Consider the following 142,125-nt stretch of genomic DNA (forward strand, 5'->3'; position numbering starts at 1 on the left):
CCTCCCTTCCTGAGTCCTCCCTCTTCCCAGGGGAATACGGCTCTGGGGGCGCTGCTCCTCCGCAGCAACAGCCCATCCTCCCAGGGCCACCCGCACCCTGGGGCGCCGGCTGCTTGTTCCTGTCACCCCCGGGGCTGGAAGGGGCCGCGGTGAGGCCTGCGCGAGTGACGCCGGACACAACGAACACGGTCCTGCGTTTCCTTCAACTTCCCCCCCATCCCACGCAGACACAGGCCTTCTGAAGAGCCATTTCTTGTTTGCCAAGGGTTTATTTTGCACACGGGGTTTCTTCATGACTCACAGTCCCTGGGTGGCGGCCAGGAGGCTCTGTCAGAGTTCCCGGGGGATGATTTCCGGCGGCGGCAGCACCCTCGCGGGAGGTGGCGGCCGAGCCCCTCAGAGGCCCTGTAATTAAATCGAGGTTTCCGCGCCCTCACGCGAGTATGTGACTGCCGGTTGTCAACGTTCTCCATTGTTGAAAAAGCAATCGGGCGGCTAAGGCAGCTCAATCTCCTCTGAAGCCTTCGGGCAGAGAAAGCAGGAAGACAAACATCTGGCGGGAGAGGCCGAGCTCCAGTGGGCGGGGTGGCCAGAAAGTCCACGCATGAGTCACAGTCTGGGCAAACAGTCTCTCACTTTTACCAACGGAGCAGGCCATGTGGGACGTCTGTTAAACAGCAGATTCTCCTCAGATCGGTCCTTCAGAAACAAACCTTTAAAATCAGAACTGCATTTGGCTTCGTGTAGAGATGGCTGAGAGGCGGACACAGGGCTCCCGCTGCACAAAGACCCCGATGCGGAGCGGCTCTGTGGAGGTGCAGCTCAACCAGTGCGAGCGAGCCACGTCTTTCCACTTTAAAACAACAGCACGGGCATGATGTGGGCAAACGTGCGCTGCTATGGAAATTCAAGAACACTTAAAGCTCCTGTGCCCTTGACTGTGATGGCCTGTGTGTCCCCACCCGCTCCTACGGGTTCTCCTTCCAAAACACGATTTCCTGTCTTGTCACAAATACGGTCTCTTTTCCGAACAGTGTTATCGACGTGAAATTGGCACAGGGCATTCCAAATGTGCAGCTGGAAGCCTGTGACAGGAAGCCGTGAACTTCATCTGGGAACCCAGCAGCCGGTCAGCATCGCGAAGGGCGCATCTCCCCAGGGGCCTCCCCCGGCCCCGGGCGGCCAGATCTGTGCGCGGTCCGCACACGTTCTCCACATTCCCCAGTTTTATGTACAAGGGGTTACATGGCGCCTCCGCCTTCCGCCTGGCTTCTTCCCCTCGGCACCGTGAGGCTGAGTCACTGCGGCCGCCGTACAAATCACTGAGAGTTGGCCGCGTGGCATCCTACGTGTGGATCCAGCACCGTGAGGTTTTCCAGATTCCTGTTCACGGACTCTTGTGCTGTTTGCAGTGTTTCGCTAGTCCACACACAGCTGCTGTCAACACCCCTGGACAAATTTTTGTCAGGACGTATATGTTTGGTTTTGGACGTATAGGGATGGAACGTCCAGGTCACACGCTCCTGAAGCCCCTGCCAGACCGCTTTCCAAAACCTGTACCGCTTTCCATCCCCACTTGCAGCCTGAGTCGGTGCCCATGTCTCCGGATCCCTACCCACACCAAGTGCCCTCCGTCTTCTGCGTTCTCAGCATTTTATAAGGTGTGCATGGTATCGCCTTGTGGTTTTTATTCACATTTCTGTGAATTCCAGTAAACATACGGTGTTATATGAGTGGCAGCATACACTGCAGTGATTCAACACTTCCTCACATCACCTCCCTCATCCCATCCCCAACCATGTCCCCTCTGATGACCAGCAGTGTGTTTTCTGCATTTAGGAGTCTGTTTCTTGGTTTGTCTTTTTTCCTTTGTCTGTTTCATTTCTTAAATTCCACATCAGTGAAACCATGTGGTATTGGTCTTTCTCTATCTCACTTAGCATTCTATGCTCCAGCTCCATCCAGATCATGGCACATGGTAAGATTTCATCCTTTCTGATGGCTGAGTAATATTCCATTGTCTGTATAGACCACATCTTCTTTACCATTCATCTGTCAATGGATATTTGAGTTTTTTCCAGAATTTGTCTATTGTAGATAATGCATGCATCCCTTTGAATTAGTGATGTGTTTTTTGGGTAAATGCTTAGTAGTGCAATTGCTAGATTGTAGGTAGTTATATTTTTAATTTTTGAGGCACCTCCACACAGTTTTCTATAGTGGCTGCTCTAGTTTACATTCCCACCAACAGTGTACCCAGGTTTTCCTTTCTCCACACCCTCACCAATACTTGTGTTTCCTGATTGGTTAATTTTAGCCATTCTGACAGGTGTGAGGTGGTATCTCATTGTGGTTTTGATTTGCATTTCCTTGATGATAACTGTTGTTGAGCATCTTTTCATGTGCCTGTCTTCCGCTCATTTTTAAATCAGATTATTTGATTTTTTGGTGTTAAGTTGTATAAGTTCTTCATATATTTTAGATACTAGCCATTTATCAGATATGTCATTTACAAATATCTTCTCCCATCCTGTAGGTTGTCTTTTAGTTCTGTTGGTATTTTCCTTTGCTGTGCAGATTCATTTGCCTTTCCACAATAAAAGATGCTTAGCATCTTTTCATTTACTTATTTGCCAATTCTGTATTTTTGGTGGTGTCTTCGAATCTTTGGCACTTTTATAAGTTTGGGCTGCTTTTCTTTTACCTTGTTGAGTTTTGAGAGGTTTCACATAGTCCTTTATCAGATACATGCTTTGCAAAGAGTCTCTCCTAGTCTGCGGCTTGTCTTCAATTTTTTAAATAGTGTCCTTTGAAGAGCAGAAGTTTTTAATCTTGATGTAGTCCAGTTTATCAGCTTGTTCTTTAATGGACCACACTTGTTGTGTCATATCCAACAAATCTCTGATTAGTCTAAGGTCACATATATTTTCTCTTAGAAATTTTACAGTTTAAAATTTTACATTTAAAAGTTGATTTTTGTAGGTAGTCCAAGGGTTTTTAATTATTGTTGTCATTTTGCATATGAATGTGCAATTGTTCTGGTGCCGTTTGTTAAAGACTCTCTTCTCTCCATATTGCCTTTTCATCTTTGTCCAAACTCGGGTGTCCACATGCATGTAGGTTTCTCTCCGGACTATCCTGTCCCATTGATGCACCTACCTATCTTTGTATGAGTACTGCACAGTTTTGGTTAGTGTAGCTTTCTAATAATTCTTGAAATCAAGTAGCATTAGTTTGCCAATTGTGTTCTTTTCCAAAGTTCTTTTGGCTGTTCTGGATCCTCTGTCTTTCCATATGAACTTCAGGATCAGTTTGTCAACCTCTACAAGAAAAGCCTGCTTGGACTTTGATTAGGATTATATGGAATCCAGAGGTTAATCTAAACAGACATATTAATAATCCTGACCCCTCTGACTTACGAACGGGTGTATTTCTCCATCTTCTTAGGTCTGTTGAAATTTCTCTGGGAAATATTTTGTTGTTTTCAGTGTGCAGGTGCAGTGAGTTGAATGCCACTTATCTTCCCCTGCCCCATTCTATCCATGCCCTCATCCCCAGAGCCTGAGAACTTGAGTTAATTTTTTAAAAAGATTTATTTATTTATTTATGATAGACATAGAGAGACGGGGGGGGGGGGCAGAGGCACAGGAGGAGGGGGAAGCAGGCTCCATGCCAGGAGCCTGACGTGGGACTTGATCCTGGGACTCCAGGATCGCACCCTGGGCCAAAGGCAGGCACTAAACTGCTGAGCCACCCAGGGATCCCCAGAACTTGAGTTTATTTGGAGAGTTTTGCAGTTGTTCTTGAAGGTCTCGAGAGGAGATCATCCCAGATTATCCAGATGGACCTTTTTTTTTTTTAATTTTTATTTATTTATGATAGGCACACAGTGAGAGAGAGAGAGAGGCAGAGACACAGGCAGAGGGAGAAGCAGGCTCCATGCACCGGGAGCCTGACGTGGGATTTGATCCTGGGTCTCCAGGATCGCGCCCTGGGCCAAAGGCAGGCGCTAAACCGCTGCGCCACCCAGGGATCCCTATCCAGATGGACCTAAATCTGTCCTTATTAGAGCTCCACAGAGGACAGAGAAACAGAAGACAGTGTGAAGATGGAGGCAGAAGCTGGAAGAGGCAGGGAGGCTCCTCCCCTGGAGTCTGTGGCTGGAAGCCCCCCAGTCTGTGATAATCCGTTGTGGCCCTTGGAAATGGACACAACAGGTGGCTCACATTTTCTGTCAGATTCATCCCTTAGCATTTGATGCTCTGGTAAATGCCATTGTTCAACCTCAGATTCTTAATTGCTATGTAGAGATTCAGTGGGTTTTGGTGAACTGATCTTGTGTCTCCCCACTTCACTAAACTCACGTAATAGTTGTCATAGTTTTTTCTGTAGATTCCATCAGATTTTTTTACATGGATAGTCATGTCTGGAAATAAAAATGGTTTTACTTTCTCCTCTGAATGCGTCATACTTGTTTTTTCTGCCTGATCTCGCCAGCCAGAACCTCTAGCATAATGTGGACAGGAGTGGGGCAGCCCTCCCTAAGCTCTTCCTGATCTCAGGGGGACAGCACTCCCCTCTTTTCCTCCACCATCTTCCTTCTTTTACCCACAATTGTTGATACCTGCTCTGTGCCAGGAGTTACATGGCATGTGGCAGGATCACGGATGGGGAGAAAGAAAACCAACTGAGCATCATGTGTGTAAGTGCCGAGAGACAGTCACATGTGTGCACAAGCACTGGAGAGGGGAGGAAACACAAATGACCTCCTGGAACACATGATGAAACTCACCGGGACACCATCTCACACCAGTGGAATTCAGCTGAAACCAAGAACGCAGTAAGTGCTAAGTGTTGGCAAGGCCACTGAACAATGGGAACGCTCATTCACCGCGGCTGGGATGATAAATGGATGCAACCAAGGTTTTAGAAAAACCTTGTCATTGAAAAGGAAACTGGACATGTGTGTGCCCTGAAGCCATAAATTCCACTCGCAGCTCCACAGACTAGAAAAACTTCCTATTGTGCCCCCACATGTTTATATTTACCTACAAATATAAACCATCCAAACGCCAATCACAAGTCAAGGGGCAAATTGTGGGGCATCCACACAAGAGCTGCCACACCCCAGTGAACACACAGGAACCACAGCGCTACATATACCTACACAGATAAATGTGAGGAACGTGTTGGACGTGAGTGAGTCACAGAAGAATATATATTGTGTTCTTCAATTTGTATAGAGTTAAGAAACAAGCAAAACCAAGGGATGTGCTGTTTGAGGTGACACAACAGAGAAGCACACAGCAGGTACATTGGAAGCACTGCGGAGTGCATGGGTCAGCTCAGACTGCTCCAACAAACACCATGGCCCCGGATGACACAATAGAAATGTATGTTCTCAGAGCTCTGGAGGCAGGAAGTCCAAGGTCCAGGCTCAGGCAGGCCGGCCCCCCGAGGCCTCTCTCCTGGCAGGTGGACACCGTCCTCCCTGTGTCCTCACCTGGTCATCCCTCCATGTGTGTCTGTGTCATTTCCTCTTCTTCATGGGGACATGGGTCTTGTTGGATTAGGGCCACCCCAGTGACCTCATCTTCACTAATCACATCTGCAATGATCTGATGTTCAAAGACAGTCACATTCTAGGTACCAGGGGTTAGAACTTCAACATGAATTTCAGGATATAATTCAGCCTGTAATATCCCTCCATCTCCTTGGACTGTATAGTCATGTAGCCGAATTTGACTATACTTAATATACTCTGTTCCAAGGAATCAGAGCTGAGTTTTGAAGGATGCTCAGAATTAAGTGAGTGACAGTGTTAAGAATCAGGCTTCCAGACTTCCTGGTGGCTTAGCAGTTGAACGTCTGCCTTCGGCTTAGGGCATGATCCTGGGGTCCTGGGATCGAGTCCCACATTGGGCTCCCTGCATGGAGCCTTCTTCTCCCTCTGTGTCTCTGCCTCTCTCTCCGTGTCTCTCATGAATAAATAAAATCTTTAGAAAAAAATGAGGCTTCCAGCATTAGTTCCAAGCATGTGCTAAACTAGGCTCCCGATGGAAGACAAACGACTGAAAAAATGACCTGGTGTGTCCCCAGCATCAGCAGAGTGCCACACACAGAGGAGGCAGGGCATTGCTTGCTGAAAGAGGAGGAGTTTCACATTGGTCCCTCCTACTTGTTTTGAAGCCACTGTGAACACAGAGAATAGTCTTAGAAAATAATTCATCATCTAATCTAAACTCTGCTAAAATAATTCAGGAAGTATCACCTACTGGCCTCAGGAGCATTAAATTTAATATTAGGTTGAACCACAGGAAATGGCCACATTTGATCATTTTTGACCTGCAGGCTATTTATTCTACATAGTTCAGTCTAATTCAGTGTCTGAGTATTTTTAATTTAATTTTATTTTTAAGAGAAGAAAGAAAATGAGAAAGCAACTCACTAAGTCAAAGCCAAGAACTATTTTCAGGCTGTAATTAAACGGCCATGTAAGCAGGAAACTACTCCAAAAATATAACTTCTCCCCAAAACAGGCAATCTGAAGGGTAAAACATCTTTTCATTTTCATCAAGAAAGCCAGGAAGTGAGGACATAATAGCCCTCTGTTGTGATCTAAATTACCGTGGATGCACGAAACTTTTACTTCCAGCGTATGGGGCCTGATGATCATAAAGTCTGGTTTGGACACTGTGTTTTATGACTGGATGTTTTAAACAACGGCTGACAGCAAAGGTTTCCCTGAGCTACACTGCTTGGGCATCCATCGTGATGGCTTGCAAGACAGGTTCACTGTCAGTGGCGGGCAAGTCAGAGGCCAGCTCACACCTAGGGGCATAACTAAAATAAAATGCCTGACTGCATCATAGGATTAGTTGAATTTTTCTCCGGCCACGTTATCTGTAAACGATTTTCATGCATCTAGCACCAAATAGGCTCCTTTAGATAAGGTGATACTCTTGAGCCATTATTCATAAAAATAAAAAGCACCAAAGGGAATGTCCTTCTTGATTTACTTGCACTGAAAATATATCGATCCTTGTTCACCTGGAACAACAAGAACAAAGATGTCTTGAGTAAACTGTCAGATTTAATCACTCCCCGAAATTACTTGTGGACCTTCAGCTCTCGGGAGCTTGGGGAATGCATGTTGTCTACAGCAGCAATATTGTCTCTGGAGATTTCTTTAGACATCTAGAGAATTGGCTGAAACAGCGCACGAGCACATGAGCAGGTGTCCTCCATTTGAGAGAAAACAGAGAAATTTTATTGAAGTTGGACACGTGGTTTTTCATGGGCCCCCGACATGATGAAAGCACATGCTCTTCTTGAGATAAGACTGGGCAGCTGGCTATAGAATGAGTTCTGCAAACAGATAAAACAATCTCAAAACCAGCAGCACTTGGTGCAGAGGGCATCCATGAACTCTGAGAGAGAAAACTGGTAAGTGGCCGGAAATCCTGTGCTTCTTAAGTGAGATACGCTGAGATCATGCGACAGTAGCAGGGCAGCCCCACCGGCTCTGCAGGACAGAGGAGGCAGGTACCTTCACCCAGTCACGAACAGCTCGGTGCTCCACAGAGCTCCCCCTGGAGCCCGGTGCCGATAAGGTCTATAGTCCCCAGCGGGCACTCTGTCAGTAGTGCACAGGCAGGCGGCTTCGGGAAGGAGGAGGGCATGGTCCAGAGTCAGTCAGACTGGGACTCCCCCAGGCAAGGGCAAACAGTGCTTCTAGACAATGCACATGCATGGCCACAGTGTGGGTGCGTGTGCTCTTGCCCTTCACGCTTCCATTGAGCTGAATCCCACAACCCTGTAAGCTCTTCAGGTTGGAAGAACGATCCTTCGGGCTGCAGAGAACTCATCCACTCAAAAATAGGAAGGCGGGAACCCCAGCAGCCTTAAGATTCCCTTCACCTGCTCCCCCCAGAGCTCCCCTCTCCCCTCCAGCCTGCCTGCTCATCCTGCACCAGCAGAGTCCGGCATGACCAGAGCCTGGCTGATGTCCAGGCCATGACCCTGTCTGCCCGTTAGGCTCATCCCATCGCCAATCACACCTGTATCATCAGGACCCCAAGAGCTCCAAGCTAAACATGCATGAGGGCTATGTTGTTCTTTTCATACTTTTATTCAAATGCACACAAAGCCTGCAAATAGCCTCATTTCTCTCTCCCATCAGCTCTTGTCCTTGGGCTGGCACTGCCGCAGTCACATCGTAGCCGTGCAAGACCATCTCAGACACTTGGGCCATTAGCCATTTGTCCAGTGAGCCATGCTGGCAGCTGCCCATGTGAGACTTACAGAAATGACGGTAAACATCTTTTTGGGTAAAAAACATATTTTTATAATGTACCTTTGGATATAATGATATAATGTACCTTCTTTCCTGTGTCAGGCACTTAAAAATGAGAAATTTCAAGAACAGGCAACCCAGTTTATTAAAATTCACTGGATCTGATTTCCTAAGGAAATTCAAACAGTGTGGGAGGAAACAGCATTCTTCATTTGCCACTGGAGTTCATAGGACAGAGAAAGACTACAACATTTCTGATGCGCCTGTGCCTCATTCAGAGATGCAGGAGTTGGGGCATCTCATCCATGGTTAGCCTCCTTCCCCCCAAATTCTGTCTCTAAAGTTAGGTCATAGCCTTAGCGTGGAATTTGTTAGATGAATATCTCATTTATTGGGAGAAATGATCACCTTCTTATGGCCTCTGGCACTGCTCACATTCATCATGGCTTCAACGGCTCAATGGTTGAGCCACCATTGGTATGATTCACAAAGACTAGTTAGGCAGTTACTAGGTAGGTAGTAACTAGTTCACTTGTTTCTTATCTAGAGCCCGTAGGGTGATCATGGCCTACATGTGCATGTTTAATTTAAGAATCCTAGTTCTCAGAGTGATGCATGGCTGAAGATCTGGTCCCAAGACGACGGTGGAAGGTGTGGGCTGGTGGTCACGCTGCTGCAAAGAGCCTGCCCCACCTGATGGTCCTCCCTGTGGAGTACTGCTTCCGAGCAGCTGCCCACATGGCCTTCCTCTGTGAAGACGCTGTTTGGTGGGCGTCAGGCTGGACATTCTGGGAAACGTTCCTGCCTCCTGTGTCAGCAGAGGTTGGCACTGGGGTCTGGAGGTCTATTCAAGAGCAAGGCTACCTCCTGCGGTAAAAATCCCAACCGCTTCAGTCAACCCTTCAACACAAAGCTAAATTGCTCTGAAAAACAGTATTACTTTGAAACCCTTTGACACATTTGTAAAAAGAAAAACAAAAAGCTTGCAAATTAAAAAAAAATTCCTTAAAAACTGCTGTGTCAATAGCTTTCTTATTAACAAATACAAAACAGTTTAAGACACTTTGTGACTTCCGTAGGTCATGGTTCAGGGGTACTGATCCCCACTGAAATCTTACTACTAAAATGACCTATTTGGTAAAACTCCAGCAAGGGTTCCACTGACAAAATAACTGTTTCGGAAAGAAGAGTTACAACTTGCTCCAAAATGTCAAAAAGAATAAAGATGTAAACACCACATACTTAACATGTTTTTACAAGAATATTAATTCTGTCAAATAAATACAAGGAAGTGGCACCAACATGATGGCAATTTTGACACAAAAATGTAGCTCCCGGATAGTTTAAAATAAATAATTGCTCCCAACAGAAATGAGTGTTCTGAGCACAAGCCAAGAGCATCTGACATTAAAGTGCTGTGAGACCAAGTGGCTTCAGGTTCCAACCTGATCACCTGTGTGCAGAAATGCCACCTACGTCTCCGGGTCCGAGCTGTCCGCCACGGGTGAAGTGGCACTAAACGCCAGACTGAAGTCCGTCTTTTGTCATTTTCCTGTTTTCTTCCAGCGTGTGTTTAAAAATTTTCTTCAGGGTGTCGTAAACCACTGGTCCATTTTCAGAGTCAAAATCAACCTGCTGACAGAGAACACATAGACTCAGGACACCAACCGTAACAGAATTATAATTAGCTGATTTTGGGTGAAAAGAAAGGGGGAATGGAGAAAAACCTGACTTACAACACAATTCTATACAATAAAACAGCACCCACAACATGGTGTACACATTAATTTTAATTGAGAGACCACAATAGAAATGCCAATCCTGTCAATACTGCCCTTCTGGATCTCCTGTTCGATGTGCACACTCAGAGACCGCCAACCGCCAGAGGGCAGAGCTCTGAATCTGGAGCCTAACTACTCGTGGGGGGTGGGGGGGCTGGGAATGGACACGAGGGGAGGCGTCCTCACTGCTGTAGGGGCTGCCCTGCTCACACCCGCCCTCTGTCCCAGGCACACCACAATAGCCGCCACCTTAGGGTTTCTTGAGTGGTAAATGTGAGAGTCCCATGTGTCCGTCTGCCACGGAGAAAACATCCACGGGCCTTAGTGTCCTTGCCCTTTCCTGGGACATACTGTGTCCATGTATTTGGGCTGTTTGCCCAAGCTCAGTGGGCTGCAGGGTCGAGTGATGATAGGACAGAGGCCCAGAGCGATTCCCACACCTCTTCCCCGTCCCCTCTCTCCCCCTCCCACAGAACATGTGGCTCCCCAGGAGGGCCCGCAGAGGCTCCAGCCTGGCTAACACGTGTATGGACACAAGACAGCCAGGTCAAACACAAATAATTCTAGGATCCGGGCAGCGTGTATGTCACAATCACGTGGCTGCCCTGGCCCTTGGAGGCCCCCATACCCCAGAGGTGAGGGTTGCCAGGTGGGGTGGTACAGCAGGGGCTTTGCATCCTGGGTGACCTCCCTGGGCACAGGTGACCCCACTGTCTGTTGAGGGGCTACGGCAAGCCTGGAGAGCTCTGGCCCAAGGGGCACGGGACATCCTTCCTAAAAGAGTGGACCCAGCATGAGGATGGGTGGTCAGGGCCTCCACTCATGGGACTACGCACCTGAAGACGGAGCCATGAAAATCCCTCAACCATTCCAAAGCTGGGTTTGGAACAACTGTGTTTAACTTTCCATCAGGATTCCCCTAAAAGGCCAACAGAAACTGCAGAGAGTTCCTACCACATTAGGAGAAACCAACACTAAGGATTTTTTTCAGTTACATTCAGAAATTTCATTATATCGCCTAACCTATCTGCAAAAGCTTCTCATTAACGGTAATAATGGTTTGAATTGTCCACATTGCTAAGCACCCAACTGCCACCCCCCCCAAGGGCAGGTGGCCTCATGGTCTGTGAAGACATAAACGTGAGGTGCAAAGGACCATGCACTGTGGGTCTGAGCCACTGGTCTGGAAACTGTTGGGAAGAAACCAAGAGGCCGCAAAGCTCTGGAGATGGAATGGGAAGCGGGTTAGGCCGCACTTCAGAGTGTGCAGGGGGAGGCCGTGGGGAGCGCGCACCATCATATGGGGCATCAGGCATCGTTGCTACCATTTACCGCGGACACCGAGGCTGAAAAACTGGGCTTCATCACAGGGTCACATTCCCTGTGAGAGTAACCAGACTGAAGGGGTGAGGGGAGCTCTCCTCCTTGACACGGCCCCGGTTCTCCCTTCAGCCAGAACAGAGGCTGCAAGCCTGAAGGCTGTGCGTAGATTTTTCTTTTTTTTTACTTTCTGCCCAACCGGGGCCAGGCACTGGGTCATCGATGCTGGATGCTGGGTTCTCAGTGGCCGGTTACCTGTGGAGGCCCAAAGAGGATGGGCTTGGCCAGAAAACATTCTCTGACTCCTGCCTGGCACATGATTTTCAAGATTTTTCTCAACATCCAATTATTTCCATCTGAAAGCTCTTTGTTCCCCATGTTCTCCTTCAAAAACCCACAGTTAAGCTTTTTCCAATATATCAGTATTGAGAAACAAGTATTTTTTGGCCAAAGTCTACAACTATGTTTGAGAAATGTTAAACACGCTTCTGTTACAGAAAAACATGCAGAAGGTTTTATTTCAGAGCAGGTGGGAGACCCTGGATTCTGGTTTACAACCTGTGGCCGGCAGCGTGGGACTTACCTTGGTGAAGGCTTTAATGGCACGGGCGAGGATGGCCTCCTCCACGTCCGCGGGCACTGCCTGCAGGCTCACTACGCAGTGTAGCACGCACAGGATGGTCTGGTGTTGGCCCTGTGCTGGCAGAAATCACAATCAAACAAATGGTTTGGAAAATGCCTCAAGACATAGACTCAAAGCCACTGTGGAGCTGGGTGCTGGAGTGGGACCAGGCTGCGTCACCTCAAACACCCAACTGTCTACCCAAGGGCTCTGGTGCTGTTCCCATGCGGTGTTAACACTGTCTGACAAGCTTTCAAGGAGGTAAAAATCAAAGCTGCTCCATCATGACACCAAGTATAACTGAAAATGAATATAAGTGTAATTTCCAGTCAAATGTCTTCCTTGCAGGGAGCTGATGAGAGAGAATCCACTCATCTCTGGACAAAACTGCTTGAGTTCAGGTGGTGGATGCTGACATGCCTTGGCGGGACAGCAGGACGGGGACGGGGACATGTAGTGGGGACCCGCGTCAGCACGCGCATGCCTGCGGCAGGAGCTGCAGAGGGATGGGGTGCTCTCCCAGTGCGCCCACTGGAACCTAACAGGGAGGGTCCCCAAGGAACGTGCCCGACTGGACTCCCAGGGGCTGTTCGCTCTACAGGAGACAGGGAGACACTTTGCGCTGGAGCCCATGTGCACCCAGTATGCTCCCCACAGAGCCACTGACTTGGCTCCTGAAGATCTACCATGAGGGCGTACTCAGAAATGAGGAGAACCCAGCAAGCACAAGTGATTGCCACAGGGATGGCTGGCGGGGGAATGTGAATATCCTAGAGTGGGGCTGCAGGGGAGGAGGGCCAGGTGCGGCAGGAGCCCCATGATGGGTGGGTGTGAGCTGTGTGCCGGAGCCACTGGGGGTTGCGTCCTGCTGACACATGCTGCTGGCCTTTCCTGTAAGACGGGGCCTCGCCCTGTCCAGGCCACGTTGATGAATGAAGGGGACAACGGAAATCATGACCTGGTGAGGGCCTGGCCACCCCTGGGGTGACCTCCGCCCCCAGCCCCTCACCCAGGGGCTGGGAGGGCAGCCTACAGAAGGGACTCTCAAGGTGTGCATGCATGTGCGTCTGGGTCTATGTGTGATTGAAGCGGACAGTTGTCCAAGCCCAGGTAACAAATGCAGAGAAGTCTGATGGAAAGCCCTCGCCATGTTCGTGGTGCTGCTGGGGATACAGGCATTCTCCCCGTCTGGTTCACAGCTCCTACGTGTGACGCTGGCTTGCATTTCTTAGCTTGGAAACATGTACATTAGACCCAGATGTGGGATTCTGCACGTAAAGCCCACACTGAGGGCCTCAGCTAACTTCGCCAGACAGTCTCCTTACCTTCTCTAATAGAAACAGCGCTTCTGCGGCATCTGCACGGCTGGCAACCAGTGTGTCCACATCCTCTTTGGTGATCACAGGCTCCTTCAGCTGCTCCACCCAGGACCACATTAGACTGCACAGGACAAAAGGGTCCCTTTCGCCGCATATTCTTTCCCAAGCTCCATCTCGGGAATTCAGTTCTTTCTAAAAAGAAGGGAAGAAAGAGAAAAGTGGGGGAGGGGTGGGAGGGGAGGGGAAGAGGAAGGGGAGGAGGGGGAGCAAGGCAGAGGGGCAGGGGTGGATGAGGGAAGGGAGGTGGGGGAGGGAGAGGGAGGAAGTGGGGGGGGCAATGATGCTGAGGAGGGATGGGGGAGGGATGGGGGGACAGGGAGGCAGCACACGCTGAGGTCTGAAGGCCCTCATCCTGTCCATGAGTGAAGGTCTCGGGCCCTGAGACACACACCGCCCCCCATCCGCCACACAGGGCTGAGATGCTGAGTCTCTCCGAGCCTCGGTTTCCGTCTATGAAGCTGGCCGCAGCCCCGTGGGTGTGCTAAAGCCGCTGAGAGAGGGACTGGCTGGCCCAAAAGCTCAGCTCTCTGCCCCGCTCTGAAACCATAGATGCTGCTCAGGAAGAGGGAGCCTTCCTTTTAGGTTCCTTGGGACAAAACAGAAATACGTACTGCGATGATATAGAATGGTGGATGACATAGCACAAATAAGACAACATTTTCAGGTTACCCCAGAATGAGGAAAAGCTAAAACTTCCAAGTGTGCCCCAGAAAACTGCTGAATGGCGGGCAGCTGCGGCAGACACAGCTCTCTCACCCACCTTTTCAGAGTCCCCTGCAGGCCTGGATGCAGCCAGCCCCACACCCTGAGACTGGACGGGGCGGGGCAAGCTGGCCTTGCCCACATGCCACGTGCTGGGGGTTAAACAGGAGCCCCTAACAGTTTGCTGTGAAGAGACCAGGGAAAAGCAGGAAGAATTTTAACTTCTGATGGGGCTCAGATGTATGTGCTAGTAAATACAGCGTATGCAGCAAGCGCAATCCTTGCACATTTGTTCATTCATGCCTCTGGTATTTTCACAAGACTTAGGACAGCCGGTAGCACATAACCTACTCGATTCCTACAACACCTGTAGTGAGACCCTGATGGCAGGTGTGTGGGTGCAGGGAAGAGGGTGCTTACCCAGGAGCCCAAAGCACAACAGGGCAGACAGCTTTCATTCCCTAGGTTGTGCATGAGTCCAGATGTGGTACTCCTGCCCCCGCCAGGGTCCTTGGCTCTGGGATCCTCTGGTTCCTCTTTATTATTTCATAAAGAAGCCACTATGTTTAGTTGTGTGGAGGCCCTGTTCCCCACGGGTCATACACATTCGGGCCATGTGACCTTGAGCATGTGTCTTGACCCCCCGACCCTTGGCTTTCCTATCTGTGATACTTAACTCATGTGGACTGTGAAGATTCACGAAGGATCTTGGGGTATCCTCTGCCCTACGGGTCCCTGCAACGTAGCAGGCGAGAGGGTCCAGCACAGGAACAGGCTGCACTGTGCTGCCCAAATCACAGTTCACTGGGCTTTTTCCAGAACTCAGCTATGTTTTATTGCTCAAAGGCATATAACAAAATCCAGAAAGTGAAATAAAGGGCAAGCCTATCCAAACAAAAGTGTCATGTTCACCCCCGGAATGCTTTTGTGTGTGAAGTGCTGCAACAGTCCACCATGCTAGGCTGACCTGGGAGGGAGGGGGCCAGCCACATGTCCTCACAGATCGAGGCTGACTGACCCAAAGGCTTGTTCACTTTGGAGTAAGAAGTCACTACATTTAACCATTGGCTCAGCAAACACCTGCAGTTCTGACTTGCAGCATGCACATGCTCTGCAGCCCCACAGCTGGGACTGGGTGCAAGGCTCTGTGGCTAGTATTCCCACCTCTGTATCTGGAAGGTTCTGACCCTCCTGGAACATGTATTGGCCTTGCTTAATTTATGTAAACTACAGAGGAGCAGCCACACAAATAATTTGTGGGAGATGATGGGCTAACAAGTCTAGACTTCACTGAACCAGGCCTCCCCAGGTCAGCCGCACATTTGGGCAGTTGACTAGTCTCTGGTAACTAGGTGTTAAGGCCTGCCTTTTGTCTACACCAGCTGCTCATTCAGGGCAAAGAGCACAACCGATTGAAGACTGTGTTTCTAATGAAAATACACCATAAAAAGGGTTAAAATTTAAAATTTCACGTTCTGGGCAGCCCGGGTGGCTCAGAGGTTTAGCACCACCTTCAGTCCAGGGCCTGATCCTGGGGACCCAGGATCGAGTCCCACGTCGGGCTCCCTGCATGGAGCCTACTTCTCCCTCTGCCTGTGTCTCTGCCTCTCTCTCTGGGTCTCTCATGAATAAATAAAATCTTAAAAAAAAATAAAATTTCACGTTCTAATTTAAGCAAAAGCCAAGAAATGGCCCTGAAGACACAATCTTAGGTAAAACTAATGTACTAGGCACATGGGCGGCTCAGTAAGTAAAGGATCTGTCTCCATTTTGGGGCAGGTCATGATCTCAGTGTCATGAGATTGAGCCCCAGGTCAGGCTCTGTGCTCCTCTCTCTCCCACTGCCCCTCCCCCCACACTCCTCTCACTCTCTCTACATAAATAATATCTTTGACAGCATCCGTCACGTGTTCTGACCTCACTCAACACTTGGATTGATGCTTTGGAAAAGAATTTTCTCTGATTTCACTTGGTCAGTGGTTCTCCAAGCATGGCTCCCTATCAGACTCAGGTTAGAGATGCTCACATCAGTTCCTAAAGCTGTGTGCTGTGGTCTGTCCGTCCATGCACCCAGTGGGAAAGTAGAAAGCTGCCACAGGCATTGGTATCAATGCCCTGCTCCAAGGACCCCGCTAAGTGCTAAACATCGAGCACTTTCACACAGAGATCAAGAAACCCGAAATTCAAAAGTTAGGTATTACACCAACAGGTCTTCAAACTCCTGTAACCCTTGAATTTGGTAACATGTATTACATTTTTGCTCTGCCATATGTATTTCCCACACAAACACAATTAAATGAAATACAAGTACCTGCCACATTTCTACCTTCCTTTTCACCTCCTCCTTTTCTGCACATTCATTTAAACTTGCCAGGGCTTTGGCTGCCAGTATTCTCCTGGCTTCGACACTCAATTCAGACTGCAAAGCAGTGTTTGGAGCATCTGTGGGCAGATCTTTGCTGTTGGGGACTTGAGTGTGTCCAGCCGAGAAGGGTGCTTTGGGGCTGAAGCCACAAGACACAGGGCTGCGGGAAGGGTCAGAGCAGCAGCCAGCAGGAGTTTTGCACTGACAGCGGGGCACTTGCTGCAGAGAACAGCCTGGCTCCTTGGCAATATCTGCACGGTCCGGTAGAGCTGGTTCCCCAGGATTGTATGAACCTGAAACACCTGAAGAGAAGGTTCTGCTCCGCGGAACCTTTGCCATAGTCTCCTTATGGAAAACCGGTGCCCCCTCATCTTTGAGTCCTTCCAGGCCTCCAAATTTAGCCTGATTCCAGAAAGAGAACGTATTTCGGACCAGCGTTTCCTTACTTGGATCAAGCTGCGGAGACTGAGGGGTGTGCCAGTGGCTTATGGGCTTCTGCTGCTCGGGGTCATGGCCAAGCAAGGCCGGGGCAGGTCCTGTCCACGGAGCACTGCCATGCTCCAGAAGCGACTCAGCCCGCTTTAAATCTGAGTCGCTGTAGCTGAATTGCCTTTTCAGGTGAGTCAGGGGCTGAAGGCACTCGACATTCCGCCTCTTCCAAAGAGGGTCAATCTCTTGCTCGCTGGAAAGAATCACATCCTGATTCTCAAAGTCTGTGGCCACCGCGGTTGGGGGGAAGGAATCTGACACGTCGCTGCCCTGCTGCAGCAACTCTTTATCCAGCTGCAGGGTGATCATCTCAGAAACCGTCTTTTCAATTTCGGCAGACAGGCTGGGCACTTCGGCCACCTCTTCTGTCACCACTGGCCTATTCTCGGCTAAGTCCAGGAGCAATTTGCAAATGAGGTGGATAATTTTGGGAATGTGTTTCAGAAGTCGGGCCTCATAACCATGAAGCAGATGCCGCTGGCGAATGAGATACTGCGCTAGAGTAACAGCGTGTGCTTTGGGGTCACAGCAAGAGAATATATTGCGAAGAGGAATCAGAAACTGAGTAAATTCCCTCACACACAGCAGTTGTCCTCGAGTTTGTATGGAATTGGGCCGCTTTGCCCGAACAAATATAATTGCTTGGTCAGCAGTCATTCTTGTTGCAAAAACTAAGTAACATGCTATTAAAACACCTAGAAGGAAAGAGAAGATGGGTATGAAAACAGAGGATGGGTATGAAAACACATATAACTTATCACTCTTCGAGATTTAAATTTTGAATATGTGGTAAATCATATAAAGGAACATTTTAAGGACAGTTATAACTTACTGACTTCTTGTGCAAGTGTTTATTCCCCTGTCTATAGGTCATTTCTCCCCATGACTGAGAATCCACACTCATCTCTGTACCCTGAGAGGGAAAGTGTTGGTGAGGGTATGGGAGAGAGAGTGTGGTGAGGGGATGAGGGAGAGCATGTGGGTGAGGGGATGAGGGAGAGACTGTGGTGAGGGGATGAGGGAGAGCATGTGGGTGAGGGGATGGGGAGAGCATGTGGTGAGGGGATGGGGGAGAGCATGTGGTGGGGGGATGAGGGAAAGAGTGGGTGAAGGGACGAGGGAGAGCATGTAGGTGAGGGGACAAGGGAGAGAGTGCGGTGGGGGGATGAAGGAGAGTAGGGGGATGAGGGAGAGAGTGTGGGTGAGGGGAAGGTCCAGGCAGAGTTATGGACTGACTGGATGGAATATTCTAAGAGCAGTTCAGAGCCGGAAGTACAGCAGGAACACTTTTACCCCGTTGAAGAGGGTCTAAGGAATATAAGGAGCGAGCATAGTCCACTCTACTACCTGCCCTGGCTCACACTTACTTCCCACTCCTGCCATCTTTGCCATCACCTGTTGCCACATTCCCAGCCTGGCATTCTTCCTTTTTGGGTGTATTTTCTCTGGGAATTATTCACAATAACAGTCTATTTCTGGAGTTTTGTCTGCACTAATAGTTTTCTCCAGACCAAGACATAACTTTATAAATACTTATTAAAAGAAACAACAACCTTAACGTTATAGACATCATTATTCTTGTTAACTAATATTAAATTAAAATGAATAACATAATTGGTGATAAATAATTAATCCAACTGATAGTTAACTAATAGGAGGGTAAAAGGCAAGTCAGAAGACATCTGTATGGTTCACTAAGTCTGTCAATCACGTCATAGATGAAAATCAGGACTTCTGCAAACTGCATGGCTCTTAGTAGGGGCAGTGACCTAGAAATCTTTCTCACTGGGACACGGCACTTCAGAGTAAGTATGGAGACTGCAGTGCGATCGTACAGAACCCCCAGGAACAGTGAGGCCTTGGCTGGACCCTAAGAGCTGATGTTCTAGGCGGGGTTGAGTCCTCACCTGAATGCCCTTGCCAGTAGGTAGGAGACCTGGAGGCAGGTACCCAGGGACCCATGGACAGTGCTGAGCTTGGATGTCTGGTTGGACCCGAAGACAACTAATAATCTAATCCTATGGTATTTATTTTTGTGTCAGTATCAGCACTGCATTGACATTTGCTGCATTTTTAAGTAAAATAATTTATTTTTATTTGTAATTTTAGGCACAGATAGACTCTCTTCGCAAATATAATCCTTCCAGCCATGAATTTAAATCTTGGCTCTGCCACTTACTAACGTAGCAAATTATTTAACCTCCTTCAAAAGTCACATTGTTGCTGAAGACTTAACCAGTGCGTGTAAAATGCTTAGAACACACAAAGTGAGACAATGCTTTCTATTGTCATTACTTTGGTTAAGGAAAATTACATTTTTAAAAGACATTACTCATTAAAATAATGTGCTGGGGTTTTTTCCTTTGAAGAAAAACCAGAGTGGTCATTTAGTGAGCTGTGGAAACCCATCTGTTTACTAAATATGAGGAGTTTTCAGGCCTAAATCTCTCAAAAATACTCTCACAAAAAAATGGTCACTGAAACTGTTTAAGACATTTCAAATTTTCTGTAGCTCCTACCATTTGACTTCAAAACATTGATCGGATTCTGAAAAATATTTATCTTCTAGAGTTATGAAATATTATTCTTTACATATTTAAATATGTTATAAGACAATAAGCCCACTTCCTAGAATTTACCTGTTCGACCAAGCCCTGCATGACAATGGACAGCTACTTTTCCTTCTTGTAAGGCAAATGTCATCACCTTCACCATATCTAAGATGGTGGTAAGCGATGCTACACCATAATCCTTCCATCCAAAATTGTAGAAATAAACTGGATGATGAAAATAAGAAAACAGGAAAAAACAATCAACATACAGGAGATATCCTTGCATAGCCATTTGAAGAGAGTGAGTGAAGTCATGAGAAGTGTAAAGCTGTAAGGCAAATGGATTGAACTGGATGCATAGGCCTAAAATAATAGGCTTTTTACATTTCCAGCAAGTTCATTGTTAACAACACTTCTTACAAAGCACCTTCTATATTACCTAAGACATTGCCTGCTAAAACTCAGCCAGAGAGAATTAAGATGAAACAGGATTGGAAATTAATAAAGCCCATGACCTTTGCCCAAATCACTCAGCTACGGAGGGAAGGCAGGGCATGTTGTGTAAGCACGGAGATGTGTCTGAAGGACTGATAAGTGGCATAGGTGGGGACATACAGATTTTCCATCCAGGGGAGACAAAAAAGCTAGATACACGCTTCTTAAAAACAAGTCCCCAAAGTGGCCAGGGCTGGTCCTTTCCAGCCTGGTCCTGACTCCATCCCTAGGCTCCCAAGACTGGAGCTTCTGGGACTGTCACCTAAAGAACCCCTGATTTCCACCCGGGAGCAGAGCTGGACAGCAATAAAAGCATGAGTTAGTCCTGTGTTCCAATCCCGTTGCCATGCACATGCTGTGTGATCCAGGCAAGTGGGTGCTCACTGCACCTGCATGGTGCCTGTGTGAAGCAGAAAGTACTCTGGGATGGTCCAGGGCACTGTTAGGGTAGCGAATGAGGACATTGTCTTGACAGGGCTCCTCCCAGGATCCCTCCCACAGACAAAAGCAATCCTGTACTTTGAGCAGCAGCACTAGAGAAGAATGGTGGCATTATTTGGAATCAGCGCTCATCTTCTCTGTGGGGAGCCCGCCCCTGCCCCCGCAGAAAGCGGTCATTCTATCACCCTGTGAGCTGACGAGTCTGGGTACTGTTCTTGGTGACTCATGGAGGGGAGGTGGAACACTCACTGCCAGCCTCCATGAAAGCTTCAGGAAGGTACGTGAAGCCGCTTTCCTGTTCCAGAGGGTTCCCACAGCTGGCATGTTCACCAGGGCGCTGCAGGTTGATGATTGTTTTTATGCCATGGCTTACAGGAGAAAAGAAAAAAGTCATCACATTGAGAGCTAGGGTTTTAAAAAAACCAACCCATTTTTGGCAATAATAAACATTATTAATCACTCTCCAAACCTCAATTTCCTAGTTGAAATAAGCAGCTATTGTTTATTTGAAGCCAAAAGCAATGGATGAGAAAACTCAAGTTGGCTTAGCAAGCATGTCAGCAACATGGCCTTTACCTCTGGAATTGCTCAATGAGGTGATACTTCTCCAGGAGCTCGGTGGATGGGCGAGCCATGGCCAGGATATTCTCAGTGACCCTAGAAAGGAGCAGGGGCTGATGAGATGCAAAAACCTGGAAGGTTCTAGCTCTAAGAACTAAGAGAATGAGATATCAAGTCCCTATTTTTTCTACGATGTTAACAACTCTAGAACAATTTTCTTTTCATTCATTCATTCATTCATTCATTCATTCATTCGAGACACAGAGAGAAAGGCAGAGACACAGGCAGAGGGAGAAGCAGGCTCCCTGTGGGGAGACCGATGTGGGACTTGATCCCAGGACCCCAGGATCACCACCTGAGCTGAAGGCACTCAGCCCTGAGCCACGCAGGTGCCCCTAGAACAATTTTCTTATATAGGTTCTGGCTTCAATTTTGCACCCTGATGAGGGCTCTAAGAAACCTGAATCCCTGAAAAAAACCCCAGCATGTAAAGTATCTGTGGACTCTGGCAGCATATTTCCAAGGACTCTCATGAGACTCTGGAGGGCCTGGTAGATGCCCCTCGTTCTGCAGCCAAAATAACTCTGCCCCTTGGTTACTGATGGTGTTAAGCAGTGATAACGCCCGCCTCGCCGGGTTGGCATGAGCATTCAATACCATGTGGGTGTGAAATCTTTAGCACAAATTCTGGCGTGTGGTTATGAATAAATGCTGAGTTGTTGTAATTCAGCAGAACATATGGGCTTGGCAGTCCACTGGGCCTGGTTTCAAGTGCTGGATTTTCTATGTCTAGCTGGGTAGTAGGTTACTCTGGACCCCAGTTCCTTCATCAGTACAATGACACTAACCATGGCTACTTTTCAGGAGCCTTATGAAGATGATAAGTTTGATAGTGTCTAGCACAGTGCCTGGCCTGAGGATAGACGGGCAGAGGCCCAACAGACAGCCGCCACCCCCCACACACAAGGGCTCTGGTGACAGATATGCCAGGCAGTCTGTCAGGAGCAGTGGGTCACAGGAGCCCAAGGAGTGACGGAGACATCAGCTGAGCAGAGCACGATCCCAAAAGACATCATGCCTCCCCACGGGGGCAAGCCCTGAAATTTGATGGGGGCCCCCCCAAATTCAGTAGCACTTATATGGAGACAAGGAGAGAAGTGCTGTGAAAGCGCAGGAGGTGAAAAAGACTCAGATGTTTAGTCAACAATGACCCAAAAACATCACTGTGATCTCAAGCTGCGTTATTGGAGACCTGTGGTCTGACTGAACCGAGGCACAGCACTTGCTTTCGCACAACAGTCTTCAGACCAGACTGTGATCTGTGGGGAACAGTAGCAACAGCAGATCCCGACTCTGTCACCACACACGTGCCAGCCAGGCCTGTGTGAAAAAGCCCCAGCTGCAGGTTAGGGAGGCCAGCTGACAAAAGTCTAGTTTGGAAATGGATTTTCACTGCAGGAAATGATCCACCACTAGTGTTCTTTAAACCCCAAATTCCTCTCAGCGGGTTTCAAAGGTAACATGGCTTGATGATCAGAATCTGTCAGAGATATCACTATATCAAAAGAGGCCTACTCAATAGTTTACTATTAATAAGGAGAAGAGGGAAACCAAGCCCTCTGAAAGGCAGGTCGCATCTGCACACCACAAACCATGCAGCATCTTACCCTGTGCTGAGCCCACAAGGCGTTCCACTGTGTACTGAGGCACACGGACAGTGTACTTGCGTGTAAGCGTGCCCTTTCATACAGAAGACGGGAACAAAAGAAAAACGGGGCTAATATGTACCCGTGTGAAAGGGACAAAACATGTAATTACCTCCTGCCTTCTCAAATGTGTAGCTGAACACATTATTTCTAGCAACTTGAGAAGATATCTTAACAATAAATGATAACAAGAGCTATCTTGTTATCATTTCTTTAAGATACGTTACGTACATCATTTCATCAATAAAAGCCCTACAGGTTGCTTTTATTATTTCTGTTTACAGATGAGGCTTGGCATGCTGAGATCACACAGCTCATCATGCTGCAGGCCAGGCGGAGGTGTGGTGCTCTGACTTCACACCCACACGCGGCCTCCTCCACAGCCACTGCCTGCTGCACACCCACAGGGTCACTTACCACGACGAGTAGACCCCCTTAATGGCTTGCTCCTGCTCACTCCAGCGGGCAGGGTTTTCATACTTGCACGCTCTGCCACCACACGCCATGGAGCAGGCCATGTGTCCGGGAATCACATGCCGTAAGCGCTCTCCGACTTTCGTGTACTTTGGTGTTGGACGTCCTGAGTTTCCTAGAACATACAAGGGAGGAAGGACTCAAGATTCCACTCTCCAAATGGAACAGTAACACCAGAAACAGCTTCTGTGTTATCTCAGGATTGTAGATGACAAGCCGGTGCTACATTTCTGTCATTTTGTCAGAAGTAAAACCGTTTCCTTTTCATCTGAGTGCACAGTCTCTTAATACAGAAAAGGCTTCCACACACAATAATCTCCACCTGTCACATTGGTAATGAAGAGGAAGAAACAGTAAAAGCAGATCTCTTAACAAGGGGATGACTTTTTTCAAAAATTACATTTTTAAATGCAAAAGCACAATACATTTAATCCCTTTATCTGCTAGTACATGTCCACTGAAGCTCTTAGCACAAGAGAGTAGAAAGAACAACGGAGAATTAACCATCAACAGTCTGAATTTAAACTCAAAGCTGTGCTTTACTTTTTCTCTGGAGGCAGGCTGGGTTTCCTTCGGCACAGCTGACTGAGGCCACGGCCACCATCACCTGGAGAGAGGATGAGGACAGCGTCTGGGTGGCCGAGCCACGCCGGTCCTGCTGCAGGACGGGGTCCGAAGACGAGTGCCGGCGGCCCTGGAGGAAGGAGCTGAGGAAGGGCAGGGCGGAGCACCGCCGGGGCAGGTCCTGCATGGCTGGGCTGCGGGGACAGCACGGGACTGCAGCGCGCCAGCCCGCTCAGCGACCAAGTTCCGCTGAGCCACCCCGCACTGCCCTGCGAGACCTGACAGCCGCTGGGGATAGGCTGGTTTGTTCCCATGGCGACGAACAAAGAAACTACTGATTCCCGCTCGGAGAATGGGAAATGGGAATCCGTACAGGCGGAGTCCCACATGAACCGACAGCCTTTTGGACAGATTGTTCAAGGAGAGGGAAGAACATGTATTTTAAATAGATTACACTAAATTGCAGCTGTGCTGTTTTGTTTCTCATCCCCCGTGGATAGGTCTGCCAGCACAAACAATTACACCTGACGCGGTGCAATAAATTTAGAAAAATGCGTTTATGATACAGACACTGCCTTTTATACACATACTGAAAGGTGTAAATTCTGCTATTCCTTAGGTACTTATTATCTGAACATTCTGAAAAAGCTTCTCGTTCTACTCCTCTCCGGAACAGAGAAAATAGGAAGTGAACCGTAATGAAGTAGGATGCGCAGTGTACCTCGTAACATGAATAAAACAGCATTTAGTTCATCAAAACCAGAAAGTCCCCTGGAATTTTCTTGATAGAACTGTTTAAAAAAATAAAAGAAAGAAATGCTTGGACAGAACACATTAAATGTCTGTAGGGCCCATGTTTCAATCAGAAGACACGGGCTTCCAGAACGTGAAAACACAGACCCGGATCATGCCTGCATCAGGTGGGCAGGCGGCCCTGCCTGGCACAGACTCCAGGACCCCATCTTATGCCTGTTGTCACCCACTTTGGGGGAAACGAAGCTCCAGGAAGGTCTCTGGGGAGGCTGGCGGAAAAAATCCACCAAGAATCACATTCTTCTCAGGAGCTGGATGAGGAGGAGGCTGTGATGTGAGGGCAAAGGATGTGGAGAACACAGAAACTCTCACACTGCCGCTGCCTCCGCCCGGGAGAATGCTAGGCCCGCCCCAGCCCACGTCTCTGTCTCCAGTGGGGTCTTAGCCCCATACAGACAGAAACAACCTCGGGTCGCAGAGGCCACTCTGGTTCTTGTGCTCGGTGACACTGGAAGTATGTGCCCTTTCCAGCGCTCCCCCATCTCCCACCTGAACAGACTCTGTCAAACAGGATGGACACGGAGCTCCATGTGGTGCCCTAACTCCTCCCCAAGGGCCGGTTCACACCCTTGTTATGTGCACAAGGTGACCGAAAAGAATTTTCTTTAATGTAAGCAATGGAGGAGAAGCAGGGCCTCCACAGAGCCTTACAGGAGAGGGAGGCCTGGTGGCCCAGCCCTAGTGCACACAAAGCCAGGGCGCTGCACCAGCCACGCAGGGCAGGGGGTCCAGGCAGGTCTCTGTGGGGGCTCTGGGCCTGTGGGACAGTGATGCCAGGAATGGACTTATGCGAGGCCCGAAGCCATGTAGGTGGACAGACGGCAGCCAGGGCGCTGGCAAGAGGCCGAGGCGGCTCAGGTGGCCATGGGGAAGCCCAGCACAGAGCTCTGGGGGCACCACGGCACAAGGAGCAGCAGCCCAAGTCCCAGAAAGTTGGCGCCAGTGCGGGAGCGAGAGGTGCACGTCCGCAGACCAGGCCCCGCTGTGGGGTTTTCAACAGCACCGAGCATGAAAATGAATTTGACGACGGCTGGCCTCATCTGGGCGACACCGAGAAGGGGTGGCTGTGCATCAGCTCAAGAACTATCTCTGCTGTGACATGTGGAGAACCAAGCCGACCTCCCACAAACGTGTAACTACCCGTGTGGGCTCACTGGCACTCAGGGCCCCCGCAGCCAGGTCTTCAGTGAAGCGGAGCCAAAGGCAAACACGAGTCTGCACCGTCCCTCGATTTCCGAGGGTGTGGGGGCCACATCTGCTGCTCAAGAGGGGCTCCGTCCCCCCGTGGGTGCTCCTTCCCCACACAGCAGGACTGTCACCCACCATCTCCAGCTCCACGCTATTTGTTGGCAAAATGCCTAAACTGCAGCCAAACCCATCTTTGAAAGCCAGTTTTTATTTATGCTAAATGGCATAAAGTCATCTAACAACCTAAAAATCCACCAAAAATTTTACGTTGGGATGAATCACAGATTGTCAGTGATGAACTGTTCCAACTCTCAGAGGTAACATTTTAATATGTAAATTACCAGCAGGAAAACCAACAGAGGCTCTCTCTAGATACAGGAGCCGTGTGATGTCATGACTAATAAAATGGGATGTTTCTGAGTGGTTTTGTGAAGGGCCAAGCTGTCCGCAGACACTTAAAAGGTAGAGTGTCCTCCTGGCAGCCATGGAGAGAACATCACTGTCATTTATTTGCAGGCCACTAGAATCCACATGAGTGCAGTTGTCCCACCCCCTGCTAAGATCTCATGTTTTTGCTCCTCTGACGTGTTCTTCTAAGGACGGAGGAAGGCAAACGTCTGCATCCCAGGGCCGTGGACTCAGGGGCACTGCCATGCTACCGTTCTTCTTCTGCTTACCTCCACACATGCTGTCTCTAAAGAGACCAGGCTCCAGGAGAAAGCAGGAACACAAGACACGGGGTACTCCCCAGGGCCCATCCTATATAGTCCATGCCTCTGCTGCCACCAGGGCATTGGGAACGTGAGCACTGGGCTCCGGGCTCCACACCGTTATACCTTTGTGGCCCTCAACCTGACTGCAGGTGGGCAACAGGCCTTCCCCGACACACGACAGTGCTAAAGGGCTGCGGGAGTCCCTGGTCACTACAAACGCGGGCCGTCTACCCCAGGGGTGCACACAGGAAGCGACGGGGAGACCCTCTGTGATTCCTCTTCACTCCGCACACCTGGTGGTCAGAGCGGAACCCCAGGCTCCAGTCATTTTCTCTTATACTCAAGATCTCAGAAGGGGCTGAGAACAAAGCCATGTGACCGTGGGCCGAGGGCACAGTGGGAGCTGGACAACCACATGTCCTCAGCTGGAAGCCACCAGAGCACTCACATCCGGGAGCAGCTTCTGCTTGCCGTGCTTTGTGGTGGGAGGCACAGCTACCAAACTCTCAGTGGCTGGACGGCCCAAAGCGTGAACACGGACTCTACTTCTTTCCTCCAAAAATTAAAACAAAGCATCTCTTTGACTTTGCAAGATCTTCAAGTATCTTTTTTTTTTTTTTTTTTTAAGATCTTCAAGTATCTGAAGCAGAACTTCTCCAGGTCATCCCCTCCAAGGGCCGCGGTTTCTTAATTGTCCCAGCGTTCCTGCATACATCACTGTTTCCAGACCCCTCACCACAGGCCCCTGTGTCAGAAGGCCCTCCATTCCCCTTCTTGGCAAAACTTCACATGCAGGTCGCCTGTCCCACCTATCGTTCTGGCCTCTGCCTCCACCAGCCACTGAATTCTGCTCTAGCTAAGGTCTCCGATGGTGCCGGACGGCTGTGGTCTCAGTAGGCTGCTCAGCAGCACACACCACAACTGGACAATTCAGTTTGATGTTAAAAATTTTTTGGAGAAGACTTTACATTTCATTTTGAAGCAATCTCAAACTTACAGAAAACGATAATAAAGTATTTTTTTTCTTGAACCATCTGAGAATAAGCTGCTGATACACTGCCCTAGTACCCCAAATAATTTAGCATATGTTTCCCATAAACAAGACATCCTGTAGATTCCCCCAAGCCAGAAGGTTACGACAGACACAGGACCAGGTGCCTCTGTCCCCAGATCTCATGCTCCTTGCGGCAAATCAGCCCACAGCATGTCAGAACCACACGTTGGCCCACATCTCACCGATTTGCTCCAGGGCAAGCTCCAGTCTTTCCCTGACTTGTGCAGGGAACACACCCATTATTTAGCAGACGATCTGTTTCCTCATGATGAGACCCAAGTAGCCCGGGTGCTCACGGCTGAGCAGTGGTGCTTAGGACACGAGTCCGGGCGCTGGGTGTGCTCCTAGCCATCAGCATGCAGGCCCTCCGGGCGGACAGGTACCCTCCCAACCTGACCCGAGGCCCTAATGCCCAAGTGGGGCCCCCTGTGTGGGTGTCATGGCTGGGGCCGCCCCTCGCCTGGTCTCCAGCACCGCAGCCTCACCCGCCCTCTGGTGTGTGCGGCTACTTTTTGTGGCCCCGTCAATGGCTTTGGACCAACGTATTCAGGAAGAGAAGGGAAAAGAAGAGGAAGAGAAAGTGCCTTCCAACCTCCCTTTGTTTTTTTTTTTAATGATTTTTTTTTAATTTTTATTTATTCATGATAGGCACACAGTGAGAGAGAGAGAGGCAGAGACACAGGCAGAGGGAGAAGCAGGCTCCATGCACCGGGAGCCTGACGTGGGATTCGATCCCGGATCTCCAGGATCGCGCCCTGGGCCAAAGGCAGGCGCTAAACCGCTGCGCCACCCAGGGATCCCAACCTCCCTTTGTTAATTGCGGTAAAATATATATAACACAAGGTAGGCCACTGTAGCCCTTTTGAAGGGCACACTACCTACACTGGCGTTAAGGACATCCATCTGCATGTGTGACCATCCCGCCATCTATCCCCATTAAACACTAATTCCTCATCTCCCCCACCCCAGCGCCTGGCACCCACCCCTCTGTCCCTAGAATGTGAGCACTCCGGGTCTCCTGCAGATGAGGGGTTGCACAGTGTCCGTCCTTGCATGTCTGGCTGCTGTCGCTCAGTGTAGTGTCCTCAGGGTCCACCCACACTCTGTGGGGTGTTTCCCGCTTTGGGCTACTGCGATCGTCTCCAGGAATGTGGGTGCACAGACACCTGCCGAGTCTGCTTTCTGTTCTCTGCTTACAGCCAGAAGCAGAACTGCCGGATCACATCCTAACTGCTTTTTAAATTTCTTGAGAAATGCCCAGGCAGATGTCCATGGTGGCTGCACCACCCACACCAGCAGGAAGATGAGGGCGCCGGTTTCTCCACAAGTCACTGACACCAGTCATTTCCGGTCCTCGTGCTGGCTAACAGCCATCCAACTGGACACACAGTGGTACCTCAGTGTGGTTTTCACCTGCATGTCTGTAATGGGTACAGTGAACGTCTCCTGCGCATGTGGGGCCTCTGTGTGTCCTTTCAGAGACACATCTATTGCACCTGTTTCTGAATCCGCTCGCTCATGTTTGCTTGTTGAGATCTAGGATTCTCTACACCTTCTGGAGACTGGCCCGAATGAGAGGGATGTGTGATCTGCAAGCAGTCTCTCCCATTCACAGACAGACTTTCCTTTCTGCTGATGGCATCATTTGTGAAGGAAAGTTTTAAATTTTGATGAAGTCTGATTTATCTACTGTTTCTTTTGTTGCCTGTACTGTTGGTGTCACAGCCACGAAATCACTGCCAAATCCAGGGTTCTGCAGCTTTTCCCCTGGAAATGCTCTAAGAGTTTTATACCTTCAGCTCTTACATTTAGGATTTTGAGCTATTTTGAGTTAACTTTTGTGCATGGCACACGGTAAGGGCCCAATGTCATTCCCCTACACATGTACACCCAGGTTGTCCACCACCAACTGGTGACAGTCTCGTCGCCCTTGGCAGATGGCATCTGACCACCTACGTGAGGGGTCTCCCTGGGATCTCTATTTCAGTCACTGGTTTACGTCTGTCTCTGTGCCGGGACCACCCCGTCTATGGACTAATCACTTGTCCTCGCCCACCCTCTCCCCAGCTTGGCAGTCTACCTTCCCAGTGTGGGACCCTGATCGCTAGTTCCAGGACCAGCACAGAAGTCCTGATTTGAAGATTCTTGTGTGCATTTATTCTAACCTGTCTGGGCACCTCAGCACCTTGAGGGGCAGAAAGGCCACAGGTGTGACTTGAAAATAAGCTATGATGAGCCCAAAATCTGCAGCCTCCGGGGGCTGAAGCCTCCTGCTAAGACACTGGAAAATGCTACCAAATGTTTAAAGAAGAATTAAAACTGGTTTTCAAAATATCTTCCAGAAAACAGATGAGGAAGGAACATTTCCAACCCCTTTTATGAAGCTAGGATTACTCTTTTACCTAAGCAGACAGGGATAGTACAAAAAAAGGGAATGACAGTCCAGTGTCTCCCCAGAACTTAAGACAAAATCTTGAACAAAGTGTCAGCAAACCAAGCCGAGCGATGCATGAATGACTGTACGGCACTGCCAAATGGGATGTATTGCAGGTATGGGAAGGACAGTTAGACATCAAAAACCAATATAATCCACCGCATCAATGAGCTAGAGAAGACATGATTCTATCAATGGACACAGAAAAAGCACACGACAAATTCCAACAACATCCGTGACAAAAGATCTGAGTAATTTCACAGTGGAGGGCACTGGGTTACCCTTGCTCCAGAGCGCCCGCAAAATCTTCTCCAGGGTCAGCGGGAAGGCAAGGCTGTCTGCCCTCCTAATGCCCTCTCTGCTCTGAAGTATCAGCCCGCCACAATGAGGAAAGGAGAGAATGGCACAGAGACTGTAAAGAAAAGAAAGAAAATGCCCCTTATCTGCAGATGTGATTATTTATACAGAAAATCCCAGGGAATCTCCCAGAACCTCCTGGGCCTAGTGAGTGAGGCCAGCAACCAGGATGAGACACCACCACACACCTGCAGGGACGGGAAGGTAACAGTGACAGCCCCTCACCCCATGAGGCTGCAGGGGGACCTGACCACTTATCCACTGCTGGGAGACGTAAAATGACACATACATTTTGGTTTTTTTTTTGTTTGTTTGTTTGTTTTAATTTTTTATTTATTTATGATAGTCACACACAGAGAGAGAGAGAGAGAGACATAGGCAGAAGGAGAAGCAGGCTCCATGCACCGGGAGCCCGATGTGGGATTCGATCCCGGGTCTCCAGGATCACGCCCTGGGCCAAAGGCAGGCGCCAAACCGCTGCGCCACCCAGGGATCCCTGACGCATACATTTTGGATAATCCCTTGGCAGTTTCAGAGAAAACTAAACATGCCCCTGCAGCATGCACGACCCAGGGGTCGCCCTCCTGACCAATTCTCCCAGAGTGACAGAAACTCCTGCTCACGTGTCAACCCGCATGTGTGCGTTTCTAGCAGCTCTGTCCAAGATTGCCCCGGACTGCAACAACCAGGCCACCCTTCAGAAGTGGATGGGTCGACCCCATGGCACAGCCCTGCTGGTGAGTGCCATTCAGCATTAACAAGCACACCGGAGAGACACACAAACCAAGGGAACAAGGCCAGGTAAGAAGAGCCATGTTTAAAGGTCCTGTGCTGTATGACTTCATTTATGGGGAAATGGGGACAGATCAGTTCTTGTGAGGGGCCAGATCATGGGTGGAAGTGGGTCTGGATACAGAAGGGCAACAAGAGGATCCCTGTAGTGACAGCGTGGTCCCGTATCCTTTTTTTTAAAGAGAGAAAGTGAGCACGCCTGAGCATGGGGTAAGGGAGAGAGAGCAGGAGAGGGAATCTCAAGCAGGCTCCACACCCAGTGTGGAGCACAATCCTGAGATCACGACCTGAGCCGAGACCAAGAGGCAGACACCCAACCGACCGAACGTCCAGGCGCCCTGGTGCTGTCCTGTATGGTGACTGTAACTACGTCAACATCCTGGCTGCGATATCACGCTGCATCTGCAAGACGTTACCAGTGGTGGAAACTGCCTCAAGGGTCTTTCTGTTTGCAACTGGCAGTTGCGTGTGATGGTACAGTTACCTCAGTTAATTAAAAGTGTATACATAATCAAACACAGCCATGAGGCAGGCCTCAGGGGGAGGGTCACGTAGCAGAAGTTGGGCCCAACACAAGGAGGCGCCGGCAGGTGACCCCTGAATGGCATGCATGTGAACTGCATGTGCCTTTGGTAAATACAGCACAGTATGGTGAATGTGTTTTCTCTACGTTGCTTTATTGTACAATTACAGTATGTAACACACGAAAGCTGTGTCAATCAATGGTTATGGATAAGGCTCCCGGTCAACAGGCAGCTGGCAGGGTTCAAGTCCTTGGGGAGTCACAAGTTTTCTGTGGATTCTCACTGTGCACACTTATTAACACATTCATCCTAGCTCTGCCCTTGCAGTAGTGAGCACATCATGGTTCCTGGACATGATTCTCCACTGAAAGGGACCAGAGCTCCCTGGGTGACTCCAGGGCTGGGACAGGGAAAAGAGGAAAAGACCACTGGGCCAGGAAGCAGGTGCACAGGGATGGTGGAGCGCTGCCCGCACCGACTCATGAAGGATGGTTGGGAGGACTTCCAGTTGCCGGGTCTCAGGAAGGACACTCTTAGTTTCCTGGAGAGAGACGGCTCCCCCTGGTGGCTGGTTGGATTGCTACAATCACGGAGAGCCAGATGCTCCCAGCGGACAAAGAAGTCCAGTACCTGGAGGCACCCTTCCTCCTTTACTCCTCCTTACATCACCTGATCCACCCTAGGGGACAGTCCTTCAGAGCTCCCTGAGCAGGAGCACTACTGTGAACAATGCGAACCGACAGCAGGCCACAAGAAAATCACGCAAAGGGCACTGCCAAGAAAAATGACTCAACATCTGGCTCAGTGCTGGTGGTGGTGGCCCCACTGGTGGTGCCAATGTGGCAGGAAGTCGGGGTGTGCCCCTGGCTTAGCACCTGCGACGGTGGGACAGCCTGAGGGCCGGTGTGGCAGCGAGAGGTGCAGTCATGGCGCCCTTCCTTTCCAGGGCTGCCGTGGAAAAGATCCAAACTGAGGGATGGCACAGAGGAGAGAAAGACTGGGGGACCTGGGGCTCCGTGCTCCTCAACGTGCCTCTAAGTGACACTTGGAGGAAGGAGAGAAGAAAGAAAGGAAAGCTTGACTCACAAGGAGGCGTTTGATGAGAGGAGCAGATAATTTCAGTCTGAGAGGATAACACAGGAGATAAACGTTGTTTTCAACATGTCTTCTCAAAAGACCTGTTATTCAGGATTTTGAAAATGAATTTTAATAGGTCAAAACAGTGAGGCAGAAATAAACAAAAGCCATAAGCAGCAGCTGCACTCAGGATCCCAGTATGATGCCTCGAGCTGTGTGTCATGTCTGCTCACACTGTTTTATTAAGGCCACTTTGTACAAAGAGGCAACAAATATATCAAAGCACTCTTACCCTTCATGCTTGCAGCATATGCACCGTTATTCACCAAAGTGGAACATGGTTCTTCATTTTCAGGCAAGATGCCCGCAGGCATGGTAGTCTGTCGAGGGAAAAGGGAAAAAAAAAGGATTAGTTTTTGCGAATTTACCTATGGCATGTTCATTTATGAATCACCTATCAAGTGCCAGACTCCTGCTGCCTATAATAGCCATTAGCTAAATGTCTCCCCAGCACCTGAAATGTGACTAGTACAGACTCGAGATGTGCTGTAGGTGTCAAATGTCAAATACAAGATTTTGTGTCTAGCACAAAATAGACTAAAATAGTTCACTACAATTTTTTTACCTTGATTCTACATTGAAATATTTTTGATATACTGGGTTAAATAAAATATATTATCAAAATTAATTTTCTCTGATTCTTTTTATCCTTAATGTTGCTGTTAGAAAATCTAAAATTGACTACAAGGCTCACACTATATTCCACTGGACAGTGCCATGCTACGAGATATGGACATTATAGACACAAACCCACTGCTAACATGAGACTCAATGGGGAAAACCTGAAAATTTAATAATATTGTAATAACTTTGTATGGTGACAGACGGTACCTAGATTTATTATGGTGATTATTTTGTAATGTATAAATATAGAATCACTATGTTATATACCTGAAATAAATATAACTATACTTAAATGAAAAAATGAATTTTAAACTGCCTGCTTCAGAGCTTATTAGCCCTGTTCCCTACTGGGACATTTGCCCCTTTCTTATGGACTTACAAGATGTTTTTCTATATTAAGAATATCAATTCTTCATTAAAAAAAATCATACACCAATGGGTGAGCCAAGAAATCAAAGAAATAAGAAATGGAGACAAATTAAAATGAAAACACAAGGGTCCAAGCCACACACAGAAGAATGAAACTGGACCATTTTCTTACACTATACACAAAAATAGACTCAACGGATCCCTGGGTGGCTCAGCGGTTTAGCGCCTGCCTTTGGCCCAGGGCACGACCCTGGGGTCCCGGGATCGAGTCCCGTGTCGGGCTCCCAGCATGGAGCCTGCTTCTCCCTCCTCCTGGGTCTCTGCCTCTCTCTATGTCTATCATAAATAAATAAATCTTTAAAAAAATAGACTCAAAATAGATGAAAGATCTGAATATGAAACAGAAATCCATCAAAATCCATCAAACACAGGCAGCACCTTCTTGGACATCAGCTGTAGCAAATTTGCAAGATACATCTCCAACACAAGGGAAACAAAAGCAAAAATGAACTATTGGGACTTCATCAAGATATAAAGCTTTTGTACAGCAAAGGAAATAGTCAACAAAACTAAAAGACAACCTATAGAATGGTTGAAGATATTTGCAAATGTCTTATCAGATAAAGGGCTAGTATCCAAAATCTATAAAGAATGTATCAAGCTTAACACCCCCAAAACAAAAAAAAAAAAATCCAGTCATGAAATGAGAAGACATGAACAGACATTTCTCCAAAAACAACCTACATATGGTCAACAAGCACATGAGAAAATGCTCTGTATCACTCGTCATCAGGGAATACAAATCAAAATCATAATGAGATACCATCTCACGCCTGTGAGAATGGGTAAACTCAATAGTCAGGAAACAACAGATGTTGGTGAGGATGTGGAGAAAGGGGAACCCTCTCACACTGAGGATTGCTGGAGGGGAGGTGGGTGGAGGACGGGGTAACTAGGTGATGACATTAAGGAGGGCACGTGATATAATGAGGGGGTTATATGCAACTGATGAATCACTGAACTGTACCTCTGAAACTAATAATATACTATATGTTAATTAATTGAATTTAAATAAAACTTAAAAATTAAAAAAAAATTCAAACACAAGGGTCCAGAATCTTTGGGATGCAGCCAAAGTGGTTCTAAGAGGAAGTTTACAGCAATAACTGACCTCTCTCAAGAAGCAGGAAACATCTCTAATAAAATAACCTGACTGTGGGGAATCCCTGGGTGGCTCAGCGGTTGCGCCTACCTTTGGCCCATGGTGTGATCTTGGAGTCCTGGGATTGAGTCCCATATCAGGCTCCCTGCATGGAGCCTGCTTCTGTCTCTGCCTCTCTCTGTGTCTTTCATGAATAAATAAATAAAATCTTAAAAAAAATAATAACCTGAATGAGCTAGAAAAAGAACAAGCAAAGCCCAAACCAGTAGAAGGCAGCTGAAATCATCAAGAATAGAGCAGAAATGGGGCTCCTGGATGGTTCAGTCAGCTGGTCATCCACCTCTTGATTTTGACTTGGGTCATGATCTTGGGGTCCTGGGATTGAGCCCCAAGTTGGGCTCCATGTTCAGTGTAGAGTCCGCTTGAGGATTCTCTTCCCCTCTCTCTGCCCCTCCCCCACTAGCACACATGCACACACACACTCTCTCAAATAAGTAAATCTTTAAAAAAATATTCAAGCAGGAAATAAATGATATAGAAACTAAAGAAACCAATAGAACAGATCAATGAAACCAGGAGGTGATTCTCTGAAAAGATCAACAAAATTGATAAACCTCTAGCCAGACTCATAAAAAAAAAAAAAAAAAAAAAAAAAAACAGAGAGGGGACTCAAATAAAATCACTAATCAAGGAGGAGAAATAACCAAAAACACAGGAATACAAACAATTTAAGAGACTACTATGAAAAATTATATGCCAAGAAATTGGATAACCTAGAAGAAGCAGACAAATTCCTAGAAACATATAAACTACCAAAATTGAAGCAGGAAGAAATAGAAAATTTGAACAGACTGATTACCAGCAATGAAACTGAATCAGTAATCAACAAATTCCCATAAGCAAAAGCCCAGGACCTGATGACTTCACAGGCAAATTCTACCAAACATTTAAAGAAGAGTTAATCCCTATTCTTCTCAAACCATTCCAAAAAATAGAAGAGAAAGGAAAACTTCCAAATTCATTCTACGAGGTCAGCATTACCCCGATACCAAAACCAGATCAAGACACCACTAAAATGGGGAACTACAGGCCAATATCTCTGATTAACACGGATGCAAAAATCCTCAACAAAATACTAGCAAACCAAATCTAACAATGTATTTAAAAAATCATTCATCACAGTCAAGTGGGATTTATTCTTGGGATGCAAGAGTAGTTCAACATTCATAAATGAATCAATGTGATACATCACATCAATAAGAGAAAGGATAAGAACCACATGGTCATTTCAATAGATGTAGAAAAAAGCACTTACAAAGCACAACAACCATTCATGATAAAAACCCTTAAGGAAGTAGGGTTAAAAGAACATGCTTCAACATAATAAAGGCCATATATGAAAAACCCACAGCTAATCATCCTCAATGGGGAAAAACTGAGAGCTCTTCCCCTAAGGGAAGAGGTTGGATTAAGTTTAGAAGACAAGGATGTCTACTCTCACCACTTTTATTCAACATAGTACTGGAAGTCCTACCCACACCAATCAGACAACAAAAAGAAATAAAAGGCATCCAGATTAGTAAGAAAGAAGTAAAATTCTATTGGCAGATGATGTGATACTGTAGTAGAAAACCTGATAGACTCCACCAAAAAACTACTAAAACTGATTAACTTCAGCAAAGTTGCAGGATATAAAAATCAATGCACAGACAGCTGTTGTGTTTTTATACAACAATAATGAAGTGGTAGAAAGATAAATTAAGAAAACAGTTTCATTTGTAAATGTACCAAAAGTAATAAAACCCCTAAGAATAAACATAACCAAGGATGTGAAAGATTTGTACTCTGAAAACTACAAAACACTGGTGAAAAGAACTGAAGACAACACAAAGAAATGGAAGACATTTAATGCTCATGACTTGGCAGAACAAATATTGTTAAAATGTCTATACTACTTAGAGCCATCTCCAGATTTAATGCAATCCCTAACAAAATGCCAACAGCATTTTTCATGAAACTAGAACAATCCTAAAATTATTATGGAACCATGGAAGACCCCAAATAGCCAAAGCAATCTTGAAAAAGAATAAACAAAACTAGTAGTATCACAATTCCAGACTTCAAGTTATATTACAAAGCTGTAGTAATCAAAACAATACAGTGCTGACATAAAAACAGACACACAGATCAATGGAACAGAATAGAAAGCCCATGAAAAAAACCCCACAATTATGTGGTCAATTAATCTTCAACAAAGCAGGTTAGAATACCCAATGGGAAAGATATATTCTCTTCAATAAATGGTGTTGGGGGGATCCCTGGGTGGCGCAGCGGTTTAGCGCCTGCCTTTGGCCCAGGGCGCGATCCTGGAGACCCGGGATCGAATCCCACATCGGGCTCCCGGTGCATGGAGCCTGCTTCTCCCTCTGCCTATGTCTCTGCCTCTCTCTCTCACTGTGTGCCTATCATAAATAAAATAAAATAAAAAATTTTTAAAAAATGGTGTTGGGGAAGTGGGACAGTTACATGCAAAAGAATCAAACTGGATCACTTTCTTACACCATAGACAAAAATAAATGCAAAATGGATCAAGGACCTAAATGTGAGACCTGAAGCCATAAAGTCCTAGAAGGGAGCACAGGCAATAATGTTTCTGACATCAGCTGTGGCAACGTTTTTCTAGATATGTCTCCTGAGGCAAAGGAAATAATAGCAAAAATAAACCAACGGGACCACATCAAAATACGGAAACAATCAACAAAACTAAAAGACAGTCTGTACTGAACGAGAGAAGATATTTGCAAATGACATATCTGATAAAGGGTTAGTATAAAAATATATAAGGAACTTATAAAATTCAATACTCAGAAAACAAATAATCCAGTTATAAAATGGGCAGAAGTCATGAATAGACATTTTTTTCAAAGAAGACATCCAGACAAATGGCACAACAGACACAGACACGACAGACACATAAAAAGATGCTCAACAGCACTCATCATCAGGGAAATATAAATCAAAACCACAGTAAGATATGACCTCACACCTGTCCGAATGGCTAAAATAAAAAAAGACAAGAAACCAGTGTTGGCAAGGATGTAGAGAAAAAAAAGAATCCCTTGTGCACTACTGGTAGAAACGCAAAAACGCAAACTAGTGCAGTTGCTCTGGAAAACAGTATAGAGTTTCCTCAAAAAGTTAAAAATAGAACCTATGATCCATTAATCATACTACTGGGTGTTTGCTTCCTCCCCTTAAAAGCATGAATTCAAAGGGATACATGCACCCCTATATCCACTATAGCATTTACGATAGCCAAGATATGGAAGCAGCCCAAGCGTCCATTGACTGATGAATGGATAAAGATGTGGCATGTGTGTGCACACACACATAATGGAGTATTACTAAGCCATTAAAAAAGAATGAAATCTTGTGTGGAAATTAAAAAACCAAACAAAGAGCACAGGAAGAGAGAGAGAGAAACCAAAAAACACACTCTTACCTACAGAGAACACACTGATGGTTAGGAGAGGGGAGGTAGGTGAGGGATGGGGAGGACAGGTAATGGGAGGAAGGAGTGCACCTGTCGTGATGAGCACGGAGTGATGTATGAAGTGTTGAATCACTATATTGTACACCTGAAACTAATATAACACTGTGTGTTAACTACTGGAATTAAAGCTTAAAACTTAAAACGGCATAGTCGGTGAAGCATCTGCCTTTAGTTCAGGTTATGATCCTGGGGTCATGGGATTGAGCCCCATGTCCGGCTCCCTGCTCAGCGGGAAGTCTGCTTCCCCCCTTCCTCTCCCTGCCCACCTGCCAGACATGCTCTCTCTCCCAAATAAATAGATAAAATCTTTTTTAAGAACGTAATTTTAAAAATCACACTTTTAAGAATTAGTTTATCATATATATGTTCTTGGTGTATTTTGCCTAGCAGTACTACTGTTTCATGTTGTCCAACCTGTGAGATTTTTCCTTTAACTTTAACTTTCCTACCAAAATAAGAAAAGTTTCTCTAATGCAGCATGTAAATCTCAATTTAATAATAGATAATAGATAAATGCTATCCCTTTGTTGCAGGCTGACAGTATTGCTAAAACATATAGTTAATCTACAAAATTAAAGATGACCCAACTTCAAACAATATCATATGTATCCAAATGTGACTATAAAAGTCATCTTAAAAATAGTAAAATTAAAAAAAGTAAAATAAAAGCTCTATTTGTTAATAATCTATGTGTGGCTTAAATATATGTCAAACAACACGAATACATGCTTTTTATGAAAAAGTAATTCTTTTAACCTAGAAAAACCAGTGGAAAAAAGGAAAGTATTCTTGAATGGTCTAATTACCTGAGAGTTACTGTATATGCTTAGAGTAAACTATAAACCTTCAAAGATCCGAGATATGTAATAAACATCAGTTTGGGAAACGGGAAACGGAGTATTTCCAGACCTTTCAGTCTGAGAGTTAAAACAGATAATCAAAACCATCCACACAGGCTCCTCTTCCTTCTCCTTGCAGCCGCTCATCACCTGCTCTGATCTACAAAGTCTAGCAGCCTCAGTTCCACTGCCTGACAAAGTGAACAGCCCCCTCTTTGCCCAAACACTGGTCCTGCTGTCGGCTTCACCTTCCAGCTTCCTCCAGAAAACCCCAATTAATTACCCAACGACCTCAACCACTCACTTCTCTTCCTTGTCTCATTAGATTAATTCTTTGGAACCAGTAGGGCAGCTGTAGGGCAGCCTTCATTCCAGGCTAGATCAGTCTCATGGTTTAAGTGACATCTCTCTGAGGCTTCCACCTGCTCCTCTGGGCGTCGCGAGGCCTTTCCTCTCTGGCTGGTGGGCACACGATCCGCTTCCAGCCCTTGAGAGCCCTGGCAGTTGTACTGTCCACTCCTTCCTGCGTCTGTCCCCAGCCTTGGGTAGTGTGCATGAATCAGTATTCAGGTAAACACCGGGACCAGCAGAGACCGGCAGGCCCTCTGCACGCGGCCACCGCCCTCTCTGTGCTGCTCCCGTCATCACAAACTCTAGCCACTCTGGCTCTTGGTGCATCCCCGAGGACGTTCTTCCTCCCATGCGGCAGCTGGAAACTGCTTCCAGGGAAGGAGCCAGTGCCATCTCAGGCTACCCGTGTCTCTTCTCTTGTCTCAGAGATTATCGTCCCGAGCTGCCTGCTTTCTACAGTCCCAAACCCATTTTTATATACTTTGTCTGGTTTTCCAGTTGTCTAAGGCAGAAGGGTAATGCTGGTCTCTGTAATTTCACTGTGGTTGGAAGCAGAATCCCCTCCCTGGATCTCTCTGAATAACTGGAAGTCACGGGAACTCTGCCTGAAGACACTGACATATATAGCCCACTGGATATAACTGCTGCCCAGTCACATCCAGCCCGATGAGGTTAAACTCAGCCAGAAGTTCTGTGTTTAAACTTTGACTCTGTTCATTGCCAGCTATACAAACCATTTTAAGCTTCAATTTTCTCTTCTGCAAATGAGAATTATTATATCTTTCTTAGCTTGTTGTGGGGATAAAGAACGATTGTTTGAGTCTGTGCTTTTCTAGCATAATTTCTGGCATACAGTTATCCAATATAGTACTGTTATTTTAATTTGCAAACCAGTATCAGAGTATGAGACTTCATTAAGTATTCCCTTCATTATCTATAAAACAGTCTTGCTGGCAGTTAGTAATGGCTGACTTTCTCAAGAAGATTTATAAAACATTAACTTCATTCACAACTGAATTCATTTCATGAGTCCTGGTTGCAGAGTCAGGAGAAAGAGGGTTGGAACAGCAATCCTGTCATTTCACTGTACAATCATCTTATTTAATTTCATTTCCTGCTGCTAATGACAGATATTTTGCTCTCTCTATCCTACAATTTGCTTTCATCCCAAGAAGTTCTTCAAAATGACTCAACATTTAGGATTAATCACAGGCTCACTAATTAGTACCTAATACTTAAAACTCAGAACAGCAATGGATGATCACTCATACCATTAAGAAGAGTCGTCACAAAGTAAGAGTTTGACATAAAGAATGTTCTCCTTCATAAAGGTCATTTCACACAAAAGACGGGCTCTATGGTGATTCAAGTTCTGAGGTCATCGTTTTCTCTTCCATCTTCCCGACAAAAAGCCTGCAGGTGTACTTTAGGGGAGAATGTGTGGGGACTGTGTTAAAAGTGCAGGGGGTAAGGGATGCCTGGGTGGCTCCGTGGTTAAGCATCTGCCTTCGGCTCAGGTCATGATCCCCGGGGCCTGGGATCGAGTCCCACATTGGGCTCCCCTGCAGGAAGCCTGCTTCTCCCTCTGCCTGTGTTTCTGCCTCTGTCTCTCATGAATAAATAAATAAATAAAATCATATTAAAAAAAAAAGAAGAAGAAGAAATGCTGGGAGGTCAGAAGTGCAGCATAATCCTCCCCAGACTTGCAGAGCACTTGTGCTCCACTGGCATCAGGGCCATCAGGGATGCCTCAAGATACCCGAGGTGGGACCTCTGGTGAGGAGTCAACCTGCACTCTACCTCTCCTGCTGCAAGAGGCCCTCTGCCCACATTAAAGACATGTGTCAGCAGGATTACTTCCTATATGGCAATCATGGTAGAAGAATTTGAGGTTGAAAAATTTAAGTTTGTACAGGCAAAAATAAGGATCTCCAAGTATGGGAGTGAACTTACAGAAGTTATATACTTTTATGTTCACAAATAAAACACATAAGCTTGGTCCATGCCAGTCATTGTTCCAAGACCCTTATTTGTCTTAACTCATAATCCTCACCACAACGCCATTTGGGGATTACTACTATTAGTTCAATAAAAAAAAAAATACTGTGTATTTTAGAGCAGTTTTAGGTTCATAGCAAAACCAAATGGAAGGTACAAGGAGTTCCTCTGTACACCTTGTTCCAATCCCACACGCACAGCCTCCCTATCAAAACTCTGGTCTGATAGCACATTTATTATAGCCGATGAGTCCACATGGACTCATCGTCATCACCCAGAGCCCACAGTTTACTTTAGGGCTCACTCTTGATGGTGGACATCTTATGGATTTGGATAAACATAGATGAACACATATGTGCCATCATAGGATCACACAGAGAATTTTCACTGTTCTAAAAATCCTCTGTGCTCCATTCAGCCATCCCCTTCTCTGTCCTACCCCAACAACTCCTGATCTTTCACTGTCTCCACAGATTTGCCTTTCCCAGAATGTCATATAATTGGAATCAAACAGTACATCACCTTTTCAGATTAGCTTCTTTCATTTCGTGATAGGCATTTAAGATTTCTACATGTCTTCATCGCCTGGCAGTCCATTTCTTCTGAGTGCTGGATAATATTCTATTATCTAGATGAACCACATTTTATTTATCCAGTCACCTGCTGAAGGACATCTGACTTGCTTCTAAGGCCTGGCAGTTATGAATGAAGCTGCTGTATGCATTCATGTGTAGGTGTTTGTGTGTGCATAGGTTCTCAGCTCCTATGGGCAAACACCAAGGAGCATGACTGCTGGATCTTCTGGCAAAAATGTGTTTAGTTTCATACATTATTCCCATATTACAGATTAGAAAACAAACGTAAAGAAAAGTCAAATCACGGCTATTAAATAGTGGAGCTAGGATCTGAATTCACACCTTTTACTTTTTTTTTTTTTTTAAAGATTTTATTTATTTATTTATGATAGACAGAGAGAGAGAGAGAGAGGCAGAGACACAGGCAGAGGGAGAAACAGGCTCCATGACGGGAGCCCGACATGGGACTCGATCCCAGGACTCCAGGATCACGCCCTGGGCCAAAGGCAGGCGCTAAACCGCTGAGCCACCCAAGGATCCCCCACCTTTTACTCTTTTCGTGCTCTTCACCACCACACATACAGCCTCTCAACAGCAAAGACCTCACACTGGATAAAAGAAACTTCAATGTTACTGTATGCATTTTAACTCTGCTACCCTGATAATTCCTTAGCTTGCAGAAAAACTTCAGACCTCTATCCATAGCAAGATTTTCAAAATTGTTTTGCTTTGTGCAGACATTTTGCTAATCCTTTAGCCAAATCTTAATTCACTGCTGTGCCAAAGACAAGTATCAAGAACAAAGCTCCTTTACACATTCTGGCCACCTCCCCCTGAACAGAAACAAAAACACAGCTGATCTGACTGCACAGTTATAAAATCCACACACATGTTAGACAGAGTTGTTGCCACTTAACAGCTCTGTGATCTTAAGCACATTTACTAGTATCTCGTAGACTCACATCTGCCCTGCAGTCATTGCCGAGATGACCTACAAGCCCATATAACAGACCTAATTCCATGCCTTATCAATAATTCAGTCTGTCCTTAACACAGCAGCCAGAGTGACCTTGTTAACTTCAGCCAAGTCATGCTACCCCTCTCTTCAAAACCCATCTTGCCACCCTGTTCACAGTTTAAACCAGCTCCCTTTCCCTGTTTCATTGTTCTCCTCAGGATGTTTGAAGAAAACACACCTAACATGGTACATACTTTACTGATTTATCCTACTGTCTTCCTCTACTAGAATAGAATCTCAGCTCCATGAAGGCATATAGTTTTGTCTGCTTTGTCAACTACTGCATAGAACAGGGCCCAGTGCATAGCAGGTCCTCAGTAAAGACTGAATGAATGAATACACGAATTACTGCTCAGTCAAAGGTAGCTGCCACCACCACCACCATTTAGTCTCGCTGAACCTCAACCTTTCCATCTGTAAAGGGGAAACCGTAATCATGCCTTTCCTCATGTCAAGGTTATTGCTGAGGCCATGAAAGGAAACAACAGTACCACCGTACAAACACAAGGGGTGGCATTTCTCTTAGCTTTCCTGATCACATTTATGTCTCTAACTTCTTGCAGGTCTTCAACCAGACAGATCTGTGTTCCTTCTAATTCCTTGAGAGGTGGGTGTTTATTTTCAATCCTTGACCCAAATTTTATCTGCTTTAGGATGGCTTCCCTAATACCAACTACACATTTTCTTACATCCCTTATCATGTAGGGCTGACTGAAGATGTAGTGGCCCGAATGCTATAAAGCATAGCTTCCTGATACCACACTAGTATTTTGTCCTTAAGGAATTAAAGCACTCTTTATGATTCCACATGAAGTAAAACAAACAACCTCACTTCTGAATCTGCACCTCAAAAAAAATGATGAAACTGGATAAAATTCTTTTTCTCCTCAAATCACCCCTGGGGGCAGGCAGGCAACATTTAAAAAAATGTTTATTTGTTCTTGAGACCCCTCCAGCCTTTTCCAGCAAGCTAAGTCCTCAGGGAAAGGACTAAGGGCTGCCTTGAATATACGGATGTCTTACAGTTTGCTATGAATTTCACCCACTTCTGTGATCTCACACCTTAAATGCACCTCAGGGAAGGTCATTGGGCTCTCAGGAGACTCATCACAGATCAGGGAAAAACAACACCACAGCAGGATCCTTGCTTTTTCATCATTTAAAGAAATATGCTGTTTGGTTCAGATTCTTCAGAAAACATATTATGATAAAGCAAATGGGTAAAATGTTAACCATAGGTGGAGCAGATTTTTTGCAAGCAAGGTTTCCATTGTCCCTAGCCTTTTCCTACAGCCACACAAGGTTCATTCTTACAGGTTTGAACCCACCTGACATTAATGTCACCACCATAGATACTTCGAATTCATCAAGATATCAACAGTTACCGATCTGACACCTATCAGAGGGGTTTTCTTAAAAACCCAGACTTTTGGGTCCTACCCACAGAATTTCCACTCAGTAGGTCTGGGTGTGGCTGAGAATCTGCATTTCTACCTGGTTTCCAGCAATACTTTGAGAACTGCTGCATTAGGTAAACCATTACATTTATCTAACAGCAGATATTAATAGAGGTTACTGTGAAAGTGTGTCTCCTGGGTTCTGTTCAGCTGTCAGATAATAAAACCTTCCTTTTACAGTTCCTCAATCTTCATGAAATTCTGAAATGCATTAAGAAGCCCCATATCATCAACCAGACCTAGAAAAAGCTTCATATTCCTAGGTGAGACCTGGGTACTAATATTCCTCCCCAAATCTTAGTTTGGACCAAGTGATCACCTGGAATCAGGTCACTGACATGTGGTTGTTATCAGCAGGAAGTAAGACTCCCCACAGGACCACTTTTTGGTCAAGCAACAAATACCACACCATTTTGGACAGCATAATTTGGATTATTAACCAACAGATGTTTATTAACTGAATATTCCTTTTCATAAGTACATAAATATTTTGGATATATAATTATGTTCACATTTAAATATCCCTATGACATATTGTTCAATTTTTTTCTCTATTTCAGGTAGTTCAACATGAAAAGCTTAAAATAGGTAAAGCAGCTTGTGATTCTCTTGATTATTCCCATTTATTTCTAGACTATGAAGATAACGTGATTTTCTATCTCTTCAACTCCTGAACTATTTCCCTATGAGAAAACTATTCTGCGAAACATATTTCAAATACTTGGGTGACAAGCCTGGGTGATTTAAAACATAAGCAGGTATGTGGCTCCTGGCTCTTCAAAGGCTTAGATCAGACCTTCTATAGCAAGATATACAGAATGTCTGGTTTAGGTGGTGGATTAGGGCTTATAAACTAGCTTTCTCCTTCTAAGACTTCAGTGAAAAGATATTTAAAAAAGAATAATCTGACAGAGCAAGGAACAAGAAGAGGTTATCTGTGGACTAGTTACCTCAGTAAGCTTTTGGAGGAAAGAAAGCAGGTAGAAATAAGCCACTAAGCTAGAGTTGAGGAAGTTGCAGCTCAGAATATGCCATGCAGAGAGTATACCCCCCATAGAACACATGGCTGCATCTCATCAGAAAGATGGAAGAGAGAGGAAGGTAACCATCTTCCAAGTATTGAAAGAAATAGTTAACCAAGAATTTCATGTCCAGCTAAACTTTCCCTGAAAAAAATTAAGGAGAAATTAAAACATCTCCAGGTTTAAAAACAAACCATCTCCCCCCCCCAAAAAAAAAAACCCGCAACAAAACAAAATAGAATTTGTTGATAGAAGACTTGCCTTATGAGAAATACTATACTTGAGGCCAAAATAAAGGACACTAAAGGGTAACCAGAATCCACACAAAGAGTAATAAAAAGTTCACAAAATAGGTATTATAAAAATAACTATAAATGGGGTGCCTATGTAGCCCAGTAGGTTAAGCATCCAACTTAATTTTGGATCAGGTCATGATCTCAGGGTCATGAGATTCATGCTCAGCTCAGAATCTGCTTGTGATCCTCTCTCTCCCTCTCCCTCCATCTCTCCCTCTGCTCTTTCTCAGCCCCCTGCCACACATTCTCTCTCAAATAAATAAAATCTTTTAAAAAATCTAATATAAAAGAAGGCAAGAATCAAGGAATAAAGAAATGCAAAAGACATAGGACATATAAAAAAAACAAATATAAACATGGCAGGCATAAATTCTAATTTATCAGTAATTATATTAAATGTAAATGGATCACATGCCCACTCACTCAAGTAAAAGACTAGCAGAATGGATTTTAAAATGATCCATCTAACAAAAAATATATAAGATCTACATAAGAAAAACTACAAAACTCTGATAAAATCAAAGAAAAACTAAATACATGGAGAGCTATTTATATTCATGGATAGGAAGGTTCACTATTGTCAAGATGTCAATTCTTCTCAATATATAGATTCAATGCAGTCCTGGCCAAAATAACAATAAGTTATTTTATAGACATCATTAAAATGATTCTAAAGTTTATATGGAGAGGCAAAAGACTTAGAATAGCCAACACAATACTTAGGGAGAACAAAGCTGGAGGACTAACACTACCCAACTTCAAAACTTACTATAAAGTGACAGTAATCAAGACAGTTTGGAATTAGCCAAAGCACAAAAATATAGATCCATAGAACAGAAGGCCCTGAAATAAACTGACATAAATACAGTCAACTGATCTTTGACAAAGGAGCAAAGTTGACACAAGGAATGGAGGAAAGACAGTCTCTTCAACAAATGGTGTTGGGACAACTGGATAACCACTACAAAAAAAAAAAAAATCTAGACACAAACCTTACACTCTTCATAAAAATTAACTCAAGTGGATGGCAGACCTCACCAAAAAATGCAAAATGCAAAATGCAAACCCACAAATATCCTAGAGGAGAACTCGGGAGAAAACCTAGATGATCCCTAGTGTAGTGATGCCTTTTCTTTTTTTTTTTTTTTTTTTTTTTTAGTGATGCCTTTTTAGATACAACACCAAACACATGACCTAGGAAGGAAATAATTAATAAGCTGGACTTGATTATAAAATTATGCTTTGCAAAAGGCAATAGCAAGAGAATGAGAAGGTAAGCCAGAGTCTGGGAGAAAATATCTGCAAAAGACACATCCAACTATAGTAAGATGAAATAAATTACTAGAAAGATACAAACTACCAAGAATACCTTCATGAAGAAATAGAAAAATCTGAACAGATCTACAAGTAAAGAAATTAAATTATTTAAAAAACTTCACACAGGGACAGGTGGCTCAGTGGTTGAGCATTTGCCTTTGGCCCAGGGCGTGATCCCGGGGTCCTGGGATGGAGTCCCACATCAGACTCTCTGCATGGAGCCTGTTTCTCCCTCTGCCTGTCTCTCTGCCTCTCTGTGTGTCTCTCATGAATAAATAAATAAAATATTTTAAAAAACAAAAAACTTCACACAAAGAAATGCCAAGCCAAGATGGGGTTTTACTAGTGAGTTCTACCAAACATTTATTTATTTTTTTAAAAAATAAATTTTAATTAATTAATTAATTAATTTATTCATTCATTCATTCATTCATTCATTCCTGAGAGACATAGAGAGAGAGGCAGAGGGAGAAGCATGCAGACTCCCTGCAGGAGCCCGATGTAGGACTCGATCCCAGAACTTCAGGATCATGCCCTAAGCCAAAGGCAGATGTTCAACGGTGAGCCACCCAGGCGTCCCTCTACTAGACATGTAAAGAAGAATTCAGGGATCCCTGGGTGGCGCAGCGGTTTGGCGCCTGCCTTTAGCCCAGGGCGCGATCCTAGAGACCGGGATCGAATCCCACATCGGCTCCCGGTGCATGGAGCCTGCTTCTCCCTCTGCCTGTGTCTCTGCCTCTTTCTCTCTCTCTGTGACTATCATAAATAAAAATTTAAAAAAAAAAAAAGAAGACTTCACATCAATCCTTTTTCAAATTCTTTCAAAAAATAGAAGAACATGTCATAATTCCTTTTATGAGCACAGTATTAAATTGATACTAAAATGAGAAAGATATCACAGGAAAAGAAATATTGACTACATCTCTTTTAAATATGGAGGCAAAAATCCTCAATGTTCACAAACTAAATCTAACAACATATAGAAAAATATATATACCCTGAGCAAGTGGAATTTATCTCAGGAATGCAAGGTTGGTTTACATTCAAAAATCAATGTAATATATCAGTAATAAAAGACAAAAACCACATGATCATCTCAACAGACACAGAGAGAGCATTTGACAAGATCCAACGTTCTCTCAAGGTAAAAACATTCAATACACTAGCAGAAGAAGGGAATTTCCTCAACCTGATAAAGGGCATCTATGAAAAATCCACAACTAACATCATGATTTACAGAAAGATGGAGGGCTTTCTCCTAAAATCATGAGTAAGACAAGGATATGTACTCCATCATGTCTACTCAGCACTGTAATGGAGGCTCCAGTCAGTGCAAGAAAAAGAAAAGGCTTCCATATTGGAAAGGAGGGAGTAAAACTATTTCTATTTGCAGATAGGATGTTGTATTTAGAAAGTTCTAAGGAATTGACTTAAAAAACTACAGAACTGATAAGTGAGTTCAGTAAGTTGGCAAGACTTAAGATTGATACACAAATCCAATTTTACTTCTCTAAGCTTGAATTATAGTTTTATTTCTATAAACCATTTGAGATGCTTTTTCTTTTCTTTTTAATATTTTATTTATTTATTCATGAGAAACACAGAGAGAGAGGCAGAGATATAGGCAGAGGGAGAAGCAGGCTCCATGCAGGGATTCCTGGGATTCGATCCCAGGAATCCGGGATCACAACCTGAGCCAAAAACAGGTACTCAACCACTGAGCCACCCAGGTGTCCCAAGATGCTCTTTTTCAAGTGGAGTCAGTTCCCTCTACTCCTGATTTTGAGAGTTTTTAATAATGAGTCACTGTTTAGTTGTGTCAGATGCTTTTTCTGCATCAACTGATATAGATACATAATTTTTGTTTTTTTAACCTGTTGATATAGTGGATTACCCTAAATGATTTTCAAATATTGAACCAGCCTTGCACTCTCTTTCAGAGAGGGCCGACAAATTCTTGATATGTTGAGATTTCATTCAACTCAATGTATTTCCCAAGACAAGCACATCCACTCTTGCCACTTTTATTTAACACAGTATGGAGGTCAGAGCAATAATGCAAGAAAAATAAGTGAAAGGCTTTCATACTGGAAAGGAAAAAGTAAAATTATGTTTATTGAAGGATGACAAATTATCATACATAGAACAGAACATCTGATGCAATCCACAAAAAACCTATTAGAAATAATAAGCCATGACTGGGTGATGGGCATTAGGAGGGCAGGTGATGTGATGCACACTGGATGTTATACTCTACATTGGCAAATTGAAATTAAATTTTAAAAAAGATAATAAGCCAATTTAGCAAGGCTATGGTATACATACCAATATATAAAATTAATCACATTCTTATATAATAAGAATAAATAACTAAATTAAAATTAAAAACACATTTACAATTGTACTGAAAAATATGAAATATTTAGGGATGTATCTGATAAAAAAGATAAAAAGGTTGTATATTGAAAACTATATAGTACTCTAAGGAGCGTCTGGGTGGCTTAGTTGGTGAAGCATCTGCCTTTGGCTCAGGCCATGATCTCCAGGTCCTGGGATCAAGCCTCACATAGGGCTCCCCGCTCAGCAGGGAGTCTGGTGCTCCCTGTTCCTCTATCACTCCCCCGGATTGTACCTACTCTCATTCTTTCTCTCTGTCAAATAAATAAATAAATTTTTTTTTTTTAAAAAAGCACTACTGAGAAAATTAAAGAGGACCTAAAAGGGGGGTTGGCGGCAAGATCTACTGTGTTCATAGTTCAGAAGACTACTTAAGATACCGATTCTTCCCATAATGACCAACACAACCATCACAATCTCAACCAAAATCCCATGAGGTGTTTTGTAGAAATTGAAAGCCAATTATGAAACATATGAATTGCAAAGAATCCCCAGTAGCCAAAACACTGTTGAAAAAGAAGAAAAAAGTTGTCCATCTAACACTACTTAATTTCTAACTGAAGTAATAAAAACAATGAGGTAGGAGCTTAAAGCCAGATAAATGGAGCAATGGAACAAAAATCTATCTATCCACATCTGCTAGATGACTGACTTTTTACAAAAATGCAAAAGCAAGATGAAATAAATTACTAAATAAGGCAGACAGAAAGCATACCTACAGGTTACTCCACTTATAAGAAGTTAAATCAAGTGCCCCTTCAATATCTTTTATTTGCTCTGCATCTGAGCTAACCGGAGCTGATTCCAAAGACATGAATCATCTGTTCCTATTAGATCAGCGGCCATCCCCCTTATGGGCAAAATCTCCAGTGGATTTTGGAGGAATCCACAGTGCACCTCCCATCAAGATTCAGATAGATCTTTCTAAATCTCTCCCCAGAAATAAGTAATACCCTGTAGATAAAGCAGCCCTTCAAGGCATCAAGTCCCATAACAGAAGATGATAAGGTTTGGGGCCTTGTTATCTCCTGCACTAGTCTCTGTGATCTTTCTAGATTACCTGTGAGAACACTCAGTGGCTGAGCATGCAGGGTGGTCCAGGATCCTGAGCAACAAACAGCACTGCTACCCCTCAGCACCCTGCTGTTCCTGACCCCACCCATACTGTCACCCAACCCCACTGAAGACAAGTTTTTCACTGTAACTGATCTATGCAGTGCATTCTTCAGCATTCCAGTAAGGACAGACAAAATCTTTTTGCTTTCACTAGGGAAGAACTGAAATCCATCTGGACAGTTATGCTGCAGGGTTTCTGAGTCCTTACTTTTCACAAACCTGAAAAGCTGATAGGACAACAGAAGGTTTTCTGCAGGCTTTACTTTGTTCCAATATGTAGGTGATTTGCTCTTCTGCTCCTCCTCTCAAACCTCTTCACAGGAAGGCACTGCTCATCTGTTAAAACTTCTGCCCTTAGAGCGACATAAAATCTTCAAAGAAAAATGGTAGTTTGCTCCAACTGAGGTTTGATACTTAGGGCCCCTGATCTCAGAACCAGGACTAGACTTGGATCCAGATAGACTTCAAGGCATCCAGAATGTCCCTAAACCTACAACTAAGCACCAATGATGAGGTTTTCTTGGACTGAGTATGGTCGAAATTGGATTGCAAACTCTTACAGCTCAACCTCTATATGCTTTCCTGAAAATCAACACATCTGACCCTATTATTTGGAAAGATAAGGATGACAGAGCTTTTGGGACTCTGAGGAAAAGACTTTGGACAGTTTGGACATCCTAATTATCAACTTCCCTTGTTCTTTGTTTTTTTTTTTTTTTAAGATTTTATTTATTTATTCATGAAAGACACACAGAGAGACAGAGGCAGAGACACAGGCAGAGGGAGAAGCAGGCTCCGTGCAGGGAGCCTGATGTGGGACTTGATCCCGGGACTCCAGGATCATGTCTTGGGCCAAAGGCAGGTGCTAAACCGCTGAGCCACCCAGGGATCCCTCCCTTGTTCTTTGTATGTGAGAGGAAAGGGAATGCCCTCAGAGCGCTCACCCCCAAAACACGGGGACCATCCTCTCCCCGTAGGGCATTACAGCCAACAACTGGGCCCTGACTATGGCTCGGGTATATCCCCCCTTGCCTCGCAGCCATTCCTGTCACTGCCCTCTTAGTTAAGGCCACTGCGGAAACAGTCACGGGGTCCCCTCTAGCCATCCCTGTGCCCCACGCAGTAGGAGCCCTCCTGAGTTCCCCTCAGGCTCCATACTTTCAGCCAGTTGCTTCACCTCCTGACATCCTCCGCTAACTGCTCCTCGTGTAATTCTACCTCACTGTGATAGCCTTAATCCTGCCACTCTTCTCCCCTCCATCCCTGACAAGACCCCTTGTGACTGCTTGAGGCTGACAGATCACCTTTCCACACCCTGTGACAATTTACAGGAATTGCTCTGCAGATGAAACACAGATTTCTTACATTTTACTGATGGTTCTTATTTAAAAAATGAAATTGGTATGTATTGTGCTGGGTCTGCTACGTGAACTCCCTTTCAAGTCACTGAGGCAGCACATTTACCTTTGGCTACTTCAGCCAAACAGGCTGAATTACATGCCCAGACTCGAGCTTGATACCCTAGCCAAGGGTAAACCAACAAGCATTTATACCAAGAGATGATACACCTTCCACTAGCCCATGACTTTTACTATTATGGAAATAGTGAGGTTTACCTCCAATAGAGATAAAATTTTAAGTGGCTATATCCAAAATTTATTACATGTCATATTTTTGCTGGCTGCTCAGGCTATTGCTAATGTTCCCGGGCATTCTGGATATGACTCCCTGGAGGCCTAAAGAAACCACTTCACGGGTATTTCTGGGGGGAAGCTGCTCTCAAGGAAACCAATAGCTGGACTTCTATCATGGTCCAAAGGGACATTCTCCCAAATATTAATTTGGAAAAATTTACCAGAAATCACAAAAATTGGCTTCAGAAAAGGAAAAACAGTGTTGGAAATCTAATAGTTTCTGGTTTGATAAAAGGGAGAACTCTGGTTTGGACCAAATAACAATCTGCCCACCAGAGGTTCCAAGATTCCCAGTACTTACCATGTACATGCTTTAAACCCTTGGTCTCTTAACACAGCAATCACGTTCATGAACCGATACTGGTGAGGGAAAGGTAATGGGGCCACAGAAAGTGCCTACATTGCTCATTCCACCTGCTCAAACCATGATCCAGGGATAACCGCCCTGCTCCCAGACTCTCACTCCAGGTTTGGCGAATGGATCTCATACCGCTTCCCCATCTTAGTCGTGGTCTGCATGTTCTGAGACTAGACCAAAGCTTCCCCTGTAGACAGGCTATTATTTCTTCTGTGGCTAAAATTCTTAAGAAAGATTGTCCTACCTGGAGACTCCTCTCAACATTCACAGCGATCGGGGAACCTGCTTTACCTGTCAGATGCTTCAACAAATATGCACTGTCTGGCTGGTGTCACCACACTTGCCCTCTGCCCACCATCCTCAGTCCTCAGAGCTGGTCACACTTGCTGATGGCACCATGACGTCTCACATGGCAAAACTTGCAAAGACCATAATATAACTTGAAATTGTCATGTAACTTTTTCTGTTTTTTATAACTATTTTTAAGTCTCGCATTTTTTAAAAAGTAGACTCCATGCCCAACAGTGGGCTTGAACTCACAAACTAAGATCAGGTCCTGAGATCAAGAGTTGGACGCTCCACCAACTGAACCATGCAGGTGCCCCAAATTTTGCATTTTATCGCCCGTCAAACTTTTGCAAACATTATGTGCACAATAAGGTGATTCTAACTCATACTTCAAGATGATTTCCAACACTTAACAACCTTGAAAAGACAGAGACTTCAGATGGAAAGTACCTGGGAGTTTCTCCCTCCTCACCTTCCTTGTTACTCAACTGTGCCTGAAGTGCTTTCCAACTACTATGCACTTTCCCTCTGACCTAGGGCAGGACAACCACTAAATACAGAAAACCTGGGATCCCTGGGTGGCGAAGCGGTTTGGCGCCTGCCTTTGGCCCAGGGCGCAATCCTGGAGACCCAGGATCGAATCGCACGTCGGGCTCCCGGTGCTTGGAGCCTGCTTCTCCCTCTGCCTATGTCTCTGCCTCTCTCTCTCTCTCTCTCTCTCTCTGTGTGTGTGTGTGACTATCATAAATAAATGAAAATTAAAAATAAATAAATAGAAAGAAAGAAAGAAAGAAAGAAAGAAAGAAAGAAAGAAAGAAAGAAAGAAAGAAAGAAAGAAAACAAACCTACCTGACTTGGGACCAGCTATGCTTTCAGGGAAAGATCTTGATTAAAAGGGGCAATGTGGAAATGAGTAAAGGAAACCTCATTTAAAATGGAGTTGAGGGACGCCTGGGTGGCTCAGCGGTTGAGCATCTGCCTTCAGCCCAGGGCGTGATCCTGGAGTCCCGGGATCGAGTCCCGCATCCTGCTCCCTGCATGGAGCCTGCCTCTCCCTCTATGTCTCTGCCTCTCTCTGTGTCTCTCATAAATAAATAAAATCTTTAAAAAAAATAAAATAAAATGGAGTTGGGGGAAGCCTGGGTGGCTCAGTGGTTGAGCATCTGCCTTTGGCTTAGGTCATGATCCTGGGGTTCTGGGATCGAGTCCTGCATGAGGCTCCCCCCAAGGATCCTGCTTCTTCCCCTGCCTATGTCTCTGCTTCTCTCTCTGTATCTCTCACGTATAAATTTTAAAATCTTAAAAAATAAAATAAAATAAAATGGAGTTGGTGTGTCAGACAGGGAAGTTCTCATGCCCACCCCTTCTTGTAGCCCTTTGCAGCTGCAACAGGAGGAGCTGTAGGCTGCATTCCCACAGGACCTAATTCACTTTCTATCTCCTGCAGGGGAAGGAAGATTTTCTCTTCACCTGCCAACAGCCCAATGAGGCTCATGGCCCCGCCAATGAGAGTGGGTCAGGGCCCAGCCAATGAGTGAGGGTCAAGGCCCAGCCAATGAGAGAGGGTCAAGGCCCAGCCAATGAAAGGCTGCATTACTGGGTACTCTCTTTCCTCCAATGGACTTTTGCTTAGAACACTTTCCCAACTCCCCCTTTCCTCCATAAAAGTACATTCCTCTCCTTTGTTCTCTAAATGTGCCCATCGTTTGTAGTAACCTAAACATCCTACATTGCAATTCATCTTCTATTCCCATACATAGCCATTTTGCTTATAAAACAACTGGCTGTTTTACTTTTAAGATGGACATAGAAAAAAGATCTAAAGTCAATAATCTAAGCTTCCAACTTCAAAAATGGGATAAAGAAAAACAAATGAAGCCTAAAGCAAGTAGAAGGGAATAAATGGTAAACCAAACCAAGAAGAAAAAAAAAAAAAAAGAGAAGACACAAATTATCAAAATCAGAAATAAAATAGGAGCCATCACTACTAAATCCTAGAGACATCAGAAAGTTAGCAAGTGAATAGTACAAACCGTTCTATGGACATAAATTTGATAATTCAGATAAAATGGATGGACCAATTATTGAAGGAGACAAAACTCACTCCAAAAAATACACACAATATGAATAGCACTATATCTAAAAAAGGCATTAAATTAGAAGAAAATGTTCCCCAAGAATGAACACTAGGTTCAGATGGTTTTACTGGTGAATTTTACCAAACACCTAAGGAAGAAATAATACCACTTTCACAATTTCTTCCAGAAATCAGAAGGGAGATTACTTTTCAACTCATTTTGTAAGGCCAGCATTACTTTATCCCAAAACTAGATAAATAGATTATTAAAAAACAACCAATAAACCAACATCTTTCATGAATTTACTTATTTATATTTAAGATTTTATTAATTTATTCATGAGAGACACAGAGAGAGAGGCAGAGACACAGGCAGAGGGAGAAGCAGGCTCCATGCAGGGAGCCTGATGCAGGACTCCATCCTGGGGCTCCAGGATCATGCCCTGGGCCAAAGGCAGGCGCTAAACCACTGAGCCACCCAGGGATCCCCATCTTTCATGAATTTAGATGTAAATATTAGCAAATTGACTATATAAAAAGGGCAATACATCATGATCACATGGGGTTCATTCTAACAATGCAAGGCTGATTCACCATCTGTAAATCAATATAATTCATATTAATGGACTGAATGAAAAAAAGATAGGATTGGGGCACCTGGGTGGCTCAGTTGGTTAAGCGTCTGCCTTCGGCTCAGATAATGATCCTGGGAACCTGGGATTGAGCCCTGCATGGGGAATTCCTGCTCAGAAAGGAGTCTGCTTCTCCCTCTGTTTTGCTCACTTTAAGTAAAATCTTTTTAAAAAAATATATGCATCAGAAAGTTCAACATCCATTCATGATAAAAACTCTCAAAAAACTTAGAAGGGAACTTCCTTAACCTAATAATATTATTTTTTAAAATAACAGCTAACATCATACTAAATCATGAGATGTTAAATTTTCTCCCTAAGATCAGGAATGAGGCAAGGATGTCTTCTCTCACCACTTCTAATTCAACTTCATACTAAAAGTCCTAGCTAGTATAATCAGACAAGGAAAATAAATGAAAGGTATACAAATTGGAAAAAAAGAATTAAAACTGTCTTTATTCACAAACAACATAACTGTCTATGAAACCCCCAGAAAACCCCAAAGAATCTACTAAATAACTCCTGTACATCTAAGTGAATTTAGCAAAATTGAAGGGTACATAGCCAAGATATAAAAGTCAACTGCTTTCCTATATACCAGCAGTGAATACTTGGAATATGAATTTTAAAAAACAATACATTTATAATAGCATCCCCCAAAATGAAGTTTTTTTATAATAAATTTATTTTTTATTGGTGTTCAATTTACCAACATACAGAATAACACCCAGTGCTCATCCCATCAAGTGCCCCCCTCAGTGCCCGTCACCCATTCACCCCCACCCCCCGCCCTCCTCCCCTTCCACCACCCCTAGTTCGTTTCCCAGAGTTAGGAGTCTTTATGTTCTGTCTCCCTTTCTGATATTTCCCACACATTTCTTCTCCCTTCCCTTATATTCCCTTTCACTATTATTTAAGTTCTTAAGTACAGGATCAGTGTTCTTGCATTGGAGGACTCAACATAGTAAAGATGTCAGTTCTCCTTTAGCAGATCTATAGCCTAATGTAATTCCTATTGAAATCACAGCCAGATTTTATGAAACATACTTAGGCTTATTCTAACATTTACATGAATAAGTAAAGTTACTAGAATAGCCAATTCAATTCTAGAAAAGAAGAACAAAGTTGGAGGACACATACTATCTGATATCAAGACTTACTATAAAGCTACAGTAATGACCATAGAGGGGCAAGAGAAATGGACTCACCAATCAATGGTAAGTAACAGAGTTGGAAAAAGACCCACAAAAACACAGTTTTTGACAAAGGTGCAAAGACAATTCAACAAAGAACAACCTTTCAACAAGTGATGCCAGAAACTGAGCTTCACACAAATATTAACTCAAAATGGATCATTGACCTGCACATAAAATGCAGACACTATACAATTTCTAGAAGAAAACATGGGGAAATCTGCTTGATGTTGGGTTTGGTGATGATTTTTAAGTACAAAGCAAAAGCAAATTTATGAAAGAAAAAAATTTTTAAGTTGGATTTAATTAAAATGAAAACTGAAAAAATAAAAAAGAAAAAAAAAGAAAACTGAACTCTGTGAAAGCCACTGTGAAGAGGATGAGAAGACAGACTGGGAGAAAATGCCTGCAAATCCCACGTCTGATAGAGGACATGCACCCTGCATCGGCCGAGAGCTTGTAAGGCTGGATAAGAAGACTACTCAATTTTTTAAAATTTGCAAATGAGTGAGAGAATGGGTGACCGGAGACGGCGGGAGAGCATGATGGCACTAAGAGCAGGTTCCAGGATAGAGAGAAAATAATTTAACATTTGCAGGAGGACTACTACTCTTTTCTGCTCATATACTGGTTGGTAATTAGAAATATTATAGATACCTACATATTGTATCTTTATTTAAGGAAAAACTGGGAAGGCCATCAGCGTGTATGAATTGTGGTTGCTATAGTATTTTTCTTGTAGAAAAGAAACTGATATTAATTTGAAATTTTTAAAGAAATGGCTGAGCAAATTCTAGCATGTATTTCTCATGGAATACAAACCAGTTGTTTTCACCAAATTAGGTATACATGTACTGAGCTAGAAGATGGACTGTAACAGAGTGATAAGTTAAAAATAAAAGCAAGTTTCAGAGTAATAATTTTAGTCTAGTTACATTTATCTGTAAATATTTTCAAAATGATAGAAAAATGCATTTGTGAATTAGAAGCACAGGGGGAAATTGGCAGCATGTGTCAATCTGTAAACACCAGTTTTAAAAGATTTACATTTGGAGAAAAACAGGGAGCATTTATCTTATTTTATTCCCTTTATACACTTCTGTATTATTTGAGCTTTACTTTGAAATTAAAAATGAAACCTTGATATATTTTTTAGTTTCTACTGAAACAAAAAAAAAAATGGGCAAAAGATCTGAACAGATACCTCACTAAAGATCTACAGATGAAAAGAAGCATACGAAAAGATGCTCAGTATAGGGATGCTAGTTAAAATCACAATGATATGCTGTTGTACAACTATTAGATTAGCAAAAACCAAACACAGGAAAACCTAGCAGTATCAATGGTGGTACAAGTGGAGAGCAACAGGAACCTTCTTTCCCTGTGGGTGGAAATGACTGCAGCATGGTCCAGCCATTCAGAGGGCAGCTACAGGGATGGATACATGATGCCATCCATTGTCAAAACCCCTAGAACTATTTTGTAGCACAAACAATAATCGTTAAAGTAATATTTTAAAATGAAAATTTTAAAAATCAACAAGGAGGTGGAGAGATGGGGGATGCAGACTACGACAAAAGAATTTAATTGTATTATGGGGTGCCGGGATGGCTCAGTCGATTAAGTGTCCGACTTATGATTTCAGGTCAAGTCGTAATCCCAGCATCATGGGATCTATCCCACAACAGACTGCGTGTGCCGTGTGGAACCTGCTTCAGATTCTATCTCTTCCTCTCCCTCTGCCTCTCCCCTGCTCACATGTATGTGCTCTCTCTCAAAAATAAATAAATCCTTAAAAAAAGAATATAATATTAGAAATGTACTACATAAACTCACGGGGAGGATGGGAAAAAGGGACCTAAGTTTGGAAATGACTGGATACTGAAAAACAAAAGAACCGAACTACTTCCACTGTAGTTGGAAATACTGTTTCTCCTGGAGGTGCTGATTAACTATTATGATACTGCTGTACATATATACTGGGACTGAAAAAGTAGGTTAAAAACATGGTGAATGGCAGAAGTCAGGCTTCTCACTGAGGGAGTGTAAGATTACAGACAGCAGGTAAGTAAAGGGTAAAAGGTTAAAATGAACCATGGGGTTCTGAATTAGAGTCTGAGACATCAGTGGGAATTCCTGTTTTGCTTAATACAGAAACCGATGAGTAAAAGTAAAAATTATAGACGTGTATGCATACACAGGTAAATAAATACACATATATTTATTTCCTTTTTTTTAAAAAAAGATTTTATTTATTTATTCATGAGAGACACACACAGAGAGAGAGAGAGAGAGGCAGAGACACAGGCAGAGGGAGAAGCAGGCTCCATGCAGGGAGCCCGATGCGGAACTCGATCCCGGGTCTCGCAGGATCATGTCCTGGGCTGAAGGCAGGTGCCAAACCGCTAAGCCACCCAGGGATTCCCCACATACATTTATTTCCTAGCTCTGCTCACTGCCAGGACCTAAAAACAATGACACTCCAGTAGCAATGAGCACATCAGAGCAAATTCTGATTTTAATACCATTCTCCAATAAAAGGATCCAGAGACCCTTGTTGAAATGGCTGATTTTAGGCCTGGAACAGGCAATATACACGATGAGTCTGGAGCATCCTCTAGTACCAGAAAGTGGGGAAGTACTCAAAACATAAACTGCTGGGAATATGTCAGAGATACAGAAACCAAATGAAAGAGCTCCCAATGGCAAAAGCTGGAACAATCTGAGCTACAAAATAATAAAACAAAAATGCAGTTTTCAGTTATAGCTAGTAACAGAAACCTTTGACACGCTCAATAATAATATAAAACTGTGTCATTGTGCAGGTATATTTTTTTAAAAGTAGGAGGGCAGAATATATCAGGAACTCAAATTAAGAAGGACAAACTGGAGTATGTTTTAGAGAGGGGAAAGGCCAGGATGCTTCAGGATTCACATGAACAATAGTCCAATGCAATATAATTAATACTGGAGTCTCTACTGGGCACCAAGAACTATAGAAACATGGGGGAATACGAGGATGAATAAAACAGTTCCTGACCTGCATGGCCTGAGGGACAGCTTAGGATGAAGGCCAGATGTTGTAACAGGCTGACTTGGGTTCAATATCTGGCACAAAATAAGTGACGAATGTATGCGAAGATCTCTCCCCCAAATGCCCAGTACAACAGGCATTGAAACCAACTGTTGAAACCAACAAATTTCACCACTTAGGTGACAAAAGGATATTACTTCCATTCTATACTGTTATAATCAACTGGAGAGGTTTTTTGTTTTGTTTTTTTTTTAAGTATAGAATTTAAAAGTCTAAAATTTAAGTCTAAAGAAAAAGAGTTCAGATTTGTTTCGGCCTACATGAACATGGGGAATTTTCTAGTTTGACTCAAGGAGTCTATTGCAGATCCAAGTGATAGGCAATTAGAAAACAACACTCTGGGTGGCACTAACTGAAAAGCACAATTATTGCATGATCACTTTCTAGAACTTTAGACCATTAAAGGCACTCACACTTTAAAACTCTACACATAATTAGCATTCTGTTTCCCTGTTTTGAAGTATCAACTTGTTGCGTCAGATGGAAGAGAAGAAAAATTATCTAAATGAGAATGCTTTTCCCATGTGCACCAGGAAACACACACAATTAATCACCGAGAGAAGAAAACCTCCTCCATGCTCCTACTTATCATCTCTGCTTTCAATGAGCTTTTGTTCAACGGGAAAAAACATGCCGATTCTGACAAACACTGACAAAATCAGCACATGTAGGCTACATGGGATGCATGCTAGGATCTTTGCAAAAGAGCCTTATGAAGGGAATGTGGAGAGCAAGTCAGCTGGGGGAGGAAGGGAAGAGAGGGGAAGGAGAGAACAGCGTGATGTCGGTGCTCACAAGACACGGTGAAGGCGAGCTTGTTTGGGTAGGCCACTGACACACACCAAGAAGCCCAAGAAGTGTTCCAGGAACCACAGCAATGATGACATTGAGCCCTACAAAGGACCCAGGTGAGGGTGGGTGGCAGCCAGGAGCACAGCCTGCTGGAGCTGAGAAAGACAGGCTGGTGGGAGCAGCAGTGTGTCATTTTAGGAACATATTAAAATATTAAAAATTGAATTGAAATGATAAAACATTTCTGTTAAAGAAAGTCAAACACAAAAGTTGTACATAAAGAGACTAAATGCTGGCAGGAGAGTACAGCTGACTTATTTTCCCTTATATGTTCCATATTTTCCATTAGTACTTATTTATTTTGCTATTGTTCAGTTGCTACTCAAATGACTAACCCAAACTCAAAAAGTTAGTTCACTCATACCTTTCCCTAAAGATACACAATGAGCCAGATGTCTGAAGATAGCCAAAGTCAAAATCCGCTCTAGTTTTTTAACAGAGTGGATCAAAGCTTTTGACCTTGAAATAAGTTTGTTCATTCACAGAACAGGTTCAAAATAGATAACATACAATGGATGTACGTTCTCTGCAAATAAAGAGGGTAAAGCACTCACAGGAGAGCTGTCCTTTTATATGACCATTATGAATAAACCCACTGTGGAGTAACAAAGTAAACTAACGGAATATTAACAGTGGTGGAATTGTTTTCTTTTCTTTCTGGCTTATCAGTATTCCTTGAATATTTATATTCAGTAAAGTTTTACTTGTATGGGAATGATATTTCTATTTTCAAAAGATTCTATAGTTCTCCTGGTTACTATTATATACATTTTAGGTATTTATTTTCATGCTACATATTACAATATATTCCTACAACTGTTCTTAATGTCTGTTATAAATTTAATTTGTGGCCTGAGTCTTTTATATATAATTTCTCACTGTGGATGAAGACAAAACTATCATATATTTCAAAACAGCCATAGTTTAATAGTCAAATATATTTACACATCAATGATAACACAACAAAATTCCTAGAAAGTCTGAGGTACTATACAAAAGGCTTAGTGGAATTTAAAAACTGGGGCCACTTTCTTTGGAATACAAAAATTTTAAACTGAGCAGCCTGGGTGGCTCAGCGGTTTAGCGCCACCTTCAGCCCAGGGCCTGGTCCTGGAGACCTGGGATTGAGTCCCACATCAGGCTCCCCACGTAGAGCCTTCTTCTCCTTCTGCCTGTGTCTCTGCCTGTGTGTGTGTGTGTGTGTGTGTGTGTGTGTGTGTGTGTGTGTCTCATGAATAAATAAATAAAATGCTTAAAATTTTTTTTTTAAACTCAAATATTTATTACTCAACGCTAAATACATTTTTAGTCAGCTACCTCCCCTTTCCCTACAATTCTGAGAAAAAACTTCAGCCTGTGATTTTACTTTCTGGTACTAACCCCAAATCCTCCCGAGTCTACTATCCATGCTTTGCCTCCAGGAAATTAAGTAAAAGATAAAAATTCTAAGGACTGGCTGACAAGGTTTGAAGAGAACCCACAGTATTACCGATGGGCAACTGCTTGGGTAACCTTCCTTCAGAGGCTCTCGGACACAGCCCTTGCAGTGCGGGTGGAAGCCACAATTGGGAAGGAAAGCAACAGAGAACTGGAGTTTGTTCTTGGACTGGTGACTTGGGTTTCTAAATTTATCCTGTAATTTAATAAATGGATTTTTCTGGTCCCTATTCTAGCAATAAAACACCCATTTAAAAAGAATCAGAATCACCTGAGCAAAAAGTATATTTATTTATCATATAACTAGAAAAAAATAGAAGCTATAAAATAGAATGCAGAGTACAATCTTTTATAAAAGAAATATATAAATAAAATATGTATTTAGACAAAAGATTAGAAGAATATATATCAAAATATTAACAGGGTGTGTTTTATTTTCTGATTATCAATACTTTCTAAATTTGACACTAAGTACTTATTACCTTTAAGGGAAAATATGTAATTAAAAAAAAAAACCCTATATGCTATATGCAAACTTCTTATAAAAAAGTACCAGGATGAGAATAAAATAAAAACACCATCACGACACCAAACTACTGAGCAATTTAATTCCTAAAAGACAATTAAAAAAATTTTTTTTTAATTTAGTATAGTAAAAAGGAGAAAATATAAAATCTCTGATATTTTTCCACGTAGAGTTGATTTAGTCTTTATAAACTATAAAGGTAATGCATCAGGATTGACTGTGGAAAGGCACGATTCTAAATAAGAACATGTTTCTGTGAGGAGCTAAGATCACATGGCCCTTTTTTTTTTTAATATATATATATTTTTTAAATTCATGAGACAGAGAGAGACAGAGAGAGAGAGAGAGAGAGAGGCAGAGACACAGGCAGAGGGACAGAGGGAGAAGCAGGCCCCATGCAGGGAGCCTGATGTTGTTTTCCATCCCGGGACTCCATGATCACGCCCTGGGCTGAAGGCAGGCATTAAACCACCGAGCCACCCAGGGATCCCCATGTGGCCCTTCTTATACAAGAATTTACCACTGATCCATCAAAACAGATCCATTTAAAGCATTACAATGCCTGGCACATAGTAAGGGCTCAAAAATTATTGATGAGGGCAGCCCAGGTGGCTCAGTGGTTTAGCACCGCCTTCAGCCCAGGGTGTGATCCTAGAGTCCTGGGTTCAAGTCCCACGTCGGGCTCCCTGCATGGAGCCTGCTTCTCCCTCTTCCTGTGTCTCTGCCTCTCTCTGTGTGTCTCTCATGAATAAATAAAATCTTAAAAAAAATTATTGATGAAATAAAGTCCTGAGTTTATATATAGGGCCAGACATCTTTTCTCTTGAAGGGTTGAAAAGCACAAACTATGAGATCAACCATGCAGAAAAGATGGTGCTGCTTGGACTGCAGTGAATAGAAATGGCTGCAAGACCAAGGTATTAGTGATCACTAATCAAGTTAGTGATTTTGTTTCCTCAAGGAACTAGCAGTGGGCTTTCTCCCAGCCAAGCTCCACCTGCAGTGGCCACCTTCTATGCTAAAATCAAGACAGTATCCAGACAGGAAGGTTTGACCAGAGAGAGATTGTGTTCACACTCACACAGAAGGAAAGAGGAGCAGGAGTGCTCTTTCTTAGCTGCTACAATGAGGCTAGGCAATGGCCCTGTGGTGAGACCTGCCATTCAAAAGGTTTTGGACTAAAATAATAAGATTTACCACCCAAGGGGCACCTGGGTGGCTCAGTAGTGGAGAATCTGCCTTTGGCTACGGTCGTGATCCCAGGGTTCTGAGCTCACCTGCAGGGAGCCTGCTTCTCCCTCTGCCTCTATCTCTGCCCCTCTCTCTGGGTCTCTCGTGAATAAATAAACTTAAAAAACAGATTTACCACCCAAGAGGACAAATGTTAGGTTGTAAACCATGACAAAAAAGTCATGTCCAAATACTTACCTAGATATAGCCCAGAAAATGTGACTAATAACAAACTGAGAAAATAATAAGCAGAAACCCTATTATTTTTTCATGCAAGTGTAAGTAGTTGGGAAATTTCAAATTCTCATCATTGCAAACTAGTTATTTGCAAAATTTTCCTTAAAAATCCAATTTGTTTAATTTGCTGTGATTGGATTGATCACTGTTTGGTCAACCAGAAACATAAAAATGGGTAACTTATACATTATGTCTAAGGTTCCTGGGCTAGTTGCTCCCTGACACCTATTTTTTTAAAAAAGATTTTATTTATTTATTCATGAGAGACACAGAGAAAGAGGCAGAGACATAAGCAGAGCGAGAAGCAGGCTCTTCTCAGGGAGCCGAATGCAGGACTTGATCCCAGGACCCCAGGATCACGACCTGAGCCAAAGGCAGATGCCCAACCGCTGAGCCACACAGGCATCCCTCAGACACTTGTTTAATGGTCAGTCCATACTCATTGTTTGTGTTAAAATTCTCATGAGCTTAAGGATCAATAAATTAGAGACCATGGAGAGGCACCTGGGTGGTTCGGTCGGTTAAGCGTCTCTTGGTTTTGTCTCAGGTGGTGATCATCGGGTTGTGGTCTCAGGTTTGTGAGACAGAACTGGGAGTGGGACTCTGTGCTCAGTGAGGAGTCTGCCCCTCCTCCTGCTCACATGCTCTCTCTCTGAAATAAATCTTTTAAAAAATAATTTCAGAGATCACAGAGACAGATTTTTGGGGCCACAATTTTCTACCAAACTAGGTTGTCCATTCTAATCGCCATTAAAGGGAATGATTTCCAAGAAAAAAAAAAAATGATTACAACCTCTTAAAAATTAAGCCAAAGAACTATGGAAGCCTTGACATTTTTATGGAACCAACATAAGTTACATCTCTTAGATCAACTGTAAAAGGTATTTCAGGCCTGTGAAATCTTTAACTGTGTTCTTTTATTTTCCTGAAGTTTCCTTTTTCTGACACAATATACTTTTCATAAGGTTAAATGAGACTTAAGAGTTTAAGAGAATGTTCCAACCACTATTTTTTATAAACTCAGAAACACATTTCTTCATCATGTTAACATTCAGAGACTTTATAGTTTCATTGTTCAAGCATTTATCATAATCTGTAATTATCTTGTTTTATTTGCTGATTGCTTTTTTTTTCCTATATAATTTCTGTAAGATCAGGGATGCTGTCTGCCTTTCTCACTGGTATATCCCCTTCACCTAACATAAAGCCTGATACTAAAAACCATTCACAAATACTAAGTTAACAAATGGATGATTTTAGTCACAGAAAGGAAAGCATGATTAGGAGCTAAATAGTCCAGGTTCTCCGAGTTCTCAAAAAATTTAAAAGGTGGCTCATTCTTATTTTTATGGATTTTTTAATGCCTTGCACAGAGTAGATTCTCAAAAGTAAACTGCATCCTTTTTGGAAATGAAAATGACCCTGAATATTATAGCAGGATTGGAGCTCACAAATCTGCTCTAAAAACAGTGAAGGAAAAAAAAAAAAACAGTGAAGGAGAAAGAGAACAGTAGAAAAACAGCTGTGCTTAGTACTCTACCAAGGCCTTCTATCCACTGTCTCAGATAAAACCCTCTGGAGGCACCATCGCTGTCTTCAACATGAGCAAAGTGACAATCAGCCAGAAAGTCCGTGGCCCAAGGTCAAGAAAGTGTTGGAATTGGGATGAGAACACCAGTTCTTCCTTAAACCAAAACCCACATTATTTCCTCTCCCCAATGCTGCCTTCACAGGAACCACAAAAAAATATGTATTTTTTTCAGTAACAACACATTAAGTGCATTAAATGATACAGTTAACATTTGCAAAAAAAAATGTTTTGATTATTCGACTTACATACGTTTTGGGAAAGGAAATACACGAATAAACTAAATAATTACATGTATCTCTTGGTGAGGCTGCAGTGATGGGAGAAAGAACAGATAAAGTCACCAGAAAAGAAACATCCCAATGTGTACACTTTCACACCCGCTATACTGCTTAAAGCTAGAGAAAATCTTCAGATTCTAAGGCATTTTTAGTTTGCAAAAAGGTTGAGATGTGCTTTTAAGAGAACTGTGATTTCAGGTTTGTCCTCAGGATAATTTCCAGATTTCCGAGTGGAATTTTGACGCGCAAGCCCCATCCCTCTCGGAAGCCTCTCCTAACTGCTGTGACCCCGAAAAGTGTAAGATCCACACCCACACCGGGGAGACCGTTCATTACAGCAGAGGCACAGGCGGGCCGTGCACGTAACCGCCCGGCTGGCAGGTTGAGGTGGACGGAGTCCTGGACCCCGTCCGCGGCGCGCTGCGGTCTAATATTAACTCTAAAGGAACTGCCTTGGGCCCGGAGTTCCCGAGGCTCGGAGAAGCGTGGAAGGGAGCGCTCCCCAGACGGGACGGGAGGGGAGGACGACAGGGCAAAGCCAACCTGTGAGCACTTTCCCAGCAGGTGCGCCCATTCAGGAGCTCCGCAGGGCCAGCAGCGGCGTCCCTGCCAGACCTGGGGAGGGGTGCAGCACCGGAGGACCGGCAGCTGAGGGACCCCCGCACCTGGGAGGACCCACACCTGGGACGGACCTGCAGCCGGGTCCCTGCATCTGGAGGGACCCACACACCTGAGGGCTCTCGCACCTGAGGATCAGCAGCTGGAGACCCCCCCCCCCCCACACCAGAGCTGGAGGGACACGTACCTGGGGCCCCTGCACCTGGAGGGATCCACACACCTGAGGGCTCTCGCACCTGGAGATCCCCAGAGCTGGAGGGACCCGAAGCTGGGGCCTCTGCACCTGGAGGGGCACGCACATGGGGCCCCTGCACCTGGAGGGATCCACACCTGCGGTCTCTTGCACCAGGAGGGACGCGCACCCGAGGGCCTCCGCACTAGGGGCGGGCAAGCGGGCGGCGGGGTAGCGCGCAGGGGGCTCCGGCTCAGGTTTCCACCCCAGCCTCAGCTTCCCCGGCGCAGACAGCGGAACGACCCCCGCCCGGCCTCCCACGCGCTTCCCCCCGCCCCCGCGGCCGCCGCACCGGGATGCGGCTTGGACCGCACGGCGCCGACCCCCGCCTGTCCGGAGACCTGCCAGGCCCGACTGGCCCCCGCGCCGCCGCGCCCCGCCGCGCCCCGCCGCACTCACCGCGCTCGCCGAGGTCGCTCCCGCAGCCGCACGCCCCGCCGCGCCCCTCGCGCGCACCGCAACAGCCTGCGCCTGCCAGGGCCGCCGGGTCGCCGGCTGAGGCCGCTCCAGGGCCGCGCCGCCGCCCCGCCCCCCGCGCCGCGCGCCAATCACCGCCGCGCACTGCCGCACGTGATGCGCGCCAGCCAATGGCGGCCCGAGGCGGCCCGGGAGGCGGCGGGCGGCGGGCGGCGGGCGGCGGGGCGGTGGGGGCTCGGCCGGGGGCTCCCGGGTCCCGCCGTCCCCGCGCGCAGGCCGTCCCGCCCCGACGCCCGCGCTCCCCCTGGCCCCGGCGTGGCTCCCGCACCTGCTGCCCGGCGCGCGGACCTGGTCAGAGCCCGAACCCCGGGGCCCGCGCCGATGCCCGAGGCTGCCCTCTCCCTCCTGGGGGGCGGGGTCAGCTGGGGACGCGGGGACCCGGCCTGCAGTCCCTCCCACCCTTACGGACCTAGCACGTCCCGGGCCGGGAGATACCCGGTTGAGCTCTCCCTCCAGGAAGGAGGGGGACGGTGCCCGCGGTGTGCGGAGCTACCTACACGCTCTGCCTGACCCTGAGCCAGGGCTTCACAGGCATCCCCTTGCCGAGTTCTCAGCAACCCCACGGTGCACAGAAAGGCGGGCACGTGCAGGGTGCTTAGGGCTTGGAGATCCAGCAAGCGATGGGGGATCGGCTGCTAGGCACTGTCGCCAGCGCTTGGGCCAAGGAATGTAACTGTGCTAAGTCAACGGAGGCCGCCCTGACCTACGGATGACGCGAATTAGCGAGATGACGAGGCGCCTGGTGGCTCGGTGGGCCTGCTCCGGTCATAATCCCTGGTCCTGGGAACCAGCTCTGCATGGGGCTTCCTGCTCCCCCCACCCTGGGGAGCCTGCTTCTCCCTCTGCCTAGGCCCCTCCCCCTGCTCGTGCTTTCTCGCTTGCTCTCCCAAATAAATAAATAAAATCTTAAAAAAAAAAAGGGGGGGGGGGTGGAGGAAATAACAAGACAAGGCTACTCTTCTGTAGCTCAGGAAGCAGGCCTCATAATAAACCAATGTAAGAATATTGTCGTGTCGAGACAATGCAAAAGAACATGTTAAATAAATAGTGGAGTCCGAAAGTGAGGTGAAAAAGGTTGAACTTGCTATTCCTCAGCACTGTCCAAGGGAGAAGAGTACCCCTACTAGGGTTTATTAATAAGCACCAGGACTGGTTTAAATGGCTCTCCAATGCTTGTTGCTGCACCAAGCATCCGCCATTACTGAGGAAAATTAGACACTGCTCTGCCTGTAGGGAGCCCCTACAGGTCTGTGGGGAGAAAAGAGCACAGGAGAGGGTAACCCTGGATGGTGTGGAAACACATTCACCCTGGAGGGGAGGCAAGGAAGAAGGAGGGGGGTTGTCAGGACCCCAAGAAGTGATAACAGAATGGGGGTCTTGAAAACAAACTGGAGAAGACAAGCTAAGTATAGCGCTTTCTAGTCAAAATATTGATAAGGGAAGAAAAATTGATCAGAGGCTTAGTTATCAACTAAATGTATTCCCATGAGTCCGAATCCTTCTTTCCTAGTGGATAAAGTTGTGGATTTTAGTGTAGATGCATTTTCTAACGCTGAGAGTCAATTAGAACTGACGTGCTAACACGTACTTTCTCTCCTTTTGCTGCTACCCTGGGGTACAAGTATCATTGTGAGAAGCCTATCACATACGGAATACCTTTCAAACTAATGTGGATGGAAATGTCAGTTCTCATCTGTCTAGTGACTGCTCTGTTTACCTAAAAATGACTTAGGTGATCCATCAGGGAAGCTTCTTAATTATTCCTGCTACAGGAAACCCTGCCTAGACAAATTGGTATTAACTTTGGAACAAGGGAGCCCTATGATGGGCTCATGATAAAGAGCAATAATGTTGAGATAAGAGGACACCGTGGGTGGTATGGAAGGAAAACACAGCTTTGCTCTTAAGTTAGAGCCACTTGCAAGGAAAATCTTTAACTTATTTTTGATATGTGATACTATGTTGCTGGTGACACCTTCTAAGTAATGTTTTTTCTTAGGGCATAAAAAAGTTGCAAATTAGATTACATTAAGATGATAGGGTTTTTCTTTTTTTAGCATTTCCATTTATTTTAATTCCTACCTATTTTTTCTTTCCACTCAAATCTCTAAAAACTAATGATTGATTGGACTAATTCAGTAGCCTGGCCAATGAGTTACAGCATTAATGAGAAAATTCTGATACAAATAAGAATCTTTAAGTCATATTTTCAACCTTCCACATTCTTTGCTTAATATTAAAATGGTTTACTTGATGGCATCATTTCCAGTTATGTTCTTCTCAAGTATATAGTCTACTCACTGCTTCCATCCAGTGCAGTGAAGATAAATGGATAATCACTCCTGAACAGGCTGTGGGCTTGTATTGAAGCATGTGGCCTGTTAGCCTAGCTCCAATGTCCTCTTTCAGGCAGAGTAAGTTGTCCGGCATAGCAGTCATCCCAGTTGTGATTTTGTTTCCTTATCACCGTTGCAACTGTGTTTGAAATAGCCATAATGCAATTTTCTCCATTTAATATGAGCTATTCTTAGCAGTGCAAAAGCTCTGACTGCAATTTCTTTCATTTTATTTCTTAATATAAGACGGGATTCATGTTTAACCATATCCATAGACCACTTAATGAATGAAATGGGGAATGCTTACAGACTGTGTGGTAATGAGAGATCCAAACACCAAGTGCTCCAGAGGCTTTGAGTTTCTCACATATGCCACTGTGGAGGACGTGGATGCAGCCATGAATGTAAGGCCACACAAGGTGGATGAAAGAGTTGTGGAACTGAAGAAGGCTGTCTCAAGAGAAGATTCTCAAAGACCTGGTGCCCACTTAACTGTGAAAAAGATTTTTGTTGGTGGCATTAAAGAAGACACTGAACAACATCATCTAAGAGATTATTTTGAACACTATGGGAAAATTGAAGTGATTGAGATCATGACTGACCGAGGCAGTGGCAATAAGAGAAGTTTTGCTTTTGTAACATTTGATGCCCATGACTCTGTAGACAAGATTGTCATTCAAAAATACCATACTGTGAATGGCCACAACTGTGAAGTGAGGAAAGCCCTATTGAAGCAAGAGATGGCTAGTGCTTCATCCAGCCAAAGAGGCCAAAGTTGTTCTGGAAACTTTGGTGGTGGTTGTGGAGGTGGTTTTGGTGGGAATGAAAACTTTGGTTGTGGAGGGAACCTCAGTGGTCAAAGGTGGCTTCGGTGGCAGTTGAGATGGTGGTGGATACAGTGGCAGTGGGGATGGCTGTAACGGATTTGGTAATGATGGTGGTTATAGAGGAGGTGGCCCTGGTTACTCTGGAGGAAGCAGAGGCTATGGGAGTGGTGGACAGGGTTATGGAAACCAGGGCAGTGGCTATGGTGGGAGTGGCAGCTATGACAGCTATAACAACGGAGGAGGTGGAGGCGGCTATGGCGGTGCTAGTGGAAGCAACTTTGGAGGTGGCAGAAGCTACAACAATTTTGGCAATTACAACAATCAATCCTCAAATTTTGGAGCCATGAAAGGAGGAAATTTTGGAGGCAGAAGCTCTGGCTCCTATGGTGGTGGAGGCCAATATTTTGCCAAACCACAAAACCAAGGTGGCTATGGCAGTTCCAGCAGCAGCAGCAGCAGCAGCTATGGCAGTGGCAGAAGATTTTATTTATTTATTCATGAGACACACACACACACACACACACACACACACAGACAGAGAGGCAGAGACACAAGCAGGCTCCATGCAGGGAATCTGACGTGGGACTCAATCCCGGGTCTCCAGGATCAGGCCCTGGGCTGAAGGCAGTGCTAAACTGCTGAGCCACCGGCACTGTGGCAGAAGGTTTTAATTTCTGCCAGGAAACAAAGCTTAGCAGGAGAGGAGAGCCAGAGAAGTGACAGGGAAGGTACAGGTTACAATGGATTTGTGAACTCAGCCAAGCACAGTGGTGGCAGGGCCTAGCTGCTACAAAGAAGACATATTTTAGACAATACTCATGTATGGGCAAAAACCTTGAGGACTGTATTTGTGACTAATTGTATAACAGGTTATTTTAGTTTCTATTTTGTGGAAAGTGTAAAGCATTCCAACAAAGCGTTTTAATGTCGATTTTTTTTTGTTGCACCCATGCTGTTGATGGCTAAATGTAATAGTCTGATCATGACACTGAATAAATGTGTTTTTAAAAAAAAACAACAACAAACCAGCACACACTGTGCAGCTGAAGACAACACATATTTATGATCTCATGGTTTTCGCAGCCAGGCTGTAACTGAGGTGTTAGACAGGGTGGCAGCCTCATCAAAAACTTGATGAGGAACAACCTGCTTCCAAGCTCCTCCACTGAGTTACTGGCTGCATTGGCCTCAGTGCAGCTGCAGGAAATTCACTTTCTTTGCTGAGGTCAGCAGTGTGCTGTTCGCAGCTCTGAAGCTGCCCTCAGTTCTCACGACGTGGTCCTTCCTACACTGTCTCACCACACAGCAGCTTCTTGAAGCCAACAAAGGACAAAGATTCATCATTTTAAAAATTATTTTTACTATCCAAGGCCTACCTTTATTTTTTTTACTTTAAAAAAAATGGAGTTGCTTCACAATGTTACATCAGTTTCAGGTGTACAACACAGTGGTTCGACAGCCCTGTCCATTATGCCACGTTTACCACAGGTGTAGCTTAAAAAAAAAAAAACAGGGCACACATCATGAATATGCATGTCACCCTTGAGAGGGAACCATGTTGATCTCTGTGTCCTTCCAGTTTGTGGGTATGTGCTGCCAAATCGAGCACAGAATCATTATCATTTCAGTGGAAGCATAATATTCCATTGTGTGAATGTGACATAATTTAACTCTCCTCTAGAGGTATTAGGTTAAAATTTTTCTTAATTATAAACAAAGCTACAACTCACTTTGTGAGCTCCTGTTCTTTCCTTAGTGTAATGCCTAGAAGTGGAACTGCCGGGCCAAACAATACACACTTAAAATATTTTTACAGCTAGGGGCACCTGGCTGGCCCAGTCATTGGAGCACCCGACTCTTGACCTCCATGTTGTAAATTTGAGCCCCACATAGCGTGTGCAGATTACTTAAAAATAAAATCTTAAAAAAAAATAAGAAAAGCTTCTTTATATTTAGAAAACAGCCATCCAGAAAATTAATCCCATTACACTTCTACAAAGAATGTGTGAGAGTGTGGATTGGTGCACATACTTGCCAACACTGGCATCATGCATGAATTTAAGCTCTGCCAATGTAATGGTAAAAAATTATATCTCATTGTTTTCATTTGTATTTTTTTTAAAGATTTTATGTATTTATTCATGAGAGACACACAGAGAGAGGCAGAGACATAGGCAGAGGGAGAAGCAGGCTCCATGCAGGAAGCCTGATGCGGGACTCTATCCCAGGACCCCAGGATCATGCTCTGAGCCAAAGGCAGAGGCTCAGCCGCTGAGCCACCCAGGTGTCCCTCATTTGTATTTCTTTGATTGGTGAGGTTGAATATGTTTAGGCTTATTGGACATTATTTTGTAAATTATCCTTAAATGACTTGCTGGCTTTGCAATTGTGAAAGCACTTTGTTTCTTAAGTACCCCTTGTGGGTTGCAAGTGTTTTTCCCAATTTATGTCACTATTTTGGGAAATCATTGGTCATATAAAAGTTTTAAGCTTTAATTTTGTTAGTCATTTTATTAATGCTTTTTGCCGTTGATGTCATGCTTAGAAATATCTCTTCCACCCTCAGAAGTGTAAAAATGTTCACACAGCATGATTGTAAAATTCTTATGGTTTCATCTTACGTCTTCAGTTTTCATTGTTCTGGAATGATTGTGCTATAAGACTGATGCTTCAGTGAGGATCATGACAAGGGTTGTTTTTTTTTTTTTTTCCTTGAGTTATTCTAGATGCACAACTCCAGAGCTATTTTATTTATTTATTTATTTTTAGAGGTTACTTATTTATAAATGAGAGACAGAGAGAGGCAGAGACACAGGCAGAAGGAGGAGAAGCAGGCTCCCTGTAGGGAGCCCGATGCGGGACTCGATCCCAGGACCCTGGGATCACGCCCTGAGCTGAAGGCAGATGCTCAACTACTGAGCTACCTAGGCATCCCTCTAGAGCTATTTTAAAGATGAGTCACTCATGGCTGCAGATCTTTGGGAAACAGAATAAATTAGCCCAGTGGAATGTCTTTAACATGTGGCCTCTGAGTAATTTTGTTTCCAGGAACATCCACTTTTTCCTGAAATTTTTATGCAAGTGTGTCACTTGTACTGTAATAACATGATGTCAGAGGACAGGCTGAGTGACAGGGCTGACAACACAAACAAATCAACATGACCAATCAGGAGGACCCAGGATAAGGACCAAAACCACACAGCCCTTAAGGAAGAGGCCAGGATGATCTTGCCAGGCACCATTGCTTTCAGTACCATCGAGGCAGAGGGCACGAGGCTCCTGGTGAGAAAGCAGGTACCCCTTGCTGCAGGCGGGAAGCAGGGTCTCAGCACAGGACAGGCTGGAGTGGAAAGTGGGCCTCCCGGGTGCTCTCTCCTGAGCACACTGACTCCTAAAGAAATTCTGGTGCCCAGAAAGCTACAAGAGCTGCCATGGGCCATGATGTCTCTTAGCTAAATGAATGTGTGAACCCGAAATTCAGATGCTGGGGCTGATCTGCTCAATACCCCGCACTTAGCACAGAGCCCTGCTCTGTGTGGGGTCCCCCCCCCATCGTCTCCCATGCATCTCAGCCCCCCTCGCAGCTCCACAACTGGTGTGTTCTTAGGCACTTAGTGAATGTTTACGGGATAAGTGATTGATGGTTTGAGGAAATAAATGTGTAGGTATTCAAGAGGAGCTTAGCCACATTCTGACAACCAAAGTAGCCTGTTTGTGGAGTGCCTGTTTCTGCAGTAAGTGCTCTGCACACTTAGCCTATCCGATCTCCACAAGATAGGAATACTCTGATTGCTGCATTTCACCCAGGAGAAGCAGCTCAGAGAGGAACAAAGGTTACCAATTAAGTGGAGGAATCAAGCTCTAAACCCCCAAACAGTCTGATCCCAAGGCCCAAGGGGTTTCCCGATGCTCACGGACAGTCTCTGGATAGTGCACAGATCCCCGTGGTGGGGAAGCCTGGCCATGCTGTAGGCATGTACACACCTGAGGCAGTTCATGGGAGTGTTTATCTTCCAGAATGGACAAGGCCCACAACCACAGCTGGCACAAGAGCACGTGAGCCAGCGAGAGCACCTTGACCTTGCATGATTCTCCAGCCTGGCCCTGGAGAGGGAAGACAACAGGTGACTTATGTGCGGCTCTCTTCCTCAGCAGCATGGCTCTTTCCAGAGATGACTTGACCTTGGCAGGCTGGCTTGCAATTCCTAGTGGCTGTGGGTGCTGGCACACTCATGATTAGGGGGAGCCTGCCACCTGCCTGTTATATCTATTCAAAAGAGAGCCACCCAGCCAATACACTGGAAGACAGAAGGTACTAGAAAGAGCAGTGGACGCTCTTGGGTGGGAGGTCCGAGTGGCAGCTCATTGTTTTTATTATTGATGTGAGTGATTAAGGGGAGGCTGGGAAAAGCTCCAGGCTGAAGGAGTAACCTCAGGCTTGTAGTCCAGTCCTTACCAAAGAGAACAATCAAGACTAGATTTTTAAAAGGAAAAAGGTACTGTGAGTGAAGGCAGAGGCATGGGTCCAGACTGATGCTGTCACCGAGAGCTGTGCCACCCCATGGCAGCAGATGACTGAGGAACACACTGCAAGTCAGGTTTTCTCAAGCCCAGTACTCCCCGAACTGCTCGAGCAGACGACTGACTATTCCACTGGCTTCCAACTTTATCAGAAGGATGTGCAGTCATCCCTGGGAGGGGTCACATTTTGAAAAGCGTCTGTAAAGCGAGAATACACTTCTTTTTATCTTTGTCGCCCCTGTTAAATGGATGATCCCAGTTACATTATTAAACTGATAAATTCCATTTAAAAGCAGAGAAGCGTGGTTCTGGTTTCACTCGGCCTCGGAGAACCCCGGCTCTGCTTTCCCCACCTCACTTCCGTGGACAATTCCCCCTTCTGAACGTGGAAATGGTACAATAGGTAGAGGAGCCCCTCCTTCATGAACTGAGTCAAGCTGCACCTGGCCGGCAAGTCCCTCCATGGGCCGCGCCGTGGGTTGTTAGCACGCCCGTCTGCTCCCACCGCCGAGGCTCCCCAGGAATCCCAATCCTGTTTTGGGTGCTGAACTCCAGTCCAGTCCAGCCTTCTTATTTTACAGATGGAGGAGACAAGAGCCCCAGAGAAAGGACATGACCCCACGTCTGTCCTTGAGCTTAAACTGTTTGTCAATTTATTTGCAGTCATTATCAAGAAGTGGCTAGTGGGGATAAGGCCTGGTGCCTCCCCGCAACGCAGGACAGCCCAGGTAGTGGACGAGGAGCAGCCGAAGGCAGGCAAGGCCCACGCCATGCAGTACCCACTGGCCACCCTAGCTACTTGGTGTCTAGTTCAGGTGCTTGGGAAACCGATAAAGAATGTTCCATGTTGGTTAAGATTTGGGAAGATCTTCACATCTACATTTAAATTTTTTAAAACCATGTTTAAAATAGTCCAATCATAGGTTTAAAGGTATAAACTATTATCATGTAATCTTTTTTTAAAAGACTTTATTTATTTATTCATGAGAGACACAGAGAGGCAGAGTCACAGGCAGAGGGAAAAGCAGGCTCCCTGCGGGAGCCCGATGTGGGACTCAATCCCAGGATCCCAGGATCACGCCCCCAGTCAAAGGCAGACACTCAACCACTGAGCCCCCCAGGCGTCCCTCCTCTTTCCTCTTGATGGGGTTCTGGGGCCACGTTGTCCTCTGTCTGTGCTCACAGCAAGGGACGTCGCATCCTCCAGCCGCCACGATTCCCGGTGGCTTGTTTGCTCTGCAGATAAGGGGTCCTCTGTCCCACTGCCTGAGTGTTCTGCTTCTGTGTCGGGTTCGGCTGTGATGTTTGGTGTGGACTTCCTTGGCGTTATCCTGTTTATCCTCAACTCCTTGCATCTTCAAGTTTATGTCTTTTGCTAAATTTGGGGAATCTTTGCAGTGATTTCCTTGAAAATCTTTTGGCTCACCTTCTTCGTCCTTGTGAGATTCTGGTGCCTCAATGTGTGATTTCTGTCCACAGGATCTGGGGGCTCCGTGTGTGTGTTTCTCCAGCTTATCTTCTTGTTGGGGTTGGGTCATTTCTCTTTCTGCCTCCAACCCCTCCTGTCCATGGGCCACATGTCCATCCACTGAGTTGTTCATTTGTATGTTCCATTGAATCTCCTTTACATCTTCTGTTTCTCTCCTTAGACTTTCTATTTTCTTCATTTGTTGCAACTGTGCTCAGAGCTGCTCTCTGGGGCATTTCTGTGATGGCTGCTTTAAAATCCTTGCTGGAGGGACGCCTGCGTGGCTCAAGGGTTGAGCATCTGCCTTTGGCTCAGGTTGTGATCCTGGGATCCTGGGATCAAGTCCCGCATGGGGCTCCCCGCAGGGAGCCTGCTTGTCTCTCTGCCTGTGTCTCTGCCTCTGTGTCTCTCATGAATAAATAAATAAAATCTTTAAAAAAGAAATAAAAATAAAATCCTTCCCAGATAATTTCAGCATCTGCATCCTCTAAGTGTTAGCTTCTTTTCATTGTCTTCTCTCAGTGAAGTTGAGATTTGCCTGGGTCTTGGGTGAACTAGTGGTTTTCTATTACATTCTGGACATAATAGGTCATAAGACGCCAGTTCCTATTTAAATCCTCAGTTTCCGCACTTTCCCAACGTTTCCCAACGTCTGTGCATCTTCTCTGCGGTGGCCTAACAGTGAGGGTGGGGCCATGGGAGCCAGGAGTGGTGGGAGGGCCCTATAGGCACAAGCCCCACCCCCACCACCATTCAGGGCCACCAGAGAGCTCAGGGCTTCAGGGCCCTTGGGAAGGAACCACAGTTCTGTTCAGCCAGGCCAGGCCGGCCAGCTCCAGTCACTGAAGGGAGCGGACAGTTAGAGATCTGCCCTCAGGGAAAGTAGCAGGAGGGGAAGAGCTGCTTGGGGAGAGCCTGGGATGAAGGTTCTGAAGGGTCTGAGCCAGAACATCCCTCCAGAGACAGTAGTGCCTTTGTTGTGGGCTTTGTTTACTGAAGAGATAGAGGAACAAACAGGAAGGAATGATAACCAGGAGCCCAAGGGGCTACCACTATTCCTGCTTGGGACTGGCCACCTGCTCCCGCCTGCTCCCCCCGGGGTTGGGGTGGGATGCAGGAGCCCAGGGTCCCGGAGCACAGCAATGCCCCCCCACCTGCAGAGCAACCTCCAGGGGTCACAGCCAGAGGAGCATCTTCCCTCCACCTGTTTTGGGGCTCCTGCCAGCGCCTCTCAAATCAGGGCCAAGAAGCCAGCTGTTGGGAGCCCCTAGGAGAGGCAGGCTTCAGACGCTCCGCTCCAGCAGCAAAAGCCAAGGGCAAACGGCAGCGGTGCCTCAGTGACAGCAGCACAACCCCGAGCCTGCCCCTGCGGCGCCCAGCATCGCTGCCTCCCACCACCTGCGCCTAACGTCCTGATGACCATGGAACAGAAGCCTCCTACTTTTCCAACAGGATGCAGTCACACGTTGTGGGGGTCCTCCCTTCCCATCCCCTGGAGGAGGCGCACAAAGTCCCCCTACTCCCCATTACAGTGTCCGGAGGCTCATTCCTGTTCAGGCTCAGTCCCTACTTGGAAATGTTGTGACCCCAGAAAGTCACAGAAATGAATCGTTGCCCAAATTGCTGAACGCACAAAGGGAGGAGGAGGCAGGAAAGCTCGGTTTACACACCCAGGAGCCCAGGAGGGAAGCCCACACGAATGTGCACAGCTTCCACAGTGGTCATGTGAACAACTGGTCCTGACGCCACAGTCAACACGTCGGTGTCTCCCACCGCCCCCTGTGTGTTCTCCTCCTGTCAGCCTGCCCCTCGGCGTGGGGTCCCTGCCCCAACACTGGACGGTCTGAATCCCCCACAGTCCTGCTTTTACTGAGAGGCCATAGTTTTCCACTAACTTTTCAAAAAATAGCTTTATTCTGGCATATCTTACATGAGTAACATGCACTGGTTTTAGTGTAGAGCCTAGGAGTCTTGAAAAATATGTACAGCCACTTAAGCAGCGTGACTATAAAAATAGAGAACATTTCCCATCATCCCAGAAAGTTCTGTGTGCCCCTTGGGGGTGAACTCTCCTCCCCGGAGCCCCACCCAGCGGACGCTTTGCCTGTTAGAGTCTTTCCCATAAACACAGCCACATGCTGGTGCCCTTTTGTGTTTGCTGCTCCTGCTCAGGAAAATGCCTCTGCGATGGGATGGGCGTGTGCTGGGCGCAGGCCAGCCAGGCGCTCCTGGTGTTTCCCGAGGCACAGACATGCCACGATTGTGTACCCGTTCACCTGCTGATAAACACTGGCATGGCTTCTGTGCCGGGGCACGTGCCAGGTGTGTTCCTTGCCCCTGAGCCCCAGCATGTCCCCAGAAGTACCTCTTCCTACAGCCTGGGCTCCACCCACGTCTCTGTTTGTCAGGGTAAGGGGGCCCAGCATGTCAGCGGGCAGCACCAGAGGCCAGGGCAGGAAGAAGGGGTCCTTCCCTCTGACAGCCACGTGCTGTATCCCACGTTTTCTCTCTACTGCTGCACCCACGCAGCTGCGCCTCTCCCAACATGATCCCCCCCATACTTGAGACCATGTGCTGCCTGGTCAAAGCAAAGGTGAACCCAGAGACCACGGACCACCTCCCGCCAGGCCACCAGCAGAATCCTGTGCCATCTTGGGCTGCAGCCACCTGCTGCTGCCGATGTCAGAGCCCCAGGCTTGGGGAAACAGGACCCCTCCCAAGTCTGCTCTCCCCAGGTGTGCTACACGCAAGAACCATGTGGCACACGTGTTTTCCCTGTGATGAGCCACGGTTTGTTTATCCAGCCATCAGGCTCCCTCTAGAGAGTTCTATTCATCTCGTTGTTATGCCCATCACAGCCTAATATTTCTTTAGACTCAACTCCCCTCCCCCTTGAATCACTATGTGGTTTCTGTCCCTTGTGTGGATCCAAATGGGTAGAGAACTGACTCTGAGACTGGTCCCAGGATGCAGACCTGTACTCACCAAGGGGAAGCAAGAGGTGGTAACGGGATGTGCCTTGGAGCAGCAGCAGCTGTACTTGGCCATCACAGCAGGAATGAGTGCCCTTGAGCTCTTTCCCAGAAACAATGAGAAGCTCGAAGGTGTTAATTCTTGGCTCAAGCCATTTCTGGGAACCAGGGAGGTGCCATGACAGCCCCTGAAAGGCATCATTTCTTGTGGCCACAAGACTGATATTGATGGGAATCAAGCACATTTATCTATGCGGGTTGCTGAATTTCGACAGTTGAGTTCAATTTTGGCCAAGTTTCTCACATAAAAGTTAGGGTATTGATCAGAAAGGAATGGGATCTTGAAAGTTGACGATGGAGAAACTCGGAAGGGAGAAATGTGGTTGGACCCAGATGAAACCAGCAGTCCTGAGCCCACAAGTCACCCTGAGCCTCCCCCACCAGCAGAAGCAGCTCGTCTTCTGCTGCCCAGGGAGGCAGCTTCTTCTGCTTTAAAGCCCTTTGATAACTTCTCCTGGGCTGATGCCTCACGGGGGGATCCTCGTTCTTTCCAAGACACCACTACCGCTCCCTGTTCCTCTCAACGCAGAAGTAGGGTTGGACTTAGCATGACCTTTGGGAGCAGGTATGCACAGTGGCCCAGGAGGATCTGGATTTCATCGTGGTAGGAGAGGCTAGATGGCAGCACCTGGACCTTCTGCTCCCCCAGGATGGCAAATTGGCAGGAATGAAGGCTGCCATCAAAGCCCCGAAGGAAGGAGTGGTTATCCCGTGGTGTCCCCACTGGACCCGGCAGCTGGACCCGTGCAAGAGCTCCTGAAGGAGGTCAGTGGGCTGAGCAGATGGGGGTTCTGGGTCGGCATTTACTGGGGCCGATCACACGGCCTCTGGCACTTGCTGGGCAGCCATGGATGTGTCAACACGGTTCCCTCTACACTGCAAACACCTCACTAGTTTGCAGAGCACCAGACATGGTTTGCACCACGTTAGGTGCACCTCACGTGTTTTGATGTGTGTTTTCATTTTTTTCAGTTCAAAGCATTTTTGAGTCAAAGCCCTGACCTCTGGTGCTTCAGAATGTGACTCTTTGGGGGGAGGGTCTTCACAGATGATAAAGATTGGTTCTCATGGGTTCATTAGGGTGGGCCCTCAACCAGTATGACTGAGCAGAGGTCAGGGTGCAGACACGCAAGGGACAGAGGGACAACTGTGTGTGGACCCGGGGAGGGCAGGGTCCACCTGCCGCGAGAGAGGCCTCGAGGAGATGGCCTGCCTACACCCAGACCTCAGCCTGCTGGCCCCCGGGCCCAGGACAGAATAGTCTCTGTGTTAAAGCCTCCTGGGCTGCGGTACTTTGTTATGGCAGCCCGAGAAAACCATTACAGAGGTGACGGAAAGACAGGAGGGTACCCTCTCCCAGGACTGACATTCAGCACGTCTACTCACCACCCTGTGGCCATGGTGAGGGTCACACGCAATGCCAGGGAGGCTGGCTGGGTGGCCATGTCCAGTTTTGGAGGACAGCTGGTCATGTCTCTACCAGCAGCCTTGCTCTCGGGTGAGGAATCCGGTGGAACCTGCATCAGGAGAGTTGGAGGCAAGCAGTGAGCTAGAATACTGCCACCGTGTGTGTCCTCCCTCAGCTCACACAAGGTCAGTGTTTCCCACCTCTCCCCACTGCAGAGAAGAGGGACACAGCCAGACAACCTGGGACGGGCAACCCTCTCTGAGGCCTGCTGGGAACCCAGCTTTCCCAAAGCAGCTACAAGAGATGTCTGGGGGCCACCAGATTTGAACCTGGGCTGGCGTACTGGTAGTCTGCTTGCCCATCAGATCCGTTCCCTCCCTTGTACCAGCAGCACCCAGAGGCTGACCTCCGTAAGGCACCGTAGCAGGCTCCCTGGCAGTGGCAGTTTTTTTCATCATGACTAGAGCTGACATCTCTGCCAATGGACCCTCTGACAGCCGGCTGGCCTGGGTTCAGGTTGGGAGGAGTTTCTGTTCTATGTTTGCACTTGGGACTTTAACCCGGGAATGGGGACAGGGCGCTGTCACCGCTCTACCGAGCAGGCACACACTCGGGACAATTAGGAAGGGGGCAGGAGTGGAGCTGGACTGGGGTGGGGGTAGGCAGGAGGGGGGCAGGCCAGAGGTCCCCAGGGCAGCTGCAGGTGGGGTTGCAGGGGGTCAGGCCCCAGGTGAGCTGGGATGTCTGGGATGGCACGTCAGGGAGGCTCCAGGGCTTCTTGCCTTGATGGCCATGATGGGGAGCATGGGGAGACAGGTTTGTTTTATTTTATTTTATTTAACCCAATTCATAGTTTAAATTTGTTTTCAAGACCACAGAGGAGCAAAAGATACAAAGCAAAAGCGGCCCCCACCTTCTGGTTCTCCAACTCCCCAGATGTGGCCCCTATGAAAACAGTATCATCTGTGTCCTTTCAGAAGTGTTTCTCTGAAAATCAGGGATCTGGGGGAAAGACAGGAAGTTTAGCCTGGGCCCTCAAGCCCAGGTGCTAGTGGACATCTGAGGAGGTCTCCAGGGGTGACTGACGAAATGGGTCCGGAGTTTGTACAGACATTTGGACTGGATTTCCATGATATACCCTCAGAAAATCCAACTCCTAGGGCCTGGATTTGCCAGCAACTGCCACCTGAATGATTTTTCCTGGATATTAATAGGATAACTGTGTCCCTAAGCTTAGGATCATACCTACTATACCCTAACAAGGTGGCTGCACATGTCATAGCAGTCAACCTCTTCTGTGCAAAGTTGTTGTGGTTCAAGGATCCTGCTGCCTGGCTTCAGGAAGATGTGGAGAGAGGTGTGTTCACATTTCCAGCCTTGGCGTTCAGGAGCTCAGAGTGAGCCTCAGCTGTGGGGAAGTTTCCAGTTATGTGGGTCTCACCACTGGGCGCAGCCTCTGCCCTCTCAGGCTCCAGAAGTATCGCTAGGAAGAAATTAGGGCTGAGTTTTATTTCCTGTAACAGTGAACCAGTGAACAGTTGTCTTGAACTAACCCTTGAACCAAGAATGACCAGTAGAAACGACCCAGTCCAAACAAGCATCTCTCAACAGCATTGCAGAAGGAGGGTAGGGAGCTCGACATCTGGTATATCTTCCCCTCAAGGAATGTACCTGCCAGTTAAAAATGCTGCTTCTGCAGAGGCTGTGGAGTGCACTGTTGGTAGCTGCATGGACCTGGGGACAAGTGTCATTCACAGGTGGCCGAGGAGGGGTGGATGTCCAACACTCCAGGCTCTTGGCTGGGTCCCCGGAGGGATACACCCTAACAGAAAGGGCAGATGGAGAGCAGACCATCAATCACGAGGACAAAAGGCCACTCAGTGTCTTGTGTGAATAAGGTGACCCTTCACTTCCTAACTGCCTGCTAGAAGCAGAAGTAAATCTTCTCTGTATGAGGAAAAAATCCAAAGTCTCTAGCTGTCTTCATAGTTTTTACACCGCAAAGTTCTGGCATTCAACCATATTTAGGAAAGCATAAAAAAAGACAATAATTGACCAAAAATTAAGAGAAAAAATAAGCCTGAAGACAGATCCGCAGAATGCCTTGATACTGGGATTATCAGACATGAACTTGAAAATACTTAAGTTTCATATTTCATGTCTTCAATAAGTCCAACAAGAACATGGAAAATTCTTCTCAGAGAACTGGAAACCATTAAAAACAATCAAACAGAAATTTTAGAATTGAAAACCATAATAACTGAAATTAAGAACTCAGTGGATGACTTCTACTTCTGCCCATGAAGGATTAAATGCTATGGGAATTGCCCTCTGGCCATACAAAAATAGAACACTTGGGAAAATGTCTGAAATGACAGTTTCCAGGCATCGGAAAGCAGGTAGCACAGGACTGAGACGCAGAAAGGCAGGCGATCCTCACAGGTGCCCTGACTTGCTGCCTGGGGGTGTCATCTGAGTAGCAGAGCAGGACTCAGAGGTCTCGCTGAGCTAAGGATGCAGATATTGGGTTCTGGGGACGTCGAGAAGGTCAGAAATTTCAGGACAGAATGCAGAAGGGGACGGTGTTGTAGACGGAATTGTAGACATCTGCAGAAGGGTCCAATGAGTCTTGGTCAGAGTACCTGCGCATATATGGGAAGAAACTCTCTGAGACCAAGGAAAGAAACCCGCAAAGTAGTAGGCAACAATTCCTGGAGTTTAGATAAGGCTGGGAATAGTCCATGTTCCCATAGTCCTTGCCATGCCTGGGACACTGAGCAGTGTGTTCACAAGGGCCTAGTGGCAGGGCTAAGTTATCCCTAGACCCAGTACTGCTCTGAAATCCCTGCAGTAAATCTTAAAATTCAAAAGGATTGAGGGATGCCTGGGTGGCTCAGTGGTTGAGTGCCTGCCTTTGGGTCAGGGCATGATCCTGGAGTTGTAGGATTGAATCCCACATCGGGCTCCCTGCATGGAGCCTGCTTCTCCCTCTGCTTATGTCTCTGCCTCTCTCTCTCTGTGTGTCTCTCATGAATAAATAAATAAAATCTTTTAAAAAAATTTCAAAAGGATTGGAATCATCTGCAAGTAACTACAGCCAGAACAAAACACAATCTCCTGTAAAATAATGTAACACCACCTAGCACCAAATAGCACCATAAAGTTATAATATCCACAAATGACTGGAGATACAGAGAAGCAAGAAGAAGGACCCACTATCAGGAAAAATAGCAGTCAACATAAACAGACCAAGAAGTGACAGATAATGGTGTTAATGGATGAAAATACTAGACAATTACATTAAAAATCTTGTAACTGTGTTCAAGGCTATGAAGGAGAATGTGAACATCGTGAGAAAAGAAAGGGAAAGTATGAAAAAGATGGAAGTCGGAAGTTGCAGAGATGAAGAATGTGATGTTGAAGTGAAAAATAAACTGGATGGGATTGAGCGCAAATGAGATTCTGTAGAAGAAAAGACCAGCGACCTCACAGCTAGCAATTGGGAATAACCAAAATGAAGCACGCAGGGAAAAAGAATCCTAAAAAAGCCCTCCTGGAACTTTAGTGAGCTGTGGGACTATATTGGGTGGTCCAACAGACTTGTAATTGGAGTCCCAGGAGGAGAGGAAAAACATAAAAATATTTGAAGAATTATGCTTGAAAACTTCCAAATTTGAGGAAAATTGCAAATCCAAATATCCATGAAGCTCAGCAAATGCTAAACAGAAGAAATATAAAGAAAACCCCATAAAGTTACCTCATAATCTAAACAGCTAGAGAAGAAAAGGCACACAGCCAAGGGGACAGGGACAGTGACCTTTTATGCAGAAACCATGAGAGCCAGGACACAAGGTAACATCACTTTTAGGTGCTGAGAGAAAAAATATATATCAACCCAGAATTCCATACTCAGTGAACACATCTTTCAAGAATGATGAAAGAAAAGCTGAGCTACCAGTGGACCTGACTACCAGAAACATTAAAGGGATTGCTCCAAGAACTAGGGGAATGCTACCAGGAGGAAATTGTGTTCCTCCAGAAAAGAAATGGAGAGCATCTAGACTGGCAAATATGTGGGTAAATTTGAAAGACATTTTCCCATGGGATGCCTGGGCAGCTCAGCGGTTGAGCTCAGGTCATGATTCTGCAGTCCCAGGATCAAGTCCCACATTGGGCTCCCTGCATGGAGCCTGCTTCTCTCTCTGCCTACGTTGCTGCCTCTCTGTGTCTCTCCTGAATAAATAAATGGAATTAAAAAAAAATACATTTTCCCATTTTTAAATCTTCTTAAAGGAAGAAGATGGATTGCTTAAAGCAAAACCCAACAAGGTATTTTGCAGTTTACAACATATGTAGGGTTAAAATGTTTGATAACAACCCACAAATATAGGGGTGAAGGACATGCAGGTTGACTGTTGTAAGATTCATATATGATATATGAGGTGATATAATGTTATTTGAACATAAGTTGTGACCAGTGTAAACCCTAGGGCAACTAATAAAACAAATAAGTAAATAAAAGAGATCCACATAATAAAATAAGCATAGAGACAAGCTAAAACCACAAAAATTATTGCCCTAAAAGGAGACAGGGATAAAAAGTAAAAAAGCAATAAAGAAAAATAAAACAATATCCATACTGCAGAATTAAATCCAGCCATATGGATAACTATATTAGACATCAGTGCTTTAAATGTTCATATTAAAAGAGTCACATGGATAAAAAAGCAAGACCCAATTAAGTGTTGTCAACAAAAAAGAAATTCATTTAAATATAAAAACACAAGCTCCTAGCCAGGGTATTTAAGAAAGAAAAAGAAATACAAAGCTTTGGAATTGGAAAGGAAGAAGCCAAATAGCCACAATTTGCAGAAACACAGTATTATATACAGAAAACCCTAAAGACTCCACCCCCCAAATTTCAAGAACTCATAAATTAATTCAGTAATATTGCCAGATACAAAATACACAAAGATATGTTGCGCTTCTATACACTAATAATAGACTATTGGAAAGAGAAATTAAGAAAACAATCACAGGGCACCTGGGCAGCTCAGTTAAACATCTGACTCTTGATTTTAGCTCAGGTTATGATCTCAGGGTCATGGGATTGAGTCCTGTGTTGGGCTCTGAGCTGGGCGTGGAGCCTGTTTACGATTCTCTCTCTCCCCCCTCACCCTGCTCGTGTGTGCACATGCTCTCTCAAAAGAGAGAGAGAGAGAGAGAGAAAAGAATCCCGTTTACAATTGCATCAAAGAAGAATAAAATACTCAGAAATACATTTAACCCAAGGAAGGTCCTATATACTGAAAACTATAAGATAGCAATGAAAAAAACTGAAAAAGATACAAATCAATGGAAAGACATTCCACGCTTGTGGATTGGAAGAGTCACCACCATTAATATGTCCGCACGATCCACACTAACACGATGCTGCTACCGACACGGGGTGTTCACCGACCCTCCATCTGAGCCTCCACAAGTTGCCTGACAAATCACCCCGTCTCTGCACGCACACCTCCAAGGTTAGTGGGCTCACTGCCACACGATGTTTCAATGTCACCAGTGGACACTGGTGACCTACCTAGCGGCCAGCGAGTGCTGCAAGCACTGAGGTTCCAGCCCCAGCTCCACGCTCACGGCCAAGGAAACAGGCAACTTATCAGTGAGCTCACCTGGGGTTGCTCATCTGTAGGAGACCGTGCCTGGCCCCCAGGGCTGAGCGAGTAAGTGGCTCGCTCACGGAGGAACAGGTGCTGGACAATGAGAGCGGGCACACAAACGACAGCACCGCAGGGGAAGGGGCACCTGGAGAGCCATCCAATCACAGGCGGGGAAACTGGGCCAAGGCAAGGAGTGGGACCCAGGCTGCGTACACAGCAGCAGAGAGCTGTGCTGTGTGTACAGTGGTGAGGACACGGCCTGCTGCCTTCTGACGGCGGCACCAGGACGAGTGTCTGTGGGTCCGTGGGAGGCCCACGGAGGGGACACACCTGCCCTCAGGACTCCTGCCCACAGTCTGGCCCCCCGTGTCCACGTGCGCCGGCCCCGCACTGACCACAAGTCAGCACCACGGGGGTGCTTATAAGCTTACCTGAGCGGGGCAGCTTTCATCGTTGGGGGCAAAGCTTCCTGAAACTTGTTTGGGTCCTGGGAACCAAACGCGGAATCAGCCTGTATTTGGCATCAGGGCCAGCGGCGCACCTGTGTCCACCTTGCAGACACTGAGCTGCAGGTGTACAGATGGGTCAGAGGGTGGAGGGCTTGGGCCCCAAGCTGGTGGAGATGATTCCAGTTAATGGTGTGGGCTGGGCCCAGCAGCGCTCCCAGCATGCCCGAGGGGCTCGTTATTTAGCACTGCCCCCTACTATGCCACAAAGCTGGTTTTAGTTATAATCACGAAATGACATGAATCATAACCACTATCACGGCCCTAAAAGAGCTCAGTCAACTTTTCCTGACCTACATGCCAGTGAAAAACAGACATATACACAATAGGAAGAAACTGACGGATTAATACCTCTAACTCCCTCGAATGTATTTTTTTCAAAGGGGAAGAACCGAGACGCCTGGGTGGCTCAGTGGTTGAGCATCTGCCTTTGGCTCAGGGCGTGATCCCGGGGTCCATGCGGAACTCGATCCCAAGACCCTGAGGTCACGACCTGAGCCGAAGGCAGACGCTTCACCAATGGAGCCCCCCAGGCGCCCCTGTTCTTTGCCATTTGACCACAGTTTAGTAGTGACCTCCACGTTCAGGGCACAGAAGTGTCCGCCTCACTGTCGGGAGGTTTAAACACAAATAGAAACTCCCAGCGGTCTCACACGATGGCCACTCGATAGAGCTTGAGATCTGCCTTTGTCCTGGTGGTTGCTGTGCTTCCGGAGGGACGTGGGCTACCCTGGGTGTCCGGGACGTGCAATCCGGCAGTGCCACAGCCGCCAACGGTCCCGAGGCCTCCTGCCCTCATGACGGATGCGGACGTCCCAGTTCTCAGAACAACTCTCATCAGGCCGCGGCAGTCATGGACAGGCAGAGAGGGAGCATGTGCTGGTCTGAAATCTCCGTCTCGGTTGTCTGGAACTAAAACCAACGGAAGATTTGGGCTACATTAGCGCAGATGGCGCACGGTGATAATAAAAAGCAGATCAATTCGTGCTCAGCTTTGTGATTGTTCTTCACTTCTCTGCCGACAATGCACCTTATATGGTCTCACCGGCTGCAGACCTGGCCTTGGCCTCCACCCTTGGCTCCAAAGCTCCTTCTGGCCCAGCTTGAAATTGAAATTCCAGTCTGGACGTTCCACCTGGGTGGGTGTTATACACGAGAGGTTCCGGGACGGGGCTGCTCACAGCTGTGCGGGCTCTCCACTGCACAAGGGCACTGCCTCGAGGGCAAGTGAGAGGCTCAGTGCCAGCCTGTGGTCTGCTGCTGTGGCCATGCCGACCTGCGAGAGGCGGCATCTCTAACTTGTACAAAGATGCTCCCTGGGCGGTCCTGGTGAATTGTGTTCCCCCAGAGAGACCTACCAAAGTCCTAACTCCCTGTGACCCCTGAGGGCCACTCTCTTGGGAAACAGGTATTTTTGCAGGTGTAAGTAGTTGAGATGAGATCAGGCTGGGTCAGGGTGAGCCCTGGAGGCCTCTTGAGGAGGGAGATCTGGAGACACAGACACAGGGGAAGAAGGCCCTGGCATCATAGAGGAGCCTGTGGACACCTTGGTCTCACCCCTCCAGCCTCCAGCACCGTGGGACGAGACACGCTGCTGTTCTGAGCTGCCCCTGTTCCAGAACCCTTCTCATGGCCGTTGTTAAATGTCAGAACGTCCCCCATGCCCCTGGACACATGAGGCTCTCTGCTGGGATGGTGGTGGGGCCGTGAGTCTCGCTCTCAGAGGCCTGAGAGGCTTGTGGCTGAGAGAAGACAGGAGACATGCAACCTGGACTGCAGGAAGGACTGCAGGAAGGTTCCAAGGAGGCAGCCGGGGCTGGAGAGGCCCTGTAGTTCCCCCAGAGCCCAGCAGAGGGCGATGGGGCCACGCGGTCAGCCCTCCACCCTGTACTAGGCCAGGGGCAGGCTGAGCTCAGAGCCCTGGGGGCAATTCCCAGGGTCCCCCCCCCTCCTCATAGCTCCACCACCACCCTGTCTGTGGGGTCCCAGGTCCTCCCAACACAGGCGAGGCCCACAGTCCTGGGGTAGAAAGCCGGGGCTCCAGAGGGGCAGGGACAGTCCAGTCCGGATGCTCATATCTCCTCTGTCCCCATCTGTCCTGGGAACGCACCTGGCTTCACCCCAAGACTTGAAACCCAAAGCCAAGCCTGGACAAGAGAGGGGACGGGCATGTGACAGCAGCCAGCCAGCAGTTCCAGGCGGCGAGCACTCAGCCGTCTGCAGGGACAGGGTCCACACGGACGGGGCCGCAGGGTACCAGGCCATGCCACCTTTGTGCCTAGAACCGCCTGCAGCAGGCCTTTGCCCTCAAGCCTCTGAGCCACTCTCAAACACACATATCCAGCACCAGGCCTGCCTGCCCACTCCCACCCCACCCCATCCCACCCCCCTGCCACCCACCACAGGGGCTCTGGGACCTTCCTCCATCTCTCCCTCCAGCCCGGTCCATCGCTGCTGGGCCACTTAGCTCCCCCTCCTCGGCCAGGCACCTGCAGGTCTCCTGGAACAGGAGTCGGACCGTGGCTGCCCTGCTTGGTGTGGGGAATGCCTCCAGGCCAGCGTCCTTGCCAGAAGAATGAAGACAAAGCTACCTAATCCATGGGACTTATGCGTGCAGCTCAATGCCTGCGCCCACAGTGACCACCAGCGAGGATTGTCAGAGCACCAGAAAGTGTCTACTTGTTCCAGTCGGTGAGCACTTCCTCTGAGGCTGATCTTTTGTGAAGCACCTTGCAAGTAGCACCTCATTTCAGGTTCAGTAATCCCTGAACGTGGGGCTGTTACCGTCCCTACCATACAGACAGTAAAGTTGAGGCTCAGCGAATCCTGCGGCTTGTCCGCAGTCCCAGGCCAACAAGGGGGGCCAGGGCTATTGGGGTGCAGTGATCCGTCCTGGAAACATGGCACAGTCTGGTTTCATCAGACGAGGAGGGCCCTGGGAAAGCGCACCCCCAGCTGCACCCTCCGTGGAGAGTAGGGACCAGACTCAGAGCCCCTGCTTCCCAAATGCCTGGCCTACCCCTTCTAGGTGTGCTGGGATTGCCCAGGGGGGTGACCACGGTCACCCCCGGGCCAAACCATGCCAGCCAATGGGAAGTCCCCAGAGCCCCTCATGGCCAGTGGTCCCATAGGAGCCTCCTGAGAGGGACTCGCAGGGAGGCTGGCACACACCACAGCCTCCCCTGCAGTGTCTTGACCGAGGTCCTCCAGGTTCTGCTGCCACCTACATGGCTCAGAGTGGGGGCCCTGCCCAGGCTTCAGTTTCCCCATTGGGAAGTGCAGGAGCAGTACCAGTGACTGGAGAGTAGGATCCAGAGAGAGGCAGAGGGTGGGAATTGAGGGGAGCAGGAAGGAAGAGCAGAAGCAGGGCCGTGGGGTGGGGTCGATGACCCAGGGTCCAGGGAAGGCAGGAGCCCCGAGCAGGAGACATGGAGTCACCCTAGCGGTGGGTACTCATATGGGTGTGTGTGTGGGGGGGAGCTTTGTTCATTTGGCTCCCGTCGTGGGCCAGGCAGGAAGGCAGCCACACCCTCACCCCTGTACCCTCCACCCGGGGCACGGCGACCATGTGAACATGACCCACCCCATGCCAGAGGCACAGGCAGTGCACATAGGAGATGGAGGGGGTCCGAGGATTGGGGGACAGGGAGGGGGGAGCTCGGGCCCCCTCTAGGAGGGGGAGCCACGCAGGTGAAGGGCCCCAAGGAGGGCCTGGCCCAAGCCTGGGGAGGGGTGAGCGGTGTCTGGGGGCCGGGACACAGCTGGACCCGAGGCCCCCCAGCCCAGTGATTTCACCGGGAAGCTGGCATCCCCGTCCCTTGACCTCCCACCCTCAGCAACATGGCTGTCAGGAGGGACTGTCCATAGGTGGCTTCAGGAGGGACTGTCCACAGCAGTGCTTATCTGGATCACAGCCTCCACCAGGCCTCAGGGTGGTGGTGGAGGGAGACAGACCCCAAACCCCGAGACACTCACCCGGCTCCCAGCACTGTGAGCTTTCCAGAAGAACCACCGCAGTCTCCTTGCCAGTCTCTGGGACTGGGCGTCTGGGGCGCTCTGGCTGCGCACCTCTGAGCTGCTGCAGCTGCTGAGGGGGCTCCTGCAGGGTGTGGGCCGGCCTCCGATGCCTCCACCACCTGCGCCCACCCAGCCCCTCCAGGTGGGGAGAGACTGGCTGCTGCCTAAGGCCTGGCTCCCTGCTCTGCCTCGGGGGTGCTAGTGGACGTGGCCCTGGGCCCCGACTGCTGGACACGTGTCCTTGGCACGTAGCTCCAGAGCCTGTCCGTACACACTGCAGGGTGGCTGCCAGTGGGCTGTGTTCAGCTACAACGGAGTTGGGCAAACCTCTGCCAGATGGCAGGGGCTCCTCCCACGGTGTCCACACGGCACAGCCATGGGGTAGTCAGAACCTTCCCGACTCCTCATGTGCTCACCTCACTGCGTAGGCAAGGCTGCCAAGGCTGCTGTGCCCATCATGTCCTCCTGTAGGGAGAAGCGTCTGTTGGAGGGACAAGGGAAGCAAGGGCACAGGGAAGTCTGTCAAGGCAAGGGAGGAGAGGCCCCCTGTGGGCAGTGCCTTTGCAGGGGAGTGGGTATGGGGGCTGAGACGGCTGGCCCCCCCCACCAGACCCAGGTCAAAGAACAGGCCTAAATTCTACCTGCTACTTTGTGTTGCCCCCCAGAGCCCCACAAAGTCAAGTAGTTGTGGGTGACAGAGCAGCCGTGTCCACCGTTGGGCCTCTCTGCAGCTACAGACACAGGCAGGGCCTCCTGGGACTTAATCACAGCGAGATGGCATCTGGATGCCAGGACATCAAGTGACCACAGCGACACCCCCTGTCCTCCGCCAGAGGGCCGGCCCACGCGGCCAGCTTGCTGCCAAAAGGGCCTCCTTGGGGGTCAGCAGGTGAGTGGGGACCAGGAGCACGGTGGGCCCTCAGCAGGGCAGACCCCCAGTTCTACCCCTGGGTCCCCAGACCATCCTATCGTCTTGTATTCTGCCTCCCGGGGCAGACGTCAGGTCTGACAGCACAGGGCTTCTCCCTGAATCCGTTTCTACTGCTGCCTAACAAGCTTCTACAAGCGCAGGGGCCCAGCACTGGACACCCTGTCAGCTCAGTGTGTCTGTGGCTCCAGCATGCCCAGTGGCGGGGGGGGGGGGGTCCTCTGCCAGGGTTCCAAGACGGCCCAGCTGCAGGCCCACTGACCACAGGGCTGCCTCAGAGCTCTCCCAGGATGTCGGCAGAAGCTACGTCCTCACCCTCCGCTCCCAGAGTCCGCCCTGGGTCCTGGCCCCGTGGCTCATCCGTGGGCCCCTCAGCACATGCATCTGACCTCCAGGCCTGCAGAACAGCTCTGACTCAAGGAGGCCCTGTCCCCCCATTAGGTCAGATCCGGGGTCATCTCCCTCTCTGTCTATTCAACACAACCGGTGAGGGACCTTCCTTACATCAGCACGTCCCTTCTGCAGGTGAGGTAACAAGCCCATCAAACCACAGGTGGGCCCACATTCGGGGTCACCCAGGGCATGTCACCAGGGGGCGCTCACGGAACTCAACCGGCCTTGCGTCCATCCCTCCCTGCTCAGAACTTCAACACATAAATTTTATTCTCCTCTGTAATAGAAACACAAAACAGCAAAGCATTTTAAAACTGGATTTCTGAACTAAGTAGGTCCGTTATGTGATGTGTGTGGAAAGGATGTGCTTCCCCCTCGCTCCAACACGTGGCTCCTCATCTGGGAAAGGCGCCTGGAGACCAGGATAAGCTGAACAACAATAGTCTCATCCACCCCATTTTGCTCCATGAGAGCAAATGAAGGCAATGAGTACCTGGCAGGACTGCTGGACAGTTGTGCGGGTTGTGCACTGAAGTGCCCTTCAGAGCACAGTCAACGATACTCCCGAGAACAACATAGTCTGTACGAGGCTGTCTGGCTCTGTGTTTACCACAGAGGTCTCCAGACCTTCCGCGGGCCTCCAACAGCTGTCCCTGGGCACCAGAAAGGTCTACAACTCCCTGGCCGAGGATGCTGCCATATGCAGCACTAAATGTCAAACCATTTGGGAACCTCTGTGTTTCTAGAACAAGCCTTTCAGTTTCAAAGCAAGGGGACTAAACAGACCTCCCAGGAGGGCTTGGACACCCCTCTGAGCTAGGCTCCAGAGAGCTTTCCAGCCCCAGCACACACTGCTCCTTGGCCTCCTCCCTTGGCCTCCTCGGCCTGCCCACCCCGCCCTGACACCTACCTGGCTGCCTTCTCCCCTGACTGCTCCTGGGGTACTCAAAGCCACCATGTGTGGTCATCCTCTGTCCTTGACGAACATCTGCTCTCCCAGACAGTCAGGATGGGCTCCAGTCGGGGCCAGTAAGGGGCCAGCCTGTGGAAGGGGCCAGTACCCTGCTTGCCCTGCCCCCTGATGGGGACACCCTGCCTTCTGTGTGCTTTCTGGCCGGAGTGGGGCCTCCCAGGGCTGCCTCCAGCCGGCAGGCAGCGAGGTATGTTTGCAGCGAGGACTGCTCTGTGGATCTCCAGCCCCCCCGCCCCCGGCCCTCCTGTGGGAGCAGGAACAGCGGCCTGGGGAGGGGGGTGTGCAGGGGATGATGAGTCCAGATTTAGACACTGTGCGCATGGTACAGCGGTGGGCCTTTGGCTGTGAGGGCTACTAGTCTGAAGCTCGGTGGCAATCAGGGCTGGAGAGAAAGTTGGGGCTGAGTCAGTAGGTGGCGGAGCCCAAAAAAGGCCGTGGTGGATCTACGGGGAGAGCGGTCCAAGCTCTGGCCCTGCCTCTCTGTGCCTGCTTCCTGACCTGTGAATTCAGGGTAAAAGTGCCCTTGCCCAGAAGCGGAATTAAGTGACATAATTTGGGGGGCTGGTGCTCAGACAGTTCCCAGAGCGATGCCAGTTAGGGAGCGCACGCTGGAGCCGATAACTGGGTGCAGAGATGCCCTCTCTCAGCAGCAGGGGCCAGAAAACATTCATGGCCCTCAGGAGGGCGCATGGGGCATGGGGTCCCAGCTGGGCAGTCTCCAAGGGCCCGCTGTGGCAGGCACTAAAAATATCCAAAATTTAAACACCGACATGCACCGCCAGCCCCCTGATTGGAGCGTTAACACCCCCATATGAGCTGTGAGCTCACCACAACTGTGTCTGCAAGTTCCTCGCCCCTGGCTCCGTGTGATGCCGTGTCACCTGGTCTGGGAAGCTGTACACCTGTCCCCACCTGTCCCCACCTGCGTCCACAGCTCCGTCCCTGCCATCAGCCATGAGCACGTTGTCGACAGCTCTCCACAGCAAAATCGCTAAACTGCGCTCCCGGAGGACAGGCAACATGCCTTTTTTTTTTTGTCTCTAGTATCCAGTCAGCATCTGATATACAAAGGGAGAGAAAATTCTGGCTTGTTTTTCATTTTCATGAGGGATGGAGGTCCTGGGGCCTGGCTAGAACTCAATCCCACCAGCAGAGGGCGCAAGACCCATTGAAGATACACAAGCAGGGGGTGTCGAGGGGAGGCCTCATCATGAGCAAGATTTCCTGGAAATATTTCTAGCAAGTAACACATTTGTAATAGCTATTTCTCTGTCATATCCTTTCCCTACGCCTATTCCTTGCAAGATTTGTCACTTGGCAGCTGCAAAAGCCTGCAAAGGCTCAGGGCTTGGGAAACTTCCAGAAAATCAAGGCTGTACCCCCACCCCCTCACCCCCACTGCTGCTTTGTCCATCCACATTTCAGCAGCTGGAGAGGATTTAGATAGAATTGAGCAGAGATGGAAAAGGATGGGCCCTGGAGGGGGTACTCATATCCACAGTGGTCTCTGTCCCTCCAGGGCTATCAGGCAGGTCACTGGGCTTTTGGTAGCTAGGGTTCTCCAGAGGATTCAGCCCTTAGAAACTCTTAGGGCTACCACTGATGAGAGTGAGCTCCCTGTTACCAGGAGTATGCAAGGCACTGAGAAGTGGGGCGAACAATCCCTAAGGACTATTGTGAAAGCCCATCGATTATTTTTTTTTAAGATTTTATTTATTTATGAGAGACACAGAGAGAGAGGCAGAGACACAGGCAGAGGGAGAAGCAGGCTCCATGCAGGGAGCCTGATGTGGGACTCGATCCCGGGTCTCCAGGATCACGCCCTGGACTGAAGGCAGGAACTAAATCACTGAGCCACCCAGGGATCTCCAAGAAAGTCCATCTATTAAATGAGCTGTACACCATCCAGGTATAATACAATATTAGCATCAAGAAGATTTTAGGGATCCCTGGGTGGCGCAGCGGTTTGGTGCCTGCCTTTGGCCCAGGGCGCGATCCTGGAGACCTGGGATTGAATCCCACGCCGGGCTCCCGGTGCATGGAGCCTGCTTCTCCCTCGGACTGTGTCTCTGCCTCTCTTTCTCTCTCTCTCTCTCTCTCTCTCTGTGACTATCATAAATGAATAAAAAAGAATTTTAAAAAAAGAAGATTTTAAATCGTTGAGACATCAAATATGGTCATAAGGAATGAACTACATAATTTATGTGTCCAAGGCCCCAGTGCTGTAAAACTAATGGGTGCTTTTGTGAGAAAAGCTAAAAAACACATATATATATGTATGTATATATATATGCAATGCTTTTGACATGCAAGTGTGTATGTTTGTGCCATGAGAATTGAAAGTAGACTAGAAAACCATCAGCCCTGGTTTTCTATGGCCAGTAAACTGCCAATGGCTTTTACATTTTTAAATGGTCAGAACAAATAAAAATAAGAATAGTATTTTGTTACGCATGAAAATTAAATAAAACTCAAGTGTCAGTGTGCAGAAATGAAGTGTGGTGGGATGTCCACATGGAAGGGCAGAGCGGGACTACTGCAGTAGACTGGGTGTAAAGTCTAAACTATTGACTTATCTGGTCCTTTACAGAAAAAGTTGGGGGACCCTGATCTAGGCTATTAGAAGTGGCAAGGAGGAGCATTCATTCAGGTCACCCCTTTCATGGTATCATTTGGGGACACTGAGGTGTGGACAGGGAGTGCGCTTGCTCCAAGGCAGGAGGAGGAAAGGACTGGAAACCAGGGGTCCTGGGGTCATGGGAGTCCTTTGTGTTCTGCGTGGCCTTTGGACATTTGTGAGTTGGGCCTCTGAGTCCCTTCTTGGCACCCAGGGACAGGTCAGGTGGTGCAGGAAGCACGGGTGGGGGTGGGGGGGTGCCCTGGGGGTGCCCCAAAAGCCCCAGTGCATGTGGATGGGCACCAGACTCCCGACCCCATCATCACTCAGACCAGCAGGAGGGAGGAGCGCTGGCCTGGAATCTGGGGGCCAGGGGCTGGTTCTGCCCTGGTATCTGAGGGATAGGGCAGCTGTGCCTTCTCTGTCCCCTGGAGCCCCAGCCTCAGCCCCAGTCCCCAGGAGAAGGGATTTCTGCATCAGGCAGGAGAGATGCAAGTGTGAGTCCTTACTTTAATGTGGACTGGCCTCCTACCTGCTGCCGAACAGAACCTGGAGGAGGTAGCAAGCCCCTTGCAACCTACCTGAGGACTGGGGGGTACTCAGCCTGGCCCCCAGGCAGCCTCTCGGATTGGGGGGGAAGGAGACCCTCACCCTCACCCAGCACACAGGCCACAGACCCCTCACCTCTACATCTACGTCTGTGCCTCTGGCACCTGGGGGCCACGGGTGAGTGCGACTCCTCCCCTTTGTGGTGGCTAGGCTCTCCAGCTCACTAAAAGAAGCAAGGGAAGGAGGGGAGAGGGGAGCTGAAGGGCAAGAGGAAGCACCAGCCAGACTGCCAGAGCGGAAGGTGGGCCAGGTGGTGGAAGAGCTGGAAAGTAAAAGAAAGAGGGTAACTAAATGGAGGGAGGGAAGAAAACCAAGAGAGCAAAGAATGAAGGACAAAGAAAACGAAAGGAAGGAGACCCGGCCACTTGGCCGATGGCGCCCGAGGGATTTGGCCGCTGCCCCAGGGCCTCTCCTTTTCTGCGCCTCCAAGACCTGGCACCTGTCAGGATGAAGCCGCAAGGGCCCTGGGGGCGGCCTGCACCGACACTCACTCTCCCGGAAGGCGGAGCAGCCCCTGAGTCCCAGTGTGATCCTGGATGGGCGCAGGGCAGGAGTCAGACCCAGTCTCCAGGTCCTGGCGCCCGTTCCCTGGTACGCAGCGCCCAGAGCACACGGCACATCTAGGAGGGGCACATCTAGGAGGCCGTGGGACTACCCACATCCTGCCCCAGTGCGGTCACCCAGCAGCTCCAGCACGCGCTGCGGGGCCCCACCAAACCCAGGCCTCAGTGGCCACCAGTTCCGGCCCTGGGTGTGGACTCAGCCGCTGACCAGACTAGCGTCGCTTAGCTGGAATCTGAGGTCCCTGCGGGAGCCGCCTAAAAGGTGGGCATGAAGCCGAGGTGGCCGGGTCTGTGCTTGTCCAGCAGGGTCACTCTGGGTCTTTGATATGTCAGGCCAGTCATTACCTGCTTGTAGATTTCTTTTAAAATTCATCCTTTTTAAAGAAAACCATACGCTGAAGAAAAATAACCACACAACAAAAATAAAGTAACACATTCCAAAGAAGCAAGTTTGTAAAATACCCAAAAAGGGATAATTTGAAGGGAAGACAGAGGGATGTGTCCTGAGGCACTGTCCCCAAACCCGATTTGAGCCCTGAGCTCACAAGGGTTTGAAATGATCCAAAACGAAAAGTCCACCCTCGACATCGAAATTTTGTTAAACGAAGGCGCCACAGAGACCGGCTTCTCCAACGAGCAAGTAACTCGGCGTCCCTGGACCATGTGACCTGCGAGCGTGAGGACACCGCGATTTCCCCCTCCGAAGGCAGGACGGCGGTCACCAGGCTCGAACCCACGCACCAGGAGCGCGAGCAGAGCCGGGGCCGAAGCCGGACGGTGCGCTCCCGCTCCCGGTGCTGCCCACTGAGGCGGAGCGGGGCCATCGGACGCGGGGCTTCCTGGAGCGCAGCGCCGAGCGGAGGAGGACCGCGTGCTGGGGCCGGAGGCCTGCGCGGGCCGGAGCCAGGGGGACCCGGGTTCCCGATTCTATCCACCGGGAGGAGGTGTGGGACTCGCCGCAGGCGGCTGCTGGGTGACTGCACTCGGAGAGGAGACCGCAGGTCCAGAAGCACCCCACCCTGCATGCCCACCCCGCATGCCCACCCCGCTCCGTTTTGCCGCATAAGATTCTAACCCGCAGCCGCAGGTGCGAGAGGAGACGCCGGGAAACGGGCCGGGCCGGGAGGGGCGGGGTGGGGGCCGGCGGGGAGTTGGTGCCGGGACCTTCCACCCGCGCGGAGGCGGCGCGGGGCCGCCGACCTCACCCGGGCCTGCGCGCTCCCGGCTCAGCTTCCCGGCTGCGCGGGGCTCGGGACCCCTCCGGGCCAACGACTGTAGCATCCCGCGGGGAGGCTCCGGGGAGGGGGAGGCTGGGCTGGCGGAGGGGGAGCGTCTGGAACCTGCGCACCCCGGCCGGGGGCTTGGCTAGGGGAGGAGGGAGCCCCTGCCCCGCGCCTCCCCTCCGGCTGGGCCGTGGGGTCCGGAAGAGCTGAGCGCTGGGGGGAGGGCCCCAGCCGGCGTCGGGGCGGCGCCGGGACCCCCCTGCCGCCCGAAGCCCCTCGCGCCCGCCGCCGGAGTGGGTGGCTGGCCTGGGCGCTGAGGTCACCTTTTCCACTGCGCCCGCCGCGAGCGGACGGTTTCCGGGATTTTCGCGGCGGCGGCGGCGAGAGGCCCCGGCAGGGTCCCAGGCGTTGGCCGGGCTGCTGCGCCCCTGGGGTGGGGGCTGCGGGGCTCGAACGGGCAGGAGGGACCCGCTGTGAACCCTCTGTCGGCCGACGCCGCAGTTCCCCAGCAGAGGAGGCCCTGCCGCTGTGTGCGCGCAGTTTTTCGCCTAAAAGGGGTTTATCTTTGGGTCTGCTTTGGGATCGCCAGACGCGGGGAGACCTTGTCGGGCTGGGGGAGGTCAGAGGCCTTCCCGCCTCTGGGATGCAGGGGGATGGTGACGGGCCTGCCAGGCAGAACTTTACCTCGACAAGGCCTTCCACTCTTCCCGAAAGGCATTCCCCAAAGAGCCACGGGCCTGGTTCCCTGTGCAGCAGCCCCCGCTGGGCCACAGGGAAGGAGCCCTGGCGGATGTCCAAAGGGCTGGGGGAGGCACCTGTGGAATGAGGTACAGTCTGGGCTGCGCTGGTTTTCTGACTCCCCAAAATCTAGACGGGAGGTCTCACCCTGAAAATGACCTTCCCCCAAACCAGACCTAGGAGACCGACTGCCGGCCAAATAGCTTTGGTGAGGGCTGCTCAATACGCAATGGGACTCCCACCAGGTCTTCATCTAAGGGACATGAGCCCCTCCCCCCCCCCCCCCAGAATAGCAGCTGCCCAGAAGAGGTGGTTCAAAGCTGGGCAGCTTCCATCAGGGGTCCAAATGGGAGTGAAGGGATAGAATGGGGGTGGCTGGGCCTAACCCTCCAATGAAAACACCCCCAGGCTATGCCCTTGGAAAGACCCTAAAGTGGAGAGGAGGAGGAGGTGGGGGAGGAGATGGAGGCAGCAGTGGCCTGTGGGTCCTACTGGGGTGGGGGGAGCTGAGAGGAATAGGCTGTGGTGCTGATGCATGCAGGGGGTAACAGCAAAGCAGCCCACTCCTCTGGCCCCCCCCCCCCCCCCCCCCCCCCCGGGCAGTGCGTCCAGGCTAGGCTGCCCAGCGTGGCAGGAGACACTGGCTTTTCTCTTTTGGACTGGTGGCAGCATGGCCCCACCCACCATCCTGCCACCTCTCACTGGGGGGGAGGCCTGCTGGGTGTGAGATACTAATCCTGTCCCCTTCCAAACAATCACCAAGTGATTCAGAGGACCACCCACAGGTAGAACACTTGGAGACCACCTTTCAGACCTGATGATGGCTGTTATTTTCAGGAAGGGGCAGCCCCAGCAAGTCACCCAACCACTGTGGAGAGAGGCAGCTGGGATCTTAGAGCCTCTGCTAAGACATTCTCTTTGTCCATAGGGACATCCAGAGGGATGTCTTGGCCATCTCCTAGTTCTTGAAGGGTCTAGGGCAGGTGCCAGTGCTTGGAACTGGCCACAAGATCTCATTGCCAGCAGCTGGAACTAGAGAAATTGCATCAACTTGCAGAGTGTAGGGCCATAGGTATGGTAGGCCCTATTTCCCAGAAGCAAACACTGAGGCCGGGAGCAGAGCTCACATCATGGGAGAAATGGTCCAGGACCCAGGCAGATGGACTCCAGAGGGATAAGAGGAGAGGGCTGGCACTGTCCCCAGCCTCCCAGAGACACCCATCGACACCCATGGACACCCCACCCTCCTTGCCCAGACAAATGGTGCATCCTCCCCAACAGACCTTAAGGCATATCCTGTTCAGTCATCACAGCCTCCCAGGAGCCCTGAGGCAGCAGCTCCTCAGGACCCGTCAGGAGGCTGAGGCCCTGATTGGGCAGTGGCTTGCTGGGAGTGGCAGAGCCAGAAAGAGAGACTGGGCAGAGAGCTGGGGGGATCCTTCACCCCACAGCTTGGATTTATATTCCTGCAGTGACGGGCGGGGGACCAGGGAAAGTTGGACCTGTCTCAGGCATATGGGGGGACTCCCAGTGCACCCAGTGCCCCCTCACCCAGCTCCGCCTTGTGCCAGTTTTCCCTCTCACTCTAAAGCTGGGAGGAGGTGAGGCGGTGGCATGGCACCATCTCTCCCTCTAAGCTGGGGGACAGAACCCGCCCCTCAGGAGGGGGATCGCCAGGGAGGATGTGTCCCTACATCACTTGGCAATATAATAAGCGCATCTGGGCAGGAGAAGCCGTCAGCGCAGCTCGGGACAGGTGAGGCCGTGTCTGGTAAACTGAGGCGGGAGTGCACAGGTGCAGCCCCCGTCTGAGACCTGCACCCCTGCCTGCTGCTGCATCCTGCGCTGGCGGGTGGTTGTGAGCGCCTGCGGGGAGGCTGCGCATGGCGACTTCTTTCCCAGCCACGCTGCGCGGCCTTCGCCTCTCCTCCCCCGACCCTGCAGGCCTCCCTAACCCCGGCGGGGCCGAGCCGCTGCCTTCCTCGCCGTCCCCGCTGCTTCTCCACTGCCCCTCGCCCGGCCCTGCCTGCCTCTGTGCCCTCCGGCACGTCGCGGCCCGCTGGCTCCCGCGCTTCCGCCGGCCTCTCCGTGCGCACGCCCCGGCGTCCGTGGCACCCTCTCATCACGGTCTCGCGTCTTGTGTGGCCTCGCCGTTTCGCGCTGGCCCCTCTCTCACCTCTGTCTCGAACCCTCCGCTCCCATGTCTGGGGGTCTGGTCTCCGAGCTCTCTCCCGCTCTCGCCCTCCTGGGCGTGCGCTCCGCCGGGTCCCCTCTGGCCCGCCGGCCCGCCCCTCTCGCGGCCCCCTCCCTCCCGCCTCCTTCCCGGCTCCGGCCTCCCTCGGGCTCGGCCCGGGGGGTGGGGGCGGTGGCGAGGGCGGGGCGGGGCGGGGCGGTGACGCGGGGCCAGCCGGGCTAGAGGCGCGGCGGCGCGGGGCGGGGACGCAGTCCCGGGTCCGGCCGGCCGGCGGGGGAGGGGGCATGAGCCGGCGCCCGCGCACCGCCCCGAGCTGCGGGCCGGCCTAGAGCCCCGCGCGGGCCCCCGCGCCCGAGCCGCCGCCGCCACCGAGCAGCGGGCGCCGCGATGCAGCGGCCTGGGGAGCCGGGCGCCGCGCGCTTCGGGCCGCCCGAGGGCTGCGCCGACCCCCCGCCGCACCGCTACCGCAGCTTCATGATCGAGGAGATCCTCACCGAGCCGCCGGGGCCCAAGGGCGCCGCGCCAGCCGCCGCCGCCGCCGCCGCCGCGGGCGAGCTGCTCAAGTTCGGTGTGCAGGCGCTGCTGGCGGCGCGGCCCTTCCACAGCCACCTGGGTACGTGCGGGGCCGACGGGGGCGGGGTGGGGCGGGAGCGGGCCGGCAGCCTCGAGGACCAGGACGCAGCTCGGGTGCTCCGGGCGCGCGGGCCGGGAAGGGAGCGGCGGGCGCTGGGCCGCGCAGAAAGCAGGCCTGGTGTCGGCGGGCCGGGCGGGCCGGGCGGGCGTCCGCTCCTTCGGCGCGGACCTGCGGCCTCCCACGAGCCTACGAGCCCACGAGCCCCCGAGCCCGCATCCCCAGCGCGGGCGCCCGACCACACTGCGGATGTCAGACTGCGGGTCGGAGTGACCTCGGGCCTCGGGCTCCCGGGCCTACGCCGAGGACAGTGGTCGGGAGTGGCCGCGGCTACCCACGGCGGCCAAGCCGGACCGTGGGGGGAAGAAGCCCGAGTCTCCGAGAGCCGTGCTGGGGGCAGACGCTGGCTTTGGGGTCTCGGGTGGGGCACCCGTGGCCCGTGCTACTGCTCCGCTGCCTTCGGGCCTTGCCGGGAGACCAGAGGCCTGGCGGTGAGCCGTGTCCGCCTGGCCCTAACTCCAGGTCGGCTGGGCCTCCTTGGAGCTTGAGCTGCCGCCACTGGTTCTCTTCGTTGGCTAATGCCACCTTTCCTTGCCGGTGCTCTCTCCACTGCACCTCTTCTTCTTCCAGCCTTCGCCAGGCCCTCTCCACTCATAGGTGGCCTTCTTTCCATGGGGTCTGTGTGTCCTGGCTCTCCCACCTTCCACCCCAGGATGGCTTCTCCCCTCTGCACATTTGCCGGCACCTTGCCCGGTCCCTTGCCGATTCCAGCAGGGCGAGCATCCGAGAAAGGAGGCTGCCTACATTCCAGCAGGAGCTGCCCCTGGCCTTGCTCTGCACCCACGAGCCCCCAGGCACTGCCCCACCAGCACGAAGGGCAGCAGGGCCAGCTTGTTCGTTTGAAGTGCAGCTCAGATGCAGCCTCTCCGCTGCTCTTTGCACTGTGCCTAACAATTCGTTTGAAGCGGGCAAAAAAAAAAAAAATCATCATAGGACTAATGAAAACATGGAAACATCTTGCAGGAACAGTCCAAACAGAGACAACAGGAAGGACAGTTTCCTGGTGCAGGGGGTGCTTGGAGTTTCCAGGAAGTGCCCAAGCCCTCCGGGGCTGAAGACCCCCGCTTGCATGCCGCGTGGCTGTGCTCCCGCTCCGCAGAGCAGATGTGCTCAGGCAGTTACCATTCCTGCTTTGGGACGTGGCAATGCCGACTTGGTGGGGGCAAACGCTCACCTTCCTGACTCGCTGCCGCCGTTTCCTCCTGCTTTCCTTTTTCTGTGAAAGACACACTGTGCTTCTCAGAGAATCCCAGAGGCCGCTGGGGCCTGGGGAACACCAGGCGGAGGCCTGGGGGGTGGGGAGGTCCCTCCTCCCAGACTCCAGTGACACTGGCTTTGAAGAGGGTCACTGGAGGCGTGCAGCACAAATCTTGCACTTAGTGGCCAGGCAGGAAGGAAGGTTTCGAGCTGGGTGGCACTGGCCTAGCGTGAGCTCTCCCAGGATGCACAGTTCGGGGATCTCCAGGAGGAGAGCGCGGCCCCAGCTCACCGGCTCTCCACTCTCTTCTCCCTGCAGCCGTGTTGAAGGCCGAGCAGGCAGCGGTGTTTAAGTTCCCGCTGGCACCGCTCGGCTGCTCCGGGCTGGGCTCTGCGTTGCTGGCAGCGGGGCCTGGACTGCCCGGTGCCCCCAGCGCACCGCACCTGCCGCTTGAGCTGCAGCTCCGGGGGAAGTTGGAGACACCGGGCCCCGGAGAGCCGGGTGCCAAAGCCAAGAAGGGGCGTCGGAGCCGCACCGTGTTCACTGAGCTCCAGCTGATGGGCCTAGAGAAACGCTTTGAGAAGCAGAAATACCTCTCCACGCCCGACAGGTAGCCGCGGGGGCCAGGCTGAGCCCAACGTGGGTGGAAGGGTGGGTGGGAGGGGGTCTCCTTGTTCCGCTGAAGGTGCATCCTGCTCTTTCCAGAATAGATCTCGCGGAATCCCTGGGTCTGAGCCAGTTGCAGGTGAAGACGTGGTACCAGAATCGCAGGATGAAGTGGAAGAAAATAGTGAGTGTGCTTGTGACTTTTCGCACCCCAGTCACCCTCTGTGCCATCCAGGAGCTCCCACCCACCCACCAGGACCCCCTGCCCTCCAGGAGCTCCCGCCCAGGCCCCCTTGCCTTCCAGGAGCTCCCCCTACCCTCACCCCCACCGCGGAGACCTCCACCCAACCCTTCCTGTTGTTCCCTTGGGGCCTGGTGCCCGCAGGGACCCTCTCTGCTCTGTCCCTGCCCCTGGGTGCCCCAGCACAGCCCACATTCCTTTCTGCTCTGCTGCGCCCTCAGGCCTTCCGGCAGCCTTGAACCCCTAGGCGCAACCCTTCAGTTGCTTTTCCCCAGCAGCGCTCAGATGGCGGCTGCCCTGTCCCCGGGCTAGGCGCGGCCTCAGAGAGCCTGGCTGTGCCGGGGAGGCCGTGCCTGCGCACAGAGCGCGGGTTCCGCTGCGCGGCCCCGCTCACCGCCCGGCCGGCCGTCCTCCGCGCAGGTGCTGCAGGGCGGCGGCCTGGAGTCTCCCACCAAGCCCAAGGGGCGGCCCAAGAAGAATTCCATTCCCACGAGCGAGCAGCTCACGGAGCAGGAGCGCGCCAAGGAGGCGGAGAAGCCGGCGGAGGCGCCCGGCGACACCATCGACAGGAGCCGAGAGGACTGAGCGCGCCCCGCGCCGCCGAGGCCCCTCCGCCCGCTGGAAGCCGAGAGCGGCCCTTCCGCGGCCACGCCGTTTGCTTTCTAAACGTTTTGTTATTACCTTGAATGCGGACAGTTGGGGCCAAGCAAGAAAGGACACAGAGCCTGCAGCCAAGCCCGGCCCCCGTGCGCTCCCAGCCCCGGCCTGGAGACTGGCGTCCGGCACCCGGGCCTGGAGCTCCGCGCACTCACGCCCGCACCTCTCCCGCACCCCCACCCGCCTCAGCCGGCCCTCCGCGTCCCGACGTCGCCGGCGCGCACCTGCTCCCGCCTGTCGGGGCCCCCGAGGCTGGCGCGGACCCGCCCGCCGGGACAGATCCCACCCCGAGGCCGGGTCCCCGACATCCGTCGCTGGGGCTTCTACCCCTCTCTTGCGAAGACAGTGATTTTTTTTTCCAATAAAATATTTTATGACACAGTGGGCCTTGATGAAGGGGTTTCTGAGTCTGCGGGGCTGGAGAGGGGGTCGCGGCGAGGTGAGAGGGACCCCCACCCCCACCCCGGGCTGTGGAAGCAAAAGGTGACCTGCCCCTGGGCTCGGAATGCTCGGCAGGCGGCCCGGTCGCTGCAGGATCCGCGGCGCCGCTTCCTCTCGGTGAGGGGCCAGGGTGAGCCTCCTGCACTTTCTTCCCAGGCCAGGGCATGGGCACGGGCACGGGCAGCCTGGCCGCACAGGGGTCGGAAAGGACCAGGAGCCCCGGAGCCCCGGAGCCGCGGAGGTGGCTCCGGACGTGTCCCGGGGCTTGGAGCCCCTTGGGTTGCTGGTTCGGTCTCCAGGGACTCGGAGAACCGCCTGAGAGGTCCTGGAGATGGTCCCGGCCCGCTCTCCAACAGGCAGACGGGACGCCTGGGATTCGAGGCCCGCACCGCGGTGCGCCACCCGCCGCAGCTCCACCCGCAGCGCGCCTGCGGCCGGGTCTTCACGTTCTGCGATGTACGTGGTACACGCCAAGTGCCGGCACCTTGCCCCAGCTCCCGGCAGCGAGGGCACCTGACCAGGCGGAGGACATCGGGCCAACCCAGCTGGTGCCAAGACGCCCTTTCCAGAGGTGCAGCTCCGCCGCGTGGGCCCCCAGTCGCCCTCTCCTTGCGGGAGGGTTTTGGTTGACTTCTGTCCCTCTAGGCTGGATTGGGCAGGCCTGTGGCTTCCTGTCCTTGTACTTCTATGAGGACCACCACCAGAGTATGGGGATAGAGAGATGGCCACTTTGCTGGCTAAAGTCCAGGGAGAGACCCCATCTTGGCCCTGCAGAATTCCAGGTGGGTCCTCCAGCCGCAAATACGGGGGACAGAGGAACAGCATACCCAGATTCGGGTTTCGCATGTCGGAATGTGAAAATGACAGTGATGGCCTCCACCTGGGGTGGCCACGGCTGCCCTTCACATGGAAGCCTGACCTTCCTGGGTGAAATCAGCACTGGGATTTCCAGTCCCCGAGCACCCCGGGGCCTTGGTTAGGGCAGGAGGAGGGGAGAGTGGGTTTTCCCAAGGCTGCAGACAATCTCAGAGGCCCCGGCCCTGCCAGGTCTCAGGGAAACTAACTCCTGCTCAAAGGCCGTTACCCCGACTTTGCAAACAGCTTCTAGTCTACTAGGTGGCACGTCCCCTGGGGGCCCAGGCCGCTGGAGCCAATGGAGGGGGTGTCGGGCTGACAGCGCCCCATCCTTCCCAGCCCTGGGGGATTACCTCCCAGCCTCCCAGCCACTGCCTGTGGCGTGGGCGGTATCCTTCCCACCCCCGGGGCGCCAGCCCAACTCTCGGCCTGCTGCGTTTCCTTATGTGCGCTTCAAAGGGCAGGGAAAGTTCTGTCCCACAGTTCGGCCCCCTGGGCCCTGGGCCTGGACTCCAGCTTCAGCCTCTGGCAGCTGGGGCAGCTGTAGAAGCAAGGAGGGTCCCAGAGGAGAGCAGGAGGGGTTCTGACCCACCCCTCCCACTCGGTTCTGGGTTCTGGGTTGAACTTACTGCGAGGAATGCGACTTTAGGCACCTGGCCTGCGGTCCTGCGGGGATTCCCCAAGGCAGCCCCTCACTGGAGCACACGGAAGGGCCTGAGGGACCAGAGCGGAGTGTGGGGGGTGGGAGGGGAGGGAGAATCGGGCGCCTGAGCATAGGGGCCCCAACAGTCTAAGGACCACAGGCCCACCAGAAGCAGATGGGGAGCCAAGCAGGCACTGCTGTCGAGGTCGCCAGCCCGTCAGAGGCGGAGCGGCCTCGTGCGCGAGCGGGTGGGAGGGGTTCCCGGCGCTGCCCGGCGCTGCGGCCCTCGCTGGGCCCGGAAGGGGCGGCCGGCTGGGCAGCTCGGGACAGCCCGGGAGGAGGAGCTCAGCCCTTCCCGGAGAAGCCACGGCGTGCCCGCGGCGCCCCAGCCGTGGCGCGCAGAGCCGGGACTGCAGGAAGGGCCGCATCCTCCCCGTCGGAGGTGACGCGCTGAGTCCGCGGGGAGCCACCCGGCGCAGAGGACCCTCACCGCGGGCCCGGCGGGCAGGGAGGGACGGTCTGCTCACCCCCTGTCCGCTCCCCTCCCCGCTCCCCTCCCCGCTGTCCTCTCCGCTCTCCTCTCCGCTCCCCTGCCGCGCGAACGTCTCTCCGCTCCCAAGTCCTGGGAAACACTAGCCGGGGGCTGAGCGAGGTCGCGGCGGCGCCTCCGGAGCGCAGGGCCGGCGGCCGGGGAAGGGAGCGGGCTCAGGCGTCTCGCAAGAACCGAGGTGCTGGGTGGGGGAAGCGTCCTGGGCACCTGGGACCCCCGCCTCCGCTGGAAGGTCCAGGTCCCCCGGAGGGCTGCTCAGCGCTGGGTGAGCGGGGCTGCCGCGCTAGGTGACAGCCGCCAGATCTGCGCTCTCCGTGCTTCTGGGACGAGGCCCCGCAGCCGGCGGAGACCTTGGAGGACGGCTGGCTGCCGGTCCGAGGCAGGGAGGGGGCACTGTGACCCCGGCCCCGAGAACGCAGCACTCGTCGGTGGAAGCGGGAGCCTAGCTGGGCTGTGGCACCTTGGAGCTTCTGGGGACGGGTGGTCCGATGCAGGCGGGCCTGGGGCACGCAGGGTGGGTGCAGAGCCCGCACCGCTAGACGTGACAGGTGCAGCCGGAAGCGGGGGTTCCTCATGCCACTCCACCGCATAAAACAGAGAGTTTACTCTGGCTTCACCCTCTCCCTCTCTGGAGTCCTGGACGCCACTGGTGGGACCCGTAGGTTGGATGAGCAGGAACCCGGGCCCAGCCACACCAGTCAGGCCGGTGGGAAGTTTGCGCCTCCTGGAGGGAGGGGGCTCCATTACGCAGAGGAGGGAGCAGCCTTAGCTGCTCAGCCTGGACTTGGCACAACTGCCCACCCTCACAGGCCTCCAGGGTGAGAGGACAAACCGGGCATCTCCTTCATTGTAGGTCACTCACGGCCTGATATTTTTATACAGTCTAGAGGAGCTCCTGCCTCGGAAGTGACAGCTCTGATCCCACCTAGAGATCCCGCTTCCAGAGAGAGTCCCAGCTCATCCAGGAAGCCTCTACTCTCTAGGCCTCTCCAGGAGCCACAGTAAGGCTGAGGAGGACCACAAGTGCCCCACCAGCCTCTCCAGCTCAGCCAGGCCTGCACTCTTGGAGCTGAAGGGAATGTCTGACACCACCTCTCCGGGAGCGGGGGAGTCTTACTCAGTGACTAGGGCAGATGGGTGGCCACAGAGACAGGGCCAGGCACACAGAGCCAGCCTGGCCCTGGCCCCGACCCCAGACGCACAGGATTCGGTGAAAGGCAGGTGCTTTAATTTTTATATCCCCCAAATGAATGAGACCATATAATATTTGTCTTTCTCCGACTGAATTAATGAAAGGGAATAAAGGGAAAGGAGAGAAAATGAGTGAAAATATCAGCGAGGGTGACAAAACATGAGAGAAACCTAACTCTGGGAAACGAACAAGGGGTAGTAGAAAAGGAGGTGGGTGGGGGGTTGGGGGTGACTGGGTGTTGGGCACTGAGGGGAGTACTTGGCGGGATGAGCACTGGGTCTTATGCTATATGTTGGCAAATTGAACTCCAATAATAAAAAAAAAAAAGTAAGGCAGGTCCTGTTCCTGTCTGCAGTAGGGCCCAGGGAGGTACCTCATGGCCTAACTCTGCAGAGGCCTCTCACTTATACCCCCCTTGCCCTAGTTCTTACACCGATTTCCTGAACCTCACTAGGTTTAAGACAACATATGACAGTTTGGGGGAGGTGTCCAGGGCCCTGTGGGCTTCGTGTCTGCAGGATGCAACTGTCCCAGCAGCAGGTGCACAGACCCCTCACCTCAAGGAGAGATCCAGGAAGCCAGCTGGAAGAGGGAGACCTTCCTTGAGGTGCAGGGAGATGGGGGTGGGGGACAGGGGACAGATGGCCTTCCAGGCAGAGGCCAAGGGGCTCAGGCTTTGGCTGCAGGATGGCGCAGATTCAGACACAGCTCTGACCTTAGAAAAGTGTTGGGACACCCCGAGCCACGGACTTCCTTTTTATGTAAAATTTCCTTTTTATATAAACTCAGTAGTGATCTGTGGGGGGGGGGGAATCAATGTCTTAATAGGGCTCCCAAAGAAATCTTTGAGTAAGTATGACATAAAAATTCCGGCAACATGAAAACATCAGGTAACGACTCTATTGGCAATATCTTCACAAATGTTTCTTTATTAGAGCCTCCAGAAATATCAGTGTCTGACTTTAGTGGCATCATGGACCCTGATGTTCATCAAGCAGTTCCTTGGGCCATTCCTTTGTTTAACAAAGCTGTTACTGAGCATGGTGGGCAGTGCCCAGTGCAGTCCCGACAGGCCCCTCCTCTGTGTTGATCCAGTGACAGCCCAGCAAGGTAGGTACCTTACTTCCGTTTTGCAAATGAATATAAAGTTTAGAGATGTTCGGCAACTTGCCCAGGGACACACAGCTATTAGCAGCAGAATTTGGATTGACTTCACCACTCTGGGTCTCTATTGCCCCTCACCCAGCAGCGAAGAGGTTCAGTTTGGGCAGTCCCAGATGCCTTAGGGTTCCCAACAGCCTCTGCCTGCCCAGAATGAGTGTGTCCACTTGTTCATTAAGTATTTATTAAATGCCTGTTGTGCACCAGGCACTGCACTATAGCCTCTGACCCCAGGAGCTTATCTGGGAAGTGAGGGGCCTTGGGTAGGTCCCAAAGGAGCCACAATTAAACCCACAAGATGATTTCAGAGTCACACATGCCTTATAGAAAATAAAGCAGGTGATAGACAATGAGTGGGTTGGGGGCTTAGTCAGTGTGGTCAGCATGGTCAGTGAGGCTCTGGCAGGAGCTGAACCTACAGTTGAGACCTGAAGGAATGTATGCCAGGCAGCCCACATAGCAAGTGCAAAGGTCCTGAGGCAGTTAGGAGTTTGTCCTTAAATGCTGGCAGGAGTGGGGGAACAAGGGTGGGGAGGTGGTCAAAGGTAGTGGGTGAGGGGACGAGACTGTGGGCCCAGGCCTACTGGGAAGGCAGCATCCTGGCTCCCTCCAATCGGCAGCCCTCAGAGCCTGGGGCAGGCGCCTCCGCTGCTGGCCCCTCCAAACTGGGCGCCCGGCTGCCAGAGCCCAGCGGCAGCTCCGCCTCCACCAGGCAATTTGCTTTTTTTTTTTTTTTTTCATAAGGATGCAATTTTCTGCGTGCTTTAAGGACATTAGAAGGGCGTTTGACTGACGCGCCATGCGAAACGCATTAGCGAGGCTCAGGCGCTGTGCACTGGAGGCGGCACCGGGAAGGGGCAGGTGGAGGCGGGGTGGGCCCTGGGGAACGCGGGAGAGAGGAGAGACAGCAGGAGGGGGCGTGCCGGACCCAGAGCAGAACTGGAGCCACGAATGTGGTTGGGAGGGAGTGGGCGCTGCGTGCACCAGGAGCGCACAGCCTGGCCTAGGCGCAGACAGAGGGCAGGGCCCTGCAGGGGTGAGGTGGGGGTGGGGTGGGGGGTACAGGAAGGGGACTGAGGAGCAGGGGAGGGGAGGACCTGTCAGGGACCTCAGAGCTGGGGACCTCAGGGCTGGGGCTCCTCCCAGGGCCGTATCCCCCATGGCCAGGTGACACCAGGTGTTGCTCACCTGAGGGTGGTGTGGCCCGGAGACGGGACATGGAAGGCAGGCAGCTCAGGTGCCTTTGCCCGAGGCTTTCCCACTGTGTGTCAGCTTCTCAAAGGCTCCAGCCTCCCTGCTTCCTGGGCCCTGGCCTTCCCAGCGCAGCTTGCTGGCTGGGACTCTTTCGGCCCTGCTGCCTTGTGCCTTTCCCTCGGGTCTGTGCCAGATGGCAGCCCCAGCTCTCCCACCCGCCCACAGCCCTGGGACCCCACAGCATAGCTGCTCTGCACCTGGCATTCCCTTGCATGACAGGCAGTGCTGGTTGTGCGGCCAGGCAACCCGGATTGGGACCTCTGGGCTTTGGCTGGGGGGGCGGGGAGGGCGGGGGCGGGCACCCCCTGCAGGGGTTCTGTAAGCTCCAAGAGCCCAGGTGACCTGTGGCCAAGATCTTTCCCCTTGCCAGGGCCTCCGCTGGGTCCTTCCTTCCTGCCTGAACAGGCTGGGGCAGGGGGCTGGCCTGGGAGCGGGGTCTGGAGCCAAGCACTGTCCACCTTCCAGGGTGCTGCCTGAGGGTGTGCAGAGTTCTGCACGACACCACCCTCCCCAGGCTTGCAAGCCTGCCACACGCTGCCTCCACCCTTTTCAGGGCAGCGCCCCGGTCACTGCGCACGGAATAGCCTCAAAGCCCTTAGACACAGAGACTATCGAGTCGAGCCCTTGTCATAGGTGAGGAACCTGGGTGACCCGCCTCCACTTCCAGGGCAGACAGAGCTCCTCTGGCTCTAGCTCCAGCTCCAGCTCCGTGTCCTTGACCCCATGGAGGCTCCTGGGACTGTCTGGCCAGGAGCAATGGAAGCAGCTTGCCTCACAGTGAAGGGCATGGCTCCTGAGCCAGGTGGCCTGACTTCACCACTCACTGGCTGGGTGATGCATTCTTTCCATGCCTCTCTCTCTCATTAAAATAGTGACTGATCATAAAATCTCACATCCTGGGGCACCTGGGTGGCTGTGGTTGAGCATCTGCCTTCAACTCAGATCATGATCCTGGGGTCCTGAGATTGAGTCCTGCATCAGGCTCCCTGCAGGGGAGCAAATTGCCTGCTTCTCCCTCTGCCCCTCCTCCAGCTTATACTCTCTCTCTCTCTCAAATAAATAAAATCTTAAAAAAAAAAATCTCATGTCCTCCTTGAGGTGCCTGACTACTGAAGTGAATGGGATTTGCTCACAAAGGAGTTTTGGAATGAGTTTGAGGGCATGACATGGTGTGGTGTCTCAGCGGCTGATGGGAGCTGCTGGGATGCCAGCAAGGAAGTAGCCCCTGCCTTCCCGACTCCCCCCTCATGTCATCATGGCACTTACTATCCTTGTCATCGTTGTGGTCGTGAGTTGATGGATTTCTGGCATGTCTGTCCTGGTGTCCTGCTGGCCCCTGCACCCCTCTTCCTGGGACATGCTGAGTGTACCAGAAACACCTGCAGGCCAGAGGACTAGATGCCACTTAGAGGCCTGGAGATCTGGGCCCAGACCCCTGCTGTGCCCTGAGGATGCCCGTGAAGGTCTCACCTGAGAAAGTTCTCCTGATCTTTGCTCTAGAACGCAGGGCCCCTCCTCCCAGCGCCTTGGGGTGGCAGGCTATGCCAGGGCAGCCTGGGTGTGGCCCCGGGCAGGGGGGCTACATGCTCTCGGGGACAGGGCTACTGCTAACTCTTCATCAGGCCAGCCCTCCCTGCACCCTCTTCTCTGAACACACCTTTTCCGGCTAGTTCCAGGGGCCAGCCTGTCCAGGCCCCGGCCTCCAGGGCTATGTTGACTCCTCGGTCCAAGGCTCCGCTCTGCTCTTCCTTAGCAGGCTGCCCACAAATGCTTTGCAGAAGCAGCATCCCCATCCCAGTTGGCACTGGGCCCGACCCCAGGCTGTGCTCCCACAGTCCCTAGGCTTGCCCAGAACCTGGATGCGAATACACGTCCCCTCCAGGTTGTGGGCAGACACTGGCAGGCCTGTTACGAGGGAATGAGTGAGTGCGTGAATGAATGCTGGCCCAGGTCTGACTTCCACCTGCCAGGGCCGGCCTTGGACTGGCTGGGGGCCTCTGCTGTCACCAGCCCCCGCCCCCAGTGAGTGAGCCATGGCTGGTGAAATTGGAGGGGGAGCGTGGCCACTCACTCCCAGTGGCCCACCGCAGAACTTACTGGAAAACATACCCCTCTGTCACCTGTGTGGCGTGTTGCTGTTGGTAACGTGAGTGGGACCATAGCAAGCATTCCCCTAACAGCTCTGAGTTAGTGGGGCTCTGGTATGATTGCATTTGAGCCATGGGGTCTGGGACTGTAGGGCCTCCTGAGGACCCCTCCCAGCTCAGAGCTTCTGGGGCCCTTGATGCCATCCACCCACCTTCAAGCACTGCAGGCTCTGCATGGCCATGGTCCCTGGCGTGTGGTAGGGGGCGGGAAGGAAGCTGAGGGTGGAAGCAGAGAAGGACACCAGCCCAGCCCCAGAGTCCCTGCCAGCACCGTCCAGACTTCTGAACACCAGCCTGCACTTCCTGTGTGTCTAGGAGACCTGAGTGGTAGACAGTGTTGTGAAGCACAACCTGGCAGGAGCCCCTGTAGAGAGGGGGCCACGTGGTTGTTGGAGCCTAGGCCCTGCCAGGTGAGCGGCACCCAGCTGCTGGAGGATGTGCAAGCCCAGGGCGGTGCGAGGGGGTGGGGTGGGACACAGGGGCCATTCCAGAGGGTCTGCGGGAGCACCCTCAGCCTGCATGCCCCATGAATGCGTGCACATCTCACCGCCTCCTTTGATTCTGTAACAAAAAGGTATTTATGCCTATTTGCACATCCATGTTCACAGCAGCATCCTTCCCAGTGGCCAAGAGGTGGAAACCACCCAAGTGTTCACCAATGGATGAATAGATAAGGAAAACGAGGTATATCCAGAGCATGGAATAAAAGAACATCCTGGCACCTGCTACACCATGGATGGACCCAGGGGGCACCTTGCCAGGAGAAATGAGGATCACACGAGGACGCAGCCCACAGGATTTTAAAAAACACACTTTTCTCTGACAGCAGTCAGACTCAGACAGAAAGGAGGGGGAGGGCTCGGGGATCAGCGCGTCACACGTGCAGTTTCAGTTTTACGACATGAACAGAGTTCTGGACGTGGATGCACAACCACTGACCTGTAAGCTTAGAAACGGTTGACGGTGGGGGCCTCGAGCAGGAGCAGGGCTGGGCTGGGGCTCCTGTCAGCTGCCCAAGGAGGCCTTGAGGGCGTGAGCTCCCCGACACGGGTGGTGTGAGGTGTGAGAGGGGCCATGAGAGGATTACTGTGCCAGGGGGAAGGTGCGCCAGACTCAGGCTCCCACGCTTGGCGGGAGCTGGGACTCGATGCGCCCACCAAGGGAAGGCCGACCAGTGTGGGGGACACGGTTGTGCCCCACTCACGTCTGTGCCCCAATCCCTGCCAGGTCTGGGTCTGTAGGACGAGCCCCCATTCCCTGCCTTCTTGACCACAAAGTGCTGTTTGTGAGATTTTAAAAAACACACTCTTCTCTGGGTGACTCATGCGTTTAAAATTATTTTAATATATTTTACACACTTGTGTATAAATGGGGCCGTGTGTTTCTTTTTACTAAAGGCGTCTTATTTGGCTGGTCATAATATGATCGGGAGGCTCTCTGCCTCGGCCGGGTATTTATAGGGACGGAGAGTAGTAAACAGCGTGCGGGGCAGGTCTGCCGCATGGGTTCCAGGCCGTGCCCATGCCCAGTGGGCCCCTCTGGGGTGCCGCAGACGCTGGGCCAGGCATGCAGGCTGCCTGCCTCTGTGCTCAGCAGCATGAGCTGCCCGCCCTGGGACCCTGAGACCTGCTCCAAGGGACAGCCGGGTCAGGTAAGGAACATCAGGTCCTGGGCTGGATGCTGGGGTGCACCAGGCAGCCAGGGGGCCCTGTACTTATGAGAACCTGCCATGGGGTAGCTCCCAGAGTGCGGAGATGGGTGAGCCAGCCATGCCCTCTGCCTCTCCCCGAGGCCCCTTGGGCTCCCATTCCGTGGATGCAGTGTCGGCTCGCCGGGAATTTTCCACTAGCGCCTTCTGCTGTGATGATTGCCATGTAGGCATCCTGATCGGTGACGTGCTCATTTGGGACCTCTTCCCCGTTCCTATGGGCCACCTGGTTTGTTTTCTGGTTTTTTTTCCTTATGAAGTTGTAGGAGACTGTGCACATTGTAGATTAAATCCTTGGTTACACTAGGGCTGCCGGGAGGGCCTGGCCTGGGGAGTGCCACCTGGCCCTCCTCCCCTCCTCAGGCGGCCCCTCAGGCAGGACCCATAGACATGTGCCCCCAGGCCTGTGCCAATTCCTGCTGCCTATTTGCCATTGTCAATGGTTATATTAACACAGCACCTTGCAAATGTTCTTTGTAGGGTGGCATCATAGAGAATGTGCTCAGGGATGTGGGTGCCCCCCTGCAGCCTACCCCCCACCCTCCCTAGCTGGCCATGTCCTGGATGCTTTGTGGGGACGCCCCCCTGATCTCCTGGTCTGCTGAACTCCTGCTTCCCTTTCAGATTCAGTTGAGAAGCCACCTCCCCCCAGGAAGCCCTCCGAGATCTTCCTACCCTGGAGTCCCACAACTCAGTTGCACCATCCTCAACGATGTGCCTGCCTCTCAGCCAAGTGGGAGACTTAGAAGGGCAGGGCCACTGCTTCCCTGGCCTCAGAGCCCTCTGCCCACACACGGCAGGTCCAGGGCACAGTGGGTGCTCCCGGGTGACATATGAGTCAGAGTCTTGGAGCTGTGTCCTCTCCCTGGTCGGCCAGCAGAGGCTGCAGAGAGGACACTAGTGTCCCCCTGTGTCGGTAGACCTCTTCATTAATTAAAAAAATAATAATAAATTCCTGTTTCTAGATTTTAGAATTTTTCAGTATCTTTTTATTAATATAAACACTATATTTTATTTTATTTTTTTGTTTTTTGGCAGATAAAGGTTTGTTTTATTGAATAACTGATCTGATTCATGCTGAGGCCACTATGTACAGACAAGAGAAAGGGAGTTTTATTTCTTGGTCTCTTCCTCCTTGGAGAGAGTCTTGATGATTTCCTCCTTCTTGGCCTGGAGCTGCTCTTCACGGTGCTTGCTGGCCTCCTTGGTCTTAGATCTGCGGGCCTCAGCCTGGTCAGCCAGAAGCTTCTTGCGAGCCTTGTCTGCCTTCAGCTTGTGGATGTGTTCCATGAGAATCCGCTTGTTCTTGAACACGTTACCCTTCACTTTCAGGTACAGGCTATGATACACGTGGTGGTCAATCTTTTTAGATTCACGGTATCTTCTGAGCAGCCTGCATAGAATTCTCGTCCTCCTCATCCACGTTACCTTCTCAGGCATTCGAGCATTGGCAGTACCTTTTCTCTTACCAATGCCCATATGCCTGCCCTTCCACGGGCCAGAGTGTTTTTCCAGCACCAAGCTCAGGAATGGACAGTCACAGGCTTCCAGATTATCAGCCCATCTTTGATGAGTTTTCGTATCTGCTGACGGGAGTTTGCATTGGCGATTTCATTGGTCTCATTGGGGTCCAACCAGACCTTCTTTTTGCCACAGCGGAGGACACTGGAGGCAAGCCTCTTCTGAAGCCTGAGCATACTCATGGCTGCGGCCGCAGCGCCGAAAGGCTATAAACACTATTTTTAGAGCCGTTTTCGCTTCATAGCAAATTGAAAAGGTACTAAAATGTGTGCCCCCCACCCTCCACACCCCTGCCAGATGGTACAGCCGCTACCACTGATGTGCGCACGTGGGGACCGTGTCACCTGGGGATGCGGAAGCTGCCCTGGGGTGGTGACGCCGCCCTCCCCGCCCCACGCACCGCCCAGCACCCCAGAGCCCATAACCCTGGGGCGTTTGGGTGCATCCACCAGGCGTGTCTGCTGCGGTCCCGCACGCGCAGTGTCACGGCGGGGAGCCTCGCCCCCTCTCCGCACGCCCAGCTCCTCTGTGTCCTTGGTTCTGAGGCCCGGGGGGCTCCCGAGCTGGACGGTCTTCCCGGGTCCCCATGGATCATGGTTCATGTGCCCGTCACCCACCGAAGGGCATCCCGGGTGCTTCCAAGTTCTGGCAGGTGCAGCCAGGGCTGCCGCGGACACCCGTGAGAACGGCCGGGACTCGCATGCACCCCAGGGTGAGTCCCCGGAGCTGGACGGTCAGCCCACTTGGCCACCCCCGTGGGCGGCTGTTTGCAGAGGGGCCTTCCCCGGCCCATGCGGTGGCAAGGCCATGACAGCAGCCCCATGAAGAAGAGGCAGCGAGCACTGGAGAGGACGGCGTCCAGCGCTGGGAGAGAGGCCTCGGGGAGACGGCCTGCGCGCTGCAGGGACGGAGGGACAGCGGGGTCTGGTCATGGTGGGCCAGCAGACTGACAAAGCCCCGCGGGTTCTCCCTGTGCATAGGCTTGGGGCTGGGAGCCAGGTCCTGCCCAAGCTTCCAGGGAGCAGCTGCCCCCTACCTGGGCCTGGGCAGCACAGTGACCATAGTCCCCTGGTCACTCCCCTCACCTAGCTGCCCTCCCAAGGTCTGCTGGGGCATAGAGGGGAAGAGAGGGGAGGGGAGGGGGGAGGGGGGAGGGGAGGGGGGAGGGGGGGGGGAGGGGAGGGGGAGGGGAGGGGAAGGGAGCGACATTCACTCCCTGGTGCACTCACTCATTCATTCACTCATTCATTCATTCGTTCACTTGTTCACTCAATTCACTCATTCATTCATTCGTTCACTCATTCATTCACTCAATTCACTCATTTATTCACTCATTCACTCATGTATTCATTCATTCATTCACTCCTTCACTCACCCATTCACTCAATTCACTCATTCACTCCTCACTCACTCTTTGGGCAAAGGGCAGTCCGTTCTGCCATGGTGCCTTGAGGAACTAAAGACAAGACAGAGGGTGGGGAGCCGGGCTGGCTCTCCATCCTTTGATCCCTTCGCTGGATCAGCAGGAGGCTCCTGCCACCTCCCGGGCACATCACCAACCTTCACAAGTCCCCAGGGCAGAGGAGCCCGGCGCCCACACAGATGCAGCAGATGTGGTGTGGGGCCACCAGGCTTTGGGGGTTCTGATGGGGCAGCAGCTGACAGGGCACTGCTGCTCAGGCCTCCCTGCTCCCCCATCTCTCAGGAAGACCCTGGAGTTCTGCTGCCGCAGGAACAGGAGCCCCCAGCCTCCCTGGTGGCCCCTTCTCATCGCCCTGCTCCCGCCAGGCCCCTGCAGGAGCCAGCCTCTGTCCTGAGCTCTGCGTCCTCCGACCTCCTGGGGCAACCGCACAAAGCATCACACAGGGCAGCTTACATCACAGAAATTCATCGCAGGTGTGGGTGGGCTAGCCTCTCCCTGCTCCAAGGGACAGTGGGCTCGGGGGCTCGGGGCCGCCCCTGAGCTTCTGGAAGTGCGCTGACTGTCCTAGGCTGGGGGAGCCTCCTCCTGCCTCTGCCTCCCTCTGCACCCGGCGGCGGCATCTCCAGAGTGCGTCTGTGCCCAGGGGTCCCCTTTCTGGATTAGGGTTTTCCCGACTCCAGCCTGACCTCATCTTAAACAACTGACGTCCACGATGATCTATTCCTGAACAAGGTCACATTCTGTTGTCAGGACTTGAACATCTAAGTCTAGGGGGGCCCATCACAGGGAGGTGGACATGAGTGCGGTGGTTGGGGATGCTGACAGAGAGACCTGAGGCTCCTGTGGCAAGGGTGCAGACAGTGAGTGTGCCGTGGGCCTCCCCGCGTGTCTCCAAGGCCCCCCAAACCCACCGTGTCTGCAGCACAGTTCCTGCCTTCTCTCTCAAGCCCCCTTCCCCAGGCCCACCACAGCAAATGGCAGCACCACCCCCAGACCGTGTCCACCCTCATCTGACCCACCTTCACCTACCTCCACGGAGACCTTGGCCTCTGCGTGGTCCCATGGCCCTCCCTTCATCCTTCCATCTGCTTCCTAAACGCTGTGGGCAGGCCCCACCATGCACAGAGCTCATCTTGCTCCCTGATGGCTCACAAAGCTCCCTGATGCTTCTTGTGGCTTTGCACCTGTGGCCTCACCCCCTACACCTGCGTGCCCTCTGCACTCAGCAGCCTGTGTAAGCACCACATGTGTGTGCCTTCCAGCCCCTGGGTCCTTGCATGGGCCACCCCCTCTGCCTGGAAGGCCTGCCCCAAGTTCCTCCTCCAAGTCTTCCCCTTCCCTGTGGGGAGAACACCCTCTTCAACAGCCCTGCCGCACACAGACATGGCTCACTGTCCACCTGCACTCACTCTGTGTCCCCATTCGGGCCCTTACCTCTTACCTGTCATGAGCTGAGAATTGTCATTCAGTGTCACTTTCCCATGTAGAGTGCGGTGGCCGCTGCCCATGCCCACATGTCCTCAGGGCACAGCACAGAGCCTGCTGCTCACCAGGTGCGCGTGGAGTTCCCCCGGGAGGACTGAGCGGGAAGGGCAGAGCAGGGAAAGCCTGCGGGTGTGGACAGATGGTGGCTGAGGCTTGTGCAGGTGCCCTGGGGTCGTCTGCTGTTTCTCCCCCACCTCCTCCCGTCCCCATCCCTGCCCACACCTCTCCCTCTGCACCTTCTCAGAGTCCTGGTCAGAGGCCTGGGGCTTTCAGCACCCCCCCACCCCCACCCCCCCCGCCTGTGCTGTGGTCATTGTTCCCCCAACCATGTCAGTATTGAACAAACAGATGTTTATAGTTAATCCCTAATTTTGCCATCAAAAAATATACAATCTTGGGTAGAAACCGAAGAGGAAAGAATTTTTTAATTTACAGTGTCTCCCCACTGCCCCACTCCTGAAATTTGAAATTGCTGAACGGCCTCCAAATTCAATATTCCAAGTCAAACAAATCTATGTGTTCTCCAAAAGGAAGTATTGAATGTCTGACCAAGATGGAGCGGGGCGGGACTCAGGAGAGGAGGGAGAAGCCGCCTCCCAGGACGCCTCTCTTCCGGTGTTTGTTCTTTCTTCCTACTTGTCTGTTTTAGTGAAAGGAATGCCTCTGGCAGCGGCCTTCCCTGAAGGAGTGGCCCGCGGGTCCCAGGGGGCAGTCAGGCTCCCCAGATCCCGGCTGGCAGGGCCCAGGGGGTGGCCTCCGGGGACAGACCTGCAGGGGCAGGGCATCAGGAAAGCTCCATGCTGACACCCTGATCTGGGCCTGCAGGAGCCACCGACCCCCAGGTGGCACAAGGAGGGGACCGCCTTCTAGACCTGGCCCTGGAGCCCTCCCCACTCCTCAGATGGAACCGCCTCACCCCTCCAGGCCTGTGGTCCGGGTTGTTCCCGGGAACCTGTTTCCGATGGACAAGTAAATGCCCCATCGGCTCCTTCTGTCGCCCCTCCAAGGCTTGGGCCAGGCCGGGTGCCAGTGGCTGCCTGCAAGGGACAGGGTCCCAGACCCCCAGGCACTGCCCCCCCAACACTTGTCGCCCCCTCCCTGATCCTGCCTTGCTCAGCCTTGCTCCTGGCCAGCGGCGTGGCTCCCTGCTGTGGCCTCCGACCTGGAAGAAGCTTCCCCTATGGGTGGGGCAGCTGACAGTCCAGGCTCCTGGCTGCAGAGCAACAGGAACAACCCCAGGTGGTGGCCAAGCATCCGGGAAAGGGCGCCTTTTCCTGACAGTCCAAGCGAAGGCGGGGACCAGCCAGCCCTGCAAAGGTCACCAAGGTAGGCAGGATGGGGCCTGCTGCTATGGACTCACCTATATCCCAGGGCCTGGCCAGCCCCTCAAACCCCAGACATCCAGGGCAGGGGTCCCTAGGAACGTCAGAGGTCACACCTGAGGACCGTGGACAGGGTGGGGGTTACTGACCGGCTCCAGGACAGGCTCCATACCACACTGCTCGCTGTGCAGGCAGCAGGATCCAAACCTGAGATCCGGGAGGGGCGCGGCCAGGCAGTGTCACAGAGGCCATGCCGTCTGCCCCTTCCTGCCGCCTCTTCTGAACGCCGCCAGCATTACTGTGGGGCTCACCAGGCTGGACTGCACGAGTGGCTGGGACGGTCCTCTGAGGATTGCAGACCACTCACGTGGGATACTTAGGCACTGTCTGCCCAGCACAGTCTCGACCAGGACATGCTGCTGACCCCCATGGTGACCCTCGGGGTGACCCTGCAGTGGCAGGGCTCTGCTGACAAAATATTTTTTGGAGTCCTGAGGTTGCATATCATTCACTCAAAATACATGCGGCAAATGTTTGCCAGGCCTGGCGCTGGAGGCCGGATGGGAGCCAGGGTGGGGGTGCAACGGGGAAGCAGCCACCCCAGCTCATGGGACGGTGGGAAGGGAGCAGACCAGGCTGTGCATGAGCTGCAAGGGTGAAACACTTTCCTCCTTTCTTTCTACAAATATCTTCCTCCAACCTGTCTCTCCAGAGCATGGTGACAAGTGCTAGAAATGCCTCAGACCCAGGAGGGTTTGCCATCAGGAGTTGGTGTGCAGGCCAAGGGCTGGAACCCGCGTGAGCATGACATAGACCCCTAGCTGCCCACACCTCCCTTGTGTGCATTTGACCCAAGGTCCCGTGTCAGGTGAGGGGTCCCTGAGGCTGTTGCAATCGGGCCAGAGTTTGGGAGGGTCCTCTGCCCTGGGCAGTGGGTATGAGCACTGCTGTTTACATCGAGGGGTGCTGGCGCTGGCTCTGCTCCCTAGGGGCTGCTGGGGGCTGGGTGTGTTCAGCTGGGCAGGATGGGGGTGTCAGGAGCCCTCATGGGTCTCTTGTTGGCCTCCATCCATGAGAGGCAGAGGGGTCAGGGGACAAGGACCCCTGGGGCACCTTGTATGTAAGGACATGGTGGCATCTGTCCACGGGATCAGCCAGGCTGTTCATTTGAGTCTAATCCAGGTCCCTCACATACAAATGTCCTGAGGTGCCTGTGCACTCTCATCACCCCAGGCTGCACAGGATCTGTCCCCCAGCACCCTTTGCCCTGTCTTCAGTGTCTATGTGGTGGCCAGGTGGCAGCCTGGCCTCATGGTGCATGAATGGGAAGGGCCTAGTTACCATGAGCCCCAAATCCTCCAGGCTGTGGGCCCAGCTCCCGGGAATTCCTGTGTATGTTCCTTGGCTGTCATCTGACAACAGGGCCAGGGAAGAGAAAAGCGACTTGGTGGGGGGGGTTTGCTGTGGACAGTGAGGGCCCCAGGCTCCACCACCCTGGGCAACCCCCAGGGCCCAGTTCTGGGGCCAGATTGTCCTCTGTGGTGGGGGTGCCTGTGTGCAGGGTCCTGCAGGGTGTGGGCACATCCCTGCGCCCACCCACCAGACCACCCCCTCCCCGTGGTATGTTGTCAGGAGTCTGGGGGCTCAGGGAGACAGATCTGGCACAGACCAAGGGACAGGTGGTCCAGGGGGTGGGAGAGGAGAACAGAGAGCTTGAGATTCACAGTTCCCAGGAGGGCTAGAGGGGCGTGTGGGCCAGGGTCTCCATGGTGGGGTGTGGGCAGCCAGGACCAGGAAGGGCAGGATAAACAGAACCCCTGTACTTCTTTGTCCCCCATCACACAGGCCCAGCAGGCAGGGTCCCACTGCTGGGAGGTGAGGGCCGGCCTATGTGTGCAGTCTCTGCTGAGGGGGTGGAGACATTGCACCCCCAGGGAGGACTTTCTGGATGCTGCATCCACAGCACCAGCACCTGCCTCCAGTTGGGGAGACCATGCACACCAACCCCTACCCTGGGATCCTGTACACCAGTTCACTGCCTGCCCTGAAGATTAGTAATGGGAGACCTTATTCAGGAGGAGCCATGGGGCCCTGAAGGGGAGCTCTCATGTCCGCCCCACCTGCTGCAGCTGACCTCAGGCTCTGGGGCTGGACAGTCTCTACCACCCAGGCAGGAGGAGGGCAGATTTTCTCCACCCTAGTAACAGCCCAGCCAATGAGAGAGGCTCACAGTCCAGCCAATGAGAGAGGCTCACGGCCCAGCCAATAGGAAACCATCACCACCCTGAACCCTGGCTCTCCTCCAAGGGACTTTTCCTTCAAGCATCCTGCGGTGTGGCCTCTCTCTTTTATGCTGTGTGGACCTGCCTGTGGTTCACCACAGTGAGCATATCCTGGATTGCACTTCCCCTGCTATTTCCAAATAAATTCATGTTGCTGATAAGATGACTGGCTATTTACTTATTTAGTGGGCTCCATGCTGGGCTGGAGCCCAATGTGGGGGTTGAACTCACAACCCTCAGATCAATAACTAAGCTGAGATCAAGAATCAGATGCTTAACTGGCTGAGCCACCCAGGCGTCCCTGTTATTTTATTTTTAAGGCCGATATTCCTTGGTGTCACAAGTGGGGATCTGAAGGCCAGGGCCCCCAGGGAGTGGATGTCCTGGAAACATAGGTGGTACCCACATGAGCCCTTCATGGACTCCAGCTCCAAGAGTCTGTCCTTCCCAGTCAGGATCTGGTTTTGTTTTTATGAAGGCTTTGCTCTTCTTGGGTAAGACTCTTCTGTTTTCTATTTGTTCTATTTCTGTTTCTAGAAGTTTCTTGGGACATCACCCATCCTGTTCAGAATGGATAAAACCCATGATTCCCCATGATTTGGAGCAGCTGTTGGCAGACAAGGACCCTCAAAGTTAAGTCGTTTTGGGGAATCAGAAGGCAGGATAGGTTCCATCAGGCCTTTGGACCAGGTGCTTGTGCTTTCTGGAAAAATAGGTGAAATTTCCAACAATATGGAATTGTAATGGCCATTCTGGGGGAACTGACTTAGGTGAGTCCACCGTAAGGGGCTCTGATAAAAGAGGATCCCAAACCTCTTGGAGACAATTGAATGCATGGTTTTATTGGTATGTAGAAGCTTCTAAAAGACAAAATGACTTCAAAAACAGTTCTAAATGGATCTTTACAGCATGCAAATAAAGAACCTTTGCTTTGAGCAATGAATAGAATTGTTGAATCAATATGCTGTACATCTGAAACTAATATAACTTTGTATGTTAATTATACTTCAACAAAAAAACACTTTGGTAAAAATTTTGGCCATCTGAGCAAGTAATCTTAACTTAGCCCATCTGCCAGAAATACAATTTAGATCCACAATTTAGTTTTTTACCTGAGACATAGCTAAAAAATCTGTGATTTCTGAGTCTGTCTATATGTTTATATATGATATATTTACACCCTAGATGATGTCACCAAAATTAATTTGTAGAGAGTTCTATTTAATTGGCTTAAAGAAAGGTAAGTGCTTCTGTAAATTAACCCAAATGTTTCTCAAGTTCACATGATCTGGGATCATCTTTGATAATTAAATGCTAGTTGAAGTTCGTTGGCTTAATTAATACATGCCTTAGGATTATCAACTTTGAATACAATGCAAACAGAAGAGTTATTTATTTTCCCTGAGTTATTTATTTTATTTTCCCTGAGTTATTACTCACCTAAGTGCATGCTATCTCTGTTGCAAAATTTGTCAGCAAGATTTGCTTGAGATGATGCTAACTTTGTCTAGTATCTCATCAAGTTTTTGCAAATAATCTAAACATAACTGTTGGGAACAGAATGATTTAGATACATGAATAAAAATGGGATAAGAGTTTTTAGGTATTTTATGATATGTGTGCTTAAGACAAATAGCTACCCTTAAACTTTTTGTGGTAACTTGAAACTTCACAGTTTTTCTAAGTTAAATTAAATGATGGAATTTCCTTAAATATCTGGCACATTTTCTAAGCAAGATAAAATACAAAAACATTAATTACTGAACATAGGTTTATCCAACTTTGACTTCTTATTTCAGAGAAACTAAAGATATATGAGTTCTTTACTAAACGTGTTTCATGCCATGCTGAGAAACTTTTCTGTTTCTAGAAATTATGAAATGTATTTATAGGTTTGCTAGTGCACAATTGCTTACTTCATAGTTTTCACTAGGAATTAAGGATTCTGATTAATATATGTAAAACTACTAAAAGCAATAAGGATGAAAGAAAATGTATATGAAATGTTGGCAAGGAAAGTAGGATGTGTGTTTTCAGTAAAATAAAGTTTGAGGAATGGAAATGCATTTTGTTGAGGGAAATAAATGTGATTTTGTCCCCAGTTATTTTGGAAAGGGCAAGAAAATGAGAGATAAACTAAAATGGACATAGAAAGTTGTAGAAGATTTGCAGGAAAGGAATCTCGGGAAGGGAATTATGTGTAATCAACCTGGCTAAGATTAAAATGAGTTTACTTAAAAATGAATTTCAATATAAAAAGCACGCAGTACAAAATTAGAATTTGGTTTTGTTATGTCACTTTCCATTCCATTTTGTATAATTATTTTTAGGTTTTGCGTTTTATTGCCCGTCAAACTTTTGCAAACATGATGTGCCCAATAAGGTGATTCTAACTCATGCTTCAAGATGATTTCCAGCACTTACAACCTTGAGAAGACAGAGACTTCAGATGGAAAGTACCTGGGAGTTTCTCCCTCCTCACCTTCCTTGTTACTCAACTGTGGTCTGAAGTGCTTTCCAACTGCTATGCACTTTCCCTCTGACATAGGGCAATACAACCAGAAAGGTCCCTCCTGGCTCCAAGGGACAAAACCACTAAATACAGAAAACCTGACTTGGGACCAGTGATGCTTTCAGGGAAAGATCTTGATTAAAAGGGGCAATGTGGAAATGAGTAAAGGAAACCTCATCATAAGTGGAGCTGGGGTGTCAGGAAGGGGAGTTCCCATGCCCACCCCTCCTTGTAGCCCTTCGCAGCTGCAGCAGGATGAACTGTAGGCTGCATTCCCACAGGACCTAATTCACTTACTCTCTCAGGCAGGAGGAAGGAAGATTTTCTCCTTACCTGCCAACAGCCCAATGAGAGAGGCTCACGGCCCAGCCAATGAGAGAGGTCATTACCCTGACCTCTGGTTTTCCTCCAATGGAATTTTGTTCAAAGCAGCCGCTGCTCCCAACTTCCTCCTTTTTCCCTGATGCTGATGGGTCCTGCATCAGGTGGGGGCTGCCCCCCAGAACCAGATAGGGAGGAGGGGAACAAACCTCAAAAGGCACCATAACCCAATCTGCAAAGCAGAAAACTAAGGCTTAGGATATAGGGTGTCCCTCCAAGGTCTCTGACAGTGACAGCGAGCCACAAGAACCTGAGCAAGGAGATGCCACTGGTCAGCGTGGGGGATGGGAGACATGGGAGCAGGGGAGACAGAGTGAGCATGGACTAGGCATCCAGGAGCAGAGAGGGGGATGGGTGGGGCCTGCAAGGGGGCGGGGCCCGGATGACCAGGGCCCTTGAAAGGTTCAGAGAGCTTGTTTCACAAAGGGAGTGGGGCCCATCATTAGATGCTGGCCACGAACATATCTGCTGGTCCAGGAGGGGATGGGGCCACATGCCGCAGAGCAACCCAACCTCAGCCAGGTCGTTTGTCATACAGCATCACGGCAGAGTGGTTCCTAGAGATGGATCTCATCATGGTTCCCCCTCGAGACATCTCTAAATGATACCATTTCTTGGCTTGCCCTGAGGACTCCTGTGTGCGGAGGAGCAGACCACTCGGCCAGGCTCAGAGCAGGGAGGTGAGGCCCGTCCAGTCCCCAAGTCCCTTGACCCCCTTTGCAGGACACCTGGGATGTCCACCAGCAGCTCTGTGTTTCTGTCTTAGAGCCACCGCAGCAAAGGACCACAGGCCTCCCAGTCAAGGTGTCCACAGGGCTGGTGTCTGCTGAGGCCCCAAAAGAGGCTCTTGGCTGGTGCTCCCCCCCACCCCCCACCCCACCCCACCCCCAACTTTCATGTTTCCTGACATCTTGGGCATCCTTAGCTTGCAGATGCATCCCCCAGTCTCTGCCTGCATCTTCACATCCTTGTTTGTGTGTGTGTCCAAACCTCTCCTTTTTATAAAGACACCAGGCCTACTCCAGCATGACCTCATCTGAGCTAATTACCTCTGCAATATCCCTGTTTCCAAATAAGGTCATATTCTGAAGCACCAGGGGTTAAGACTTCCACAGATGAGCTGGGACGGGGGAGGGGGACATAATTCAACCCATCGCAGCCTCTTGGCGTGGATGTCAGTGCTGTGGCTACCAGGGGAGTGGGGGGACCCTTGGTGGGGTGCTTCCCGGAGGCCAGGGCAGCTCCCGTGTTTGCTGAGGGCCAAGCCATGGGTGGTTCTCAAGGAGAAAGAAGGAACGGGGCTGTGGGGCAAGTCAGCTCTGCACAGCGGGGAGCAGAGAGAGCTGGTGTGCACGTTCTGCCATAGTGACCCCCTGGAACTGCAGAAACCTGCCTCTGGAACAGTGACCTAGGGGGGGTGTGGGGCAGGTGCCGTCCCCAATCACCCACCCACGTGTGCATTTCACTTGTGGAGCCTGAGAGAGAATTGTAAAAGAGACTTTTAGAAATCTTATTAAAAATAGCTTCAAACCTTAAAAAACAGGACCTACCTGGTAGGCATGGTGAGGAGCCAGTGAGCTAATGGATGGAAACACAGAGCGCCGTCCTGCTATTATTAGCTCTGAAGTCTGCACCGGCCTCGGTCGTGGTTCCAGCCTTGATGCCCTGGCGGAGCGGAGATGGGCCAGCGCCTCCCCACCCCGCCCCGGGGAGCCGGGGAGCCAGCCTGGCCCAGCCTGGCCTCACGAGCACGGATGGGCTGACATGCCGACAGGCCCTTCAGGGGCCTCCAGCTGGGCGACCCGTCCCCGCCTGCGGCTCTTGCCCAGCCTGGACAGGTGTGAAGGCCCGGAGGCCTCCCGGCTCCAGGCCCCTTTCCGGCCCTGCCAGCCCCGCGGTGAGGCCAGGCCGCCCTTGGGCTTGGCAGCCGGGCGAAGCCTCCAGCTGGGCGGATGATGGATGGGGCAGTGTCAGCGCTCACCCGAGAGCGGATTTTGTGTGTGTTTGACATTTATTTACTGTCCGTATAAACACTAACACCTATGAAGCATGCTCCCCGTGTGATAGCTTGGCTGAAGGCAGCTCTTAAATACATAAATTATGCACACCTCGCTAATGAACAGCCTGACAGCCGGGAAGGTCTATTTACCGCAGCCGAGTTTCCATATAAAACTGGGCACCGGCGAGCCAGGATTTGCGCATGATCCCAGCCCTGCCTGTTCAGACGCGGATTCGCTTCTTTCTTCAAAAAAAAAAAAAAAAAAAAAAAAACCCTCTCCTCCGTCTTCTTTTTTATTTCCCCTTTTAAAGGTTTGACATAAAACTGAAGCCGATGTGTAACGCTGCCGCCTGGAGCACATGTGGGGAGCCAGCACATCTGGCACGGGCTCGGCCAGCGGGCGTGTGCGCGAACAATATGCGGTTTGACAAATTTCAAGGCGGCTTATGAAAAACTCACAGCAGCACAGGCACTGCGGCGAGTGTGCATCCACCTGTGGGTGCGGCGGAGGTGCCAGGCCACGTGAGTCAGGGTGCCTGGCAGGGACTAGGAGGCCCACACCACATGTGTGGACGGCGGGGTCATGGCTCCAGAGGCCTGTCCCAGCACCGGGGTGCAGCCTCAGCAGGGGTACGCGCGCTCCTCTCTCAGAGCCTCAGGACCCTGCAGGCAGGTGGTCCTCTGACGGCTCAGTGTAGTCATCTGGGAAAGGGGTGCATGTGGTGGCCTCTGTCTTCAGGCAAGCCGCACAGCAGAGCCTGGCCTGCTTGCCCAGTGCCAGGAGGCAGGGACATGGGGGCTTGGGCCTGGTAATCCTGCCCTGCAGGCCCTGGCCAGCTCCTCCGATGCCTCGTTTCCACCCCAGGAGTGCCTCTGACGTGGCCACCACACCTGCTCTGAGGGGCCAGACCTGGAGTTGCTGGAATACCTGGCAGAGGTTCTGGGCACTTCCTGTGGATTTGGGGCTCTGCCTGGAGGGAGACGGCGGGGAGGGGGGTGGCTGTGGCCTCTGCCGTGTGGCCACCTCTGAGGTGTGTGCAGGGCCGTGCTCCCAGGACGGACTCAGGAGGGACGCCCTACGGAGGGGGCAGTGTGAGCCAAGTCACAGAGCCTGAGGGGCCACGACTGGTGGCAGAGGCTCTGGTGGCTGTGAGTCGGTGGGCAAGAGGGCAGTGGTGACTCTGCAGCCCCAGACTCGCCCGTGGAGAGTTTGCAGACCACTCCAAGGCTTGGAGGGGATACAGATCGCCAAGGTCACAGAGAGCGGGTCGGTGGCGGGGCAGGGCAGGACAGGAAGGCAGTCCGTCGGGCCCTGCTATGAGCGCCTGGGCGCTGGGATGCTGACTCTGAGGCCCCCGAAGCAGGACCACGTGCCGCTGGCTTCATTAAATTCATATTTCCACCTCTGCTCTGCGCAAGTATCTGTATTCACCATCATGTTGGGCAGTATTTATTTTCTAAAGTAGTTCTGTTTAAACAAGGAGTTTCTCTCTTAAATTCATCGACTCTAATTTCCTGTGGACCCCGGCCCTCCAAGGAGCTGACATTAATCATTTGTGTGACTGTAGGTTCTGTGGTCACCAGGGCCTCCGGCAGGCGGCAGCCACAACACCCGCCTCACTGTGGTTCCCCGACTCTCCAGGTTACACAGGGACCTAGGCACCAGATCCTCCCCTCGCAGCTCCCTGCCATGCTTGTCATGCCCCGGGGAGACCAGAGCTGGAGCATGGCTAGGGGCTCCTGCAAGCTCCTTTCCCACAGGCCCTGGCTCGGACCTTGGGCTTCAAGACCTAGTGTCCAGACCCTGCCTCCAACCCAGCCTCACCTGCCTCGCTCGTAGATCTGTGAAGTGGGATCTGTGAAATGGGACATGAACCACCTGTCCTCCTGGTGTGAACTCAAGGGCAGGGTGGCTGTGGGCTGTGACCTTCCTTCTGTGGCTGGCGGGACCCCAGGTACAGGCAGGCACGTCGTGGATGCTCCGTGGGGGTCTCACCCATCGCTGCCCTGCCCCTGCTCAAGACTCCCAGCAGGGTCCTGCTCTGGGCTCCACCGCCCCAGGGGTGATGTGCACACGCTGGGGTCACACACTCCTGCCAGAGGCTGGACCAGAGACCTCTGTAGCCCTAGAGCGGGAGGGGCAGCCTGGGCCAGCCGCCCCGCCCTGCCCTCCCTGCCCTGCCCTGCTCCAGCCTGTGGCTCCTCACTGGTCCTGCCGGGCCTCCTGGGCTGCGCTGCAAGCAAGCTGCGTGTGGGCTGTGACTGCTCTGCTGCCAGCAGCAGGGAGGGGACAAGCTGGAGAGCTCAGGTGAGGGGAGGCCTGAGTGTTGGGTTTGAAAGGAGATAGGAAGTAGGTCAGCCCCTGGGAATCGCAAAGCCAGGGCTGCCAGTGCCAGGCAACAACGGCAAAGGGCTTCAGCTGCGCTCCTGGAGCATCGGGCACCCGACACCATGTGTGGATCAGCCCGAGGTGTCGGGGGTGGGGGAGGGTTGGAAACCAAGGCACAGAGTGGGCCAGCAGCCCAAGGTTGCATAGCCGGTGAGTCGGGGAGCTGACCTTGGACTGGGCAGCAGGCTCTGGTTCTGCAGGCTGCACAGGGGGAGCCCCCTGGAGGAATGCAAGCAGCAAGGGGGCAGGGGGACAGGGGCGGGGCAGTGGGGACAGGGGCCGGATGGGCCATGTGCCTCCCTCCCAAGAGCTGGACAATAGGCACTGGAGCCACGTCCAAGCTGGCCACCTCCAGGGGAAGCAGGGATTCTGGAGGAGAAGCAGGTGTAGGACCAGCCGTGTCACCAGAAGGGCCTGGTGGCAGTGCCTGATTCAAGAAGCTCACTTCATGACTGAGGGGACCGAGACCTCAAAAAAGAGGGCATAGCCAAACCCCAGGCTCCTGCCTCAAGCCCTGCTCACCCCGCCCCCACCTGCAGCTGCCCTTTAAGGTGCCAAGGACAGTGGCTGTCTTGGGTGTGAAGTCCAGCTCGTCTATCCCGCCGGGTGGAACCCCACATCTGACCAGTGTTGCCCGATGGCTACCCCAGGACCAGCATCTGAAACTGCAACGATCTGTCAGTTAGTGGCTGTAGCTTCTGCAACCAGGGTGGACCTGGCACGGCAGCACTCTCTGCCCCACGGTGGTCCTGCTTGCAGACCCCTGTCCACATGGCCTTCCACTCGCTGGGGTTCAGGAAGGCCTCCTACAGGTGGAGCAGGCACACGAGGCCTCCGCGGCCCCGTCTGCAGGGGTGGGGCACCCCTGCCACCTTTTGCTGGCCAGGGCAAGCCACTAGGCCAACCCCATGCGCAGGGAGGAGGGGCTGTGGGGACAGAGGTTGCGGGCCACATCCTCCACTATCCTGTTGAAGACCCTGCTACAGCGGGAGGTGGCCAGAGGGGCAACTCCGATCCAATAGGACCAGCACCCTCCCAGGACACAGTGGGGCTCTCTCCCTGCTCGCCCGCGGGAACACGAGAGGGCCCTACTGCACATGGGAGAGGGCGTCCCAGACCCCGCCACGCCTGCACCTGGCCTCGGCTTCCGGCCCCCAGATCCAGGGGGAGTAGGGTGGCCAAGCAGGCAGGGATGCGGGCGAGACGGTGGGCCCTGCGTGGGAGGCCGTCGTCCCCGACACCGTCATGGGAGAGACGGGCGTCATTCAGGGCCCTGCAGCGTGTGGGGACGCCGTCCTTGTCGTCTTGGCCCGTGTGTTCCTGCTTGGCCCCAGAACTGCAGGAAGTGACCTGGGCTCGCCCAGTCAGCGGCTCGGCCCCCCTCGGCCCCGAAGCTCCCTGCTCTCAGCAACTTCCAAGGGCATAGGATGGTCAACGACCATCACCGTGCCGGGCGCTGGGTCCCTGCAGCTCCCTCGTGTGAGGACTGACTACGGTACCGTCCGCCCTCCCTCTTCCCTTAGCCTATCCGGCTGGGGGCAGTGTTCAGGTCCAGGAGTAGAGGCACCCCTGCACGAAATAGTGGCATCTTTACAAGTTGAGGCTCGCATCCCCACGATGGCCACACGCTCCTGACCCCTGCCCCATCCCCGGGCATCCACTGACCCAGTCCCCGGGTGTCTCCACCCTGCCCGTCACCACTCCCCACACCTCTGTGCCCCTCTGCCAGTTCCAGCCGCACCCAGGCCTGAGGGTCTCACCACTATCCCTGAGGTCGGGCTCCCTGCCCCACTCCCTGCCCTATCCCGTCCATGGTCCCTTCCCGTCACCCAGCACCCTGTCAGTGCTCAGAGTGCCCCGGTCGCCCCTCAAACACCCTCCTGTGACCCGTGTGTCCACCTGGGACTTGCTGGGCCGTTGCAGCGCCCCGAGCTCATGTTTCTGCACCTCGGCGTGCGGGCCGCTTCCTGCAGCATGTCTGGAGACCCGTCCTGTCCGAACCTGCCGGGAGCCTCAGAGGGCTTCCTAATTTATTTAGTGACACCTCTATTCACGAAGACACATTTAGGCTGCTCTGGGGTTTTGCTACAAAAACAAGGCTGCAATTAACATTCTTGTCCTGCTCTGCGTGTCCCCTGACTGTTATTCTAGGGATGACGGCTGGCTCTTGGGCCAACCACTTCTTTCTGAGCCTCGGTTTCCCCTGGGCGAGGGTGGGAAGGCACCAGTGTTCTGGAAGGCTCCCTGAGGTCACACCTGCCGGGGAGGGGAGGGGAAGGCCCTGTGCTTCAGCCCGGGGGCAGAACCTGCGCTCAGCTTGTTCCCCTCAGCTCCAGGGTCCTTTTTGTCCTGGGCTGTTTGGTGTCCCAGCCTCCCCTGCCAGGCCTGAGTGGGGAGACCGGGCTGGGTGCCGGCTTCTCATGGCTGCTGTGGGAACGCACCACACGCTGGGGGCTCGGACAGAGCCTGTGTTGCCCCTAGCTCGGGCTGGAGGCTGAGACGGAGCCGTGGGCAGGGCCAGGCTCCCCCGTTGCAAGCTCTGGCTCGTGGGACCATCTGGCCTCTGGCCTCTTCCTGTCCCTGGTGGACCCCTATCCCTGGCCTCACGGCTGCATCCCTCTGACTCCCAGACGAGGGGCCACCCGCCCCCTGTGTGTCCATGTCCTCGTCTCTTCCAAGGACACCGGTTACTGCATAAAATCCAAGAAGACCTCATGATCCTCAGCTCCTTACGCCTGTAAAGACCCCATTTCCAAATAAGGCTACAGGTGCCGGGGGTGGGGGTGTGTGACTTTTGGGGGACACCGTTCGACCCCAGTTCCAGGGAGCAGTAGCCCCATCCGCTGGGGGTTGGGGCCACCTGGGAGGTAGAGAAGGGGCCTCTGTAGAGTCACACCCGGGAGCCTCTCTACACCCCCTACCATGGCATCAGATTCAGGCTACACAGCTGGGGCATGTGCAGTCCAGGTACTGCCCTCACTGCTGGAGGCCAGTCCTGAGAAGAGTCCACACCACGCAATCTGCACCCCAGGCCGTGCTGGGCGCATGGGGGTGTCTGACGGTTCACCTTCTTGAAGCTGCCTCACCCCATTAGGTCAGGCCCAACCAGCCATCTGTGGTCTGTCACAGGAGGGGATGGCGCAGGCCCTGCCCTGGGAGGAGGTGGTGGCTGGGGGTGGCCTGCCAGGGAAATCACAGGCCCCGCAGGCGTGACCCCCCAGCCAGGCTCCAAAAGACCACATGCAGGAGACTCCCTGCTCCTCCCGCCGCCCCAGCAAGGCTCTGGGGTACCTGGGGCGGGTGGGGGAGGTGGTGCCGGGGCATTCGGGGTCCCACGGGGTGGGACGCTGGTGTCCGCAGTGAGAGGCAGCTTACAGCTCAGCATCTCCATTCCTGAATGAGGGACCAGATCTGGGACACGCCCGGGTGTGCTCAGGAAATTCCTCGTCTTCACTGAACTCCATCTCCTCCCCATCTCCTGAGGGGAGGGCTCTTCCTTGCCCTCCCCACCGCTCCCCCACCCCCACCCCTGCCCCATGCAGGCCTAGGGCTCCAGAGGGACTCTGTCTAGCCGCAGGTGGGAGGACAGAGGAGTGTCTTTCCCAGTTGACGCCAAGCCTCCTGCACCCTGTCTCCTCTGGCCTCGGCCCTCGCAGGAGACCAGGTACTGAGGCCCAGCAGGAGGTGGGCCCCTGGGCACCACATCCCGAGGGAGGGAAGGATCTCTGCAGACACATGGCCTGTGTGGGGAGGTGGGGAGGCAGCAGGACAGATGTCCCCAGGCCCAGACACACAGCCCTGGATGTCCCCGGCCCTGGCCCCTGCCCCTGGCCCTGGCCCTGCAGGAGATGACCCAAGAGTGACCAGAGATTGAGGAGCCAGCCTAGCAGTTCTGGGGCTGGTTGGAGGGCAGTGGGGGTGTGTGTGTCAGGGTTGCTTTGGAGATAGAGGCCCATGGTGGCCCCTTCCCTGAGCCCAGGGGACAGCAGCCACCCCCATCCCCCACCGCCGAGAGTCTCTATGGAGACGGAAGAGGCAGGGTCGCTCCTGGGAGGGTTGGTCCAGGCCCAGGGCATCACGGGCACCCCGATACCGACGCCCCAGCTGCTCTGTGTCCTGCCCATGAGCCAAGCAGTGTCCCTCCCTCTAACAAGGCTCTGGAAGTTTCCTTGACCTCTGGGGCCCTGACCAGGAGGCCCTGCAGGACAGGATTTTGCCTGAGGTCCATGGAAGGGGTCCTGAGTTACTGTCTCCTGCAGCCCTCTGCCCACCAGCAGCTGGTGGGGGGCAGGCTGTTCTCCAGGACAGCCCCCCTCACCTGCCCGCCATCCCCTGCCCCACCTGCCACATTCCCTTCCCCTGACATCACCTGGCACAGGCAGGTGGCAGCCCAAAGCCTTGTGGCAGGCGGACAAAGGGCAGGGATTAGGCTGAATGACAGGCCCGCCAGCGCCTTGGGTAAATCCTGGCAGGAGCTGCTCCGCCCCGAGAAGCGTCTGTGGTCGCTCCCTCCCAGGGTGGCCAAAGCCTCCTGGAACCCTCACGTCCTCCTCACCTGGCCACCTGCCGCTCCTGGGATCCTGCTACTGGTATGGGTCACATGGCTCCAGACAGCAGGCCAGGATCTGCACCCGGGACCTACCCTTGCTGCCTGACTGCTTCTGGAGCCCCCCAGGGCAGAGGGTGCTGTGCTGCATTTTACAGATGAGCAAACTGAGGTGGCCCAGCCACAGGTGTCCATGGTGCCCGTTGAACAGAGGCCAGGGATCCTGGTGTGCCCCAGGAGGTGCCCCCAGCTGTCCGTCCAGCCCTGGGTTGTGCCTGTGATGGAGGAGCTTCCCCAGCTCCATGGGCTGAGTTCGGCTCGGCTATTGAGACCGGCTGCTGCATGAGGGTGGCCTCAGGTCCAGCCCTCCCAGCGTGGAGGCCCCCGGGTCTGTGTCCTGTGAAGAGCACAGCCTTTCCTGCCTCGCGGGCTACGGTGGGGCCACACGGGCACCCTGGCTCCCCCTGCTCCTTCATCCCATGCTCCCCCCACCCCTAACCCCCAGGCAGCCAGTCTTGAACTTGGTCCTCCCGGCAGAGCCCCAGTGTCTATGTGAAGGTCCCAGGGACCCCAGGTGGCAGGGCCATGAGGGAGTAGCTGAACCAGTGCCTGGGGCAGGCATGGGGGACCCAAGCATGTCCTCCCAGAGCCACACTGCAGCTTGGGCCAGTGCTGCCCCCCATGCGGTCATAAAGGGCCCTGGTCTTCCCCTCTGGGGCTCTGACCCCCAGTCCCACCATCCCTGTGCTCAGCTGGCAGACTGAAGGCCCGGGAGGCGCCCTTCAGGAACAGGGCTGCCCCCTACCCCGGGGGCACCAGTGACCAGCCATCTCTAGGTACACCTAATGGCTGCTGGCAGGGGTGCTGCTGCGCATGGACTGTAGACATGGCCTGGAGGGGCCACAGGGTTCCCACCTCCCCGGGATCCCACGTGGGGACATAGCTGCACAGGCCACTGTGGGCGCCAGGATGTGACCCATGACCTGGCAGCTCCTGCCACCCAGAGGTGGAGTCCAGCTGGCAGGGGCTTGGAAGCGGGTTTTCCCTAGCGCCTCTGGACAAGAGTGCAGCTGGGCCTTCACCGTGGTGTAGCCTCAGGGGACCCTGGGCGAGGACCATGCCTTGCTTCTGAGCTGCAGAGCCCTGAGCTGACAAATGGGTGTTGTTTTAAGCCATTAAGCAGGAGGATTCTTTATGCAGCAGTGAAGCTGAACACAGCTCCTGGCCTCAGATGCCTCCATGGGGGCAGCCAGGGTCAGTTGAGACTGGAGGTGGACAGTGGGGGTGCTAACACAGACTTAGAAGGAAAAGGGAGCCCTTGTTGGTTCTGGCCGTGGAGGTCTAGGTTCTCCCCTGTGCAGTAGGGGTGCTAGGGCTTGTCTGCACCTGCGAGCCAGGACAGAGTGAGACCAGAGGGATGCAGGCTGTGGGAGTCCATGGGCTTTGAAAATGGAGGACAGGAAGCCTCCAGTGGTAGGAACTGATGGGGGGTAAAGAGGGAGGGGGGAGGGAGGGAGGGAAAGAGGGAAGGGGGAGGGAGGAGAAGGAGGGACAGAGAGGAGGGGGGATGGACAGGGGAAGGGGGGAGGAGGGAGGGGTGTGGAGGGAAGAAGGGGAAGGGAGGGAGGGAGGGAAGGAGGAGGGGAGAAGGAAGGAAGGAGGGAGGAGGGGGCAATGGGAAGGGGGTCATTTCTGGGAGGAGGAGCACCTGCACTACCGAAGGAGAGCATGGCCTTCAGAGAGGAGGAGGGCGTCAGGGGCAGGACCTCAAGGGCTTTGGAGAACTCTGTCCCAAGGGCTGCGGTGTCAGTGTCACAGGGTCCGGCCACTGTGGGGCTGGGCAGTCAACATGGAGCATGGGGGCAACAGGAGGACAGTGGCGTGGGGTACCAGAGGGATTAGGGTGCCCATCCTGCAGCCTCTTCTCCAGGGGCCCTGGGTAGCATCAGTGATAAACTGAGGCAGAGTGCTGGGGCGTATGGGGGTAGAGGAGGGAGGCCGTGTCCGAGGGCCCAGGCAGCAGGGGACGTCTTGTGGCTCCGTCCGGGGCCAGTGGGACACCTGCCCAGGTGAGGGAGGGCTGAGCTTTCTGGGGGGAAGAAGCTCCCTGGGGGTGCTCCCGGCTGTGAGGGAGCTGGTGCTGTTGCTGCTTGGGCTCCCCACGTCCTCCCAGGTGAGCTGGAAGACCGAACGGCCTTGGGAACCTCCATCCCAGGGGGGACGTGCAGAAGCCCCCGCAGCGTTTACAGTCGGGGGACTGAGAGCTGCCCACCACCACCCACGGCCCAGAGGGGCCCAGAGCAGAGGGTCTGGTGGGGCACATCGGGGGGCCGTGAGGCTGCCTCAGCCCTGTGGGAGGGGGCACACCAGCCCGACACCCGGGGCCTGGCCGGCTCCACCCTGAGTGGGACCAGCGGTGACGTCATGGCTTGGAAGGCAGGAGACCACACGAGAAACCAATTTTTGCCTCCACTTAGTAAAATAAAATAAAATGAAATAACCCAAAGCATTTGAAGTCCTGGCTGCCTTGGCCACCTTCCCCGGGGCTGGCTTGGCGTGGCCTCCAACGGGGTCCCCAAGCATCCTTCGTGCCCCCAGCTGCCTGCCTCACGGGGCCCCGGGCAGCCTGGGGGGTCAGGAACCCCCAGAGTTCCCAGCTCCCTGTGGTTCAGCCCCCATCCTGGGCCCGGGTGTGTCCCCAGGGCTGCAGTCCCAGCTCGGCCACCCTGCAGGTGGCTGCAGAGGGGCCTTCACAGAGGTGATTGAGATACGAGGGTGTGAGAGCAGCCTTGACCCCGCACGACCCGTGGCCCCGTGAAGAGGAGATGAGGACAGGCAGAAGGACAACCACGTGAGCACCTGGGGAGGACGGTGTCCACCTGCCAGGAGAGAGTCCTCGGGGAGATGGCCTGCCCACCCCGGGGACCGGGGGAGGATGGTCTATGTGGTTAAAGGTGTTTGCTGAACAGTTTGGAAGACGAATTCTGTCTCTGCGGTCAGCCTCCTGCGGGAAGCAGCTGCCCTGACGTAAATACCACAGTGAGGGTGTGGCCCAGGGCAGTTTGATGGGTTTTACAACACCGTCTCCTGGGCATCTGGAGTTGAGACACCTTGTCATGTCTGAGGGTCTGGGCCGCTCTGCTCCCTCCCTGTCCACCAGCAGTCTAACCAGCGCCCACCTTCCTCTGCTCCCCCACGCCCCAATGCCCGGTCCCACCCCTTCACCCATCGCCACTCGTTCTAGGCTGCATTTGCTGCTGTGGGCCCGTGGCCACCATCCCTCCAGCCCCGCCTGGGCCTGCGGGCCCCCCACATGAGTGCCATGGGTCGGGCACCAATCCAGCCCTTGGGTGCGCCTGGGAGGGCAGGTTTCTGCCACAAGAACACGTGGCCTCGTTTTCAGGCCCCACCTCGCACGCCCTCGCTGGGGCTGCCAGCAGTGGCGCCACACATGGGAGGGGGAACCGGGCGACAGGGTGGCTTTGCGGTGTTCCAGCCTGGAAGTGACACCTGTTACTGCCCGCAGGTCCTGGGCTGGGGCCTTGGAGTACTCACTGAGCTCAAGCCACTGGGTGTGGACGGCCAGCCAGGCATCCCAGAGGCAGGCGGCCGTGGGGACAGCAGGGTAGCCTGCCTCCCTGCCTCCTCTGCCCAGTGTACACGGGGCCCTGGCCTGCAGCTCGCCACTGCCCCCAATCACCTTGGGCTTCTGGGCGTCAGGCCGTCAGGCTGTCAGGAACCTCAGCTCTGGATCGCATCCAAAAAGAGCAAAACCCAAAAGTCCCGCAGGGCCTGCTTTCTGAAGCCCAGGGCTGCCCGCCAGCTCCTGCCCTTGACCAGGAGGTGGGGGTGGGGGCTCTGTGGGGCAGGCTCTGCAGGGCGCCTGCCCCTGGGGCTGCCACCCCCTGGGGTCCACCGGTCCCTCCTGCCCGTCCCCATGGCAGGGCTGGGATCCCACCCTGCACTGGCCGTGGTACCTGTGTGCTGCAGGGGCCCCATGAGAGCCATGGGCACCATCCCTGTGCACCTGACCCCCAGGCTCACAGGGAGCTCGCTGTGATGCCCCATGCTGTGGAGAGCTCCACAGGCCTGTCCCCAGGCCATGCCCTGCCTGTCCACCCCCTGCCCCTTCTCCCCACCTCAGTCCACCTCCCTGCCCCTCCCTCCAGGACCCTGTGCTATGTCAGCCCCGGGGTTGGTTCTGTCCCCCCAGAGCTCTGAGGGTGGGAGACGGCCATTCACAGTCACAGTACCAGGAGCGCAGTGCCAGGAGGGCTTCCTGGAAGAGGAGGTGGTGCACCCAACCAAAAGGTGAGCAGGATGGGCCCTGCACAGGGGTGGGGCAGGTGGGAGATGATTCTCTGGGTGCAGCAGAGAGCATGGTTCTCCCAGGGACAGATCCCTACATCTTGGCAGACAGCCCCCAGGACCCCATCATCCCTACCCTAGGGGCCCTGTCAGCCTCAGACTCTCCCACTGTTCCTCTGCCTCCCAACACCCCCCCACACCCCAGGCCTGGTGCCCCTGTTCAAGGCAGCTGCAGCCTTCCCCTGTGCCCCTTGGGCACCTGCCTGGGCAGGAACATCGTTCCACGGCTGGACCCCCACCTGCAGGGGGAGACGCACCCACCCCTCGCCTCCATGGGCCTCCCTGGGGCTGCGGAAACCGCCCATTACACCCAGCCGATAATGGTTCTTCAATTGAATTAAGAGAGTTCACGGGAAGCCCAGGCATGAAATCTGTTTCCGTGAAAGTCCAAATTTGGGACAGCGGTAGGAGCGGCGGTGGGGAGGGGCCGCGCATCCACCGAGGGAAACACCCCCGTGCATTTGTTTCCAATTGCCTTCCAGCAGGGCTCCCCCCTGCCCGCCAGAGACCTTGGGCGTGGGGCCAGACGCCTCGTTTGTGATTCTCTCTCATTAATGGGTAATTTCCCCTCGAGTGGGGGAGGAAGTGGGAAAGAGCCTTGGGGGAGGCAGGCAGCATGCGGCCCTCCCACGGGGAGCCTGGCGGACCCTCGTGTCCCCCCCGCCCCCGGGGTCCCCACCAACAGGCAGACACTGAGGCAGCAGGCAGCCGGGCTGCCACTCCATGAGTTCTGTGCTGTTGACGACGCCAGGAAATGGAGCAAAGGGACCAGGAACCCAGGGAAGGCACAGGATGGTCTGGTTTCCCCACAACCGGCCTCGGAGCCGACACCGGTCCTGGTGTGGGACAGGGACGGGGGATGGGGACAGAGAACGGGGCACAGGCCCTGGGCCGGAATCCTGGCTCCCCTCCATGGCCTCGGGCAGCTGCCTTGCCCATGCCGAGCTGCATCTGCGGAAAGTGCTCTCAGAGGAGGTATCGGACAGACCGGCATGAGGCTCCGCCACCTGTGACACCCGCACTTGAGGCCCCGGGGATGTCCTCCCTGCCCTCCACTCAGCACCCCGAGCCCCGCCAGCAAGGACATCCAGGAAACGGCTGCGGGGAGCCATGTGTGCATCCTGTGCTGGGGGAGGGCGAGGGAAGCCCCATGGGAGAGGCAGCAAGGGGCACGGGTGCTGAGGTCAGAGCCTCTGGGACATCGGGGGACACGGCTGCATCCCCCTACCTTGGGCAGGCCCACCGTGGAAACCAGGGGGGCTGTGGATTGTGTGACCAGGGCCAATGCCCTGCCGCCTATGGCCATGCTGGCCTGCAGATCCTGGGCTTCTGTGCCCCAGGGAGCTCCCCGTGGGACGAATGGGCGACGTTGCAGGGCAGCTCTTCCACCCGGGCCCCAGTCCAGCTCCAGGGTGGCCCAGCCGGGACTCCAGACAGGGGTACCTGGCCCAGAGCCCCCGGCAGAGCCACCCTTGCGGCCGCAGGACAAGCCGGGGCACGCGGGGGGGGGGGGGGGGGGGGGACCTGGGAGACCCGCTGTGGAAGGCAGGCTCCTCCCCGGGCCGGCCTGAGAGTGTGACTAACGGGCAAAACGTGAGGGTAATGGAAAGCAAACACGGGCGGCCGGGCCACGGGCTGTGGCCGCGTCAATCACTCGCTGCTGTTTGTCTAACCTCACCAAGTGTGTTTCTCTTGATTAGCAGAACACAGATAGGGAAGGAGATCTCCCTGCAGATGCTCCGCTGCAGGAATGCGCCCTTGCGGCAGGGCAGCAGCGGCAGCAGCCTCGGTGCAGAGGGGTGGGAGGGCCAGGCCGAGGAGGGAGGGGGACCTGTGAGTGCCACTTGGCGTTCACCTGGCTGGGCTTGGGGAGGGCCCTCTATAGGTGCCCTTGGAAGCTTTGTGGGCACATACCAGCACCAGGCTGCGCTCAGGGAAGGGTGGCACACTCTGGGATACAGCGGATACAGCCAGGATGAGGTGGGAAGGCCACGGATTCCTGCCTCTTAACCAAAATCAGCGTCCTCTCCTAGGCTTGTCCTCTCCCAGGGCCCTCAGCTGGCTCCTCGGTCCTTCCAGGTGCATCCCAAAGGCTCTGTGCCTGGGGAGTCCCCCTGCCCCCGAGCTGGGGCAGGGCCAGCATGCTCCTGAGAAGTGCTCTGCATGTCACTTTGAAACTACTCACCTTACTTCTGTAGTAGGAGAGTAGCTCTAAGTGGCTGCAAACGGGGTGTGTGTGTGTGTGTGTGTGGCTGTGTCTTGATAAAACTTTATTTGTATAAACAGGCAGTGGGTGGAGTCCCTGGTACTAGACTGATTGCAAAAAGTTCTTGAGGTTTGGGGGAACCCGGGTGGCTCAGAGATTGAGTGTCTGCCTTCAGCTCACGTCATGACCCACATTGGGTCCTGGGATCGAGCCCCACATTGGGCTTCCTGTGGGGAGCCTGCTTCTCCCCCTGCCTATATCTCTGCCTCTCTCTCTGTGTCTCTCATGAATAAATAAATACAATCTTTAAAAAAGTCTTTGAGGCTCTCCTGTGCCTGCACCCTCTGCAGGGTGCATGGAAAGGTAGGCTCTGGGAATCTGGGCCACCCCCTCGGGCTCTGACCCGGAGGAGCCAACAGTGTTCTGGATGCAAGCCCGAGCCGCGGGCACTGTGCACCTATGTCCCCACATCCTACCAAGGGCGCCTCTGGCCACACGCCGCACCTGCGCTGGCGTTGGCCTGGACCATCCGGCCCGGGGACCCCACGTCGGGTCTCCCTCCTGGAAAGCTCCCTTTCCTCCGCACACTGTGCTCTTTGGAAGGAAGTTGCTTTGTCAGCTCACACCTTAGGGTTGGGGACTTGTGCTCCTGGCCCGGAGGGCA

The 142,125-nt window shown here is 51.3% G+C and overlaps 2 protein-coding genes, 1 long non-coding RNA gene, 1 other non-coding gene and 1 pseudogene across 12 annotated transcripts; 1 reads left to right on the plus strand and 4 right to left on the minus strand.

The window, feature by feature from the left end:
• Window positions 1-8,416: 8,416 nt before the first annotated feature.
• Window positions 8,417-67,653, minus strand: PTPDC1 (protein tyrosine phosphatase domain containing 1). Of its 8 annotated transcripts, XM_038527367.1 has the most exons (11): window positions 67,590-67,653; window positions 32,992-33,079; window positions 23,127-23,298; window positions 21,019-21,099; window positions 20,692-20,810; window positions 19,594-19,731; window positions 16,412-17,649; window positions 13,345-13,530; window positions 11,981-12,091; window positions 10,914-10,996; window positions 8,417-9,928 (listed from the first exon to the last, which is right to left on the minus strand). In XM_038527367.1, the coding sequence occupies exons 2-11, from the start codon at window positions 33,071-33,073 to the stop codon at window positions 9,883-9,885; spliced, it is 2,256 nt and encodes a 751-aa protein (XP_038383295.1). In that variant the 5' UTR covers window positions 33,074-33,079; window positions 67,590-67,653; the 3' UTR covers window positions 8,417-9,882. The 8 variants fall into 8 exon arrangements, 5 of the variants coding, with proteins under 5 accessions (XP_038383295.1, XP_038383296.1, XP_038383292.1 ...); XM_038527368.1 differs by lacking the exon at window positions 10,914-10,996 and having other exon boundaries at window positions 67,590-67,652; XM_038527364.1 differs by lacking the exons at window positions 32,992-33,079; window positions 67,590-67,653 and adding an exon at window positions 23,727-24,015.
• A 4,682-nt stretch (window positions 67,654-72,335) lies between these two features.
• LOC119869891 lies at window positions 72,336-72,439 on the minus strand. The gene has a single exon (XR_005354880.1). It is a non-coding gene; the product is annotated as a U6 spliceosomal RNA (small nuclear RNA).
• Window positions 72,440-78,733: 6,294 nt separating this feature from the next.
• On the minus strand, window positions 78,734-101,774 carry LOC111097122. 2 transcript variants are annotated; one of them, XR_005353221.1, is made up of 6 exons: window positions 101,666-101,771; window positions 82,931-83,081; window positions 82,505-82,742; window positions 81,238-81,368; window positions 79,805-79,979; window positions 78,734-79,098 (listed from the first exon to the last, which is right to left on the minus strand). It is a non-coding gene; the product is annotated as an uncharacterized LOC111097122 (long non-coding RNA). The 2 variants fall into 2 exon arrangements; XR_005353222.1 differs by lacking the exon at window positions 82,931-83,081 and having other exon boundaries at window positions 101,666-101,774.
• Window positions 101,775-102,070: 296 nt separating this feature from the next.
• Window positions 102,071-105,457, plus strand: BARX1 (BARX homeobox 1). Its single transcript, XM_038525623.1, has 4 exons — window positions 102,071-102,296; window positions 103,891-104,182; window positions 104,278-104,362; window positions 104,840-105,457. Exons 1-4 carry the CDS (start codon window positions 102,071-102,073, stop codon window positions 105,002-105,004), a joined length of 768 nt encoding a protein of 255 aa, XP_038381551.1. The 3' UTR covers window positions 105,005-105,457.
• Window positions 105,458-116,062: 10,605 nt separating this feature from the next.
• LOC100687380 lies at window positions 116,063-116,773 on the minus strand (annotated as a pseudogene).
• Window positions 116,774-142,125: the final 25,352 nt, after the last annotated feature.

This window comes from Canis lupus, chromosome 1 (assembly GCF_011100685.1).
Source record: "Canis lupus familiaris isolate Mischka breed German Shepherd chromosome 1, alternate assembly UU_Cfam_GSD_1.0, whole genome shotgun sequence".
Lineage (NCBI taxonomy): Eukaryota > Metazoa > Chordata > Mammalia > Carnivora > Canidae > Canis > Canis lupus.

Excerpts from the sequence above, each read along its gene's own strand:
- PTPDC1 (XM_038527364.1), bottom strand. The coding sequence starts at position 23,934 with ATGCAGGACCTGCCCCGGCGGTGCTCCGCCCTGCCCTTCCTCAGCTCC. Across the intron at positions 17,650-19,593 it reads TGCAGGGCTTGGTCGAACAG|GTGTTTTAATAGCATGTTAC; the intron begins GTAAATTCTAGG and ends CTTTCCTTCTAG. Across the intron at positions 13,531-16,411 it reads GGAAGGTAGAAATGTGGCAG|AAAGAACTGAATTCCCGAGA; the intron begins GTACTTGTATTT and ends CCTTCTTTTTAG.
- BARX1 (XM_038525623.1), top strand. The coding sequence starts at position 102,071 with ATGCAGCGGCCTGGGGAGCCGGGCGCCGCGCGCTTCGGGCCGCCCGAG. Across the intron at positions 104,183-104,277 it reads TACCTCTCCACGCCCGACAG|AATAGATCTCGCGGAATCCC; the intron begins GTAGCCGCGGGG and ends TGCTCTTTCCAG. Across the intron at positions 104,363-104,839 it reads GGATGAAGTGGAAGAAAATA|GTGCTGCAGGGCGGCGGCCT; the intron begins GTGAGTGTGCTT and ends TCCTCCGCGCAG.